Source organism: Lygodium microphyllum, chromosome 4, assembly GCF_053477565.2.
Source record: "Lygodium microphyllum isolate KBCC chromosome 4, Lygodium_microphyllum_v1.1.10, whole genome shotgun sequence".
In the NCBI taxonomy this organism is placed as follows: domain Eukaryota; kingdom Viridiplantae; phylum Streptophyta; class Polypodiopsida; order Schizaeales; family Lygodiaceae; genus Lygodium; species Lygodium microphyllum.
Window position 1 is genome coordinate 119,891,576 of NC_141138.1, and position 144,179 is coordinate 120,035,754.

The 144,179-nt window shown below is 41.6% G+C and overlaps 2 protein-coding genes across 4 annotated transcripts; both read left to right on the forward strand.

The window, feature by feature from the left end:
- The first annotated feature begins 4,343 nt into the window (after positions 1 to 4,343).
- On the forward strand, positions 4,344 to 97,040 carry LOC148037539 (protein CONSERVED ONLY IN THE GREEN LINEAGE 160, chloroplastic-like). 3 transcript variants are annotated; one of them, XM_087676469.1, is made up of 13 exons: positions 4,346 to 4,491; positions 4,645 to 4,773; positions 4,848 to 4,958; positions 6,542 to 6,656; positions 25,695 to 25,832; positions 70,153 to 70,319; positions 70,641 to 70,745; positions 73,023 to 73,079; positions 94,160 to 94,240; positions 94,400 to 94,434; positions 96,066 to 96,155; positions 96,485 to 96,650; positions 96,765 to 97,040. In XM_087676469.1, the coding sequence occupies exons 5-13, from the start codon at positions 25,706 to 25,708 to the stop codon at positions 96,867 to 96,869; spliced, it is 933 nt and encodes a 310-aa protein (XP_087532595.1). In that variant the 5' UTR covers positions 4,346 to 4,491; positions 4,645 to 4,773; positions 4,848 to 4,958; positions 6,542 to 6,656; positions 25,695 to 25,705; the 3' UTR covers positions 96,870 to 97,040. The 3 variants fall into 3 exon arrangements, with proteins under 3 accessions (XP_087532597.1, XP_087532595.1, XP_087532596.1); XM_087676470.1 differs by having other exon boundaries at positions 4,645 to 4,741; XM_087676471.1 differs by lacking the exon at positions 25,695 to 25,832 and having other exon boundaries at positions 4,344 to 4,491.
- Positions 97,041 to 109,435: 12,395 nt separating this feature from the next.
- On the forward strand, positions 109,436 to 110,461 carry LOC148037540 (17.6 kDa class I heat shock protein-like). Its single transcript, XM_087676473.1, has one exon. It carries the CDS (start codon positions 109,547 to 109,549, stop codon positions 110,063 to 110,065), a length of 519 nt encoding a protein of 172 aa, XP_087532599.1. The 5' UTR covers positions 109,436 to 109,546; the 3' UTR covers positions 110,066 to 110,461.
- The last annotated feature ends 33,718 nt before the right edge of the window (positions 110,462 to 144,179 follow it).

Genomic DNA, 144,179 nt, shown 5'->3' on the forward strand with positions numbered 1-144,179 from the left:
ACTAGTTCGAAGAGGATTGATAGACATGTGGATGGATGAGTTGGCATCAAAAAAAGAGGCTACCTATAATGTATGAAATGTATCCCATAGGCAAAGTGAAGGGAGAGTGTCCAAGCTAAAAAGCTATAAATTCATGTGCTTGCTCAACCATAAATCAATCAATATTTTAATCCTGCATACATTCTTATATTGAATGGCTCTCTCTTATATCAACTATAATTTCTTTAGGACATAGGATGGGCATTGGTAGTTTGAGTGTCGAAAGGCTCAAGTATATAATGCTCAAAAGCAAGTAGATAAGTGTACGGTATCGATGCCTTCGATGAGCATAGTTGGGATAGAAGAACTTTTAAACCACATAGTTACTCAAAAAAAAGTGTCAAGCCCACACTAGCTCAACCAACAATAGTTCCATGGTCTAAATGGAAAGCTCTATAGCATCAAGTTGCAGAATGGTTTGTTATGGCTCTTGTGGCAATGTCAGATCGAGTTCCCATTCCAATTGAAATTCTCACTTTGGTGTAGTAGCAACTAGATGGGATTGATTTTGATGGATATTGCTAGCCCATCAAATATGGGAGGTGATATTTTGTCTCAAGAACCAATTCTAAAGATTCTCATTCTTCTCTTGATGTTAGTTTGACCATGTATAGCATTGATAGATATGGAGGATGATGTAGACACTATGGCTTTAGTACCATCTGATGTGGCCGCAATCTTATGGCTAGAACGGGTGTTTGAGGTCTAAGTATAGAAGGTGACTTGAGTGACTGAGAATGAGTTAGTTGAAAACAAATTTAGTAAAAATTAATGCCAAGCTTGATGTAGAATTGGGAGTAGTTGATTGCCTCACTCAAAGAAATCTAGATGCATGGCAATGGGGACATGAAGGGATTGGATCCAGATTTTAATCAACATCATATTCCATAAATCCAAAAAGCCATTCCAATCTAGATGTAGAGGTATCAAATGAATCCACACATGGAAAAGTTGGTGAAGAAAGGGTTTGACTGGTTGCTTCAAGTGGGAGTCATTGCTCCAATTGATTGGGCTGAGTGGATTACTCCAATTGTGATTGTGCCTAAAAGTAATAATAAACTTTGGATCTGTGTGGACTATTAGAAGCTAAATAAGAACAAATTTCCAACTCCCTTCTCTATCCACTTGGATGGCATTTTGGATGAACTAGCGGGATATGATATATATTTCTTCCTTGATTTTAGTAGGTATAATTAGGTTCAAGTGGCCCTAGAAAGCTAGCTGAAAAAAGCTCTCATTATCACTTGGGGAGTGGTTTACGCATAATAATGTGTTTTTATGCAAAATCACAAGGTGAGAGTCAAGGTATGAGAAAGCACTCAATCAGCTTGGGCCTCAATAATTGGTAGTACCACAAGACTTAGGAATAGAGTAACCTTAACACTTAGGCCAATCTCACCTCTCTAATTTCCAAAGTCTTGGTGTAGCCTGAGATGAAGAAATTGCATAATCAAGTTGAAGACAAACATGATTCAATTTGAGTAAGGGTCTAAGAATTGCAATCTTAAGCATGTAACACCCCACAAACTTGCACATCAAAAGAATCATTACTACATGCAATGAAACTTGTTGACTTTGAATCATTGAGTAAAACACCTAAAGTATTTTGGTTTCCCTCTCAACTGGCATAGTGCCAACACATTTGGCACCAGATCCATCAAACAATGACTTACTAACTTGAAGTATTCTCTTAGGCATTGGTGCTTCCCAAAACCCAAACAATAAGTACTTGATTTTACACATTGTCATGTGTTTTTGCATAAACTGAAAACCCCTAGTAATGTATCTCGTAGTTGGAACTTTTGTGCTTGGTTGTTTTTGTCACTATTTGTCTTGCTTTCACACTAATTTTTTTTTTTGTTTGCATAGACTAGGATTGCTTTTTATATTGTTTTTTAATCCTTTGTGCTTGAGATTTTGATTATCTTGGGCAAGTTTGGTGTTTTCTTAGATAAATTGGAGTTAGACTTAGTCTATAGCTGCTAGGTAGCTTGAATGAGGTATATTTTCTTGTGAATATTCTTGCACATCACAAGGATTTTGGTTTCACGAGCACTTCACATTGCACTTGTTGAATAACCACACTCGGGGTTGTCTCTTGATTTTCATCAATTACTTCCATGCTATGGGTTGAGTAAATACACATTGCACCATCCTTGAGCACTAGCATGGCATGACACTTGCATATGCAGTAAATCTTAGATGCATGTGCACTAGAGAGAGGATCTTTTATTGTGCATGCATAGTTCTTTGCAAGCATGAGAGTGGGATATTTGTCATTGAACTAGGAACCTCAGGCTGAGAGGAAAAGGTGGCTAGGCAAGTTTGAGGGTTGTGAAGGACTCCTCTAGCTATGAGATGGGATATCTATTTGGTCAACATCATGAGGACCAACTATTTTCCTAAGAGTTTGTGAGATTTGGATTGGTGGAGAGAAGTGCAATTGTCTTTCTTTCATTGTGTGATGAGAGGTGAGGTTAAGTTTTTTAACTTAAAGAAGGAATTGTATTTGCATCCTACATAATGACACACTGGCACTTGTAGACGGGCTAGTCTTAATCTTTATCAATGCATCTATTTTTTGTGTGTGCTACATTGCTTGTGTAATTACATAGCATTGATTTTGGCTTTGCATTTCTTCAAGATTATGTGTGACTAAGCATGGAGTTCATTTACAAAGCACGTTTTTTGGATAGGACACATTGTATGAAACCAAAAGCAGGTACACTATGAAAATCATTTTCTATTTTAAAGACATGAGGCTTTGTTTGGGATTGGTGAGTATAAGGCTACTAACAAGGAAGCTTTGCAAGAAGCCATCTTCTTGCTTGTAGACTTTTCCAATGCATTGTGATGTAGGCTTAGTTCTAAATGCCCTTGGGAAGCATGCATACATTTCCTAAGAATTTTATTATGAAACATGGGAAACAATTGGGATACTATTATCTACTCAAGCAAGAGTTGTTTCTTCAGTAGTAATTATGTGTTTTGATATTGGATGTGTGTGTGTGTGTGTGTTTTAGAGACACTGATTTTGCATATTAAAAAGGCAAATACTTGAAAAGATGCTTGGAAAATCGTTGAAAAGATATATGGCATATGCATGGAGGTAAGGAAAATAAAGCTAAAGCGGAGGTTGCATGGTGCATGGCAAGGAAATAGAAGCATCGGTGATTATGTGGTAGAATTAAATAGGTTGTAGAATATCTTACTTCAGTAAATGCACTAGTTGATGATGATGATTTAGCGTCCATGACTCTAAATGGACGCTAAATTCTAATTTGGAAATTACATTTAAATCAAGTAGGGAATTTTGAAAGATAATACTGATGGTGATTCTAATGGTGACAATATCTTCAAACAAACAATAAAGCCCTAGTGTTGTTTTAACGTTTGTCAAGCCCTGCTCTTCTACCATAGGCTCTCATGGAGGCATAGAAGAAGACATACTATCTCTATCCAATCATGCTATTTGTTGTCATTGGACTAGACAATCATTAAAATGCACACAATAGTGGTTGCCTTGGTTGGAATGAGCCTTCATAAAGTACAACCAATCTACACTAGTCTTAAGTAGGCTTGCATGGCATGTTCTCTCTCAACTTGGCAAGTGGCCTACCTTCCTATGTAGTCTAAGCCTTTAGATTATAATTTTCAATATATTGAAATTCAATGAGAATAATGATAATTGTTGTCCTGAACCGCTATCCATCCACATTTAACATGTTAAGCCCTTTGAGCTTGAAAGTTATTCCAATTCTCATTAACCTTAGTCTAGACAAATGTTTAATTATTCCTAGTTTGAATGATAGCACAAGTCATTTATAAGGATCCATTCAATGTCCAAGACCAAGATTGTCCCTGTGCATCCATTATTTCTTGTTTAACAATAACTTATGACAACTTTTACCAATGTTCCCTACTACCCAACTTGGGTTTTGGATTATCACCTTACCAAAATGAGCTTGCCCTTCGAGTGTGAGTGTGTAATACATAACTTAATTATGCCAAAGCAACCCAATAAAAATACATGTCAATGGTGGGGAATATGAGAATGGGAAAGAAAATAAGGGGAGGGAAGGAGGGGGTGTGTCGAAGAGAGGGTGTGAAGGGAACATAACATAAATGCTCATTGATACCAATAAGTTTGAAGAGAGAGAGAGAGAGAGAGAGAGAGAGAGAGAGAGAGAGAGAGAGAGAATGTGTGTGTGTGTGTGGGTGGGGGGGGGGGGGGGGGGGGGCGATAAGGGTGCGTGTGCTTGCGGATGTGCATGTGTGCACTATTCTCAATGGAAAGACTTTGGAAATTACATTTAATTTGATCGCCCCTTTGGAAAGGTCTGTCCAGCCTTGAGTTTATCTTCACTTGAAGTGATTTTGAGAACTTTTAAGCCAGACGAGTTCTCTCCAGAACCCGTCCGACCTGACGTGTTAGCTGCTATAAATGCGGAGGTAAGTTATTTTGCTTTTCTTTTCTCTCTTTGGAGTTTGAAAATGATTTGATGGAATCTAAATTACTTCTTAAGCTGGTGAAAATGAACTAGTACTTGGAGAAATTTGTGTTTCTGGTGTGTGAGACATTTTGAGTGGATTGTCATGTGATAGAGAGCTGCAGTGGATACAAGGCTTGCTGTTTCAGAAAGAATTGTAGCGAGTCGGCCAGGCCTGCTTTTTGAAGGGCTGGGCCCGTCACCATTGAAGTGTATATATTTCACATGGGCGTCATTTTGACGGGTAGAGTTAAAATCTGCAAGTTAAATTTGATACAAGTTACTAATTAGCTTGGGCTGAATCCTAATAACCTGCAGATTGAGCTTTGAAGTTTGGAGCAATGAGGGTCAGGAGGACTGAAGTTTGAGACTCAAGAGTCGAGAGCCTCTTGGCCCCTGGGGCCTGGACTATGTTCAACCTCAAATAAGGTACGTTCAGTCTTGCACTGACTCCTAAGTTCACTTCTGTTACACGATGCAAGTGGATGCATTATGCAACTGTTCAGTGTCCACTGTTACCCACATTGCCAAGTCCAAACTAGATTATCTCTTGGCACTTGCACCTCGATTAATGGTGCTTCTAATGTCGAACGTAAAGGGGGGAATCTGGAATCTGGATTCTGGACTCTGGAGAGTCGGAGACTCGAGACTCAGAGAACCATAGTCTTTGTTGAAGGCTGAAGCCAACGAGGAGAGACCTCAAACAACCCTTGGGCCCTGCTGCTGGTCCAGCCGCCTACTGTCTACCTACTCCCAAGTTCCAACCCCTAACTTGTGGCCCGTGGGTTGGAAGTTGGAACTTGCTACTAGCTAGTAGCTACAGGCTACAGTGGGATAGCGTATTGGCATATTGCCATTGGCCAATAGAGACCTCAGACGAGGATGGGAAACTCGAGAGAAGGGGAAGCGTACTGCCAATAGATCCATCATTCGAGGATGGGGAAGAAGGGTAGGTAGACCGTAGCAGCATAGTGCATTGCTGTGGCTGGCAGGGTTTGTGGAGGCCCGAGGGGGAGAAGGGGGAGCCTAGATGCGGTAGGGGGCAAGAGTAGGTTGCAAGAACTTGCAACTTGCAAGTTTCCAGGCCGTGCTTGAAGAAAGGCCGAGCCTCGAAGGCCAGGCCCAGCCGCCCAAGTTCGAACCCCCGAAGACTGAGGGGAGTCGGGACGACATGGCCTTGGAGTCGGGACTCGGGACAATACGCTATCCCGCTGTAGCCTGTATGACAATACGACATGGCCTTGGAGTCGGGACAATACAGGTGCAGAGGGAAGTAAGGCCAACTTCCAAGGAGGTGAAGGCTGAAGCTTGCTCAATGCTGCCTGAGGCTGGGGGGCAAGCTGCAACAGGCCGTAGACGGTAGGAGCTTGGAGGGAATCATGACTTCGTGAGGTTGGGGGGCAGCAAGCCGCACTGTGCAGGAGGGACTCGGGAGTCCGTGACTGGGGAGTCGGGAGGCACTGCCACTCTGCGAGACAGAAATCAGGATGATTTGACCTATTACTTTGATTGTAATGGTCTAAATTCCAATCGTCCATGCCACATGGAGAGAGAGAGAGAGTGTGTGTGTGTGTGTGTGTGTGCCTAATGCCCAATGCCCACTCTGGCCCTTGCAAGTTGCCACTGCTCACCATGGTTTTAATTTTTAATGAGCCTATTACAATTTACATTTATTTATTGAAACAATTGTAAATTGTAATGAATTGATTGATTGAGAGAGAGAAAAAAAATAAGAAAGAAAAAATTGCCCAAGCCTCACACTAATCTTAAGATAGAGAAAAAAATACGTAAAGGAAGAAATATATTATGTGATCCTTGCCGCTATCATTCAATAAGTGAGAGTTTATTATTTATAATACTAGTTTATTGTTTATTGTTTATTAAGAGACTCATAAGGTGATTATTGGTGATTGTTGAGTTGTATAAGTAATTGATAGATGTATATGGGCTCTAAATGATTATAGGTTGTAAACACAAGTGTATCTAAATTTAATGTGGTCTTCATCTTATAGGAGTTTCCATTGGATATTGATGGTAAGCTTTTGAGGATAGTGACTTTGTGGGGAGGAGGTAATCCATAATCTCAAAGGGCTTTGACTATACGATATTCTTGCTTTTGAGATCAAGGTACGCGATCTAATTTTTATCACTTTATTTTTTAAGCATTATAATAATAGTTCGTGCAAATTAATGCTTTACAATGTATGTGTTTTAGTATAGATTCTCAATGGCACCCAAAACAATGAAAAGGCAAAAGACTCTGAAAGCAATGTTTGGTTGGGTAGCTCCCTCTCCGGCTCTTGAGGAAGCTACTACTTGTCCTCTTGATTTTGATCTTAATGATGATTTGCAAGAGGATTTAGATATGCATGGCTTGGAAGGGTCATCTTCGACACAAAATGCAAGTAATATGCATGGCTTGGAAGGGGAACCTTCTTTAGGAAATACAAGTATTGCTTCAAATGCCGAAGGAGAGTAAAAACAAGGTTCAATAAGAAAATTTAGAGCCCAATGGAAAGAAAAGTTTCCTTGGCTCAAATATGTTTTGCGGGATGGCGAAAAAGGAGTTATGAAATGTGAATGGTGCGAAATGTACAAAGTATCCGGTCCATGGGGTATAGGAGATGGATGTATTACTATGCAACATGATGTGATCAAGGTACATGCTTTGTCTAGTGGCCATAAGATGGCAATGGCCAAGTACACTTGTGCAGTGGAAAAGAAAGCAAAGCCAATTCCAGTGCACATTGCATCAATAGATGATGCAAATAAGGCAAGGATCATCACTACTATGAAACTAATGTATTATGTTGCGAAGAAGGACAACTCAATAGCCTCATTTGAAGATCTTTGTGACTTGGCTATGTCTCTAAATGTTCCAAATATGCCAAGGACTACAGAGTACTCTTTTTATACAAGTCAATATGCAGGCATTGAGTTCCTTTCGGCAATGTCAAGTTAGTTGTTGGAAATGCAGATTGCATCTATGCTAGAATCTCCATATTTCTCAGTGATGTTGGATGAGAGTACGGATAGAGGACTTGAGATACATTTGATAGTATATGGTACTTATCTTGCATGCAAAGGTGTGGGATGTAAGCAGTCAAGTTTTATGGGTATTATGACACTGGCAGATGGAAAAGGAAAGACCATCTATGATGCTTTGATGCGGTTTCTTGATGCAAGAGGTCTATCCAAGCAAAGAATGATTAGCTTGGCAACTGATGGAGCATCATGTATGGTTGGTCATGAGACAGGGGTTGTTGGGCTTCTTAAAAAAGACTTGCCAAATTTAATAGGAGTGCACTGTATTGCACATCGAGAAGCTTTGGCTGCTGGAGATGCTTGCAAAATATTTCAAGAGCTTCTATTCATAGAGAAGCTTGCAAACAAAGTATACTCATGGATCAATAACTCATCCAAAAGAAACAATGAATTGATGTCACTTTTAGAGATTATGCAATTAGATGCATATTGACCGTTACAAATTCATGCAATCAGATGGCTTTCACGTGGATAAGTCATGGAAAGACTTGTTGTCTTAATGCATGCCATCTTGATAACTTGGAAAAATGAAAAGTTGATGGATTGGTACAATAAAGCAAGGCATTTTGTTGTGCAATTTTGCATTCATATGATGGCCGATATCTTAAAAGAATTGAATTTCTTGAGTCTAAAATTTCAAGAAGAAATGGTAGATCTAACATCCATTGGAAGTGCTATTGATATGGTTATATCAAAGCTCAAGCATTGCTCATGAAACCAGCCTTCCTCCTCGGATAGGGTGGTACGAACTTGACTTAATACTAATTATAGCAAGCATAAAATTCACATAAACTGAAAATGCACACTTTACCACTTTAATCTTGGAGAATGGACAGCCTGTTGGCCCCAAAACTGGCGCCCCTTGTACTATTTCTTTAGCTTTTATTACAAATGGATGGAGTATAACTAAGATTCTCTGATCCCCTGCACTAATCCAAGTGCCTCTCGCTGTCAAAACTGACCAGTGAGCCTTCAAATCAATTTGCCGCTTGGTTTGCTTGGGGAATTGGCCTTCATCTTGCTCCTTGCGAGACAAATTTAGCCCCAATTTGAGATTGGTTGGCTGGCCTCTTGAATCTCCTTTCTTTAATTTCAGGTGCTGGAATTTGAGCCCTAGACCCTCAATTCTGAGCACGCATCCCAAGGTGGTTGTCAAATTGAGATAGAGAAAGGCTCAACTAGTTTAGCTCCATCCTTCAAGCAAAGGTAAGGGTATTTCTTCCAATACTTCTTCTCAAGTTGGTTACCCTTCCTACAATATGGGCATTTACACTTCTCTAAATATGTGGCAAAGATCAAAGAAAACTCCTAGTTCTTAGCTTGCTTCTTCTTCTTGTTCTTGGCCTTCTTGTTTTCCTTCTTGTTTCTCCCTCCCAAATGCGTAGTAAAAGCTTTAGTAAAGCTAGATCCATTGTCTCCTATCTCCTTGAATCGATCTTCATGCTCCAAAAGAAACAAAGTTAACTGCCCTCCACAAAATAGTTTTCCAAGACCTGGAGGTAAGCAAACTTGTATAGAAGACATCATACTTGGGAGATGGAAGATGAGTGATAAAAAGCATCACCATGTCCTTTGATAAAATAGTCCTACCATGGGATGCAAGCTCACCCCGCAATTCCTCCATCTTGCTGATAAGATTTTTCATAGAAGGAAAATTATCAATAAGAAGCACCGGAGGTTTCTTCTTTGTATGGTAATGCAGTGGGCAAAGGTCTTTTACTGAATAAAGGGAAGAGAGATTCCACTATGGTCCAAAGTCGGCACACATGCACAAGGACAGAATCTTGCAAACTCATAAATATAGAATCGAACTCAAGAATTGAGACAATCCCATAGGGCTGCTTGGTCCATAGTAGAACCAATGCAAGGATCCTCCATTGGACGAGAAATAGGGGTGGTAATAAATGTCCACAAGTCGAAGGTATCAAGAATACACTCCAATTTGCATGACCAAAGGAAGTAGTTTGTACTATCAAGTCAATCTTCTTTGGGTATAGAGGGAAGAACCGGCACCTATATTGAAGGTTCCATAATGGCTGTGCAACAATCGGATATACGAGCCCTATATGAAACATATAGAGAAGCACAAGGAAAATGAGATCACTTCGATCTTCTAGATCTATCAGAGTGTTGATCTCTGGAGGATTGTGGCTCTAATCTACAATCTTCAAGTTGCTTTTCACTGCAACTTGACTCATGAGAATGTCGATCTTCAAAAGAATGGACGGACTCTTTATCAATGTCATCAAACCTATCAAACCAAGAATCCATAACTGAAACCAGCCTTCCTCTTTGGATAGGGTGGCTGAACCTAATCAAGCACTTAATTACAGCAACTAATAACTGAGCATAAACTAAAATACACAATTTACCTTAATAATCTTGGATATTGGACACCCTATTGGCCCCAAAACTTACGCTCCTTTCAGTATTTCTTTAACTTTGATTGCTAATAAAATGAGTACAAGCTGAGATTCCACAATCTCCTTTGCTGTACCAAAAGTCCCTTGCTGTAATAACAATCACCAAAGCAATTCGGGCCATGTGCCCCTTGACTTTTCACCCCGAACTTGCACAATTGGAACCACAAACTAGCCAAATGCTGCCCCAATTTACAATGAATGGGCTAGCATCTAAATTCCTTGATAATTACATGAATTTCACGTTTTCAATTTAGTGTACAATGTCTTCTCCTATTGGCACGGAATTTTTGTAAAAATTTAGGATTTATAGCAGAGACCCTCCTGCTGTCCACCAAATATGGCTAAGATCTGCTCCAAATGATTGAGAAATACTGAGATCTTTTGAGAAATTAGTGGAGAAGATGAGAGAAAGCCAAGATGAGAGAGAGATCTAATTTTCTTTGCAAGAAAACCATAAAATATGCATGTTGCTTGCTCTACTTTGCATTTAATTTAGTCACCTGCTATCGGGCACCTCCAAAATGTTGTCACCTGATCAACAATGCTGTTGCCAGTCCCTAGAAAGTGTCTCCTTGCTGTCCCCCACCTGGTAAGGCCCCCCAGATGGTTGCCTTTTGCAGCAAATTGCTGTTCTCTGATAAAAAAATGGACCATCAGCTCCCTCTCTCTCTCTCCCAAGCTGTAAACTAACTGAATGGCTAAAACCTAGCCCCCAAAAACGTTTTCTTAGTTTGCATGGGCATTCTTTGCCAAGTAGTAGCCTTTAAAATCCATTTTTCAGTATTGTCCAACCATTTAATTAATTGTAAAAATTAAATAATCTTGAAAATTAATTTCAGCCCTTCAGACCCTGCCCAAAATGAAATGTGCCTATCCATAATTAAATTGGCTAGGCCATTTGCAATCTGGAGTAGCTTCCAACCTTCACTAACCCTTAGATTTGATTCAATTAATTAATTAATGCTTGTCCCTAGTATCACCACTGACACTTATTGGCCAAATAACTATCCTAGGGTTAAAACTGACATCCACTGACCCCCAAAGCCTAGCTAGCATAACTTATCACAACTTTTTCCTTTGATATCCACTACATCCTCGAGGTCCTTGGCCTGTTACCATGAAATAACTACCATGTGCATCACATATGCTAAACAACCTTGCACACTTGATTAATAACTTAATCAAATGTTATCAACAAGATTAAAGCATCTTAAAATTTCACGTCCCCGTCACGAACCTCCCCCTTGAAATCCATGCAATCGTCCTCAATTACAATACATTATGCTAAAACAAAAGCATACTACATTGGAATTGCCATAAGGCATCACAATCACAATATTGACCATTGTTATCTAACCATGTTGTATGCCCCAAAGCTTACTGAAATTTCCAACCTGCATAAATATCAAATAATAATGAGAAATAGTCCAAAATTGCTGCTAGAAACCTGTTGGATGCATGCATAGCTCATGTTTATCAACTATTCAGACTTCAAAACCGTAGTAAAGCATGTTCTCAATATGAACCATGGCTGAAACTGTCAATGGCATTTACTAACATGTTGTCCATGGAACCAGTTGTAAACCATTGAAAACTGAGCATAATCTATTCATAAACTAATCACTTGCTGATCTGAGAACTAATCACAAACTACTACAAACGTGAGCTCAAACTGATTGAAAAACTGATCAGCAATTGATGCAAAAACTGCTGCAAAAATGATCCCAAAGTAACCATAACCGGTTCTCAAACTAATTAAAAAATTGAGCTTTTGCTTTCTCAGATTGATCATCTATCTACGAATGAAAGGAGGATGAGAATTTTAGCATGGTACCTATATTCTTAAACAACCTCTTCCAAAATAAATTGGTCATCCAAGGGTCTCAATCATTGACAATTGACTCTAGCATACCATGATACTTAAAGATGTGCTACAAAAACAATCGTGCCATATGATGAACCTTTATTTTCTTCCTCACTGAAATGAAATGGGCTTGTTTGCTAAACTTACAAATGATAGTCCATATCCTGTCATTCCTCATAGGTGTCCTAGGAAGCTCAAAAATAAAATCCATTGCAATGCTCTGCCAAGGCCTATCTAGAATAGACAAGGGATGCAACAAACCCAACATCTTTTGCCTATCATGCTTTATCTTCTGACATACGATGCATGTGCTGACAAACTGCTCTACATCATGCCTCAAACTGGCCAATAAAAGAAATGCTCTACTGCCTTAACTGTGGCATCAATACCTCTCATATCCTACATACGGATGAGCATGACTTTCAACGATAACAATGGGCCTTAACTACTTTGTGACACACAGTTATCCACACACTATCAAAAATCCATCTCTTAGCACAAAGTGTTCATGCCTCTAGCCATTGCTAAGCTGATCATAAACATAAGCAAAGTTCAAATTGGCAATATATAGCTCTTTCAATGTATTCAACTCAATATAATAAACCGTGCTGATGGTCGAAGAGTCTAATAGATGTATTACATGTGTCATCAATCACAAAAAAATTAGTGTATGTTGGCCAAATGGTAGAGCAAGGGTTATGAACCCAGACATACTTTACCTTCTATCCCAAAAGCTTGATCTTCCTTCAAGCGAAAAAACACTTCTTCGGATTGAGTTGACCTCCCAATGGATCAAGCTTCCCTAAAACCATATCAAGTTTCTAACAATGCAATACACAAGTGTTATCCACAAAGACCTTCAAAAATTTATTAAGGAATTGAGCAAATACTTCATTCAACCTCCTCTGACATTGCAGGTATTTTACCAGTCCCACTTGGGCTGAAGGTTTGGCTTTTTAGTTCCTATCTTGGTGATGTTGCCTCCATCAGCATGGAGGTGGACATAGTATCTTCTCTCTCGAGCTGTTTTTATCAAAGATCCTGTTTTGATGGCATAAAAGATTCCATTTCTTCCATAGTTCTTTTTTCAATTACCTCCAGTTGCCCAATATTCCCCTCTTTCCCCTTCCTCATTTAACAAAAGCATACCCACATCATCATTGTTGCTATTAGATCCACTAACTCTGTCTTCATTGCTCTCTTCTTCCTCGCTAGTTGTTTACTCTTGTTCTTCTTGCTCTCGTTCCCCCTCTACAAGACTTTTTGTGATCATGTTAAACTTCTATAATACCCCCTTCCTATCCATGAGGGTAATTGTTCTCTTGCCCCAATTTTGTACAACATTAGCCTCTCTCAACCAAAGTCTACCAAGAATAAGTGGGAAAGCACCCAACAAGCTAGCATCACATGACAATCCACTTTGGTACCCACACCAAAAACCCTTACTTCCAACCGCTCTAGAACACCCAAGCATTTTACTTTGGAGTAATTAGCCAATCAACTTCTATATCATAATTCTCCATTTAACTCAAGTCCTAATCTCTCTACACAAAGCTCAAGTTATAACACAAACTTAAGCTCCTCTGTCTATGTAAGCTTCATCAATGAACTACGCCTCATGCTATGCATCTATATCAAGGCAAATATCGGGTAAGTCTACAATAGAATGTGACTTAACAATAGCTCTTCCTTTCTTCTCTTTAGGAGGATTCACAAGTCTCTTCCAATCCCTCCTTAGAAGAGCAACCTTTGATATCTCTACACAAACAAGGTGGGCTTGTGGTCTAACAAACCAGTCAAACATGCCCTCTAGAGTTGAGAATGATATTGGCTAAGATGGCTAGCCGATAGCAATATCAATCTAAGTTCGCCACTACCCCTAATTTTGTTGGTTGCCACCACCCTATCTCCCCTCTTGGGGATTACCCTGAAGGGAAGGGGTCTAATTCTTAGGTTTGGGTTATATACCTCTAGCCTTTAAGCAACACTCATTGTCAAAATGGTTAGTCTTTTGATAGTGTTGGCAACACTTATTTTTCTTAGGTACTTATTTTGATAGTCCCTTTTGAGAAGTGATTACTAGAGCCCCCTGTAAAGAGTGAATGGACACACTACCGAATAGTCAAACAGCCGAGCATAACGCATTAGCTAACACTCAAAGTTATGGAACATAGAGATGGTGGCCTATGAAATCACTTGTTGAACAAAATGAAAGTATTTCTTGTAAAGCTTGTTCATGGACAATGTAACCTAGCTTAGGAGCCCCTATAGTGGAGAACTCAATCAGCAATCGCCACTATTCAACTAGCTTGACCTTAAGGTCATGCCAGTCCATGATCTTAAATTTTTGGAGCTCATGGTCACGATTGATACAATGGGTCATGTCTTGAACCTCATAATGGTCAATTAAGTGTTCCCAATGCTCAAATGCAAGGTCAAAATCTTATAACTATGAGTGGAATTCTATAAGCACCCCTTGCATCAACTCAACGATAGCTGAAGCATTATGTGCCTTCCAAGAACAAACAACCTCACGTGGAACAAGGGAAGGGTCTAGTTGGGTTCCCATCCCCTATACAATGTCCCCCAAGTTCTAGGAGACATGTCTTATCAGATTTGACCAAGTAATATAGTTAAGACTCATTGAAATGAGTCTTGCCAGTGAATGCATGCTTGGCTGATCAGAGCAGTAATTGGAGGCAGTCCACCCGACCAACCAAAGTTCTGTGGGTTTTCTACACTTGTGCACATTTAGTGTGATTAAGTTAATGAAAGGTTAAATGTTGATGCACATTGCACTTTCCATAGCTTAACAGACCTGTCCATAACACCATAGACTACTTCCTCCATGACTGCTCCACTGCTGATGTCTACCTTCCAGAGAATTACACTACTCTTTCAATTGCGAATGCAGGTTCTCTGACCTTCTACCACGCCATCTTGCTAGCTCCGGACTGCTGCATTTTCAGATTCTCCTACTGCACAGCTGTCCATCATCAAAACATTGACTTCCCAACCCAATTCGAACATCAAGTGCTGGCTGCTTGCTCACACTTAGGATCCATACAAGTGTCAACACGCTCAACCTTGATGTTTGCAGAGTTGATGACTCAGTTTTCAGTTCCACACAGCCCAAACTGCCTTGTCAAGTGTCCTAGACCCCATGCTCCACCCTCGCCTTGGAGTCTTCACTCTTGTTTCCGCCACTTCTGCAATTGGCATTGGTCCTACCACTCCACCTTGATTCATAGTCTCATTTCTCACTTGTACAAAGTTCGTTGTATTCATCCTTTCATTTCTCATTCCATTTTTGTGTTCATTTGTTATTCACAAATTTTGTACTTGTAGTACAATTTGTTTGCCCTTTCTCCTTCTAATGTTATCAGAGACAAGTGCTCTTGATGCCTTAGCTAGTATGAGCATTTGGGCTACAAGAGGACACAAACTAATATTACGTGTCTAAGGTCTCTTCCATCGTGGAGGGAAGATTTCCATAACCTTCATCATCATAGAGTTCCTCATCATCAGAGCCATTCTACCTCCCGAGGGGGTTATCTCCATCCCTCCAAGCTTTGAGTGAGAGATGTAGGAAAGCCTATTCATGTCCATCTACCATGCCCAGCGTTCATTCTCCACACATTTCTCTCTATCTTTGGCTTCCCCTACTAGTAAGTATCTTTGATTCCACCTTAAATGATACTGGAGGGAGTTGCACCTCAGCCACAGCACTTTTACTGGCAAGATGACACATCATAGCTAGACACGATGGTAGCTTCCTGTGTTCTATAGAGTTTATACAGACATCAAATGCATCTTTTTGCTACATCCATTGTGCAGGTAGTACCAGCTATAGGTTACCTTCTTGGAGACCGAAGCCCATACCAATGTGTAACCTTGAAGAATCTAGAAAACAAACGTATCAGTCAAGCAAAATCAAAGTTTACATTTTGCTTCTATTGAACATGTGTTGGGTACATCCCTTTCTCTACACCCTACCCTTCCACCACAAAAACCTGTAGGACCAACCCTATTTACCTTTCCAGATATACCCTCTTCACATATTGGAGTCTTACCTTTAAAGGAATTTACCCAGCTTATGTCCTCAATGCTATTTACTCAGCCTATCGGTGTCTTAATGTCAGGCATTCCACTCATGCACAATCCATCTTATCCTCAGGCGAATCCATTGGTACTCACATGCTGGGAACTTCACTCTTGCATAGTACAATTGATGCTCAGTTTTCCGGGATTCTCACCCATGCCTGATCCATCATACCTCTACTTGCAGGCAGTCCTATTATAGGCGACTCCCACCTTGCACCAAGGTGCCCCTAACCCTTGTATGCTTAAAATAATTATTAATGATCGGTCATTACACTAATGGCTTAAAAACGTTGTTCTATTAGTATTCATAGGCTCGAATCCTAGTAAGTAACGTGCAGGTGTTATGGCAAGCTCAAAGCCTAGTAAGAGATACAATTGCCGGCATACGGAGAAAAGAATAACATGGAGAATCAGGTAATGTGGGCATAGACATATCTAACTATGAATAAGAGAAACAGCACGAGTGGAGGTGAAATACGAGAATGCATATCCAAAGGCATTCTAGAGTAGTAAGAACTCAGGATCCCTATGCACCAGGCTCGCAAGTATACTCGACCACAGGCATCATCATAAGCTATAATTGATCGCCATGCTCCATGCCCACTGCACAGCATATTGAGAGTTTAGACGATTCCATAACAATTAGTACAGCGTGTTCCGGCGCTGCATGCCATCTACAGAAATGGGGCTAGTTTACTTGGCAATGCAAAATTCCAGACCACAGAATAAACATGACAGATAAATCAGAAGAACTGTATCTACGTTAAACGCCAGCTCGCATAAAAATTGTGTACGTTTTAAAAAACATACTCATACACGAACAGTCCAGTGCATTCGCGCGACTAATGAAAGATTATAAAGAATTAGTATCCCCTCTAGACTCTAGAATTGACGAAGAAAGAAAACAGCTCCATGTGGGTGGCTAGATAGAGAGACAGACAGACAGACAGAGACAGAGAAAGAGGATAATACTCTTGACACATATTTTCTCTAACATGCTGGGTCAGTGGGTGGGTAGATAGATAGAGAGACAGAGAGAGAGCGGATAATCTTGACACGCATTTTCTTTGATATGGCAGACTCGTGAGTCGCTACTAGCTAGTTAGATTTCCACTCACAGTTATAAGATTTTGACCTTGCATTTGAGCATTGGGAACACTTAATTGACCATTATGCGGTTCAAGACATGACCCATTGTATCAATCGTGACCATGAGCTCCAAAAATTTAAGATCATGGACTGGCATGACCTTAAGGTCAAGCTAGTTGAATAGTGGCGATTGCTGATTGAGTTCTCCACTATAGGGGCTCCTAAGCTAGGTTACATTGTCCATGAACAAGCTTTACAAGAAATACTTTCATTTTGTTCAACAAGTGATTTCATAGGCCACCATCTCTATATTCCATAACTTTGAGTGTTAGCTAATGCGTTATGCTCGGCTGTTTGACTATTCGGTAGTGTGTCCATTCACTCTTTAGAGGGGGCTCTAGTAATCACTTCTCAAAAGGGACTATCAAAATAAGTACCCAAGAAAAATAAGTGTTGCCAACATTATCAAAAGACTAACCATTTTGACAATGAGTGTTGCTTAAAGGCTAGAGGTATATAACCCAAACCTAAGAATTAGACCCCTTCCCTTCAGGGTAATCCCCAAGAGGGGAGATAGGGTGGTGGCAACCAACAAAATTAGGGGTAGTGGCGAACTTAGATTGACATTGCTATCGGCTAGCCATCTTAGCCAATATCATTCTCAACTCTAGAGGGCATGTTTGACTGGTTTATTAGACCACAAGCCCACCTTGTTTGTGTAGAGATATCAGAGGTTGCTCTTCTAAGGAGGGATTGGAAGAGACTTGTGAATCCTCCTAAAGAGAAGAAAGGAAGAGGTATTGTTAAGTCACATTCTATTGTAGACTTACCCGATATTTGCCTTGATGTAGATGCATGGCATGAGGCGTAGTTCATTGATGAAGCTTACATAGATGGAGGAGCTTAAGTTTGTGTTATAACTTGAGCTTTGTGTAGAGAGATTAGGACTTGAGTTAAATGGATAATTATGATATAGAAGTTGATTGGCTAATTACTCCAAAGTAAAATGCTTGGGTGTTCTAGAGTGGTTGGAAGTAAGGGTTTTTGGTGTGGGTACCAAAGTGGATTGTCATGTGATGCTAGCTTGTTGGGTGCTTTCCCACTTATTCTTGGTAGACTTTGGTTGAGAGAGGCTAATGTTGTACAAAATTGGGGCAAGAGAACAATTACCCTCATGGATAGGAAGGGGGTATTATAGAAGTTTAACATGATCACAAAAAGTCTTGTAGAGGGGGAACGAGAGCAAGAAGAACAAGAGTAAGCAACTACCGAGGAAGAAGAGAGCAATGAAGACAGAGTTAGTGGATCTAATAGCAACAATGATGATGTGGGTATGCTTTTGTTAAATGAGGAAGGGAAAAGAGGGGAATATTGGGCAACTGGAGGTAATTGAAAAAAAAACTATGGAAGAAATGGAATCTTTTATGCCATCAAAACAGGATCTACAAGAGAACTATGTTTTAAAGATGTTACATGTTGACTTTTCTTTTGCTGAATAGGATGTGGAGATATGTTAAGGTTTGCAAAAGAAAACACTGAGTCTACAACCATGGCTGAAACACAGAGAACTCAAACACAAAGGCAAAAACATAAAAATGCAAAATGTAAAATGCAAACACAAAAACAAATAGAGAAGAAAAATAACTTTGAAGGGAATGAATGAATGCTGTAGATAAAGGAAAGAGTCTACATGATTCTCAAGGGCAAAGCTGTCCAATAGCTGATGGCTCTTGTAGGAGTGGACTGAGGGAGTAGTTGGAGTGTGATGTCCATTGGAGACGGATCCGGAGTGCTATAACAAGTCGAAGCTGAAACAGTGCTGAGTATGGAAGGGCAGCAGGCTGGAAACCAAAAACGCAGTCATCTCTAAAGTTGGAATTGGTATACACAACCATGTAAATGCTCGAAGCTGATGGCAGCTGATCATTGGTAGTATTGGGAGACTGGGCAACAATTATAGGGGAAGATTTGATGTAGAGCGACCCTTTATTGCAGTAAGTGCAAGCTATATGATGTTTGTTGGACAACAGGACGATAGCAGTGTGGACAAGGCGCTAAGGGCTGGTGATGATGTAGTAGTAGTTGCGATGGGCTGGACAGCCACTGGAGGTAGAGCTGATGGCTGAAACCTGCAAGACAAGGGATAGGGTGGAATTGTGGGCAGCCTGTCTACTAATAGATGAGAGGATCCTCCCAAATTAGAGTTTGGTTTATGGGACACAGACATTCTCAAGGACCATGCATTGTTTAATGAAACTTTGGGTAATTTACATGTTTTGGGACTCTTTTGAGGAGCTAATAAGTTTATAATGCTTTTTTAAGCTCAACACCCTCTCTCGGGCTGAAAACAGGAATTAGAAAGGGATTGCAAGTATAGCTCTAGCCCGTAATCACCCTCATGCGTCCCACCCCAAAGGAGCTAGGGCATTGAACAAAGGGTGCACATCAAGTGCACAGTGGTCTACCAAGACTATAGAGGTGATGGTTATCTTACATTGGGAACCCAAAGAGTCACCCCAGAGAGGCCAAGGCATCAAACAAAGGCGCTTGTTGGTTGCCCAATGGCCTAATAGGACTTGCAAAGGCAAATGGAACCACTTTGGACTTTTTCTATTGAGATGTTGTGCAGCCTATTAAGTATTGTGCCTCAATGGAAGAATGGGTGAAGAAGTATGGAGGTGTGGTGAGATAAGAGAGCCGTTGGTGGAAACAACTCAAGATTTGTTGAAGGATGCTCTGTGGGAATGCGCATGTAGCAAGTACCACTCGGACAATATCTCTTGTGGAGAAATTGTTCACTTTTGCCAAGCACCCTTTTACAAAGATAGTGTTGATCTTGCAGTGCAAAGGGTAGGTATAATAACAAAGGTAGGCTGATGTTGAAGATAAAATGTTGAAACTTGTAAAATACCAAGAAAGGGTAGGAACTTCCTCTCAACCATAAATGGCGATGCTGAAGGAGAAAGATAAACTTGCTTTCAGTCTTCGTGTGGTGCCAAGAACCATGATGAAGGATGAGGTTGATGATGAAGGTAGACTTGACACCTTAGTCGAATAGCCAAAGGAGAATTAGCCATTTGGATATGCGAAAAATGCATGTACTCGATCTTGAGAGAGGGCTCTTGTATTGACCAAGTGGTGTAGGCAAGCTTGAATCTCAACCTTGGGATATGGCTACAATGCTATTCGAGGATTGCTAATATATTAGTCCACCATGCAAATGGATCTAATAGATGAAGAGAGAAGGCTTGACACTCCCCAACAGGAAGAACAAGGGAAGAGTTAGCCACAGGCTAGTCGAGATTTGCATGTACTCAATCTCGAGAGATGGCTTCAATGCTGACCAAGTGTCATAGATATGCCTGAAACTTAACCTGGGGAGATGGCTCCTATGCCAATCAAGAATGTGAAGGCACAACCACCAAGGTAGCAGTCTACTTGAATGAATAAACAAACTAGGAGTGTAGTAAATGATGCTTAAATGATAAAAACAGCTCAACTGAAAGGAAAGAAAGACAGATGCTAAGATAAGGGAAAAGGATGCCCAATCTCGAGAGAGAAGATACTATGTCCATCTCCATGCTGATGGAGGCAACATCACCAAGATAGGAACTAAAAAGCCAAACCTTTAGCCCAAGTGGGACTGGTAAAATACCTGCAATGTCAGAGGAGGTTGAATGAAGTATTTGCTCAATTCCTTAATAAATTTTTGAAGGTCTTTGTGGATAACACTTGTGTATTGCATTGTTAGAAACTTGATATGGTTTTAGGGAAGCTTGATCCATTGGGAGGTCAACTCAATCCGAAGAAGTGTTTTTTCGCTTGAAGGAAGATCAAGCTTTTGGGATAGAAGGTAAAGTATGTCTGGGTTCATAACCCTTGCTCTACCATTTGGCCAACATACACTAATTTTTTTGTGATTGATGACACATGTAATACATCTATTAGACTCTTCGGCCATCAGCATGGTTTATTATATTGAGTTGGATACCTTGAAAGAGCTACATATTGCCAATTTGAACTTTGCTTATGTTTATGATCAGCTTTGCAATAGCTAGAGGCATGAACACTTAGTGCTAAGAGATGGATTTTTGATAGTGTGTGGATAACTGTGTGTCACAAAGTAGTTAAGGCTCATTGTTATCGTTGAAAGTCATGCTCAACCGTATGTAGGATATGCGCGGTATTGATGCCACAGTTAAGGCAGTAGAGCATTTCTTTTATTGGCCAGTTTGAGGCATGATGTAGAGCAGTTTGTCAGCACATGCATCGTATGTCAGAAGGTAAAGCATGATAGGCAAAAGATGTTGGGTTTGTTGCATCCCTTGTCTATTCTAGATAGGCCTTGGCAAAGCATTGCAATGGATTTTATTTTTGAGCTTCCTAGGACACCTACGAGGAATGACAAGATATGGACTATCATTTGTAAGTTTAGCAAACAAGCCCATTTCATTTCATTGAGGAAGAAAATAAAGGTTCATCATATAGCACGATTGTTTTTGTAGCACATCTTTAAGCATCATGGTATGCTAGAGTCAATTGTCAATGATTGATACCCTTGGATGACCAGTTTATTTTGGAAGAGGTTGTTTAAGAATATAGGTACCATGCTAAAATTCTCATCCTCCTTTCATTCGTAGATAGATGATCAATCTGAGAAAGCAAAAGCTCAAATTTTTAATTAGTTTGAGAACCGGTTATGGTTACTTTGGGATCATTTTTGCAGCAGTTTTTGCATCAATTGCTGATCAGTTTTTGCAATCAGTTTAAGCCCTCGTTTGTAGTAGTTTGTGATTAGTTCTCAGATCAGCAAGTGATTAGTTTATGAATAGATTATGCTCAGTTTTCAATGGTTTACAACTGGTTCCATGGACAACATGTTAGTAAATGCCATTGACAGTTTCAGCCATGGTTCATATTGAGAACATGCTTTACTACGGTTTTGAAGTCTGAATAGTTGATAAACATGAGCTATGCATGCATCCAACAGGTTTCTAGCAGCAATTTTGGACTATTTCTCATTATTATTTGATATTTATGCAGGCTGGAAATTTCAGTAAGCTTTGGGGCATACAACATGGTTAGATAACAATGGCCAATGTTGTGATTGTGATGCCTTATGGCAATTCCAATGTAGTATGCTTTTGTTTTGGCATAATGTATTGTAATTGAGGACGATTGCATGGATTTCAAGGGGGAGGTTCGTGACGGGGACGTGAAATTTTAAGATGCTTTAATCTTGTTGATAACATTTGATTAAGTTATTAATCAAGTGTGCAAGGTTGTTTAGCATATGTGATGCACATGGTAGTTATTTCATGATAACAGGCCAAGGACCTCGAGGATGTAGTGGATATCAAAGGGAAAAGTTGTGATAAGTTATGCTAGCTAGGCTTTGGAGATCAGTGGATGTCAGTTTTGACCCTAGAATAGTTATTTGGCCAATAAGTGTCAGTGGTGATACTAGGGACAAGCATTAATTAATTAATTAAATCAAATCTAAGGGTTAGTGAAGGTTGGAAGCCACTCCAGATTGCAAATGGCCTAGCCAATTTAATTATGGATAGGCACATTTCATTTTGGGCAGGGTCTGAAGGGCTGAAATTAATTTTCAAGATTATTTAATTTTTACAATTAATTAAATGGTTGGACAATACTGAAAAATGGATTTTAAAGGCTACTACTTGGCAAAGAATGCCCATGCAAACTGAGAAAACGTTTTTGGGGGCTAGGTTTTAGCCATTCAGTTAGTTTACAGCTTGGGAGAGAGAGAGAGGGAGCTGATGGTCCATTTTTTTATCAGAGAACAGCAATTTGCTGCAAAAGGCAACCATCTGGGGGGCCTTACCAGGTGGGGGACAGCAAGGAGACACTTTCTAGGGACTGGCAACAGCATTGTTGATCAGGTGACAACATTTTGGAGGTGCCCGATAGCAGGTGACTAAATTAAATGCAAAGTAGAGCAAGCAACATGCATATTTTATGGTTTTCTTGCAAAGAAAATTAGATCTCTCTCTCATCTTGGCTTTCTCTCATCTTCTCCACTAATTTCTCAAAAGATCTCAGTATTTCTCAATCATTTGGAGCAGATCTTAGCCATATTTGGTGGACAGCAGGAGGGTCTCTGCTATAAATCCTAAATTTTTACAAAAATTCCGTGCCAATAGGAGAAGACATTGTACACTAAATTGAAAACGTGAAATTCATGTAATTATCAAGGAATTTAGATGCTAGCCCATTCATTGTAAATTGGGGCAGCATTTGGCTAGTTTGTGGTTCCAATTGTGCAAGTTCGGGGTGAAAAGTCAAGGGGCACATGGCCCGAATTGCTTTGGTGATTGTTATTACAGCAAGGGACTTTTGGTACAGCAAAGGAGATTGTGGAATCTCAGCTTGTACTCATTTTATTAGCAATCAAAGTTAAAGAAATACTGAAAGGAGCGTAAGTTTTGGGGCCAATAGGGTGTCCAATATCCAAGATTATTAAGGTAAATTGTGTATTTTAGTTTATGCTCAGTTATTAGTTGCTGTAATTAAGTGCTTGATTAGGTTCAGCCACCCTATCCAAAGAGGAAGGCTGGTTTCAGTTATGGATTCTTGGTTTGATAGGTTTGATGACATTGATAAAGAGTCCGTCCATTCTTTTGAAGATCGACATTCTCATGAGTCAAGTTGCAGTGAAAAGCAACTTGAAGATTGTAGATTAGAGCCACAATCCTCCAGAGATCAACACTCTGATAGATCTAGAAGATTGAAGTGATCTCATTTTCCTTGTGCTTCTCTATATGTTTCATATAGGGCTCGTATATCCGATTGTTGCACAGCCATTATGGAACCTTCAATATAGGTGCCGGTTCTTCCCTCTATACCCAAAGAAGATTGACTTGATGGTACAAACTACTTCCTTTGGTCATGCAAATTGGAGTGTATTCTTGATACCTTCGACTTGTGGACATTTATTACCACCCCTATTTCTCGTCCAATGGAGGATCCTTGCATTGGTTCTACTATGGACCAAGCAGCCCTATGGGATTGTCTCAATTCTTGAGTTCGATTCTATATTTATGAGTTTGCAAGATTCTGTCCTTGTGCATGTGTGCCGACTTTGGACCATAGTGGAATCTCTCTTCCCTTTATTCAGTAAAAGACCTTTGCCCACTGCATTACCATACAAAGAAGAAACCTCCGGTGCTTCTTATTGATAATTTTCCTTCTATGAAAAATCTTATCAGCAAGATGGAGGAATTGCGGGGTGAGCTTGCATCCCATGGTAGGACTATTTTATCAAAGGACATGGTGATGCTTTTTATCACTCATCTTCCATCTCCCAAGTATGATGTCTTCTATACAAGTTTGCTTACCTCCAGGTCTTGGAAAACTATTTTGTGGAGGGCAGTTAACTTTGTTTCTTTTGGAGCATGAAGATCGATTCAAGGAGATAGGAGACAATGGATCTAGCTTTACTAAAGCTTTTACTGCGCATTTGGGAGGGAGAAACAAGAAGGAAAACAAGAAGGCCAAGAACAAGAAGAAGAAGCAAGCTAAGAACTAGGAGTTTTCTTTGATCTTTGCCACATATTTAGAGAAGTGTAAATGCCCATATTATAGGAAGGGTAACCAACTTGAGAAGAAGTATTGGAAGAAATACCCTTACCTTTGCTTGAAGGATGGAGCTAAACTAGTTGAGCCTTTCTCTATCTCAATTTGACAACCACCTTGGGATGCGTGCTCAGAATTGAGGGTCTAGGGCTCAAATTCCAGCACCTGAAATTAAAGAAAGGAGATTCAAGAGGCCAGCCAACCAATCTCAAATTGGGGCTAAATTTGTCTCGCAAGGAGCAAGATGAAGGCCAATTCCCCAAGCAAACCAAGCGGCAAATTGATTTGAAGGCTCACTGGTCAATTTTGACAGCGGGAGGCACTTGGATTAGTGCAGGGGATCAGAGAATCTTAGTTATACTCCATCCATTTGTAATAAAAGCTAAAGAAATAGTACAAGGGGCGCCAGTTTTGGGGCCAACAAGCTGTCCATTCTCCAAGATTAAAGTGGTAAAGTGTGCATTTTCAGTTTATGTGAATTTTATGCTTGCTATAATTAGTATTAAGTCAAGTTCGTACCACCCTATCCGAGGAGGAAGGCTGGTTTCATGAGCTGTTTATGTGAATTTTATGCTTGCTGTAATTAGTATTAAGTCAAGTTCGTACCACCCTATCCGAGGAGGAAGGCTGGTTTCGTGAGCTGTTACCCATGAGTCTGTATTCCTTCACATCCATGAGATAGAGGAGTCTCCTTCATTGGCTGTCTTCTCTTCAGAGAGGCCTTGGCTTATTGACATGGTGGTTTGAGTCATATGAATCTTGGAGATTTGCTGTAGGATCTTCATCCATTAGAGGGTATAGTCATTGTTGGTGACATTTGTTCAGTGTCTATTAGTGGTGTTGGCACCTTGCCGCTGCTGCCTAACTATCAGCAGATTACAAATGAACGATGAGTTTATTGAGGGCCATTTTGGATTTTCTTTCTTCTTCCTTGTTTTGTGTTTTGGTTTGGCACGAGGTGTGTTAGGGTCATCAGCTTTGGTCTTCCATTTTCTAACACTGGCATTTCTGTTGTGTCTTTGTGAATCTCATGGAGAACAGCTCTGGGAAAGATGATCTCTTGTCATGTTAGAACAGCGGCGATTCACACTTTAAATTATCATCACACTTTCTCGATGGCAGATTGTTGCAAAAAGCAGAGACTACAAGTTCTAAACAGCATTCAAGAACGCAGCACTGGTATCTTCAAATACGTTTTCTCTTGAATTCTTGTAAAGCTAAATGCATATGCATTGTTGACATCATGTTTTTACCTGAGTACATTGATCTGCTGCTTATTTATATGTCACAATTTCTTTTGTGTCTTTACTAGTCTTCTTAAATAACTACTCATAAGACTCCAGAAGGAAATATGTGAAACATCGGTGAAAAATATCATTTGCTTTTGTATACCACTGTGTAAGCGGTTTGAATTTTACTTTTTGTGTGATAACACTGTTGAAATAGTTTGCCATAGGCTGATAAAGATGGTACCTCACTGATGGAGACTTGAAAAAATGACAATTTTTGGGTTCTATATGCTATTGGTTTTATTGTTCTGAGATGTGATTGGGAGGAAGTTGGTTATAGACCATGACTGTAAAACTGAATGAAGGGTCAGAATAACTAATTTTCAATCCACTGGATAGTTCATGCAAAGTGGTTGTGGAATCCACAATGTCTGTAATAATGCAAATGAAAAGTGTGCCAGTTACATTAGTTGAAAATACCAAGGTGACTCATTTCTACAGGGTTCTAACTTCTAATTCACATTTCCTGCTAGTCAAATACGAATGACTACTACAAAGATACTCAATATATCAACACAATGCACTTAAGGATGTTTTATACCTGTCTGTTCATGGCCTTAAATAGTTACCTGAGTGGTCTTCACAGGATGCGGTCATGATAGAGGATACTTCTACAGGTGCTGTTCTATGGTCTGGCTCACAGAAGGGTGGGCTATACAAGATCATGGCCTTTGCTGCCTATTCTTCATCAGAGCCTGGGTTATTATGGTACGGCATGGTTGAGGGATTGCCGAATTTCCTTCCAAAACTCCCATCTTTATGCTGTAGCTGTTTGCGGGGCAAATAGCATTGGGTGCCTATGCCCAAGGCCTCCACCATCTACTCCTTTGGAGCTTGTCCATACAGACTTGTGCAGCCTTATACACATGGCGTCTTTGGGCCAGACCAAATACCTCTTGCTCCTAGGTGATGCTTTTTGCGAGATATGTTTAGGTGTATTCCTCAGAGCTCAAATTGGAGGCTTACTTCCAAATTTGTGAGTGGAAGACCTTTGTGGAAAACTAGTCTCCATTCAGAATTCAAGGAGTTGAGCCGACTATGGAGGAGAGTTTGCTGCTCATCAATTTGACAAATTTTGTAGGCAGCATGGCATTCACATGGAGCCTGCCACCACCATCAGACTATCTGAGAATGTAGTGGAGCCACAAATCAGGACCATGTTGAAGATGGCCAGGTCTATTCTTGACCAATGAGGGCTTTCCTGTACCCTCTGGGCTGAAGCAATTTTGACGGCAGTTCACATTTGCAACAGGTCTTTGACTATTGCATTACATAATACGAGTCCATATGAGGTTTTCTTTGGATGAAAGCCCAATGTAGCACATTTTCACATCTTGCAGTGTGATGCTTGCATTCATGTCAAAAAGAACAAGAGGGGGAAGCCAGATGCTAGATCCAAGTGGCATGTCTCAGCACCACCCCTCACCCACCAAGTTACCTCTTTGTCATCCTACTCCCTCGGCACCATCCCCTCCTATCCCTTACCTCCCGCGTCTCTTCAATTTTAAGTATCCAGTATCCCTCGGTCTTCTTTGAGGTTTACTCAGCCTTCAAAGGGGGATCTTCCTTCTATTGATAAGGAGGAGCTGTCATAGGATATAGGTGCATCACAAGTATTGGAGGCCTCACCACCTCCCTCACAAATCAGCAAACTTTAGTCTCATCATTCAATGGTTTCAACGTTTGATGTAGGAGTCTAGAGTCACTTCCATTAAAGAGACACCGAAGGGCCCTTGGAGGTTAGCCAAGCTATAGTAGTAGATTGAGTGTTCCCTCTGTGTGAAGTTTGAACTATGCCTTGATGAGTAGGATATTGGAGGAGCGTGAGCCTACCGCTCTTTAAGAGGCTCTTGCACATGATATCTAGCATGGTGGGATGCAAGACAAGCTTGATTCTATTGAGCAAAATAACACATGGGAGTTGGCTCCATGTCCCCTCCAAGCGGAAGATTATTTGTGAGAAATGGGTTAACAAAACCAAGAATTTGACAGATTGCACCTCAAACTAACACAAGGTGAGGCTTGTTGCTAAGGGTTTCACACAAAAGCCTAGCTTGGATTATGTGGAGACTTTTGCCCTAACTGCTCAAATGTCTATCATTTGTGTCGTTTTAGTCCTTGTGGCTCTTCATCACTACCACACATATTGGATGAATGTAAAGTCCGCTTTCCTCAAGATTTATGTAGATCAGTCTCCAAGTTTCGTTGTGCCATGCAAGGAGAAACATGTCTATCACTTGGGAAAGCCTCTTTGTGGCCTTAAGTAAGCTCCCAAGGCTTGGTATTAGTGAATTGACTGCTTCTTTCTCAAGCATGGTTTAGGAGATCAAATCATGACCCCAACCTCTAATATTTGTTCAAGGCTCCAAATGCTCGAGTATCCATGGTCGATTTGATTGTCATTGTTGTATGTACTTTGGTAGTATAGGTTTTTGGCAGATCATTGTTGTAGTATGGAACATGGTGATGGTTCGTAGGGGTCGTTGTTCCCCATCATAATATATTCCATTGTACTAGTCAACCGTGATCAAGAGAGGATGTTAGTTTTGCACATTTCATAGGTTTTATGGACTTGCATTTGGGAATTTGGGAGGGTGCTTGGGTGGGCAGCTAGACGGCCTATTTTTGGCCAACTTTGTTATCTCAAGTCTTGTTCATTGGCCTACAGATATGTGCATTCTCTCCACTCTCCAATGTCACATCTTACATACTTGCACCTATGGAGAGAGGGAGATTGGAGGCACTCTAGTAGTCAGCCATAGCCGTGTGGTTTGTACACATGTTCTCATGCTTTGGTATATGGACTCCATGGCCCATCCCTCCATTCATTGAGTTCATGTGTTCTTGCTTTTCTTGTTCATCTCTTAGTGTTTGTTCTCTATTGCTTTACTTGCGCATCTTGTTCTCACACTTAGTTCTTTCTTTCTTACTCCCTCTAATTTGCATGTATCGGCTATAAGTTACTATAGAGCTCTAGACCCCTACCAATATGTAAATTTGAGAAGAGAGAGAGAGATCTTGTTCAAATAGTCCTCAAGATTTATAGTCTACTTCGGGTAATTTTGCTTTTGGTGATCTATTGATCGAATCCCACCTTTACACCTCAAATCCTTTTATGAGATCTATGATTAATACATTTCCCTCTCAAAATCTCACAACTCTTTTGCACTTGGGCACAACTCCTTTAGGTTCTATCCTTATCTTTGTATCCCGATTGCTATTGGTGCTAGAGTGGTGGGAATTGCAATCACACACCTAATGTGTATACATTGTCCCTAATCTCTCTCATTTGGCCACTCAATTTGCACAAATGTCTCTTCCTATATGACGATATTACTCTTTTTTGGTAGCTATTGACATAGCACAACCTATCTTTACTATTGTCCATGGAGTCCTCATGCGTGGCATTTCTTTGCCGCATGGGGGGCACTTGGGAGGAAATCCCTACATGTATTTTGCTTCCCTCCAATCAATCTCTAAGCACTTGTGTTCTTGTTGCTAAGGCCAAGATTGCTTTCAAAAATAAGACTCGCCTTAATGAGTGATATTTGCTTTTAATAATTATTAGTAAGACTCACCTTAATGGGTTGATTATTATTGGCTTGGCCAAATCTAGTGTAGCAAGTGTTGGATTTCTAGGGATTATGGGCACTAGTCCAAGGATTAGATCCCTAGTCTAATCCTCACGTATCCCACCTTTTGTAGTTTGTTTGTGGAAATTTCACATTGCCACTGCAATTATTGAGCTGATACAAGTTGTTTTTCTTGAATTTTAGTCTAAATCACAACACTTTCACCATGCATCCATATTTGGAATGATTTGAAAGTCAACGCAGCAAAGTATTGGCGATCATTCTACCAAATTTGCCACCATTGGCTTTCCGAAGTCAACAACAATCAAGCCACTCAATTTTAAACAAGTTGCCACCCATATATTTTAATTTTATGCAGATAGGTATTTCCTTCCTATAGTTACAACTTTGTACAAGTTTGATTGTCAACTCTTGTGCTATGCAAGTTTGCATGACCAAGTACACTAAAAAACTCTTTCACTAGAGAGGGGGTCCTAGTTTTTACTTCTATGAAGGGGAAGCCAAGGAGTGGGAAGGACTCCAAAGATAATAAGGCAAGTGAGCCACAAAGTAATTCCCCACCATCAAACAATTCTAGTAAATCTAGTCATCAGCAGCACATCCCAAAGAAAAATATTTTTTGCACCCGTTGCTAGAAAGTTGGCCATTTTAATGAGACAAGTGTCGATCTAAGGCCAAGGGTGATCTCTGTTAAAAGTCCTTAGACCTCTACCCCATCCAAAGATGGTAACCTTAGTCCACAATGGAGGTACTGTGGGCACAACTACTCCAAACTTGAAAAGCTAGGTGGTTGTTGCAGCCAATGGAGGCCCATTGGTGATGTGACTTACAAACAATTCTCTTGAGTTAGTTTCTTTCTGACTCTGGATGGACGTTTGGCTGGGTGGTTGGGACCATCTATGGACTTCAATCCACAGGCTCATCTTTGCTTCCTTTGAACAATTAATTGATATGATGGTTGGTGGAGGTTGTGTCTATGCTTCAGAAGTCATCATGCACACATACAACTTACAGTACACAAAGTGTGTCTGTAAGAAGCTTGCAAGAAGTATACTAGGTGATAGGTACTTTGTCACGAGGACGTGAAAATTTGATGCTTTGCTTATATTTAATTGACATTTGATTAAAGGATTAATCAAATGTGCAATTAAAAGATGCACATGTGTTGCACATGTGAGGTGCAAGCTACTTTTCCACAGTTGAAGGCCGAAGGACCCTGTGAAAAAGATGGGTGTCAAAGGCAAAAGTTGTAACAAGTTACACTTGTTAGATTCTAGATGAATTTTGGTATTAGTTTGCCCTTAGGACCATTAATTGGCCATTAAGTGTCAATGGTGACACTAGGGACTAGGCATTAATTAATGGATTAATGCTTGTCCAAGGGTCAGTTAATGCATGGGACCACTTTGGGTTGCAAATGGCCTAGCCAATTAATTTTTGGATGGGCAAGGTCAAATTTCTGGGCATGGATTAAGGGCTGAATTAATTTTCAGAATTAATTAATTCTGAAAATTAATTAAATGGCTGGAAATGGATTAAGAAAGCTGCCACTTGGCAAAACTTTCCCATGCAAGTGGGGGAAAGGCTAAATAGGGCTGAAGGGAGAGGGAAATCTCGTTTTTTTCATTTTGGAGCTATTGGGAAGAGGTGTTGGACTGTTGCTGCCAGCTTTTAGGGCCATTTCCCAACCATTGGAGACCATTTTGGTGATGGAAATTGCATATTCTTGACCTTGGGAAGCTGGCAATTGCTGCTGATGCAGTTTCTCTTGAAGATCACAGTCTTTGATGCTTCTATTGTTGTTGGTGCATCCGTTTGGGGTTGGTACAATAGGGCAACAACTGATTTTGATCAGTTCTTCGTGACAAATCTCAAATTTTCCTCTCTTTACAGCATTCTCTCATCTCCTTCAGCCTATGCTCAGTCATTCTCAACAATTCTCAGCCATTTGGAGGAGATCTCAGCCATTTTTGGTGGGCTGATCTGTAATTTCTGTAGTAAACCCTAATTTACAGCAGAAATTAGGGTTTAGCAACCACCTTGGGATCCATGCCAGAGATTAAGGCTCAAGGGACTGAAATCAGCGATTTGGGGCAGCATTTGGCCAGCCAAGGGTCAAATTGGAGAAGAAGTCTTCGGTGAATCAAGGGGCAAATGACCCAAAAGGCTTGCTGGTCATTTATGACAGCAAGAGCAATTGGTTAGCAAGAGGAGATTGAAGAATCTCAAGTTGTATTTCTTCCAATTGAATGAAAGCTAAAGAAATACCGCAAGGGGCGCCAATTTTGGGGCCAACAGGGTGTCTACTGTCCAAGAATGTTGTATTTCATTTTATATGCATTTATTTATTGCTGTAATTAACTCTTAAATCAGGTTATCACCACCCATTCCAAGAAGGAAGGCTGGTTTCATACTTTATTGATTGAAGTTCTAGATCTTGAAGGAATGGCCATAGTAGTGTCATTGCCACTCATCATAGTGGCTGTGGTTGACTATGTAAAGGGAAAATATCTCTAGCCTTTTACAAATTTGGTAAGTAACTACGTCATAATCTTGGAAAGAAATGCTTGTCTATAGAATACAAACACAATTGTACAACAAACTCACAAATTCATAAAGAAACATAGTTAGGGTTAGGGTAACACGGAGACAATGAATACAAAAGATGAATAATTACAATGCAAAATGCAGCAAACACACTATGCAAGGTGAATATTGAACCTTGAACTCTTGTGTCTTAGGGACGGGGCAGAGAGAGTGAGTAGAAGAGTGTGTCATACTCTGATGTATCCTGAAACGCAACAGACAGTCTCGAAAGGTGTCTAGCAGGAGCAAACACAGCTCTATGAAGGCCGGATCAGTGTTAGAGGAGCAGTCAAAGCAGAAAATCAGCAAAATGCTGATCAGCTGATGATGTGGCAGGCAGGCGCAGGCTGTAAATAGCAATATGCAGCACTTGATGCTATGTCAGGGGCAGGCAGCATGTTGCAGAGTGAAAATGCAGGCTGCTGCTGGCCATACAGCTATAATTGCAGCAGATGATGATGTGGACACGCTGGCGTTAGCTAGACGGTAACATAACGACACCAACAGCAATGGAAATCAAGTCACCAGCTGATCATGATGTCTGGATGAGAGTAAACAGCAATCACCAACAACTGGGGAGTATTTGGAAACTGGTACCAACAACAAACAATAGTTGTCTATTTATAGATGGCCACGTCATCCCAAATTAGGGTTTGGCTTATGGGACATACACTCTAGGAACACATTTCTTTTAATGAAAGTTTGGTTACTTAATCAATTTAGCTTGTTTTGGGATTCCTGCATTTGACATGCATCCCAAGGTGCTTTGGAGTTGCTGGTTGCTGTCGAAGGACATGCATCCCAAGGCGATACTTCATCAGATTTTTAGGTTGTATGTATAAATCTTTGAACTTTCTCAAAATTACTTCACTAAGATTTGAGGCTTTTGCGTGGCACGCATCCCAAAGTACTGGACAGGTGCTGCAACAGCATTATTTTGCCATTTATGTGACACTAGACAAAGAAATTGCAGTAAATCTGAAAATTGCAATGAAAAATTGGGGATTTTCAGCATTAAGTTGCTGCCTTTGATGTTGGTTACACATTCCAAGGCTTATGCAATTGTACAGCACTGAATAGCTGTAAATTGCAGTTTGGGTGCTGTTTATGCAGTTTGTGTGAGAGTGCACAATGGCAAAAGGAATAGGAACACAGAGGCAAAGGAACAGAGAGAGGTTGCAAGAAATGAAGAATGAAATCTGTACAACAATGAAGGAATGCTGAATACACAAGGCAGACTGATCAGTCCTTGCACATAGCCCGTAGCATCAGTGAGGGCACCAAATCAGGTTGATGATGACGGCAACACCAGAGACGGAGGGAGATGATGAAGTCCTAGTGTGCACTTGCCAAGGAAGGAGGAAGATATATGTTTCCTAGGTGGGATAAGTGCCAAATAAATAGGCACAAACCATAAAAACTGGCCAACTGCAATCTGGGGCCTAAATATGGTAGACCATCTTTTAATGCTGGTAAAATGCCAAAAAATCTTAGAAAAAATCTTGGAAAATGTGGACAATGCTCAACAAGTGAGGCAAATTGATGTATTGTAGAAGCTGTCCAAGAAATGCACACAAAATCTCGACTAGAGGAGAAAATGCACTGAAAGGTGATAAACTGAGTGCTCTAGAATGAGCTATCTCCTCCGTCAAAACAGGTGATAGACAAGTCAAAGCTCCTAAAGTCCTCGTCGACTTAGATTGAGGCTCATAGATGGGAGATGATAAGGCATGACAATCATGATTGCTAACACCCCCTCTCAGATCCTGGATGTGGTAGAAGGTCAAGGAAGAAACGGATCCTTGGGTGGCAAGAGTGAATGCCAATGTCCATGAAGTCCGTCGATGAAGTCTACCGATGAAGAAGCTCCTCACAATCTTGGGAAACCCCCTTTGAAACACTAGGGGTCAGGGAATCCACTGCCGCATCATCGAGATCGTCCCCCTCTAAACGGACAGGGGTAACGAGGGAACCATCGGAGGAGAGGGTAGGGAATGGAAAGGAACCTGTGGAATAGGTGGTGCACAAGCGGGAATGGGTGTAGCAACAGATAACTACCTCTAGGAACCTTGCATAAGAGAAGGGGAATGGAGCCTGCTAAGCCCGCTCTCCTGCCAACCTGTCGCAGTAATAGCCCTTGTAGAAGAATCCTCAATACAAACGGCCTGCTCGGTGAAGACAACTCGTGTACCAAGCCTAGTAAGGCCATAAATTGAGAGGAGTGGAAAGCCCAAGTGTGGAACATAAAGGGCCTGGGAAAGGGAGCTCAAAGTGTGGTTAGGAAACAAAGACAAAGTGTCAACACCACTAATGGGCATCAATACAATGTCACCAACAATGATAGAAAATCCTCAAAAGGGCATAGATTTTGCAACAAATCACTTGGTGGAGTCATATGAGTAGAAGCTCCACTATCAACCAGCCAAGATCTCTTAGAAGATGAGGCAACCATTAAAGAAGGCTTCTCCAAGTCAACAAAATGAAGAAGGAACATTGACTTGTGGATAACTACTGGAGTAGAGGTAGAAGGCTTGGAAGTTTTAGCTCTATCCTTCGCTCCTGGCAAAAATGAGGGTGTTTCTTCTAACATTTCTCCTCTGAATGTGTCCCCTTTCCACAGTATGGGTGTTTAGGCTTCTACGAATCGGAGTTAGAGCTTGAAGAACTCTCATGTCGTTTAGCCTTGGACTTCCCTTTCTTCTTTTTTCCCCCTCCTGAACCTACAACAAAAGCTTTCGTGGAGGTGGATCCATTTGCAACCTTTTTGGTACGCTCGTTATGCTCCAAAACAAGCGGGGCAAGCTCCTTCCATAGAAGCTTCTCACAGGTCCTTGATGTAAGAAGGTTGGTGTAGAAGTCCTCAAACTGGGGAGATGGAAGCCGAGTCAAAAGAGTCATGGCCATATCCTCTGAAGAGATCATCTTGCCAAGGGACCGAAGCTCATCCTTCATATTTTCCAACTCGTTGATATGATCATTCGTGGAAGTAGAATCATTAATAGTGAGCATTCATAATTTTGTCTTGAGAGTAATCCATGGGGTAAATGTCTTGCGACGGTACAAAGAAGCCAACTTTGTTCACACTTTTGTTGCTTTCTGCAACTTGCACATACACACAAGGACAGAATCTTGTAAGCTCATAAAGAGGAAAGATCGGGCTCTAGAGTTAAGCTGATCCCATAAGGTCGCACGATCCATTGATGATCCAATGGTGGGATCCTCCACTAGATGGGGAATAGGGTGGGTAACAAACTCCTAAAGATCGAAGGTATCAAGGATACACTCTACCTTACACATCCAAAGTGAGTAGTTTTAACCATCAAGTTGATCCTCTTTGGGTAAAGAAGTAAGTATGAGTACTTGTAGAGGGTGCCATTGATGGCATATGGAGGCTAGTAGAATGGGCCTTTTGTGAGACATAGCGAGAATGGGGAGGTGAGGGTTCCCAAAAAAACGGGCTAGGTGACCTTCATTCTTAACGATCCATGCGATAAACTTGCCGTCGTTATTCGAAGGAGTGTTGAGAAGGCTCCTTATCTGTATTATCAAAGCCATGAAAGTGAAGGTAAGGCATCTTCAAAATCTTGCAAAGCACCCACAAGATATTTTACGTTTTGGCACTAAACAGCTGCGAAACAAGAGGAAATGGCTATAGGATCACAAGGAAGTCAATGTAGAGGGTCCACTTGGGGGGAGAAATACTGTGGACTGCACAAAGAAGCTATTGCCTTCAAGAAGAAGTGTGTGTTTTCAGCAAAATGGTAATGTGGCAAGGTTGCCTGGCAATCTAGGGTTGTTCTTGCATGAGAAATCAGCTCTCTCTCTCTCTCTCTCTCTCTCTCTCTGTGGCAATGATACCATGTGAGAGCGCGCAACGGAAGAAGGAACACAAATACAGAGACGAAGGAACTGAGAGAGACTGCAGGAAAAGAAGAAAGAAATTTGCATTGAACAAGGAAAGAATGCTGAATATAGTATGCCAATTGATCAATCCCGGAAGAAGATGACGGAGTCAGAGTATGCGCTTGCCAAGGAAGGAGGAAGATATATGTTTGCGAGGTGGGAGAAGTGCTAAATAAATAGAAATAATAATAAAAACTAGCCGATTGCGATCTGGGGCACCGACCAACATTTAATGCTTGTAAAATGCTAGGAAATCTCAAAAAAAATCCTAGAAAAGGTGGACAATGTTTGGTAGGTGAGGATAGACTGATGTATGTAGAAATGGCCCAAGAAATGCGCACAAAATTAGGAGTGTTGGCGAAAATGCATCGAAAGGCAATAAATTGAGTGCTCTAGAATGAGCTATTTCCTTCGTCAAAACAAGTGATAGACATGTTAGAGCTTCTAAAGTTCTTGTTTGACTCAGACTGAGGCTCACAGGTAGGAGATGACAAGGCATAACAATCATGATTGTTGATTGTTTGGGCGGCATGTTTTTGAAGAAGAGAGACAATTTTGACAGTTTTGCACTTGCTTGAGTATCGCGTGTTGGGATTTTGGTACTTAGTTGAGTACACTTCACACTTCAGCTTGGAAGTGTTTGGCTCCTCAGTTTGTGCATAAATACAATGTCAAATCATGAAACCTAAGATTAGAGCAACATTTTGGGAGTCACATAGAAGGACAAGCTAGATGGCACCAATTATCCTCTAGAGAGTTTTATGCTTCACAATCTTCTCATTGCAAAGGATCTTTAGGATTATGTTACAAGTGATTTACCTCAACCAAACGAGCTTTCCTTAGACACCTCAGTGTGATGCCAGAGGACAGCCAACTACTCTTGCTAATGCTATAGTTGTGGTGCCCTTGCCCAACCTACAACAGATGAGAGGAGATGGGACTTGAAAAATGCACATGCTTTGTCATTGATTGCCTTGTTAGTGAAGAGAGCCATCATACCTCATGTATGCTCATGCAAGACCTTCAAAGCAACTTGGGATATTTTGGAGCGCATGTTTGCAACTCCTAATGAAGCCATAATCTCCTACTTATGGAGAGAACTGGCTGATGCACATATGAATGAGAGTGATAGCATGATTGATTTGCAGGATATCTGCGAGCAGTTGCTGAACATTGATGAGGTTGTTTTGGATGCAGAAATGGTGAATGTCATTCTAAACTCACTCGTTGAGTCTTATCTTGGTTTCCACACCTTGCTAAATTTATCATTGAGGGGGACCCGGGGCGGGGGGGGGGGGAGAGCAACGGCCTCTTACTTTTGTGGAGTTGGGAGGCCTCTTGTTACAAGAGGAATAGACTCGACGGAATGTTGCTATGAGGTTAGGGGATGTTTCCATGCTCTCTAAATTTAAGGGCAAGGGCAAAGCAAAGCAGTTTGTTAAAAATTAGCAAAAGGCTGATTCGAGGCAGCATTTAATCAAGGCTGCCCAAGAGTGAAAGAAGACAGAAAAAAAGGGGAAATGCCACTACTGTAAGAAACCAAGACATTACATTGATGAATGCGGGAAAGGTTGGCCAAAGAGAAGAATAAGGACTCCGATTGCTATTCAGGAGAGACATCTGCCAATCGGTCTTTGGATGGGGATGCTATAGCCAACTTTTTAGAGGACTATGCTCCCTTGATATGCAGTTATGACACATCCATGGCTGATAGTGCATTTAATGCTGTTGAAATGCAGCATACTTGGTATTTTGACAATGGGGCATCCAAACACATTACTTAAGGGAAACATATTACATGTGCTAATAACAACAACTATGATGTATGTGGCATTGGTTCATGTTGATCATTGTTGCAGATGTTCAGACTTCATGCTTCTTGACATTTTGTTTGTGCCTGGTATCACAAAGAACTTATTGTCGATTTTAGCTTTTTATAAGCATGGATTTCAGGTCATCTTTGAGGATAACAAGTGTATTGTTAGAGACAAAGAGATGGACTATGCTCTTCGATTGTTAGATACCTTGTATAAGGGCCTATTTCTGTTGGATATTTATGAGAAATCTTATGATGCTCCGGCAATTAGTACTATTACACCTGCTATGTAGAATGCGAAGCTTTGACACACTCGCTATGGTCACATGAGCTTTGACAATCTCATGACTCACCAGAGGTGTTAGATGGTAAATGCTTTGCCTATTTTGGATACAACCACCTCCCCATGCTTGTGAGGGTTGCATGCTTGGGAAAATGCAAAGATTTGCTTTAAGAAAGATGGTGCAGTGAATGTTGTCGAAAAAATGCAGCTCATACACCCTAACGCATGTGGTCCTATGCGCATGAGAGCACTCGGTGGTCATTTCTATTTTATTACATTTATCAATGACTACTGTAGATACACTTGGGTGTATGGATTGAAGGCCATATTGGATGTATTTATGCACTTTAGACACTTGCTTGCAAAGTCGGAAGTAGAAACAAGTTTGAAGGTGCAAACCCTATGCACGGATCGAGGGGGGGGAGTATATATCTCGTGTGTTTGAGACATTCTTGCTTGAGCATGGCATTACACATCACATCATTGTGAGGATGACACCTCAACAGAATGGAGTGGTTGAAAGAAAGAATCGCACACTCATGGAGATGACCGGATGTATGCTAAAAAGTAAACGGCTGTCACATAAGTTTGGCTTTGAGATGTGTGGTCCTATGTGCACGAGAGACTCTGTGGTCATTTGTATTTTGTTATATTTATTGATGACTACTACAGATACACTTGGGTGTATGGTTCGGAGGCCAAATTGGATGTCCTTATGCATTTTAAATACTTGGTTGCAAAATTGGAAACAAAAACAGGTTTGAAGGTGTAGATCCTACGCATGGATTGAGAGGGGGAGTATATGTCTTGTGCATTTGAGACATTCTTGCTTAAGCATGGAATTACACATGAGGCTATTGTGAGGATGACACCTCAATAGAATGGAGTCGTTGAAAAAAGGGATCACATACTCATGGAAATGACCAGATGTATGCTAAAAAGTAAAGGGCTGCCACGTAAGTTTTGGCTGGAGGGCCTACAATGTAAAGAATTGCACACTCATGGAGATGACCAAATATATGCTAAAAAGTAAAGGGTTTCCACATAAGTTTTGGCTTGACGGCTTACAATGTGCCAATCATGTACTTAATAGGGCTCTGACAAAGGTAGTTAAGGCGATCAGTCCTTTTGAGGCATGGCATGATTGGAAACCGAAAGTTGATTACTTTCCAGTGTTTGGATGCATAGCATTTGCTTGTGCGCCTAAAGAGCTTCGTGTGAAGCTAGGTGATAAGGCACTTAAATGTATTTTTGTTGGATACAGTTAAGAGAGCTAAGGCTATCATTGGTATAATTCTCGTACTGAAAGGTTTTTGTCAAAACAGAGATGCCATTTTTGTTGAGAGTGCAGCCTATTCCCATGATTAGTTTGAAATGCTAGCCACTTATGAGAATGGGGATATCTTTGAAGGTCTTTTTCTACTTGCATTGGGATCCGTGCCTATCTAAATGCAGAAATATATGCATTACAACATGCTGAACGTGCTCCACTTGCCCAAAATCAGCCACCAATTGAAGCCAGGCTTCCTTCTTGAAGAGGGTGATGAAACCTGATTAAGCACTTAATTACAACGATTAACAAATTCACAAAACTGAAAATTGCACACTTTACCACTTTAATCTTGGACATTGGACACCGTGTTAGCCCCAAAACTGACACCCCTTGCGGTATTTCTTTATCTTATATTGCAAATAGATGGAGTACAACTGAGATCCTTTGATCTCCTCTGTTAATCCAAGTGCCTCTTGCTGTCAAAACTAACCAGCAAGTCTCTAAACCAATTTGCCCCTTGGTTTGCTCAAGGCCTTTACCTTGCTTATTGAAAGACAAATTCAACCCCAAATCTTATATTGGTTGGTTGGTCTCTTGAATCTCCTTGAAATTCCTTAATTTTAGCTACTGGAATTTAAGTCCTAGGCCCTCAATTTCGATCATGCATCCCGAGGTGGGGGTTAAATCCTGAATTCTGCCGTAAATTAGGATTTATAGGAGAGATTGATTGAAAGCTCTTCCTCTGATGGCTCAAACTATTGGAAAATGCTGATATAACTTAAGAGATGGTTGGGAGATGAGAGAGAATGCTGTAGAGAGAGAAATTTCAAAGTTTCATCTTGAGAAACGCTGAAAAGCTACTAATGTCAAGCCCGAACAGCTATGGAAGCTGCCACCTACAGCTTAGGATGACTAGAAAGACTGCTACCCCCTCCTTTATGCCGTCATTTGCACTAGGACTTTGGGTTGTTATCACCTACTCTTGGAGAGCTTCAAACTGTTGTCATATGTTGTAGGATTGATCCTTGGTGGTTGCAAATCATATCGGTAACCTCTCCTTGCTCTCTAACAGTCTCTTTCTCTCTCACAATGGCTGGAGTAGACTTCCACTAGCCCCTAAAGACGTTTTTCTTACTTGGATGGGCAAGTTTTGCCAAGTGGCAACGTCCTAATCCCATTTTTCAGCATTATCCAACTTATTAAATTAATTTTTAGAATACTAATTTTGAAAATTAATTCAATAATTATTCTAGTATTGAAAATCAATTTCACTAGCCAATAATTAAATTGGCTAGGCTAATTTGTCTTCTAAGTATCCCTGAGCAGTTATGACCCTTAGATAGACATGAATTGATTAATTAATGCCTAGTCTCTAATGTCAACACCGACATTAGTGGCCAATCAATTGGTCTAGGCCGAAATCTGACACCGGGTATCACCTAGTATATGTTAGCCGTAACTTATTACAACTTTTGCCTTAGGCACCAAATGATGTCTCGTGGTGTTGGGTTTCACACTGTGCAACAATTACCTTGCACCTCACATGTGCAAGTCACACTAGCATATTTGATTAACTTTTACTAAGTAAAATAATAAAATTTCACGTTCTCATGATACCAATTGCTCCAATTTCTTCTAGAGTAGTGGATGCCATAGTAGTGCAAGAAAGGGCTGCTATACATATAGCCAATACAGTCCCAAGATAGCTGTTACAGACTCTTAAAGAGAGTCGTATGCATAGTTGCCTCTGTACGTGGTACGGAACGGTCCGTACGGTACGATCTGTACGGTACGATTTTGTACGATAAAACTAGCCTCTTTCGGCCACTTGGCTTGTGCGTGCTCTTTCCATGTTTCCTGCGCCCTTGCGTCCTGCGTTTCGTGCTTTTCCTGCACTTTGCGCTTTTTGGGGGGGTGGGAAGCCTTGGATACCTCACCCCACCCCCCTTTTTCAAATTCCAGCCATCATCCATGCAAAACTTAATACTCCTCTTTGGATTCCTTCCAAGCTCCAGCTTGCAGCCCTCTCTTTGGATTCCTTCTCTTTAGACTTTGACTGTTTGAACTTTGAACTTTGACCCTTGTCTCATCTACAAAAGGTGTTCCTCTCCTCCATACTTCCACACCAATTCAGCAAGCACTTACAAGTTACCATTCTCATCTTTCGCGCACCCTATCGAAGCATTTGCCATTCTCAAAGAGTCAAATCTCATCTCCCATCCCCTCTATCCCCGCACCCTATTAAAGCATTTGCCATTCTCATTTCCCATTCTCTCTCTCTCACTCTTGCTCTTTCAACTTTACCCCAATCCTCGGGCTTCTCAAGTCTCCCTCCCTTTCAACTTTCAAGAGTCGAGAGTCGAGAGTCGAGAGTCGAGACTCAAGCATCTCTCTCTCTCTCTCTCTCTCTCTCTCAGGCCTCTTTATTTGTCATCGGCACTATGACTCGTGAGAAGCACGAGCCCTTCAATTTGCATGCGATCCATGTGGAGAGGGACACAAAGAAGTCAAACTCCCACCATTGGACATGCAAGTATTGCGGGAAGCGCTATACAAGTGGTGCAACTCTGCTTCTCCAACATCTTTCCAAGACGTGGGGGCAGGTTGCTCCATGCAAGGAGATCCCTCCTAACATTGTGGAGGAGATTCTCACCAAGATGAGAGGGGGATCCACAAGAGGAGGAGGAAGTGGCGTATCTTCAATCGATGCGGGAGAGGCCTCTACCATTGGTGGTGGGGGCTCCACATCCGCATCCGGCTCCGGTAAAAGACAAAGAGTGGAGGCTCATGCGGTGCCGGAGAGACAATCATCTCTATCTCAAGCACCCGGTCATGTGCGTGGATCGGTTGCATTTCTTAGAGAAAGGCAATAACTGCGGGCATTGAAATTGCATACGCGGTGATTGAGTGCAATCTTGCATTCAATGTCCTAAAGTAAGAGCAATCAAAGAAGATGGTAAAAGCCATTGCCAATGTGGGTCCATGTGAAGGATGGACCAGTGTCACATACAACGACATGAGGACGAGAAATATTGATGAAGAGAAGGAGAGGATTGATAGAGCCCTTGATCCTATTCGGGCCGCATGGATAAAATATGGTTGCTCCATTCTCACCGATGGATGGAGTGATTGTAAGAAATGGGGCATCATTAACATAGTCGTCTCATCTCCACTCGGCACTTACTTTTTGCGGGCCATAGATACCGGCAAGAGGGGGAGAAAAACAACGGACACATTCATCTACTGCCACATTCGACAAGCTATCATTGAGGTATACATTGCAATTTGCATTTTAAATTTGTTTCATTTTCTTTCATTATGATAATATCATGATTCATAATTGAAATTTGATTTATACATAACTTGTAATTTGTAAATTGTGGTTGTAGGTGGGCCTCTCAAATGTAGTGCAAGTCATTACCGACAATGCATCGAATTGTCAGCGTATGGGCCGTTTGCTTGAGGCCAAGTTCCCTACCATTGTGTGGACTCCATATGCAAGTCATTGTTTGGACTTGCTCATGGAGGACATTGAGAAGCTCAAGTGGGTGAAGAGGGTGGTCCGCAAAGCTACATCAATTGTCACATTCTTCACGGTAAAGGTAAAGGTGCTTGCGATGTATCGTGAGCATAGCACACTTGAGTTGAAGAAGCCTTCTTCAACTCACTTTGCTTACATGTGGTTATTGCTGGAGTGCCTTTATGAGGTGCGGTCAGACAGTGGTGTCTACTCTATGGAATGAGTGGGATGAGCATGAGACAGAGTGGGATGAGCATGAGACAAAGGAGGCTAAAGCTATGCAGTGCTTGTGCCTTAATGAGCAGTTTTGGCAAAAAGTCCATGCTGTTGTCATTGTCGTGACTCCCTTTTATAGGGTGTTACGTATGAGTGATTGCGAGGGGTCTACCATGGGCCTTCTCGTTCACTTCTTTAGAGCGGCATTGGCAGAGGCATATGCTTGTACAGTGATCACAGAGACACAGCGTGCACATGCTTTAGAGATCGCAGAGAGGAGATGGGCGTGGATGCATAAGCCCATCCATGGTTTTGCCGCATTGGTGCATCCAGCCTACAAGTCACCGATGATCATGGATGATAGAGAGTTCCGTTCAGACCAGCTTTCTTATTTGACTCGTGTGGTCTCTGTTGATGACCATAATGCAGTGCTAGAGGAGCTAGGATGCTATGCAGATCAGAGAGGGCATGTGGCTTTTACTTCTCCCACTTGTTGGAGGAGAGAGTCACTTGTGAAGCCTTTATTTTGGTGGCAAAACTTTGGATACGCACTGGAGACCCTTTAGCCCTTAGCCATCAGGGTCCTTGCCCAGGATTGCTCTTCGGGTACATGTGAGAGAAACTAGAGTGCCTATTCTCTCATTCACACAAAGATTCGCAATCGGCTTAGCACACGATAGTTAGAGTGGCTAGTCTATTGCCGCACTAACTTACGCATGATGAGGGCTATGATGAGCATGGGTGGTCCGAAGCAGGTAAAGTTTAAACATTTAACCATAACATTTAAAATTTGTTGTTTTAACTTTTAAACTTTGAACTTTGAAGTTTAAACTTATACTTTACAATTTAGACTTTAGCATTTAGTATTTACAATGAATCATGATCAATCTTACGTGCATCACTGCATTGTGTAGGTGAATGTTGATACATTCAAGTTGACGGGCGACACTCTTCTGAGTGTACATAAGGAGGTGGATGAGGAGGAGGCGATGATTTTTGCAGAGGTCTATAGAGAGCTTATAGCAGCAGATACTCGTGACACTCGCAGTCAGCGTGCTCGTGGGCAAGGAGTTCGAGTAGGTGGTAGTAGGGGCACGGTCATTTGACACCCTCCATCATCGAGGAGGGGTGGTTCAAGTGGCTTGCAGACATATGTAAGGCGGGGCTCTAGTAGCTCACATCCTGTGCCTCATGATGACATCCCCCCCTTGCCTACATAGCTGCCATCTAGGGAGCCATCATTTGATAATGATGGTAACCTCATCAGTTGAGGATGAGCATGAGTCTGTCTCATCATCGGATGCCGAGGAGTCATCTTCAGACTCTCTTGATGAGCACTCAGATGGTTCTGATGATGGTGATAGTGATGCCTCATCATAGATTCATCATTCATATGACATAGGTCTCTTTTTTTTTTGTATCAAATATACTAGACTGTAGTTGTATGATGTATCGCATGTTTTGCGTAGCCCATGCGAGTCGCGACCGTAATGGTCACCCTCATGTATTCATCTTATTCTGTAATGAAATGGCTATTTTCACTTTAAACATGTATTCTATGATCTATCATTTAATGATTTATGGTTTTTGTTATTTAAAAAATCATCTTAATTTTTTTTCGTATTAATATCGTACCGTATCTTATAAAATCATAAGGTACCAATTAGTACCGTATTTTATCGTACCGTACGGTATCATACCTTTCGTACCTAACAACTATGGTCGTATGGATTCTACTTTGCTTCAACGTAGAGGTTCTAGTGCTAGAAATGCAAGAGGGGCATATTTTTTGATTCAAGCCATCTTATTGATGATGAGAAAGCATATGCTTTTGCTAGTACTCTTTTGGATGAAGATGAGTCTATATGTTTTGAAGATGCATGATAGGATGTGCATTGGGTGCAAGCCATGAGTGATGAGATACGCTCTATTGAGTAGAATAACACTTGGAATCTTGTTGACTTGCCTTCTGGTAAAAAGGCCATTGGCACACGTTGGGTTTACAAGCTAAAAAGAAAATTTGATGGGTCTATTGATAAATACAAGGCAAGGTTGGTTGCCAAGGGATATGCTAAAAAAAAGGGCGTTGACTATGGAGAGACATTTGCTCTTATATCCGAGATGGCCACCATTAGGTGTGTGATTACTATGGCTTCACATCTTAGTTGGGATGTACATCAATTGGATATAAATATAACATTTCTAAATAGAGATTTGGAAAAGGATATATATGTTGCACAATCTCTAGGCTTTGTTGTGCAAGGTCAAGAGCACAAGGTTTACAAGCTGAATAAAAGCCTTGTATGACTTAAAACAGGCTCCACGTACTTGGTACTCCAAGATAGATGCATTTTTGACTACATAAGGGTTCCAAAACAGTTCGACTAAACTCACTCTCTATGCTAGGTTATGCAATATGGGAGAAGCTGAAAACTACTTATAAGATCACTACACCTGTTAATTAGGTGCATTTAATGTGCAAGTTAGTGAATATGCGGCTGGATGAGTCAAAGCTTGCAGTTGAGCACTCGAGTGTATTCACAGGGATTCTAAATCAGCTCAAAGATGCAAATTTGGACTTTGATGATAAGTTGAGGGTGATCTTTTTGATCATGACACTGCCCGACCCTTGGGAGACCTTGGTGGTTTTACTCAGTAATAACCCCAATCTCTCATATGATGGGGTGAGGGGTTCTATCTTGAATGGAGAAATTAGATGTATGTCTAGTGGAGAAGGCAGCAACTTAGCTTACAATGTAAGAGGCAGGGCTGAAAAGAAAAATGCAAATGCAGGATAGAGAAACAGGAGCAAGAGCAAAGGAAAGGAAAAGAGTGACATTACTTTCTATCACTGTGGTTGGAAGGGCCACAAGAAACCTGATTGCAAGTATTACAAGAGGGAACAAGAGAGAAAGAAGATTGCAGGAGATAAAAAGAAGAAGGAAGATAAGACAGATGCATCCGAGACAACCAAAGGCAAAGAAAAGGCCAATGTGGCCTCTAGTGTGGTCATAGAAGAGCTTTCAGATACAAAGGCTGATGTATTATGTGCAGTTGATTATGATGCCATTGTATGTCACATGCAAGATATGCAGATTATCAAGGCTGATGTGATTGATGCACTTTTGTCAGTTGATGATGGTGTCACTCAGACTTGGATTGTAGACTTTGGTGCCTCTTTCCATGTAACTCCTTGCTTGGAGTGTTTTGCTATGTTCAATGCAGGCAGTTATGGAAAGGTGTATCTTGGAAATAACCATGCCTGCAACATTGATGGGATTGACACAGTACACTTGTCCTTAGACAATGGTCAAGAGCTTGTGTTGAAAGATGCCAGATATGTGCCTGGCATTGAAAAGAGTTTACTATCTGTTGGTCAGCTTGACTTGCATGGCTATACCACACTGTTTGGTGGTGGTTTGTGGAAAGTACAAAAGGGTTCCATGCTGATTGCAAAAGGAACCAAGAAGCGCACTTTGTATTGTTTGCACTGCAAAGCCTTGAATGGCAAGTTTCTTGCAGTTGCTAAAATTTGCAGCCACTTGGAGCTATGGCAAAAGAGATTAGGCCATATGAGCCAAAAAGGACTTGATGTCCTTACCTCTCTGAAGAGGGTTGATGGAAAAGGCTCTAAACTTGATTTTTGTAACGAGTGTTAGTTTGGAAAGCAAATAAAAAATTCCATTTACTTTGGTGTCTCTCGTAAGTCCAATGTCTTGGACTTAGTGCATTCTGATGTATGTAGTATGCCCGTGAAATCGTTCGATGGTGCTACATACTTTGTCTCCTTTATTGATGAATATTCCAAGAAGATTCGGGTGTACTTGCTGAAAAAGAAAAGTGAAGTGTTTGCTGTTTTTAAAACTTTTCATGCATTTGTGACCACTCAGACAGGTAGAAAGCTGAAATGCTTGAGAATTGATAATGGGGGTGAGTTCACATTGATTGAATTCAAGTCCTTTTGTGACTTGCATGGTATTAAGAGGTAGCTTATAGCCCCTTACAGCCCTTCTTCAAATGGGGTGGTTGAAAGATATAATAGGACTTTATGTGAAAGAGTGCGGTGCTTGCTGTCCACTGCTAATTTCCCTCATGCATTTTAGGGAGGGGCACTCAAAACCGCGATTCACATTTGCAACCACTCTCCAAACAGGTCCTTAAATAATGGCATCCTTCAGGAGGTTTGGTCTGGCAAATTGGCCTCATATGGCCATTTACGCATATTTGGCTATGATGCTTTTGTGCATTTTAGGGATGAGCTAAGGAACAAACTTGGCCCAAAATCCACCAAAGGCACTTTCATGGGCTATGGTGATGAGGGTGAATTTGGCTATAGAGTGTGGTTACCTCAGTCCAAGAAAATTATTCGCAGCCATAATGTTGTGTTTAATGAGGCAAAATTGCTGAAAGGTACTTTAGCCTCTAATGAAGATATAAAAAATGTGAAATTTCAGAGTTTGCAGCCACCTATTACTTTAGAAAATGAGCCTCATGGTGTTGTATCCCAGGCTGAAATTGATAATCAGCCGGTTATTTTTGAGCCAAATGATGATGGACAACAAATAGGACCACAAGGAGGTCATGGACGGCAAGATAGGCTTGCTGATTATGAAAATGCAGGTGCTGGAAATGAAAATGAGGGTGCTGTACAGCTTGAACAGCATGCTGAAAATGGCTTACAGTAGCCAATAAATGTTGAAAATAATATACCTTCAGATGTAGACCCAATTCCTAAAAATGTTGATCATTGGGTATGTAGGTCTACACGTAAAAAGGCAACCACATAGGTTTGACCCCTCCTTGCATTATGTGATGCTTACAGATAAGGGTGAGCCTCTTACATACAAAGAGACCAAGTCATGTGAGTTCAGCAATAAGTGGGAGCTTGCTATGCAGGAAGAGATTAAATCTCTATATGCAAATGATACTTGGGATATTGCGTCATTGCCCAAGGGAAGGAAGCCACTTCCAAACAAATGGGTGTACAAAGTAAAGACAATTGATGGAAAACCCAAGTACAAGGCAAGATTAGTTGCCAAAGGGTATGCGCAAAAGGAAGGGATTGACTTCCAAGTGTGAGAGTGCGCAACGGAAGAAGAACACGAACATAGAGGAGGGGAGAGAGAAAGCAGGGAATGAAGGAAGAAAATCTGCACTGACTGAAATGAATGCTGAATACACTGAAATGGACTGATCAGTCCCTGTACGCAGCCCGGAGCGTCAGTGAGGGCACCAGAACAGACTGAAAACAATGGCAGCACCAATGCTGGAGTGGGAGAGGACGGAGAGTGTGCTGAACCTGCAGAAGAATGTGCTGAGAATGACTGGGGGGCTGCTATATATAGCCCCAGGCCAGAAAACTGGCCGACCTGCCAAATCTGGCCGACTTGGCCAGATCTGGCCGACCTGCCCAAATATGGGCCGACTGCACACCAAAAAGGCCCAGTTTGGGCTGTGTGACTCCCGGAAAAAGGAATTCAAACACAAATAGCAGATACAAAGCTGACAGAGCTCCTCTGTCTCCTGCCAGACTCTGACAGGAGCTCACAACCAAGAGATGACAGATTGAGAATGAAAATAGAGCAGGCTAACACCAAGAGGTATTCTCACCTTTTGTGAAGATGACCACTCTTCGTGTGCTTTTTGCTCTCACTGCTGTACTGGACTTAGAGTTGTATCAAATGGATGCAAAACAACTTTCTTGCATGGTAACATTGATGAGGAAATCTACATGAAACAGCCCGAGGGCTTTATAGTTCCTGGAAAAGAGCAAATGGTGTGTAAACTAAAATGCAGCTTGTATGGGCTGAAGCAAGCACCATGGTAGTGGTACAAAAAGTTTGACACTTTTATCCTATCTCATGAGTTTACACGCAGCCATGTAGATCATTGCTTGTACATGAAAAAGGATATAGATGGTAGCCTCATCATACTTGTTTTGTATGTGGATGATATGTTGCTAGCTGGGAAAAAAAAAACTATCTTGGATGCTCTAAAAAATTAGCTGAAATCAGCTTTCTCCATGAAAGATTTGGGGAATGTAGAGCATATTTTGGGCATGATTAGGTGGTAAAAATGCATGCACAACAATACCTCTTGATTGATCCAACCTCAAGTGTATTTTCTTTTGCTTTTCCTTGGCTATTTTTGACTGCATCTTCATATGTATCAGGGTAGTTGATCAGAATCTTTTCTCTAATTTCAGGTTTGAGCAATGAAACAAACTTGTCCTTTTTCAAGAACATCACGGGAGGTTGCTCCATACTCTGTGCAATTTCTATCCACTTTGCTTCAAATCTTGCTGCAAATTTAGACACTTGCTCATTTTCTCCGTGAAACAAATTTTCCAAAGATTTCCATAAACTCTCAAGAGTTTGCTTAGTTGCAAACCTTGTAAGGAACTCATTTTTTACTTCATTCCAATTTGCCCTTGTCTCTTCATTCAGTGAGTTCCACCATAACCTTGCAGAACCTTCATGAGGATTCATAGAGATAGAATGCAGAAATTGTTGTTTTTATCTCAAGAAAAGTACATCGGAAAGGTATTGGACAAATTTAACATGGCTGAAGCTAAGCCTTTTGGGATACCCTTACCTCCTTATCTCAAGCTTAGCAAAGCCAACAGCCCGAAAGATGACGTGGAAGCAAATGCTATTGAAGAGAGTTCCTTATCCATGAGCTTGTGGCTCTCTTATGTATGCTAAGGTTGCTACTCGTCCAGACATTGCTCATGCAATGGGAGTTGTTAGCAGGTTTATGTCAAATCCTAGCAAAGCACATTGGGAGGCTGTCAAGTGTATTTTTCGATACCTTAAGGGTACACAAAGAAAAAGTATTTGCTATGGGTAGGGTGCACTTAGTTTGCAAGGTTACTGTGATACAGACATGGCAGGTGACTTGGACGCTCATAGGTCCACCGGTGGGTATGTCTTCACAATTGTTGGTGGAGCTATTTCTTGGTGTTCCAGGTTGTAGAACATCGTTGCACTGAGTACGAGTGAAGTTGAATATTGTTGCGCTAAAATATGCATTACTTGCTGATTAGCCTCTTAAACAACCCCAAAACACACTAAGAATACTCTTTTAGAGTAAAACCCTAAAATGGAGAGCAGTTCGAGAGAGTTCAGTGGAAACCCTAAAACGGGGAGCGGTTCCAGAGAGTTTAGTGGAAACCCTAATTTTTGGGGCGCCCTTCCATATCTATAAATAGACAGGCTGCCCCCATTCAGCTATCATCCTTGTTTGCAGGTTACACGAGCCCACACACCCTCTGTTGCTATTGGCGCCAAGTTGCTAGCCTGCAGCCCGCCTCCATCTGTTGTCTAGCCATCATCGACTGCAGCTACATTATCTTCAGCCTGTCCATTGCTATAGGCGACAGCTTTTAGCTGCTGGCAATTGCTCCAGACTGTTCCAGACTGCTGTTCAGCCTGCTGTCCATCATCTCCAGGGTCAGCCAGCGTGCGTTTTCAGCATTCAGGCCTTCACACTCTCAGACACTATTTCAGCTTGCTGTTTACAGTAGACTGTGCACAGTTTCCAGCCCGCGATCGGTGGTACACTGCTGCGTTTACCAGTTTCCAACCTCCAGACTGCTGCGTTTTGGTCACCAGCTTGCTGCCATTCACTATTCAGCACTCCTATACTCCGATTGGTGGTCACAGACTTGGGATCTGTCTTCGGTGGACGGCACACTCCAACATTGCTCTGCCCTTGAGCACACTGTACACTCTTACATTCATTTACAGCATTCATTCACTTCAAAGTTGTGTTCTCTCTCTCCCTTCTTCTGTTTGTGTTTGAGTTTTGAGTTTTGCGTTTAGGGTTTGAGTTTTGCCCTCTGTGTTTGTGTCTGTCTCTTTGTGTTTCTATCATGGTCGTACACTGTGTATCCTCAGTGCTAACCCTAGCAGTTTTCTTCACATGGTATCAGAGCCGGTGCTCTTGTAAAGAGTATCTTGCGGATATTGTGGAGAGCTAGTCTTTCTGCGAGGCACACAATACAACTCGTAACCGAATCACAATGTCTCAGACACCTTCTTCTCCAGTTCCTATGATGTCTTATTAGGCTTCTCCATCATTGGAGGCCCTGAGACGGCATTGTGGACTCGGTGAAGAGGACGATACTTCACCTTCACTAGATTTCACTAACATAACAGAGGAGGACTTTGAGGAGTACTATCGCAACAAGTACGGTGATGTTTATACCCCTCCTACCAGTTTTGCTACCACATCTAGACCGGTTGGTGAGGTTGGCTACCTCTCCGACCATGAAGGACATACGGCATTCGGAACGTCCGGCGATCCATCTTCATCATCTCAGCCAGGTCCAATGTCAGGTTTGTACAATTCTTTTGTGTTGCATGAATCAAAACCCTCGCTTGTTTCTTCTTTTGAGGTACAAGATCCGGATGGCTTTGCGTATGTGAACTTCAATAGAGGGGGCTCAGGAAGTAGATGAAATTCAGGTACATCTACAGCTTCTGTTTCATTTGAGCATATCACACACACTTCTCACTTCCCTCCCATCCCACCCTCTTCTATATAACACCTCTCATTATCTTTCCAAAACCTTGGATTACACTCCACATCTGTATCACACACCCTAGGGGTTGGATCTTCCTTTTCTGCTCCTAGCACCTTTTCCTTCTCCATCCCATTCTCTACCTCTGTGTACCATGGTACTTCGTTAAGGGGAATGCCACCCTTTAACACAATGTCTCTCACCTTTTAGCAAAGGAGCACACCCATAACTCCTAGGACGATTGTGATGGGCATCCCCCTCACTATCCCCAGCTTCACATCTCCCATGACCACTCATACGCAGGGGTTTCCATCCTCAGCTTAAGGTGTGTCTTCACACTCTCCTTGGGTTACACCTATGCAGCAGGGATTTACATCTTTTGCTCAACGTGTTCCCGTCCCATCTCCTTGGGTTTCTCATGTGGCTACCATGCCCATGCCTAGTCAACCCATCCCTACCTATGGATCCACCTTGCACACTACACGCACGCATGGTGGGCACTCTGGGGTTCATTCCCAAGTGTACTCCACTCCCCCATCCTACCCACACTACACTTTTTCACACTATCCATCTCCGAGTACTACCACTCCTGTTGCAACAACCAATAATGCCTTCACGGATAAGACACGTTTTAATGGGTCAAATTTCACCACTTACTTTAATTTCATGTAACAAGTGCTTGAGTCTCAGGGTCTTTGGGACCTCGTCATTGGTCTAGAGCCTATGCCGGCTAGCTCACCCTGATTACATCCGTTAATGGAGAGCCCGCAACGCCACAACCAATGTTTAGCTGATGCACAGATTGCTTCCTAAGTTTCACTCTCAGTTGCAGCACTTCCCGCTCATGTTAGAGTGTTGGAGTCACCTTCTCGACCACTATGCGGTTGGTGATCGTACTCGGCGCATCAATCTCGATTTTGAGCTTCAAGCATTCTCTATTAAGGAAGGGGATGGTTTGAAAGTCAAGCTGGCTGAATATAGGCAGTTACTTGCCGAGTTCACCACTGCTGGCTCTCCAAAGTCAGACAAGTTACATTCTTCTTGAATAAGTTGCCTGACAAGTACTTCAATTTCATTCAACACATCATCTCCCAACCTAGATTGCCAACCTTCTACGAGTTTGAGTACTAGTTCTTGCGTTACGCGAGATTGTATGATCAAGTCCACAAAAAATCCTCATCACAACCTTATTCAGAGCAGAGGGGGTTGGTTGCCTCTTCTTCGGGAGGGACAACCACTAGTGGCAAGAACTCACTAGATGCGAAGGCAAGCCAATCAAAGGGTAACTCTTTTTCCTCAGATGGAACCAAAGAATCTAGACCTATCTGGCAACAACTCCCTAAGAAAAACCGGTTTTGCACACATTGCTAGAGAGCAGGCCATGTGGACGAGGAGTGTCGCTCCAAGGCTCAAGGTCTTCCACTTAAAAAGCCTCATCAGACCGTTGCGACTGCACAGTCCAGTGGGGCTACGCCCTCTGTTCCTACTTCATCTGCTCCTTCAGCACCCGTTGTTGCTGCTGTTGGACATGTGGCTCGAGTACAGTCTCAGCGGTCCCTCTCTTTCACCACCCCTACGGGATTGGTTGATTGATTTGTAGGTTCCGATCCCGTTGCAGTTTATGCATCTATCTCACCTTCCTCCCCACCTCGTTAGGCGTTCACTTGGCAGATTCCTGCTACTGGACATACGTCATGGTGGCCACCTTCTTAGCCTAGCATGTCTCTAGGTCCTTTCGGATGCCCTAGGTTAATCTAGCATTCATTTTTCATACTCTTAGAGCTGGGCCCATAGAATTCATTGTCCTTAGCTTTTCCATTCTTTTGTCTTCCGTTGCATTTACTCACACAGATATATATTCATTGCATTTCTTTTGAGTTAGATTTTCTTTTTGTTATGTTTTGCTTTGGAGCATTTCACCACTAACCTTTGTGTTTGCAGATTCTCATCTCTTTTGCAAGGTTTCGTTTTTCAGTGTAGGGCTAACTTGAAGATTTATTTGGTTCTCCCTGGGCTAGAGATGTGGGGATGCGCACCGTTCCTTTCTTCATGGTGTCATCATCCTAGGAGTGCTTGCTCTTCTTCCAGCATGGTGGTTTTCCTTTCTGAGGCGGATCGTGCAGCATCTCTCTCGATGCTATCATGGCGGTGACTTCTACCTTGCTTTTCTAGCGGGGTGCTTCATCCACTTCATCTTCTTTTATTCCTTATGGTTCTCGACACCATATGAAGACCAACATCAGGCTCCTCTTCCTTCTTTGACATCTACATCCAGGTTGAGAGGGGGTTCCTACCCTTCTTGGTATTCTATAGGCTTCAGCACTTTGTCTTCGACATCGGCTTCTTCCCCCTGTTGTACCTTACCCTTTGCATTGCATGATTACATCATCCTTGTACTAGGACACTTGGGCAAGTGAACAATTTTCCCACGAGGGACACTGTCCAAGTGGCACCTGCTGCATGAGCATTCTTCAGCATGTAGCATACTTTGCATCTCATTGTGCAGAGCACCACTTGTGCGGATCCTAAGCTGTTTCCATCGGCAGCTATTGTTCCCACACCACCATCCTTTTTCATCACATGGATACCTCATTACCTTATTTCCTCGTCATCGACACCCTGAGCGGATGGGTTAGCTTGTACTGTATTGTGATGTGTTGGGTGTACCCTCCCTACTCTCGTCTTCTGGGTCACTTTTACTCAATCAACTGCATCCTATCAAATTTACTTCACTTGTTTTAAAAAAAAAAATCCATGTAGTTCCATCCGCCTTTGTAGGGCTTGGTAGGCCACTGGGCAGCCGACGTTCACCCTTTTTCCGATGCCCTGTCCTCTCTGGGGTGACTACTTGGATTCCCTTGGTAAGATAACCATCGCTTCTCTAGTCTTGGTAGGCCACTAGGCAGCCGACGTGTACCCTTTGTCCGATGCCTTGGCTGCTTTGGGGTGGGACGCCTTGGGGTACATAAATATCACAATGACTGGCCTAACCTTTCAGCTCAGTTTTGGGCCTGAGAGGGGGTATTGAGCTAAAATATGCATTACTTGCTGATTAGCCTCTTAAACAACCCCAAAACACACTAAAAATGCTCTTTTAGAGTAAAACCCTAAAACAGGGAGGGGTTCGAAAGAGTTCAGTGGAAACCCTAATTTTTGGGCCGCCCTTTCACATCTATAAATAGACAGGCTGCCCCCATTCAACTATCATCCTTGTTTGCAGGTTACACCAGCTCATACACCCTCTGCTGCTGTTGGCGCCCTGTTTCCAGCCTGCAGCCCGCCTCCATCTGCTGTCTAGCCATCATTGACTGAAGCCACATCATCTTCAGCCTGTCCATTGCTGTAGGCGACAGCTCTTAGCTGCTGGTGATTGCTCCAAACTGTCCCAGACTGCTATTCAGCCTGCTGTCCATCATCTCCAGGGTCAGCCAGCCTGCGTTTTTAGCATTGTAGGCCCTGACACTCTCAGACACTGTTTTAGCCTGCTGTTTACAGCATACTGTGCACAGTTTCCAGCCCGCAATCGGTGGTACACTGCTGTGTTTACCAGTTTCCAGCCTCCAGATTGCTGCGTTTTGGTAACCAGCCTGCTGCCATTCACTATTCAGCACTCCTACACTCCGATTGGTGGTCACTGACTCGAGATCCGTCTTCGGTGGACGTCACACTTCGACATTGTTTTGCCCTTGATCACACTGTACACTCTTACATTCATTTACAGCATTCATTCACTTGAGAGTTGTGTTTTCTCTCTCCCTTCTTCTGTTTGTGTTTGAGTTTTTGTGTTTGAGTTTTGAGTTTTGCGTTTAGGGTTTGAGTTTTGCCCTCTGTGTTTGTATCTGTCTCTTTGTGTTTTTGTCGTGGTCGTATTTTCTGTGTGTCCTCAGTGCAAACCCTAGCAGTTTCTTTCACAAATACATATCAGCTACTGAAGCTTCTAAGGAAGCTATATGGTTGAGTAGACTTGCAGAAGATCTCGGCATGTCTATGGGTACTACAGTTTTGGGATGTGATAGCTTGAGTGTTGTGTATCTGGCTAAGAATGCCATGTATCATTCACGCACAAAGCATATAGATGTGCGATATCATTTCATCAAACAAATTCTGGACGATGGTCAACTCACATTGACCAAGATTAAAACACAAGACAACCCTACAGATGTCCTCACTAAAAGTCTAAGCAAGGCTCAGCATGAGCATTGCATACGACTAATGGGAGTTGGTTAGCTAGAGGTTCACATCGGACCTTTAAGTGGGAGGTTGTTGGGATAAAGGCTTGGGATAAAGGCCTGTTTTAAACCCCCCGTGTATAGTACACGCACATTGTACATGTGAATGCACCCTTTATGTGTCCAAAGTATAAATACATTTTATTCTTTGTGTACCAACACACATTATTGGTACACTCTTAGCGATTCATACTTTCACTCTGCTCACACGCTCTCCAGCTGTCACACTCTCACGCTCACTCCTGCTCGACTCCCATCTCTCTTAGCTTTGCTCTTCTTCCAACACATTCTTTACATAGATGACATGTTGCTAACTGGACCAAATCAGAGAAAAATTGCAGATTTCAAGGGTGAATTGCAGTCTACTTTTCCTATATTAGATGTGGGGCTGTGGGGATCCAATTCACCAAAAATCAGCATGGTATTGTTGTGTCTCAATCACAATATGTTCAAAAGCTGCCAGTAACATTTAATGTGCACGATTGTAAACCTATGAGCACACCTATGGAAATAGGGCTGAAGCTTTCAATGCTTGATGGTAGTGATCTATTAGATATTGCTGTTTACAGCGAGGCTGTTGGTTGTCTCATCTATTTGTGCAACACTTGTTGTGACATATAATATGCAATATCATAGGTGAGTAGATACATGCACAATCCAAGGACACTACATTGGCAAGTTGTTAAGCGCATTTTTCACTATTTCCAAGGAACACAGTCATATGGTTTGCTATTTTCCAAGGGAGGGGGGCGGGGGAAATGCAAATGCATGCTTACATTGATTTAGATTGGCCTTGTGATCATGATACAAGGTAGTCTTCTAGTGGACATTGTTTCTTTCTAGGCTAGTCATACATTTCTTGGCTAAACAATGAGTAGCCTATTGTGGCTGTCTCATCTTGCAAAGCTATAGACAGGGCAGCTTTCATAGTAATAGTCAAATGAGTTTGGTTGCATCGTGTATTGTCTGATCTTCATGTTCATTTGGAGGGATCCACTCGTATTCTTTCTGACAATTAGAGTACTATTACAGTAGCATTGAATCAAGTGTTTCGTGCTTATATGAAATACATTGAGATACATTATCACTATGCCAAAGAGAGATCACATGTAGGGGAGATTAGCATGATCTACATCTCCACACAAGGGAATGTTTAATTATTTTCACCAAGCACTATCACACGAAAGATTTGAGGAATTTTGAAAATCCTTGAACTTACTACCTTTTAGTGTGATTGATTCGCTCCTTGTACATCATCAGATTGGCATTGCAGGGGGTGTTTGAATTGGTCAATTATGGGTAGCGCCCAATGCAATTTTTGTGGTGTGGATACTTATTAAAGTATCAAAGTATGGTATGTCTAGGACTTTAAAAGAAGTGACACTAGACTCTAGAGTTAAATTAGCTCTAGTTGAGTTAGGGATAGATCTAACTTACTCAAGACCTTTTGTACTTTCATTCTATTATTCTAGGACTTGCATCTTTGGAGTGTGGAACTACTGTCCACTCTTGCTCACTGTCTTGTGTTCACTCTCTCTCTTCCTCCATTTCCAATACAAGTAACTGTTTAGGAAGCACTTTTGACATCCATCCGATAGAGTGGACAACTATGGTGAGTGATAATCTATGCCATGTCAAAAACCTTGCACAACAAGGCGAGCTTTGTGTTTGTCGAATGTTTCATTAACTTTCAATTTAGTTCTAAAAATCCACTTGGTCCCAATAACTTTCTTGTGGCTTGGATGATCCACCAAGGTCCATGTTGTTAAGCTCTTTTACATGGCTTGTCACCATTGGGGATGCTTTAGAGCTTCTTGCCAACTCTCCAACTTAGAATGCACTATATAATCTGCCATAGAGATAGACACAAATGAGAGGCTAGGCGTAACCCGGGCATATCTTCTAGTGCTCTTTGGGGTGAAATTTGGTGAAAGGATCCTTGAATCTTGCATGGTCGATTGGTACCAGTGAGGTAACGGGGCTTGCATATGGGGCGTGGGTACTCAAGATTTTGCGTACGGGTTAGGAGCTGGTACTAGACCTAGCTTAGATGGCACTATTTACGATATGGTAGGGGACGAATTGGTTCAAAGGCTAGTGCGGTGGGTTGTACAATATCCTTCTCATCAAAAAATGATATCTCTTCGGACAATCACCTTGTTCATTTGAGGATCGAACAAATGATATGCTTTTGCCTTAAATGATATGCTTTTGCCTCAAAGGAATATCCAACAAAAATTATGAGACTATCTTGGGGAGCGAGCTTTCCTATCTTATCATCTAGAGCATGTGTGTGTGTGTAAGCATGACACTCAAAAACTCTAAAGTGGGAAATAACATTTCGAGTATCAAAAAACACCTCGAAGTGGGTCTTTTGAGAAACTGCCATAGTTGGGCATTGGTTGAGCATATACATAGTAGTATTAACAACCTCAACCCAAAGGTGCTTAGGGAGCTTTGCTACGAACAACTTAGAGTGTGTCATATTCATCACAATTTGGTTCCTATGCTCTACGACTTCATTTTGAGAGGGCGAGTTGGTGAGAAGTGCCATGCTTATGTGGAAACTCAGTGAAGTTATGGGAGATAAGCTCACCACCATAGTTGTTTTCAGACGCGTCTGAAATGAATTTCAGACGTCTGTAAACGTCTGAAAAACAGACGTCTGAAAATCCCATATCAAACTTGACGTTTTTTTAAATTAAAAAATGTTGACGACTTTACACAAAAGCATACAGAATGTGGTCGCCTTTATCTACCGACTCTTTCCTTGGATCCAGGCAGTCTGAAACACACACTCCTGAGGAATCGTGATTGAAAACGACTGAACTCAGCCTGAGGAACTCCACAAACTGTGGGAAACATAGCTCTCTACTTGGAAATACTGCTGCCTGACGTACTTAGTTGATGAGTAAATTTAATGAATGATGAAGATGATGAGTAGATTAGTTGATGACAGACGAATCATGAATCATGATATATGATGTGACTCCATTATGTAGTTTTCAGTTTTGCTTTTGGTTGTGTATTTTTCTCATATTTTGTTAAGAATATGTTAAAAAATTAGGGTCACGTATGATTTAGGTCTAGGGTCTGAATCATACTCGTTTCATACTTTCATACGCGTTTGCGTTTGACGTTTGATTCACGTATGGAAAAACTATGCTCACCACCACTATCACTCCTTACTACATGATGATCCATTTGGTTATGCACCATAAGCATCCATGAAGGGAAATAGGCGAATGCATTAGATTTATGCTTTAGAAAGTACATTGACATGTATTGTGAAATATCATCCACTATAAAAAAGAAGTAAAGCGTGTCATTAAGGGGGGCAAGGATGTCGGCCCACAAAGATCAACATGAATCAATTGTAGAGGCATCTTAGCTCTATGTGCGGTTTGCTGAGGAAATGGAGTGGAGTGTTGTTTCTCAACATGACATGTTGGACAGACATCCTTGGATAGTTTATGGCATGGAAGGTCCTTAACCATTTGGCAGTGTGATAGCTCATAGAGCGAGTCAAATCCAAGTTGTCTGAAGTGATAAGGCCAAAGGTGCTCATTGTTCATAGACTCCCATGTAGTGGTTAAAGCCTAGAAGTGGTGGAACCTTGAGTCTTTGGATGTTGGTTGGGAAAGAAACTAAGTCATTATCTAGAGGCCATTAAGTTGTGCCTTGCCATGAGCAATCACTCAACCAGTTTGAGAGTCTATGACCTCTAACTATGGTTGTAGTAAAGAAAATTGCTTGCTTTAATTGGCAAAGGTATTGAATGAACAAAAGGTTCAGCCCATGCTGTGAGACATAATATACATAATCCAAAGAAGAAAGATCCTAGATCTCATTAGTAACAAACTTGACATGACATTAACCATGGATTTTGACCAAGGAGCTGTTCCTGCACCAAACATTCCCGACTATAGGAGCTTGAGAGACAAAAATGTCTTGGATGGGAGTCATATGATGAGTGTCTCCACTATCCATGATCAAAATGAGAGATGTGCTCGGTCAGGTAGAGTGGGTCTCTGTGGTCACCTCATTAGGAGGTAACTTGCGAATATGGACTAAGTTCATAGCCTCGGATGTCTCCACGGAGATGAGGTGAACCTCATGTCTTGTAGACTAGTTAGACATGCCCTTTGGAGTTGAGAATGATACTGGCTATGATGGCTGTGTGGTGGCAGTATGTGTCTAGCGTCGCCATTGCTCGTGATTTTGGTTGCAACCACCCTATCTCCCATGTTGGTGGTATACTTAAGTCTTAGAATCTAGAGATATCAACCATAATTCATGAAATTGGAGACATAATAATCAAGTTTCAATAGTAATAAAGATTCAAAACATTATAATCAGCAATGGATTGTCGCATTCAACATTGTAATCAACCATGTTGCATAAGTCCAACAAGTGTGCATTGTAAATACACAAAATATGCATTAAACTTTAAAGTCTAAAGATGTTACAAGAGCTCCAATTTCCAAGTTAATACCCTAAAGTTCCAAGAGGCTAGCCTCTAAGTGCTCTCATTCATGGAAGATGGCTCCATTGTGCTTGAATGCTCATGGTGCTGAACAGCATCCTGGCCATCACCATCACCATCATCATCGTCATCTTTTTCCCAACGTATAAAAGAATCAGCCTTTACAACTGATGTACGAGCTAGCAAGCAAAGATTGGAGCTCACATAAACTAGGTTATTCATCTTCATTGTACCAAGATGATTTCTCTTCTTTGAGTGAATATGATTGAATGAGCTCCATAGTTGCTCTAAACAAGAAGAGCTAATTGTTTGGCTAAGAATACGAATAGCCAAACTCTACAACTTTGGAGCTTCTGCCTCGTAGTCCTCCCATCATAAAGTAGCCTTAATATTTGTCATGTCTTCTAGTGTATCATGTGTACCAAACATCCCTAATGTTTGCTGATACACAGAGAGCTGATTTTTAATTTTGTGTTGCATTTCACGGATAGGATAAAGCCTTGCAAGCAATGTGTTCCAAGCCTTAATCACCTCAAGGTCTCTTTCTTGCATCTTTCCTTGAAACTCAAGATCAAGCACATATGTTGCAACATGCATAGGAGAGTCATACTCATTCCATCTCCTGATGCATAACTCCTTGATCTGCACATACTTATCTGCATTTGGTTCCAAACTCTCCAACTTCTCAATCATGCAATCCATACCTTCATAGATCTTCCCAATGCATGGATCCATGCCATCTGCAAGCCTCAACATGTGCATAATAGGATCAACCATTTGGTTGGTGTGATTCACCTCATCCCAAAAATCTCTATCAGAGACATATGCATTACATAACACAGCAGTAGCAGAGGCAGCCCCAGTCCAATTTTCATACTCATCACTAGAAAATAGCTCCCTAATTGCACCTTTGTAATAGTGCAATTGACCAAGCATAAGAAAGTTATATGCAAATCGTGCATCCGAGTATTTGAGAAGTTCTTTGTCACTTCTCTTGCGAAACTCAGCATGCAAGTACTGATGATTGCATATAAATGTGATGATCTTGATGCCTTTCGCAACAAGAGATGGAATCCATGGCAAGTCCCTAATATCCTTCAACAAGTTATTCAAGCATTGCACCATGCATGGACTAAAGGTGATATGTGGATACATTGCCATTAAAATGTATCCTGCTGCCTTGTTTGTAGATTCACCATCTGCCACAAACTGCACTACATTTTCTGACCCAACAGCTTTAGTCCATACATCTGTACTCTATCCAGTCTCTGAAGCATCATGACTACCAATGAAGTATATATCCCCATGAAAATATGCGACAACACTATGTATGGACCTATGGCGTGTGTCACTCCATCCATTTGCTATCAATGTCACTCCATTTCTTGCCCATTGATTGTGAACATTTGGTGTTGCAATCTCTATGGCTGCTTTCTACTTCTGAAGCAATGTAGTCTTGATAGTTTCTAATGAAGGGGGCTTATATATGGGCCCATACTCTGCAATCTTTGTCACCATATTTAAAAAATAAGGTGACCTGGCTGATTTGAATGCAATATGGCCATGGTAGAAAAAACGTGCCATTGCTGCATCTGTTTCCTCTTTTTTCTTTGGTTCCCATGAAGTGTGCAATGAACTCTATTTAACACCACAACTTGTTGCCACTGATGGCCCACGAGAAGGTTGCATAGCCACTAATCCTGGTGATCTTTTGCATGAAGCACCATGCCTTGTTGGCCTTGGAGTCCATGTTGTTGGATCCATTGCTATATTTGGCATCTCTTGGCATGTGATTTCCCCATAGAAGTGGCTATGCGGTCAAGTAACTCTTGCCTTTTCTCAATTGATACATTGGTGCAAAAATGCACCTCTTTCCCCTCCTCATGTAGAAGATGGGCTCTCACTTTATCATCCCCACTAGTGTGAGCATAAGAGCAAAGGTTGCATTTCCAAGGGCGAGCCCCTCCACCTCTCAATGGCACCCGTGCATCTACCTCATCCCACCATGATCAAGTAGTGCTTCGACTTCGTCCTGTTATTGACGAAGTACCTGCTGAGGATGATGAAGATCCCATAGATGCCAATGCTGCCATCTATATAAAAGTTGTTGGGTATTTTACTCACGCCTTACTTACGCCTACGCTCATATGGGAGTGTCGGTGATCAGTAGGACACTGGGGCACTTTTTACTCTCGGTAGGAGAGGTTTTTTCCCCTAGACTTATGGTCTTATTATCGTATGTACTTATGTGCTTATGTTACACACATTTGGGCACTTAGTGTGTGTCGGGTGTGAACACCCCCCTACAACCCTAAGGTTTAAGGGTTATACTTTGTGCTTTCAGATTACACTCATTCAGTCTATTCTCTTGGGTGTCGTGCTTCAACTCTGTCTCTCTCACTCTCACACTGTCTACTGAATCTGGTTGTACCTTGATCCTCTGCTCTCACATTTGGTATTAGAGCGGTCCTCAGTTAGCAGCCAGGAGTCCCCGCCAGTTTTGCCCCCGAGTCGCCAGCTCTAGACCTGCCCTGACGACTCCTCTGCCCTGTGCGCAGCTCCAACAGTCAGCGTGCAGCTCCAACAGTCCCGACGCTACCCGTACCTGCACGCGCCCTGGCGCTGTTTCTCTATGCATGGCCTTTGCTGGAGTGTCCGTCTGTAGCACGCCACGTCAGCCACCAGTCTTGCTGTGACACCGCTTGGATCGTGCAGCCCATTAGTCACGCTGTCTGTGCCTGAGAACGACTGCCTACAGTCGCCTTGTAATGTCAGCAGCTCGTGCGCTGTTCGACAGCGCAGTCCTCGTCAGACGACGCCCGTTTGACCACCGACAGCCCGCTTGCCCACCTGCCGCTGTTTTAAATCTTCACGTCAACAGCCTGTCGCCTGCCCTGTCCACGTCGACTGCCCTGTCCACGTCGCTTGCCCTGTCCACATCCTGTCCACGAAACCACTGCGACGACTGTCCTGCGCCTGCCAGTCAACGTCCTGCCCACCACGTGCAGCCTGCTCGTTTGACGACGACATCAGGTAAAATTTTCAACAATTTTTTTTAAATTTCAGCCCAGAACACAGTTCTGGAAGCGGAGGTTCACATGCGGCAAGCACAGAACAAGTGCAGGGAAAAAATTCATGCAAATTTCTGGACCGGATCGTCAGAAATTTTGGGGCTTTTGTGTATTTGGAAGACAGTTGCATTTGGACTGCTGATACAGTCACAAAAAGACTGTTTTTGACAGAAATTTTGGCAAAAATTTTGGGGATTTTGACATAACAGTGTTGCATTGCACTGTTTGCACCTTGGGAAGCGTGCAGTAAAAGACAGTTTTCTGACAGAGTACGCCCTTGCACATTAATTGCAGAAACGTATTTGCTGCAATTTCTGGAAATTTGCAGATTTCCAGTTAATACTGCTTTGACATTGCTCATTTTGTCTTTGGAAATTTGTCATCATGGCAAATCAGGGAGGTGATGTCTTTATGTATGTATCCAAGGAAGGCAGACTGGACGGAAACAACTATTCCCTTTGGTCATTCATGATGAAGAATGTATTAGTGGCCAAGAATTTATGGGATTATGTCAGTGGAGAGGAAACTCGACCGGGAGTTGTAGCTCCCGTTACTCCTCCTCCCCAAGGCGCACGTGGACAACGGGGACCTCAGCCCGCTCCACTTCAGCAACTTCCACCCAGAACTGCAGCTCAAAAAGCTTGGGATACCCGTGATGCACAGGCCTTGTCGCTGATTGCTCTGGCAGTTCAGCGGTCCATCATACCTCATATCCGTTCGGCATCTTCTTCACGAGATGCATGGTTGACTTTGGAGCATATGTTTGCAGGAAAGAATGAGACTCGGATCTCTTTTTTGAAGAAAGAGTTGGAAACTCTGAAGATGCATGAAGGTGATTCTATGCAGGATCACTTAAACAAGATTCAGGACTTGAGGGAGCAGCTCATGAATGTAGATGAGTATTTTTCGGATGCACAGTTGATATCCACGACCTTGAATTCCTTACCTCCTTCGTACTTGTCTTTTCATACTGCATTGAACCTCACCATGAGGATTGCTGAGCACCCACTCACTTTTATTCAGCTGGTTAGCTTGCTTCTAGAGGAGGAGCAAACACGGAAAAATAGTGGTGTGGATGCTATAGTCTTTGAGCAGGCTTTTGTGGCAAGACAGAAAGGCAAGAACAGCAAGGTGAAAAATGCTCCACAGAGTTCTGGCACTTCGGGCACATCGCAGAATCAGTCACAAGGGGGGACGCAAGCAAAGAAAGGAAAATGTCATTATTGTAAGAAGCCCGACCACTATATCACTGAGTGCAGAAAGCGCATTGCCAAAGAGAAGAAGAAGGAGTCAGGAATGTCTGTTTCTACTACTCCTTCCACTGCTAGTGAGTCCGCGTCCTTTGTTGTGGACATGGACTATTGTTTTTACACTTGCAGTTATGACATCTCTTGGGCCGATAGAGCACTTAGCTCTACAGAGGATGATGACACTTGGTTCTTTGACAGTGGTGCTTCTAGACATATCACATCTCGCAGAGATTTGTTTGCTTCAGTTAGTGCACCTCTCGTTGGAAAATCGGTACAGTGTGCCAATAATGCATCATACCCTGTTCATGGTATTGGGGAGATTCAGCTCACAGCCATTGATGGCTCTATTCTCCGCCTGCAGGATGCTTTGTTTGTGCCTGGAATAGAGAGCAACAACCAGATTGCAGTTGGTGCATTTAGATGTTTGTGGGCCTATGCAGACCATGTCACTGGGTGGTTGTTATTATTTTGTGACATTCATTGATGACTTCACACGTTTTTGCTGGGTCTATTGTTTGAAAAAGAAGTCAGAAGTGTATGATGCATTTTTGGCTTTCAGTGCACTTGTTGAAAACCAATCTGGATGCCACATTAAGACTCTCCGTTCGGACCGAGGGGGGGAATACATGTCCTCTATGCTGAATTCTTTTTTGCAGCAGAAGGGCATAGTACATCAGTATACTACAGCTTATACTCCACAGCAGAATGGGGTAGCAGAGAGGAAAAATCGGTCACTCATGGAGATGGCCCGATGTATGCTGAAGGCAAAGAGCTTGCCCCATAGTTTTTGGATGGAAGCAGTCATGTGTGCTTGCCATATTTTGAATAGATGCCCTACCAAAGTCTTGAAGACCATCACACCATTTGAGGCTTGGAACAGCCGTAAACCTTCGGTTGGTCACTTTCGTACCTTTGGGTGTCTTGCCTATGCCCATATTCCACAGGTACTTAGAAGAAAATTGGACAACAAGGCTGTTAAGTGCATTTTTATGGGATATAGCAATGAGAGCAAAGGCTACAGACTCTATGATCCCGTTACTAAGAAGGTTTTTGTCAGCAGGGATGTTGTTTTTGATGAAAAATCAGAATTATCCTTGGTTGGTTTGGACACATATCAGGCTGCCTGTGATGTTTTTGAAGGGCTGCTGCCCATTACTTTTGGTGAATCAGCTGGAGGTTCACAAAATGAACCTAATGTTCAGCCAGCTGCTCCTATGGAAAGTGCAGAAATTCAGCCATTGGCTGATCGGAATATTCAGCATCATGCTGAAACAGAAATTCAGCAAGAGCTTGCACACAGCCAGGATGCTAGACAACTACCTAGATGGTATTTGCAGACTATGCAAGATAGTCCTTTGGATGCACCCATGGCTGGTCGTACTAGAAGGCAAACTCGTTTGCATGATTCAGCACATACTGTGGAGTTTATTATGGCAGCAAGTACTTTTGATAGTGAAGAGCCTGAATGTTATGAGGATGCATAACACAATGTGCATTCGATGGCAGCCATGTAAGCTGAATTAGATTCTATTACTAAGAATCAAACTTGGGATTTGGTGTCCTTGCCATTTGGGAAGAAAGCCATTGGAAGAAAATGGGTCTACAAATTGAAAAGAAAAGCAGATGGATCCATTGATAAATACAAGGCACGGCTGGTAGCTAAAGGCTACGCACAGAAAAAGGGCATTGATTATGAGGAGACATTTGCTCCTACTTCCCGTATGAAGACTATCAGGTCTATGATTGCTTTGGCTGCACATTATGGTTGGACAGTCCATCAGCTAGATATCAAGACTGCATTTTTACATGGGGAACTTCAGGAGGAAGTTTATGTACAGCAGCCCATTGGTTTTGCAGTTGAAGGCTCAGAACATTTGGTATGCAAGCTCAAAAAGGCACTATATGGTTTAAAACAAGCTCCTAGAGCTTGGTATGAAAAGATAGATGCTTTCTTGCTTGGTCAGGGGTTTCTAAACAGCTCATCTGAGTCTACCCTTTACGTATGTAAAGAAGGGGGATCTATGCTGATTTTATGTCTTTATGTTGATGACCTTTTGCTCACTGGAACACATGCTGATCAGATTTCAGCATTCAAACAAAATTTGCAGCAAACTTTTGACATGTCTGACTTGGGAGTTTTGCATTACTACTTGGGCATCCAGTTCATACATAATGCTCGAGGTATTGGGTTATCACAGTCACGGTATATTGGGCAGTTTCTTGAGAAATTTGGCTTACAGGATTGCAAGCCAGTTACTACTCCCATGGAACCTGGACTGAAACTGTCATTACATGATGACAGTGATTTGTTTGATATACATACATATGCTCTTGCAGTTGGATGTCTTATCTATCTATGCAATACTAGGCCGGACATACAGTTTGCAGTTTTAGCTTTGAGTAGGTATATGCATCAGCCACGTATGTCACATTGGCAAGCTGTCAAGTGTGTTTTTCGCTACTTGCAGGGTACTCGTTCTCTTGGGTTGCTTTATGCCAAGGGGGGAACCACTGCATTTACATGCTTACAGTGATTCTAATTGGGCTGGTGATTATGATACACGTCACTCTACTAGTGGCAATTGTTTCTTTCTTGGCACTTCTTGCATTTCTTGGCTTAGCAAGAAACAATTCACTGTTGCCACATCGTCATGTGAAGCTGAATACAAGGCAGCTTTCACCACCACAGTTGAATGCGTATGGCTTAGACGCTTGCTAGCTGATTTGGATGTATCTGTTACTGAGCCTACTCCATTGTTCACTGACAGTCAGAGTGCCATTGTAGTGGCACGGAACCCAGTGTTTCATGCTCGCACGAAACACATTGAGATTCACTATCACTTTGTCAGAGAGAGGCTACAAGCAGGTGATATCAGCCTTGTCTATTGTCCTACCACCAGTAATGTGGCAGACATCTTCACCAAAGCTCTTCCTCGTGACAAATTTGAAGCATTTCGCGATGCTTTAAATTTGATATCCTTTGGTGGCGGATGATCCTTGTACTCTTGATCACTCTTCACTTCAGGGGGGTTTGTTGGGTATTTTACTCACGCCTTACTTACGCCTACGCTCATATGGGAGTGTCGGTGATCAGTAGGACACTGGGGCACTTTTTACTCTCGGTAGGAGAGGTTTTTTCCCCCAGACTTATGGTCTTATTATTGTATGTACTTATGTGCTTATGTTACACATATTTGGGCACTTAGTGTGTGTCAGGTGTGAACACCCCCCTACAACCCTAAGGTTTAAGGGTTGTACTTTGTACTTTCAGATTACACTCATTCAGTCTATTCTCTTGGGTGTCGTGCTTCAACTCTGTCTCTCTCACTCTCACACTGTCTACTGAATCTGGCTGTACCTCGATCCTCTGCTCTCACAAAAGTGACAAATAATCAGTAAAGTTCAATGAAATTGCAGAAATTTGCAGCCAAAATTTCAACATGCATGTGTTGAATGTTTGCTAAAAATGCCCGAACTTTGGTACTACTTCAGCCTGCATTCCTTTTATTGAAAATGCCACAAATTTGGGGCATTCCAATCTGCATTTCCTTGCTGAAAATGCCTCAAAATTTGGTGTATTTTCAGCTTCCAAATTTTGGGTAATGACTAATTCAAAATGCCCCAAATTTGGGGGACTCTTTCAAATCCCGGGATCCCAATGCTCCAAATTTGGGGACATTGCAGCCAAATTTGGGCCTCAATCCTTGTTGAGAAAGGCCCAAATTTTGGGGCAATTGCCAACAACCGATCCAAATTGCCTCAAATTCGGGGGAGATTGTAGCTTGAATCATAGATGCTTTAAATTGGGGCAAAATTGCAAATCCGTGTTGAATCTTCAATCACCCTTAAATTTGGGGCAAGCCTCAAGGAGTGAAGAGTCAAGACTAATCTGGATTCTGGAATTTGAAGTTCGCATGAGAGAGAGAGAGTCCTCACTTGATCACAAGCGGGAGCCGGGCCAGGTAGGCGCGAGTCCTTGCGGGAGTTGGGCCAGGCAAGCAGGGTGTGACTCGTGAGGCGATAGTCAGGACGAGCCATGACAGGTGAGAGTCACGACAGGGCGATAGTCGGGCAGGTGGGAGTTGAGGCGGACAGGAATGACATTTAAAAAAAAATGCCCCACTGTTGGAACAACCATTCCAAACAAGGAACGGCCAAGGAACAGGGCGGAACGGGCAGGAATGGGCTGGAATGTTCTGCTAGCATTTCTTGGGCTTAGACCTCCCGGAACGCGTTAATCCGTTCCCAAGTGCCGAAATGGAAGTTCCCTATCTCTATGTCTAATACCATGTTAAAAAATGCTTGACTACAGAATACAATCGCAATCGTACGGCAAATGCACAAACTAATAAAGAAACAGAGTTATGGTTAGGGTAACACAAAGTCAATGAACACAGAAGATGAATAAATTTGAATAATGAATAAATACAATGCACAATGCAACAAACACACTATGCAAGGTGAATATTGAACCTCTAGCTCCTGTGTCTCAAGGATTGGGGCAGAGGGAATGAGTAGAAGAGTGTGTTGTACTCTAACAGATCTTGAAATGCAGCAGACAGTCTCTGAAGATGTTTGATAGCAGCAAATGTAGCTTTGTGAAGGCTGGATCAGTGTCAGAGACAAGTAGTTGAAAGAAGAAATAAACAGAACTTTAATCAGCTGATGATGTGGCAGGCAGGTGCAGGCAGTAAACAGCAAAATGCAGTAGCTGATGATGTGTTAAGGGCAGGCAACAGGCTGCAGTGTGAAAACACAGGCTGTTGCTGGCCGTACAGCAGTAAACACAGTAAATGATGATGTGGACAGGTTGGCATCAGCTGGACAGCAACAGCAGTGGAAATGAGGTCACCAGCCGATCACAATGTCTAGACAGCAGTAAACAGCAATTGCCAACAGTTGGGGAGTCTCTAGAAGCTGGCGCCAACAGCAAACAGCAGTGGACAGCAATTGAATGGAGATATTCTCTATGCAGTTTGTAGAGAACAGAGTTTAGGCACCAACAATCTGCAAAAATGAGATTTAAGGATGAGTGGTGGCAGCCTGTGAATTTATAGATGGCTGGGTCCTCCCAAATTAGGATTTAGGTTATGGGACACAGATACTCTCTAGGAACACATTTCTTTAAATGAAAGTTTTGTAATTTAATTACTTAAGCTTGCTTTGGGGCTGTTTAATATGGCTAATTAGCATATAATGCATTTTTAGGTCAACACATTTGTGTTTATGTACCTCTGAACCCCTAGCCTTTTGAGGATGATGGACTTCCCACATAGCAGCAATAAAACAGTCTCATCAATGGACATTTTCAACCTGCCTTGTGGATGTTGTGCTTAGCAGATGCTACAAGCTTTTTCATTCCTGCTTTCTTTATTTACCGTTTTTGCTGCAAAAACTAGTTCAGTATTTCAGTTTCTTCAGTGACTAAGTTTTTTTTTCGGTTTGGGGGCATTTGGACAGAAAATCGTCTTTCAGCTATGGAGTTCTTTGAATCCTTTTTGCAAGCTCGCCGTTCTAATATCGATTTTGTTTCGAAAGCATCGGATATGCTGTGGAGGAAGGAAGTTCTTAATGTAAATGAAGAGGATCTTACTCAAGTCAGGGAAAGGCTTGCTGAACTCCAGAAGGTGAAACTAAAAACAACATAGATTTCTCTAAGAAGCATACAGAGTTGTGCTTTATATTGGATAGATTCATTCTCAAATTTAAGTAGGAAAGAGATTGAAGCCTAATTCTGTTTAATTTACGGGGAAGGCTTCCCTTTAAAGTTTCTGAGTAAAAAAGGTGTGCAGTGACACTGACTCAGATTTGGACATCAAAAGTTAGAGAGTGATATCAAAAGTAGGGTTGGGTTTTTGCTGTATGATGATATTAGCTCTGATAGCTTATACTGTTATCTGCTCTAAAATCTCATAATGTGCATTTGATGCATGTTACTAAACTTTCAGATTAGTGAAGAGGATGGTACCAGTGGCTTTCTGAAGTTAAGCCAGGCCAAAAGATGGGAATTGGGTGTGGAAGGAGCTCCAAGTAATCTAAAACCTGTTGCTGATGTAAGGAATGAATCCCCTCCTTTGTTTCTTTGCTTTTTGAACTGTTTGGGACCACTAGGGTTGTTTGTTTGGTGGGGGGTCAGGTTGGGAGGAGGGTGAGAGCAAGGGAGAGAGAGACACATTAAGTCCTATAAGGTCTATGAGACCAAAATTCCACAAAGAAAAAGCATAAGAGCAGGGTTTTTGAAGAAGGCCCACAGACAGCATACAACTTTAAAGTGCTTTGTGAATAGTCTTGGCCTGGCCTTTTGAATTGTCCATTGCATCTAAAGCTGGTTGGGGAGTGTTCTCTGTACATGCCTGCCCTTAGAATGTGTGGATGGCTTACTTCCTGATCGTTTGCATGGACCCAAGAGGTATCATGTGTCATGTTGCCAAAGGGAGATGCCCTATTTGCACTGGCACATCTCTATCAAGAATAGCACCAGCCATATCTGCTCTTGGTATTGCAGAGTCTATGAAGAGGGCCGAAACCCTTCCACATACTGTGTTGAGCTCAAAGTACAGAGTTTGTAGAGTGTCAACATGTGAACTAGTCCCTTGGGTCATCTTCTCTCTCTGTCTTGAAAATTCTTTGAACTCCAGCCACCTATCATCATTGACAGTGAACATCCCCTCTCCCAGCTTGTATCTAGAGAACTTGACCAGGCCAATGCAGCTACATTATTACAGGGTGCCTTGCTCAAATAGTCTTGTTAGCTCGCAAATCTAAATTTATTGGGAAACTTCTGTAAAGTGTGCTAGTTGCCAAACACCCTCATTGGAGTGAGTTCCAATTCTTTTGGTGCACTAATCTTGTTGGTAAAAAAGAAGACTGGAGCTAGCACCTATTGTCAAGAACAAGGACATCTTGTAATGAACCATCTTAGCAGATGTAAAGACACATACACCATCCACCTGAGAGTTGGCTATGAAGCTGATGGTACTTTTGAGAATCCAACAAATGTAGAACAAGCAATAATGGTCAATAAGGCCAGGTTGCAAAGGTCAAGAATAGGGAGACAAGGGCAATGCCAAGTTGAAGTTTGATGGAGGAAAGATGTTGAAGAAGGCTTTTATTGCCTAAGGATTTTGAGTACTTCTGATAAAGAAAACACTAAACCTAGCAAGAGATAGGGGAAAACCCTCACCTTAACTTCATGTAAATATGTTTTGAATATCACAACTCGTCTGTCTAAACCTATTGTGGGTGTTAGACATTTTTTCTAAATTCTTTAATGGACAGTAGGGAGACAAGAAGGGAATAAACCCATATAAGAGGAGTCAACGATCTTAGACCTTCAGGGGGTAAACATCTGAAATGGGTGCCAAGAAAAGATTTGCAAAGCATATGGAATGGTTGATCTTAGACACAAAGTACAATGGATTGTGATGATTGTAGATAATTGAGCATTTTAAGCATTCACATAGAGCATGCGTGCTATCTACTCATGTATCTGCTTTAATAGTGCAGGTATTATCTGTGTAAAACTGGAAAGCTATTAGGGACAAAATACAACTAGGTGCATTTTTCTATTTTTGATGCAGATTGTATGATTGTCATCAGGACAGCAAGGAAGGTGCAGCATTAAGCCCCTATTGGCCTAACATTGCTATGTATTGGTAGGTGACACATGGCAATTGTGAAAGCCATGGAACGTGACAGAAGCTCACATGTGGTATCATGTAAAAGAGCACATTCAGATGAGGGCCACGTGTCTCTGTCAAGAATGGCATGTGTGCCACATCTTTAGTACAATACATGGCCACAGAATTCAAGAAGGCAAGTGTGGTGAAGCATAGCAACATCTTGGTCTTTTATGAGGTTTTTCACTGAGAAACTGTGTCAAAGAGGGGGCAAGTGTGGGCAGGCAGCGAGACAGCTTACTGTGGTTAACCTTTCTGATCGCAATCTTCATTTGAAGATTTTGCATTATGCATGAAAGACAGTCACTGTGTAGCTCCTCAATTGTATCCAAGTAACTGTGTTATTTAAGGAAGACTCGATGAAAAACTAGCCGTTATGAAATTTCACTGTTTTCTCCAGTTTAACTGTGACTGGTTGGAGTATTGAGTGATTGTAACTGCGTTATTACAGTGTACTCAAATAAAACTTGTTATTCAATTTGAGGATCTGCTGGTGTCTCTGTAAAGTAACATATCTAGTTCTTTGTACTATATGCATGAAGTGAACCCGGAGTTTTATTCACTTATATGTGAGTTTTGGGAAGAAGTTTACATAGCTGGTTGTGAAAAGGATTCTGCAATGTCTGACATTTGCATTGTATGCTTTGACAGGAGAGACAAACATCCCGAGATGATCGAAGAAGGGCTGGTTTTTTAGAGTATGAAGCTGTATGTTTTTTGTTTGTTCACTTCCAATATGATGTGCACTTTTTAGAGAATGTAGCTGCATGTTTTTAATTTCACAGTTCCAGCATGATGTGGTAGTTTCTTAAACATCGACAAGCAACCTGCAGATTCAAAGCAAGGTTGAAGTGTATGGATAGTGGATTGTTTATGAGCTCATGTGTGATTGCTGCTCAGGCTCACGTATCCAAATCTTTACTATTCCGAATACAAATATCTAGATGAGTGGTGCAAGTCTTTGCTGGATCTCTTTGAATGGAATGATTGTTTCATTCAGCTCTATTTTCTGAAACTGCCTGGTAACAACATGTTTGAAAAGCTGATGTGCGCCCTTGGCCCGATGCGCTGGCTGCTTTGGGTTGGAACACCTTGGGATGATGATTATGGGCTGAATTCTACTTTTTCTGCAGTCCCTTCCTGGTCCCAATTTTGGGCCTGAGAGGGGGCCTTGAGCTAGAAAAGGTATTGTATACTAATTAGCTCTTTATTACAGCCCCATAAGGTTCCAATTTTGGGCTTGAGAGGGGGCCTTGAGCTAAAAGCAGCATCGTATACTGACTAGCTCTTTATTACAGCCGCAGAACATACTTATTACCAAAGTTATCATTAAATGACTGCTTTCCAAATTCCTAGAACATGCTTATTACCAAAGTTTCTTTCCAAATTCCTAGAGAGTGTCTGCCCCACATGCCAAACTCTAATTTGGGAGGATCCGCTGATCTATAAATAGAGAGGATGCCCACCACGTAATCCCCATTCTTGTTTGCAAATTGATTGCGCCTTGTTCTATGCTAACCACACCCCTTCTTGGCAGCCATCTTAGTTGGAGCTATTGTCCATTGTTACATTTATCGTGTTCCTCCTAAGTTTTCGTTTGAATGCTCCCTTATCCATAGATACTTTTTACCTTCTAGCTTGAGGATAATTTTTTCCTTGTGTGAACACCCATCAGTTGGTGTGGTACTTAGTACCTTAGGGATTGCAATTTCATATCATTCTCATATAATGGATGTGATATTCTAGCACTCTCTTCTCTCTTGCTATTCACTTGTTCACTTTGAGTTTTCAAGCCAACTCCTAAGAGTAGTTGCACTAGATAGGTGGGATCTCTTACTAATATTGCTCACTTTGACTAACCTTCCAAGCTTTTGCTATCAACTACCCTAGTAGCCCAACTAACATTGTAGAATATGTATGTACCAAGTAACTTAGTTTCCATAAATATCACTTTCCACTCACGGTTGAGTCTCTAGATAGACACTAGAATTCTAATTCTTGGCTAACTATGGCTTTCCCCCCCATCTTGCAGGAGCAACTCCTCATAATTTGCTCCTTGCCATTCTTGTGGTGTTTTATCTAGGAATTGTATTTTGTTTGACTTTAAGGAAGTTTGTTTCAAATTGTAGCTATCTAGAAGTCCACCATTTAAATTCCTTTTTAATTTCTTTCTATACCTTAATAACTTAATTTCTTTTATTTGTTCAAGAGAAAAGAAAAGCATTCAAAGAAATCAGCCTAATGTCCAAAAACCCATAAATCTTAATTCCCTTTTTAAACCCCCTCCCCTCACAATTAATTTATTTAAGATCTTGATCAAAATGTTTTTCCTTCCATTCCTTAAACTAAATAACGAAGAAGATAAAACCTATCTCCTTTTCCACTCCCGCACATTCACACACAAAGTCTATTTTTAAACCCTAAAAAATTTCCCCCTACTTAATAATTTATTCTTTTGGCCCTCCTCTCTTCACTATAATAATTAGCAACTAAAATGAAGTGATTTTAAGTGCTTCTTTGTCAGTGCTGATGCTTATCCTCATGCTATTGCTTATGCCTTTCACAAATAAATTTCAAATAACCACATGAAAATTTTAAATATTTAGAGTATTTTGTTTTTATTTATTAGTAAATAAATTTTTATAATAAAGTGTGTAGCCCATTTCAGGTTATCGTAACCCTTAAATCCCAGTGTGAACACACAACTACACAATAAAGAGATAACTACATGGTTTTGCTTCAAGAGTTTAAGTGCATAATTTGACTTAATAATCTGATTTTAATTCTTTATTAACTTATAAAAGTCTGATAAAATCATATAAAATCAGAATTATGTTTTTTTCCATACTCACAAATTTTCAGCTAATATTAAGCCATTTTCATTATTTTCATATACTGAAAAGTATAATTTTTACTCAAAAAACTTAGTTTTTCAATTTTTAGAAGTAGTAAATGGATTCTAAAAGTTCTAAGAAAAATTATAGAGAATCCTTTTCATATCCTAAACACTAGAGAAATATAAGATCCATCTAACATTCATCCTATAATTTCTTATGAATTTTCAAAGGTTTGTTTACAACTAGTTTCGTGTGTTTTTCTCAACTTTTCATTTTTAAAAAAATTTCAAACAAAGTTTACAATTCATATGAAATACGTAAAATGAATAATCAGGTTTGAATGCATAGATGAAAAATATTAAACATGGTAAATTGAAAAATTTCTATATACTAATTGATAAAACAATGACACACTTACTTGGAAATTTCTCAGTGCATAGTTGCATCTTTGGAATTCCTTGTCTTTGCAGGCCAGCCAAAGATCCCAATCCTCCTACACTTCAGCTCAACAGCCACTTTGATTCCCCCCACCCATAGCATTTCACAATTCTTACTCGAACCATTGTACTTCACAAATCTTTGAGAGAGAGAGAGAGATGATGATGATGGTTATGATGGGGTATAAAAGGATCAATTGAAGGTATGATAGGGGAAGTGATTAATGGAGAAGATGACGATGGGGCAAAAGATGATGATAATGAGGCTGGTGATGGTCAAGGAGGAGTGGGTGATTATAAAAAAGGAGGCTACGATCAAGAAGAAGTCGAGGATGATAATGAAAATGGGGGCATGGTGATAGTCAAAGAGGTTGTGATAATGATCAAGAAGAGGAGTAGATTGAAGGCGATGATTGTAGTTGCCTCCTCTCTCCCCCCTCTCGGCATTGTATCCAGAGTCTCTGTAATCCTGATTCCCTCTCTCTCTCTCTCTCTCTCTCTCTCTCTCGGGGTGTAGAGAGGATGCACCTCACGCCTATCCCTTCTCAACAATTTTCTGAACGGCTCTTTCCTTTTTCATAAACTCATGTTTTTCCTTTCTATTCATTGTCTTTTCTTCCTCTAAACCTTAGAACCTTTAAACTTTCAAATCTCTCCTTAGACTTATCACTATCATAAATTGACTTATCATAACTCCACCCCTACCTAGCATTCCTACAAGGATTATCAAGCAGGTGCAGCTAGCCATCAAATCAAATGCAAGTCATGGCATCCCTCTTTAAGCACCAAGGATGATGGTGCTAAGAAATAGAGATACAATTATTGCAGAAAGAAGGGGCATGTTATTGGATAATGAAGAAAGAGGATAGAAAATGAAAAGAAGAAACAATCAGGCATGAGTGTTGCTAAAAGTTCAGTAAATACAAAGGATGCAATTGCACATTTAGCAAGCTTGGACATTGGTTAGTCTTATGCTTCTTTTATGCGTTGTTTGTATGATCCTTCTTCACATAAACATGGTCTTTTAATGGCTGAAAATTATAGAGCACAGTTTGATAGCGGAGCTTCTAAGCACATAACATCTTTTCGTGACTTGTTTGTAGCATATGCAAATGTACAAAAGGGGGGATTTGTTATATGTGCAAATAATGCTTCGTATGCAATCCAAGGTATTAGTTAGATTCCCATTATTGCAGTAGATGAAAAAACCATCATGCTTGAAAAGGTCTTATATGTGCTAAACATAAAGAAAAATTTCCTTTCAATTTCAACCATTGCATGTGTTGGTTTTGTGGTTGAATTCCATATGAATCGATACATGTTTATGACTGTAGTGATGGGAATGTCCTCATTGTCATTGGTACATTGCACAATGGACTCTATCAACTTGATTTATATGAGAGGGGTGTTATTAGAGTGCTTCGTTCCTAGCCTGAGGATATCCCTTCAAGAGTGATGGGATGGGAAGGAGGCATGGGTGGAACGCTTGGGTCATGGCCACCTTGGCACTCCCGCCTAACGTATTGATTATTTCATGATATTATCTAAATGATTTTCCATAAATTATTATAAAACTCATATGAGTATGTTTATCATTAGAAAAATCAAATAGAGATACTCACTTTCAAGAGAAAATTATAAAATATTTCCTTCCCTAACCCCGTCTACCTGCTTCACCCTCAAAAGAGATAATATTGAAGCACACTTGCTTAGACAATAATAGTATGATAGTGAACTTGTATAACTCATCAATCTCATCCTAGTTGTCTCTATCCCAATACTTTGGTTTTATGCCCTTTATCTTCAATAGCCTAACATCGTTCTTTTGCAACAATACTTGCTATATTTGCATCTTCCAATATGGGAAGTTATGGCTATCAAGCTTTTCAATGTTGCAAATAGTGCTATTGACTGATACATGAGAAGTACTTGCCATAATGCTCCCATAATGACTGCAATAGAGTAAAACCCTAAAATGGGGAGCGGTTCGAGAGAGTTTAGTGGAAACCCTAAAACGGGGAGCGGTTCGAGAAAGTTTAGTGGAAATCCTAATTTTTGGGGCGCCCTTCCACATCTATAAATAGATAGGTTGCCCCCATTCAGCTATCATCCTTGTTTGCAGGTTACACCAGCTCACACACCCTCTGCTGCTGTTGGCACCCAATTTCCAGCCTGCAATCCCCGCCTCCATCTGTTGTCTAGCCATCATCGACTGCAGCCACATCATCTTCAGCCTGTCCATTGCTGTAGTGCTGGTGACTGCTACAAAACTGTCCCAGACTGCTGTTCAGCCTGTTGAAAATCATCTCCAGGGTCAGACAGCCTGCGTTTTCAGCATTGCAAGCCCTGACACTCTCAGACACTATTTTAGCCTGCTGTTTACAGCAGCCTGTGCACAGTTTCCAGCCCCCGATCGGTGGTACACTGCTGCGTTTACCAGTTTCCAGCCTCTAGACTGCTTCTTTTTGGTGACCAGCCTGTTGCCATTCACTATTCAGCAATCCTACACTCCGACTGGTGGTCACAGACTTGGGATCCGTCATGGGTGGTCGTCACACTCCAACATTGCTGTGCCCTTGAGCACACTGTACACTCTTACATCCATTTACAGCATTCATTCACTTCAGAGTTGCGTTCTCTCTCTCCCTTCTTCTGTTTGTGTTTGAATTTTTGTGTTTGAGTTTTGAGTTTTGCGTTTAGGGTTTGAGTTTTGCCCTCTGTGTCTGTGTCTGTGTCTTTGTGTTTCTGTCGTGGTCGTACATTCTGTGTATCCTCAGTGCAAACCCTAGCAGCCTTCTTAACATGGTATCAGAGGCGGTGCTCTTGTAAAGAGTATCCTGCTGATATTGTTGAGAGCTAGTCTTTCTGTGAGGCACACAATACGACTCGTAACCGAATCACAATGTCCCAGACACCTTCTTCTCTTGTTCCTATGATGTCTTATCAGGCTTCTCCATCATTGGAGGCCTTGAGATGACATTATGGACTCCGTGAGGAGGATGACACTCCACGTTCACCAGATTTCACTAACATGACAGAGGAGGACTTTGAGGAGTACTATCACAACAAGTACGGTGATGTTTACATCCCTCCTACCAGTTTTGCTACCACATCCGGACTGGTTGGTGAGGTTGGCCACCTCTCTGATCATGGGGGACATACGACATTCGCAACATCTGGCGATTCATCTTCATCATCTCAGCCAGGTCCAATGTCAGGCTTGTACAATTCTTTTGTGTTGCATGAATCAAAACCCTTGCCTGTTTCTTCTTTTGAGGTACAGGATTTGGATGGCTTTGCGTATGTAAACTTCAATAGAGGGGGACTCACAAAGTAGATGGAATTAAGGTACATCTACAACTTTTGTTTCATTTGAGCATATCACACACACTTCTCACTTCCCTCCCATCCACCCTCTTCTATATCACACCTTGATAATCTCTCATAATCTTTCCAAAATCTTGGATTACACTCCACATTTGCTTCATACACAGTAGGGGTTGGGTTTTCCATCTCCGCTCCTAGCACCTTTTCCTTCTCCACCCCATTCTCTACCTCTTTGCACCATGGTACTTCATTAGGGGGAATGCCACCCTTTAACACAGTGCCTCTTACCTTTCAACAAATGAGCATACCCATAACTCCTGGGTCGACTGTGATGGGCATTCCCCTCACTATCCCCAGCTTCACATCTCCCATGACCACTCATACGCGGGGGTTTCCATCCTCAGCTTATGGTGCGTCTTCACACTCTCCTTGGGTTACACCTACGCAGGGATTCCCAACTTTTGCTCCCAATGTTTCTATCCCACCTCCTTCGGTTCCTCATGTGGCTACCATGCCCATGCCTAGTCAACCCATCTCTACTTATGGATTCACCTTGCACACTACCCGCATGCCTGGTGGGCACTCTGGGGCCCATTCCCAAGTGTACTCCACTCCCCCATCCTACCTCCACTACACTTCTTCACACTCCATCTCCGAGCACTACCATTCCTGTTGCAACGGCCAAGAATGCCTTTACGGATAAGACACGTTTTAACGGGTTAAATTTCACTACTTGGTCGAATTTCATGCAACAAGTGCTTGAGTCTCAGGGTCTTTGGGACCTCGTCATTGGTTTAGAGCCGATGCCGGACCCTCGACTAGCTCATTCTAACTACATCCGTCAATGGAGAGTCCGAAATGCTACAACTAATGTTGAGCTGATGCAGGGATTGCTTTCCGAGTTTCACTCTCAGTTGCAGCACTTTCCGCTCGCGTCAGAGCATTGGAGTCACCTTCTCGACCGCTATGCGGCTCGTGATCGTACTTAGCGCATTAATCTCGACTTTAAGCTTCAAGAGTTCTCTCTTAAGGAAGGGGATGATTTGAAAGTCAAGCTGACTGACTATAGGCGGTTACTTGCCGAGTTCGCCACTACTGGCTCTCCAAAGTTAGATGATGATCAGGTTACATTCTTCTTGAATAAGTTTCCCGCAAAATACTTCGATTTCATTCAACACATCATCTCCCAACCTCGATTACCAACCTTCTACGAGTTTGAGTGCTAGTTCTTGCGTTTCATAAGGCTGCATGATCAAGTCCACAAGAAATCCTCATCACAGCCTTATTCAGAGCAGAGGGGGTTGGTTGCCTCTTCTTCGGGAGGGAAAACCACCAGTGGCAAGAACTCGCTAGATGCGAAGGTAAGCCAATCAAAGGGTGACTCCTCTTCCTCAGATGAAACCAAAGAATCAAGACCTCTCTGGCAGCAACTCCCTAAGAAAAACCGGTTTTGCATACACTGCCAGAGAGCAGGCTATGCGGACGAGGAGTGTCACTCCAAGGCCCAAGGTCTTCCACCTAAAAAGCCTCAGCAGACCGCTATGACTCCACAGTACAGTGGGGCTACGCCTTCGGCTCCTGCTTCATCTGCTCCTTTAGCACCCGTTGTTGCTGCTGGACATGTGGCTCGTGTACAGTCTCACCAGCCCATCTCTTTCACTACCCCTAAGGGACTGGTTGATTGGTCTGCAGGTTCCGATCCCGTTGCACTTCATGTATCTATCTCACCTTCCTCCCCACCTCGTTAGGCGTTCCCTTGGCAGAGCCCTGCTACTGAACGTACATGATGGTGGCTACCTTCTTAGACTAACATGTCTCTAGGTCCTTTCGGATACCCTAGGTCAGTCTAGCATTCATTTTTTCGCACTCTTAGAGTCGGGCCCATAGGATTTTTGTCTCTACATTTTAAGTCTTCCGCTGCATTTACTCACACACACATACACATTTGCATCTTTGCACTTGTTCCTTTAGTTAGCTTTTCATTTTTGTTTTGTTTTGTTTTTGGAGCATCTCACTACTGACCTCTGTGATTGTAGACTTTGATCTCCTTTACAGGTTTTGTTTACTTGCTGATTAGCCTCTTAAATAGCCCCAAAACACACTAAAAATGCTATTTTAGTGTAAAATCCTAAAATGGGGAGCGGTTCGAGAGAGTTCAATGGAAACCCTAAAACGGGGAGCGGTTCGAGAAAGTTTAGTGGAAATCCTAATTTTTGGGGCGCCCTTCCACATCTATAAATAGACAGGCTGCCCCCATTCATTGCTTTGCCATAAAGCAAAAATATGGTGCTTGATCTCCCTCCGTTAAAAGCACCTACTCACAATGTATGTGAAAGTTGTGTACTTGGCAAAATGCATTGTGCTTCGTTTCCCAAAGGTGGATCTATGCATGCTGATAAAATACTACAGCTTGTGTGCATAGTGATGTTAATGGGCCCATGCGTTTCAAATCCATTGAAGGATACTTGTACTTTGTTATCTTCATTGATGACATAAGTTGTCATTGTTGGGCATATGCTTTAAGGCACAAGTTAGAAGTGTTTATATGCTTTAAAACCTTCTTGGCAAATGATAGTGAATGCAAACTAATTACACTATGGATTGATGGAGGAAGGGAATATATGTCATGGGAGTTCAACTTTTTTTTGGTTGAAAGGGCCATTATACATTAGTGTACTCTTACACACCTCAACAAAATAGTGTGGTTGAAAGAAAAGTTGCACTTTGATGGAAATAGCACATTGTATGCTGTCACACAATAAGATGTTCCCAAAGTTCTGGCTTGATGCTATTATCTGTGTAGTGTATATATTGAATCGTAGCCCCACCAAAGTATTGGCTGAATGTACGCCTTTTGAGGCTTGGAATGGATGGAAACCAATGGTGTCTCATATTTGTGTCTTTGGTTGTTTGGCATATAATTTGATGCTACAACCACAAAGACATAAATTGCAAGATAATGCTATCAAATACATATTTATTGGTTATCGTGCAAAAAGTAAAGGGTGTACCGCTTATATCAACCCTCCAATAAGATTTTGGTTAGTAGAGATGTGGTATTCGTCGAACATGCTGGTCAGCTCTTCATGGGCAGCAAAATTCAGCCCAATGTGGATCCTATGGACATGTTTGACAATTTATTGCCATTATTTCAACAAAGTGCATCTGATTTTGGTTAATTTCAGCAACCTCTTAAGGGTTTTCAAGAGTGAAATCTGTAGCAAAAACATGCTGAAAAACAGTTTGATTTTCAGCCCATTTACCAAGGCATTGCTGATTATGAAGTGGTTGATGAGAGAGCTGCTATTTGGGAAGATAAAACAATCCCTAGATAGATGTTAGATACATTATAGGACGATAGACAATCTGTTCCACTTTCCAATAGAACTAGAGTAGCCACTCGCCATGCCCAGGGTAACTTGGTTGCACATGCACTCATGGCTACTACATGCAATGAGTAACTTATTTCTTTACATAATGCTTTACAAAATGAACATTGGATGGCAGCTATGCAATAAAAAATGGACTCTATTCATAAAAATGGCACATGGGAGTTATGTGGCTTGCTTGTTGGCAAGCGTGCTATAGGGCCAAAGTGGGTTACTAATTAAAATGTAGATTTGATGGTAGCATTGATTCCTACAAGGCACGTCTTGTTGACAAAGAGTATGCCCAACAGCATGGGATTGACTATGATGAGACATTTGCGCCCACTTCATGTATAACCATCATTCACAGTGTCATTGCTTGGGCTGCTCATTATGATTGGCATGTGCATTAGTTGGATGTGAAGATTGCTTTTCTGAATGGTGATCTTCGTGAGGAGGTTTATGTCACACAACCTTTTGGCTTTGTTCAAATTGGGCCAGAAAGCAAGGTGTGGCGTTTGCTTGAGGCCCTTTATGGTTTGAAACAGACATCTAGGGCATGGTATGAAAAGATATATGCATACTTGATTGCTCTTGGCTTTAATAATTCACACACTGAAAGCACACTTTATATCCGCAAACATAGGGATAACCTTTTGATTCTCATTCTTTATGTGGATGACATGCTATTGATTGGGCCTTATGAAGCACATATTTCAGCCTTAAAACTTTAATTGCAGCATGCTTTTGGTGTGATAGATCTTGGCCACTTACACTACTATCTTGGCATATAGTTTACTACAGTTGAGGGGCGCATTATTTTGCAACAGTCTAAGTACATTGGGTGTCTCCTTGGGCATTTTCAGATGCAAGATTGCAAACCTATCTCTACTCTATTTGAGACAGGCTATAGGTTTACACTTGATGATGTAGGAGATTCATTTGATGCTTCTCTTTATTAGCAAACTGTTGGCTGCTTATTGTATTTGTGTAATACACAGCCATATATTCAATTTGGGATCCCTTAGTTGGCATGCTTTATGCATAGCCCTGGTGCTACACATTGGCAAGTAGTTAAATGTGTGCTTTGCTATCTTAAAGGAACTCGAACACATTGGGCCTTTTTTACCGTAAAGGCACATCTCTTTGCTTGCACACATTCACAGATAGAGTTTGGGCTGGTTATTTTGACATGAGGGTGTCCACTAGTGGTAGCTGTTTCATGCTTGGTGATTCATGCATTTCTTGGTTGAGCAAGAAGCAATCTATATTGGCCATATCTAGCTATGAATGAATACCATGCAACATTTACAGCTACGTTGGAATGTGTCTGGCTTAGACACCTTTTGGTTGATCTTAGTGTGCAACAACAATCACCCACTTCTAGCTATAATGATAGTTAGAGTGCCATGGCAGTTGCAAGGAATCCAAAATTTCATGTTCGTACTACGCACATTGAGGTGCATTATCATTATGTCAAAGAGAGGCTCCATGCAGGGGAGGTTAACTTGGTTTATTTTTTTTGCAAGTAAAATGCGGCTGATTATATTACTCAAAAAAACAGATTACAATGGAGTGCTCATGCTTAACAAACTAGCTGGAGCTGATGAAAGTCACAAATACATCATGTATACAAGCCTCTCAAGGCGGTCTAGGGGGGATGGGAACAAGAAGCCATGGAGGGGGGGTGTATCGCCATCTGGGGTTGTCTGCCTGCATCACGAAAAATAGATCCTAGTCGCCCCAAGTGCGCATGAAATGACATCGGAGTTCCTGACGAGCCCTGGACTCACCATGCACCTGATCCCATCGGCCGTGGAGGGAGTGGATGATGGAGGTCTAGAGCTCTGCTAAGGTCACCTGTACTGAAAGTTTCTCTCTGCCAAAAGCCTCTTGGCATCGTGCCTTCCGGATATGCCAACTAGTAAGGCTCCCTATGATCTCCCATACCTTAGAGCAGTCTGTTGTTGGCTCTAGCACTTGGCGGATGGGTAGAGCCTCTAAACCGACCACTACGCACAACCTTGCCTCGATAATGAATATCGTGTCCTGCATTTTGGCCTCATACAGAAGGTGATGACCCTGGTTGACCACTTGCCAATAGAAAGCTTCCCATGAGATACATCAAAGGTTGGGTGCTATACGGCGAAGGATGTCGCATGCTCCTCTCCACACGAGTTGCGTCGCCTCACATGACTAGAGGCAGTGCTTTGGGGTTTCCAGAGGTTGCTGTATGCAAGGCTTACAACCTCCCTCCTGTATTTGGGCAAGTCAGCGTTCCACCGCCAAGCCTCCATGTGCCACCAGCCATAAAAAATATAATACTCTCCTTGGTCTCCATCTATCCCATAGGCAATGGCAGAAGGTCCGTTGGAAAGGCTTCGTGATGCCGTGCTCCGCCCAGTGTCTGCTACGTGACGGCGCCCAATCCATATTCTCTTGCATCGGTACGTGTCTGTCAATCCTGACAGTGTATTCCAGGAACCTCGGTGGCTTCTTGGCGACCGCAGTGGCCGGCCATAGCCACTCTCCCAGATCCCACTCCAACTCATCAAGTGGCCTGCCCTCCTAAATCTAGTGGCATTACTCTCCGAGCTCCTGCCAAAAGACAAAAGGGTCCAGTCGCCATGTCTTCCCTTGAAGGCCCATCACTTGGATCCTCTTCCATGAAAGGACAGCTATCCCCTCATCCTGCTGTCCTCTGTCAAGAGCCAGACGCCCTCCCTCCTGTACGGTGAAAAACGTCCTAGGTGGAGCGCCGCCCACTCTACTTGCCACCTGTAGGGCGATGCCTGCTAGTGAAAACTTTGCGGCCCATACCTCCTTGGGCTCTACCAGCTCTCGTATCGGGGGGAGCAAGCCACTCTTGAGGTATTGCTGCGTCTATCTCCCTTCTCCTCAACTCCACTCCTCTCTGGCAACCTAATACTTGCTGCAACAGCTCCTCGTCCACCATCCTATACACCTCCTGCCATGTCCTGATGGTACGAGCCGGGCCAGTCTCCCAACCAGCCCACTAGACGTGGAGGCGCTTGCCAATCTGTGCCCCTTCTCGATCCCTGACCTGGGGGTTCCAGATCACCAGCTGATGGTCTATCTTCTCTTGGCAGCATAGGGGACTTTGGATTAGGGCCTTACAGAGGCCTTGCCACATGCGGAGCAAGCTGCATAGGAAAGATGATTTAGGGGGGGTGATCTGGACTAACGTGAAGATCCATCTCAGGGACGGCCTCTAGTCCCTGCCAAGCCTCGGTCTACAATCTTGAAGACCCTCTCGTAATAGGACTTTCCAGGTCTGCCCTCCTAGTGTGAGGTTGTGGAGGCTGCAGACAAATAGCTTGCCCAAGAGGGCCATATTCTGATACTCTGGGTCTATGATCCCAAGCTCTTTCTCTGACCAATGCCGTATGATGGTCGCCTACGCTACCTTGGCCTTGGAATCCCTGGAGCCGTTTGACCCGGACCAAAGGAAGTTCCGCACTAGGCGGCGAAGCTGCACTATGTAAGATGAGGAGAAGTACCAACACAAGGCCATGTACTGGGCTATCGCTAGGAGGACCTAGTTAACCACCAGGGCTCGGCCGGCTAGTGAGAGGCGAGCCGCGCTCCAATAGGTCAGCTTTCTCCAAATAGAATCCAGGACTGGAAGAAACTGCCGGGCGGAAGTGATGTGGAGTCCCACCTAGAACCCTAGGTACTGGACAGCTTTGCTCAACCATCTAAATCCCAGGTGGACGCCCCACTTTGTGCTAGAGTTCGGGTCTGTGAGGAAACCAACCGACTTTCACCAGTTGATTTTCACTCCCGTTGCAAAACAGAACACCTCAAGAGCTAGCCTCTCTCTCTCCAGCATCAGCTCATCATCCTCTATGTAGAGTGTTGTATCATCTACATACTCCGAGTCTAACAACTCAGTCTCCTCTCTCATTGGAAGTTGGAGGCCGCGTAATCCGCTCACACGTGATGTGAGGAAGTGGGACATTGCCTTTGCAAAGAGTAGGAATAGGTACGAGGCCAGGGGGCAGCCTTGCCGAACCGATCTCTCCAGCCGAAACTCCTCCCCACGCCCACCACCTATGAGAACCTTGCTGGTGGCCGATCTGTAAAGTGTGGAGACCCCGCGAATCCAAGCTTGGGGAAAACCCAACCAAACCATGGTGCCCTCTAGGAAATCCCAGTCCATCCTGTCATAAGCTTTCTCAAAATCCAAGAGTAGTACAGCCAGTCTCTGCCCAGTGTGCTGAGCTTGCTTTGTCACCTCAAAGAAGGTGAATACATTGTCCAGGATGCTCCTATCCTGGACAGAGCTTGTCTGTGTGTCATGGATGATGTCTGGAAGCACGGGGCGTAGTCGCCTACCAATCATCTTTGCTAGTGCCTTATAGGCCACTGACAATAAGGTGATCGGTCTCCACTAGGAAAGCTCCAACCAGTCTCTGTAACCGGCCTGTTCTCTGGAAAGGGCGGTAGTGTACAACCAAAATACTTAAATGCTTTCACCCAATTAACAGTCGTCCACTTTACCTGAACTTAAAGACACAGAATCAAGAAGAAATACAAGAAGCTAGAATGCTCCTGTTGCCACACAGACACCCTATTGGCCCTTGAGTTAGGCGCCCCTTGCGGTATTTCTTTATTTTTTAAAAAAAAAGAGAAAGTACAATGGGCTGTCTTTCACCTATTCTGGGTGAAATTTGGCAGCATAACAATACAATTACTGACCAAGCCGACCAGGAGAGAAAACTCTGCCCAAGTCTGAAACTTCTGGTTGGAGTGCAGAATTGACCATTTCAGCCTGCTGTATTTACTGGTTCAGACCTGTTCTGACACCTGTTTACAACTCATGCTGTTCCCTGTACTGTTCAGCCCACTGTAATTACTGGTTCAGACCTGTTCTGAAACCTGTTTTCAGCTTATATTGTTCCCTGGATTGTCCTGCATCATCTGGGCCAAGTGCCCCTTGATTCTGACATCAATTGAGCTCTGAAATAACCTTTGAACAATCCAGAATCAGTACTGGTTTAGTGCTGTTTCAGACACTTGCTTGGTGAGGTTAATACCCTCACCTGTTCCTGCTGGGAACTGCAAACAACTGCTCCTGTTCCTGAAGAAAAGAGGCTCTTGCCTCATGCAAAAACAACATATTCCACACAGCTGTACCTGAATCAAAAGAAAAGCCCTTGATTTTGTAGCATAACCGTACTGTCAAGGAGAGAGAGAGAGAGTAGGAAGCAAGCTCAAGCCTCTGTACATCATAGACAAGGTAGACCAGCTCTCAAGAGCTCTCCATCTGCAGCAATCCATCTCCCTTTCAAAAAACATGAGCCCCCCATGCATTGAAACTCGTTTTTGTGCTGCCCTCTCTCTCTCTTTTGGGAATTTATGCCCAAATTGTGACACATGGCATACATGTAACAATTTTCTTGTTTAAACCTTTCGGTCTAAAATTCTCCATCCTCGGTTCAAAATTTGACCTCGGCACAGACCAGAGGATTAATCCTCCTACAAAAACGAAGATAATGACGCGAACAGATTCTGAGGTCCAAAAATAGTAACTCCCTAAATTTTAGGAGTTGCTTCCATTGCATCCCACTAGTCTTTTGACCATCTTTGCAGACTATAGCTACATCCAAATTTGTAATGTAGCTCAACTGAAAGTGAATTTCCACTGATGACCCCACATGGACTAATCTCTTGAAGATTTGTCCATCTTCACTTTGAACTAGTCTCTTCTAGGCTAGTTCTTCAACACACTTGTCCATATACACTTTCACAAGTCTCTTCCAGGCTTGCCAATCTACAGTGCCATTAGTCTCTTCCAGACTTGTACTGGACCTTAACTGTCCAGTCTTGACTCACTAGACATTCCTGTCCGTTGCACATACTGGCCATGCAACTCAGGCGTTTAGATTTCAAGAGGGATCCTTCCAAAAAGAAAAACCAAATAAAATATATAATAAAGAAATCAACAAAAAGATAATAGTTGTCACAGTCTTGTGACAGTCTCCCCCTTTGGGGAGAAGATTGATAAGTGCCTTATAGGCCAATGACAATAAGGTGATTGGTCTGCACTGGGAAAGCTCCAATCGGTCTCTCCCTTTGGGGAGAAGACTGATAAGGCCTGCCGAAAGACTCCCTGGCATCTGTCTTGAAGTGAAAATCTCTTGGAAGGCCATCAGTAAAGAAAGCCTTAGAGAGACTATTCTCTCCTGGGTATTTCTGCCTGTCTTGTCTATGGAAAGCCCCTTCTAGTTCCTTCTTTGTGAAGGGGGCTAGGAGGGAGCGTCCCATCTCCTCTGAGACCAGGAACGGGATGTGATCCCAAACTTGCTGTCTATATCGCTGCCCTCTAGCTAAGGCTGTCTCTTGTTGGAAGAGGCGACTGTAGTAGTCGGTGGCGATCTCCATCACCTCGTCTGGGTTAGAACGAGTGCTCCCATACTGGTCTTGAAGGCTGTGTATCTGCTCTCTTGAGGTGCAAGGCTGGTGCACCTAGAAAAACTCCCTGCACTTTGTGTCTCCCTTCCGCGCCTAGAATGCTGCTGAGGTGCGGAAAGAGAACTCCGAGCGCTTGTCCTCTAGGCCAGCAATGGCTGCTCGTGCATGCACCGCCTGTGCGTGGAGGGTGGGATCCCCTAGTGCCTCCTGTAATAATCTCCGTGTGGCTGCAAGGTCTCACCGGAGTGCTCTCTCCTCCTCCCAACTGTGTTGCCTAACCTGCATGGCTACCTCTCGGCAGATTCTGCTTCACTCAGCTAGGATCTCTGCAACCTCCTCTGCGATTTGGTCTCTCCTCCCCCATAGATGGAGTTAGGGATCCAACTGGATCGTGTGTCTAGGGCAGATGCTGGGGATCTAGTGTCAGGAGAACCGGGCAATGATTGGACAAGGTGGTGCTTGCCAACTGCCCAATCTGGCCTCCATGAGAGCCTCCCCATTTTCCCACATAAAACTTGTCTGACCGCTCCAATAGGACTCCACCTAGCCACTTGTATCCCCAGGAGAAGTCCAGTGACCTCTCCCTCCTGTGGAAGGTAGGGTCTCTCCAGGCATCGCATGCTCCTACTGCCAGTAGAAAGACCTCCCATGCCTTCTACTCCTCCCCAACCATGCCTTGGTAGTTTCTGCCTCTACCCTGCTAGTCCTCCAAAGCCTCCAAGTTGTTGAAGTCTCCTCCAACGATCTGGGAGTCCACCTCTGGGAGTCCATTTGCGATCTCCACCCAAAACCTGTTGCGTGCCCTAACCTCCGTAGGGGCATAGACATTGAGGAATCCAAGGCACGAGTCCCCAATATCCAATTTGATCCATAGAACCCTCCTATCGTCCCATGTTCTTGTACACAAGCGGTGAGACTCTGGCCAATAGAGGTGCATACGCCTCCACTCCTGTCGTGGGCACTTATGGCGTGCTCCTAGTAGGGGTGTGAGCTGCTCGGGAGTACCTTCCCTACCTGCTGGGCCTAGGTGGGAGTGAGCTTGTGCTCCTGTAGAAGTAAGATGTCGATCCGTCCGGCAAGGGCAGGTTGCAGCTCTTGCCAAACAATCAACTTCTTGGAACCACGTGCCCTACTCTAGTGGAGACTATTCACATTCCAGGATGTAAGGTGTAAGCTCATGGGGAAACTTGCAACTGAACGAATAGGCATTTGTTCGGTGTGGAGGCTGTTGATGAGGAGGAAAAACTATGGGGCATGCAAGTACGCTTTGCGCAAGTTTGGACGGCAAACTCCAGTTCCCATGGTGGCCCTCAGTCGGCGGACCATAGGGTTTATAGATGCTCTAGGTGGTACTATCAATGCGTCTATCAGCCATGTTGAGAGTCGTGACTCTATACATTGGTAGAAACGGGCCGCCTGTGCTAGGGGCCACTCGATCACATCCCATGGAGCTCTCCATTGTGGGGGTGCTCAAAAGATAATGCTCAAGTGTGGGACCTCGGCGCTAGCCCACTAGTTAATGTCCATCATGCAATCAGGCCACTGCTATGCAAACAGTGCTAGTCCTCCCATCCATTGGGAGATGTGGTCCGCCACGTGACTCTTCAACTCCTCTATCTGTGTTGTCGTCCAATCCCCTGAGTGAGAGGACTGAAGGAAAAAAGTGTAGTTTAGTCCATTCAGTGGTGCTAGTAGATGGACCTTGCCCCTCCTTGACTTACGAACCATGAAGATCCCCACCTCTAGAGATACTGGGAACTCTCCGCACTCCGCAACCCTCAGGTAGGGCCATGGGCCACTGCGGAAGAACTCGTGTGGCAACAACTATGCCTATCTCGGGAAGGCGTGGCGCAGATAAGCTGATGGCTGGGGAGGGGGAAAACTGCCGGTGCAAGGAGGATGTAGGTGTGTGTGGCTTGTCACCTCCTGTAGGAGGAGGGGGGGTGCTCGGCAGGGGGGGTGGTGGGGGGGAAGAGGATTGAGGGATGGTGGGATGGTCGGAGGTACGTGGCGAGTGTTGGGGGAGGGGGGGGTTGGTGGCCCTAGAAGGGGGGGCTATGGGCCAGGGTCAGTGGAGGGAGCTTAGGAGGTGGGGAGGTGGGTATGGGGGCTGTGGGATCTCAGGTGGGGTAGTCTGTGGCACGGGTGGTGGCTGTGGGGGACTGCGGTCTGCCGGTCGGGTGGGGCGGGCTGCGAAGTGCTTTGCCGAGGGGGCGCACCCTCCTGCTTCCTACTGTCGAGGCTACGTCTGAGGAGCTGGCTACGGGCCCCCTGCCATCTCCCTCTCTGTCATCTCTGGACCCATATGAAGCCGTCAGCGTCCACCCGCGGGCCTGTCAGCAGGGTTGCCTTGGCTTCGAAATGTGTACAATCTGTTGCCTGATGCCCAGTCACAATGACTTGCGCAGGCATTGCTCTGGTTGCCCAGTCACAATGACTTGCTGCCTAAAGGAGTGACCTCCTCCCTCAATCTCCAGGAACTTTGGTATACTCTTTGTGTCTTTCATGGCCAATCATACCTTTGGGACTCCTATAGCTGTCACTACATCCGCGAAGGAGGCAGAGAGAACTGTGCCGAAGAGCCATTCAAAGTCCTCCACTAATTGGCAGTACTCTACCTCTAGTTCGGGGAAAAGTAAGGTGACTAGGTGTCTGAGAGATCTGTTGTGGAGCGCAAATGACTCCATAGTGAAGTCGCTATACTAGGGAACCATGTAGATGACCCCCTTCATGGAGGCATAGGGTGAGCTCTCCACTAATTCATGAGCTGCATCCGCAGAGGTGAGTAGAACCATGAAGATCCCTCGGCCCATGAGGACTGCCTCTACGATTTGCACTGTGCCAATGCGCAACGTGGAGTGGAGCCAATCTCGTACCTTGGCCCTCGATGGGGAGTGTCCAATGACCTGACCAAAGATGGCTGTTTCTTTCAACTCCAACTCTGTGGCACGGACGGGTAAGAGCTGTTCCTCAGAGAGGATGATGCGCAAGGTGTTTGACTGGGAGGCACTCGCAGAATGCACTGGCGTCTAACCAGAGGTTTCCATTGCACGTCCCTGTTGGAACCTACCTATCACACTGCTGTGCTACCGGGGGAGGAGTTGTGCCGGGGGGGGGGGGGGGGGGGAGCAGTGAGATGCCAGGGGGAAAAGGTGGAGCGTAGGCGGGCCCAGGGAGGGACGGTGGGTGGGAGGGAGGCAGGGCAGGCGGCGGCCCTAGGGCCGGGAGGGGGGGGGGGGGGGGGAGGCTTGTTGAACGGGAGGGAGGACTGACGAGAGGGCCCAGGCAGGGGGAGGGGAGGACTGGCGCAGTTGACAGTTCAATCGAGATGGGGGGGGCAGCGTCGCATCGCGATGGCGGGAGTTTTCCGGGAGCTGAAGCTTTGCACAAGGTTACATCGGAATGTACTAACTCTAGAGGAGAAGATTTCAGCGAAAGACTTGGTTTATGTCCCTACACAAGATAACTTGGTAGATGTGTTTACGAAAGCTCTCTCTAGAGAGAAGTTTGAAGCCTTTTGCAAGGCTCTAGGCTTGATACTATTTTGGGATTGATTTGCCTATTCTCCGTATACGTCCACCTCATTCATTGGAGGGGAGTTTGTTACACTTATCATGTACTTACATATCATTCTCACATAGTGGATGTGACATTCCAACTCTCCTCTCTCAATGTTCACTTGTTCACTGAGTGTGCATGTGTGTTGCTGGAAGCCTAACCTAATATCCATTAGCTAAGCACCTGCATCCAGCCCTTTGCCTGCAGTCTACATCAGCAGTTTCTTGTGGGTGGAAGTTTCCATTGCTGCCAATTGTTTCCAGTCATCACCATCATCCTGGTGCCCTAAAGACTGCTGTGTTTACTGCTGACCAGGCATCTATAGTGTGTGTTTTCAGTCCTGCAGTTGTCGCCAGTCATCTAGGAGTTCTTCTATTGTGTTCCTATTTGCAGCAGTCGCCTGGTTCTTCTTGACAGTTTTCTGCCTGCTACCTACTCTTTTGAGCTGCTCTAGTCATGTTCAAGCTGATCCAGTCTCTTCAAATCTGTGTTTGCAGCTGTTGATCACATCTAGAGGCTGTTTACTGTGTTTCGGGATCTGTATAAAGTATGACACACTCTCTAGCTCATATTTTCTACCTCAGTTCTTTAGAGACACGAGAGTTGTATTCGCTTTGCATAGTGTTTACTGCATTGAGCATTGTATTTTTTCATTCATTATTCTGTGCTTTGTTGTACGATTGTGTTTGTATTTTGGGTTTGAGAATTTATTTACAGCACCTCAAAATTGAGAAGCACAATGAGATCATGGTTCTTAGAATCAGAAAAAGTAACTCCTAGAAAGTGAAGATTTTGTTCAAGATGCTGCTTTCTCCAAAGAAATGTGTTTGAGTGGGGTGGATGATGTGTGGCATCAAGGGAGCCGATCTAAGACTAATCGTCTTAGCAAGGATCTTGTAAGAAGTTTTTAGCAAAGTGATTGAGTTAATATCTTTATGCTAGAAACAGGATCTGGACAGCCTTCTCTTTTGTGAGGTTACTTGTCTACTACTTTGCTTGCATCATTGCCATACTTAATCAAAGTTTTTGGCAGTATTACCAGCCAAAATCCCAAGGAGTTAGATTTCTGATTACTGTGCATATCATTTTTTCTTACAAGACTTATATGGCTTAGACAATCAAGAAGTGTCATTCTTGAAAAATGCGGGTCACATCCTGAGCTTGTTGAAGATCAACACTAATTTGGTGGTTAATGGCCAGGGATGAGTGCATCAGCAATCAAGAAAGTCAACCTTTGGCTGCTGAAGTCCCCATAAGCTTCATTTCAATTGGGACCATTGCTCATATGAAGGAGAATGTGATGGCTTCTCTCAGACTCCTTTACACAACAACCTTAGGCGATGGTCAAAGTCAACTTTGTCCATTTATTTAGACTGATTGCAATTATGCTGATGGCTACAAGAAGAGGATAGAGATTCTGAGGAAGGCTGAATATGGAAATGTTGCCGTGTCTGTTTCGTAAAGTGCAAAATTATTTCTTTTTTTAATGAAAAGAATTACTATTCAAGAACCCTTCAGTGTATCATCAGTAATGTTAAAAAAGAATACAGGATCCAAGTACAAAGTAATGAAGATAACCACATGGATGAACATCTCCTAGGCTCTACTCAAGGGAGACTGACTTGTGCATGGATGAACATCTCCTAGGCTCTGCTCAAGGGAGGCTGACTTGTGCATATACTGTATATGCACAAGTCAGCCTCCCTTGAGCAGAGCCTAGGAGATGTTCATCCATGTGGTTAACATGCATCTTGTTTATTGGAGGGAGGGAGGGGTTGAGGGGTGTGGATATTTTGACCTAAAATTTACTTTGCTGATATCAGCTGAAGCGGGAACTTTTACTTCTGACTTTGGGAATCGCTGCAGTTTGCACCATATACTGTGCTGTGTCCTTTTCATTTGAGGTACACTGTCTTGATTGTTGTTCATCTTGAACCAGAAACTTTAACCTTCAAATTGACTGTTAGATGACTTTACTTCAGAGAGGCTATAATGTTGTCGATATGTCAAGTACCAGTAGAATCTACTAAAGAAAAAATCACGCTATTTTGTGTTGATTTCAGGCATCCTTGAGCTACGGCATTGGAGCAGCAGGAAGGTAATGAAGCATACGATTCTGTCCATGTCAATGTGTTGTAATCCTAACTACGTTTATTATCATTTAAGATCATGTCATGTGGTCTGATTCTCAATGTAAAAGGTTATTTTCAAGGATTATTGGCTGAGAAACATGTTATTTACACGTTCATTCCTTTTAAAAGAAGGTACTAGTAATAACCCCATTAATTGTATCAACTGAGATTTAAAAACAACACAAGCTTTTTCAATGACAATGAAAAGATATAAATAAACTTCGCCAAGGTATCTGCTTAGATTAGAGTGCATAAAACCAGGGCTGTTTAAAGATCCAATTTGGTGGCATTTAATGCCAGACCATGTGCAGATCCAAGTGCAGGAAGGTGCCTGAATCCCAAGTACCAAGAAAGGCACATCTCCTTCTCATACATTCAGTCTCTCCTTGTATCCTCTTGAAGAGAAGGAATAATCTTTATCAAGGACTTGGAGAGAGTCTTTGCTGAAGAAATATCCCGCTGTTCAATGTTCAGTTCAGACTGCATCTTGCTGTCTAGATGTACCAAGCTATAACATTGGTCATCAATTCCCATGGTCACAGTGACTCTTTATGTGAAAAGTCTGGTGTCAGAATAATGTTTAAATGCTTCCCTAAGATCAGGAATGGAAGACTCCAGTCGTTAGTCAGCACTATTCCTGGTAGCATCAAGCAAAAGCAATAGTGTCGAGTTGAATTTGCAGGTTTGCATGGTAAGTCTTTTCTTTGAAATATACTTGTAGCTTTTTCTGATCATTGTGGTTGTGTCTGCATGTGCATGCATGTCTGTTCAAAACGAGGGTACAATGAAAAATTGACCCTCCAAAAAGTTGGAGGTTACATGAGAGTTTCTTTTCTAAGGGAGCAGTCGTTATCTATTTGCTCATATATAGTTAGCAATAGGTTCATGCTTGGGAGGGCACCTTGAATTATTGTGGCAGCCCCGTTGAGAGATGTATCCAAAATCCACATAGCTTGAAGATTTGGGTCATAAGAAATTTCACCATATGTGGACCATCTTGCTGAACTTACCTACAATAGTGCATATAGCATTGTTTCTGTTCTCTTAGTTTGGTAGTTCTGAAATTAAAGTTCCAGATCAATCCTCTCCCAAGGTTGAGAAGGCATTAAATGATCCTAGATTTTTTTTCTCCTTACATAATTTGAGCCTGCTGAAATTATTCAGTCATAAGGTCAACATGCTTCATTTCTGAAAATCTAAAGATCTGAAAGATGGTAAAAGCAGTCCCTTGTAGTTGCCAAGTCAAAAGGTGTGGAATTCAAAATCAAGGATATGTCTCCTCTAATCAGAATTGTCTAATTGATTGAAAGATTATAGGTATTTTGTCAGCCAGTTCGATGGTAAATCTGGGGGCGGTGGAAAACATTGCTTTTCCACAATGTTCACTTGAACAAATACAGTTACATATGATTTCTTTGACCTGCCTAACTGTTTAGTTTGAAGTTCTCTCCTTAAAAAGGGGCTCTTTTGTGTGGGAAAAACATTAGAATATTTTGTGGGTACATTGTCGGCTTGCCATGTTTGTTGATACTCTTAGTATGATAAAATCCTCTGTTTTGATACTAGCTAATCTCTGTCCCATTGGACCTTGGAGCAGTTTGCTATACCTCAGGCTTCTATTTCGTCATGCTGATGAAATCTCAGAAAACAGCATTGCAGAGGTCTTTCTAGGCCAACGTAAGAAGAAGTAAGTCATCCAGATCCTTTATATTCTCTCTCCATAGGTCAACTTTGTGTGTGCATGTGTGTGCACTGTACCTGTATATGCATACACATGCACATATGCATAAACACACACACACACACGTGCACATATAGTATACATGCAAATCTATGCACATACACATTGGGCTTAGGGGAGTAGTATAAAATATCACAAAAAATTGCCCATAGGTATAAGTTTGTGCATGTATATATAGACATATACATCATATGCAAATTTGAGTATGTATACATGGACATCTATATCTGCATATGAATGAATATGAGAGATCTGATAACTAAGATTTTGAGCAGGAAGGGTATTCGAAGCACAGACATAAAGGAGGCTTTTGAGAAGGTAGCGTTAGGGAGCACTTTGGCCTTCTCTTCACCCAGACTTGTTGTTCCAGCTGCACTATTTGGGTTATGGACACTTGACCACAGGTTAACTGACAATGACAATGCACAGTTTACATTGCAGGTATTAGTTTTGTTCTCTCTCTCTCTCTCTCTCTCTCTCTCTCTCTCTCTCTCCAGTTGGTTTTCAGGTATTATAATTATCAAGCTTCTGGACACACTGTTTCTGAAACTGCAGCTGGCCCCTTTGATGCTTGGGTTCTTTGCCTACAAAGCTGCCCTGTTAGTACAAGCCTTCCGCGAGAACAAGAATCTAGCCATGAGTTTTCCAAAAGATGAATAGATTCGGCGAGATGATTGTATATTGGATATGAAATTTTCCTACATCTATGCAAAATAGAGCCCAAAAAGCATGATGCCTTTCTTTCATCTTTCGTCTGTTACCTGACCTATATCTATCTGCAAATGAAATTTGGGGAAAGAAAATAAAAGAAACCAGCACTCTTGTTCCAAATGGTGTTAAATCATTGCCAGTCCTTCCATTGAGAATAGTGCACACATGCACATCCGCAAGCACACGCACCCTTACCGCCGCCGCCCCCCCCCCCCCCCCCCCCCCCCCCCAACACACACACATTCTTTTTTTTTTCGTAAAAGGTAATTGTATTAATTACGAAAAAAATACAAGATTACTTGATTACAAGATACATGACGACAATCTAAGCCATCATGTGAAGAGGTTCTAAGTACTACAAGTTACAATATCATGGCAAGGACGCGGAGGAAATTGCCATATGCCTGGGACGGAAGTCCTCCGTAGAGAGCAAATCAGAACGATGGAGAAGAGCTAACTGCCAATACAAGAGGCCCTTAAGCCTCACAATATGCCGCTGAACATTATAGGCGGAGTCAAACAGAAAAGCATTCCGAATGGTCCAGTTATGCCAACAGCTCCAATATCGAAGAAAGTGATACATGAGCTTCATATGTGGCTGTGTGGGAGTAGGGTATTTGGGTTGGCCAAAAACCCAATCAAAGGGGCGCAGGGTGATACCAACCACCCCTCGCCAAACAGCCGACAAAAATAACCAGACTTTCATAGCGACGGGGCAAGAAATAAATCGGTGACGGGCGGATTCCATAGTAGTGGTGCAAAAGAAACAGGTGCCATTGGAGATTCGTCGCTTTGAAAGAGCCGAAGCAAGCGGAAGACCACCAATCATCACTCTCCAAAGAAAGACTTTATATTTAAAGGGTGTCTTGTTCAACCAGCCCTCCATCACAGTTGCCCTCCACCATGACCGGGATTTACGCAATCCCCATAAAGCATTTGCTTTAGTAACTAGCCATTGATGATCTTTAATTAGAAGATGATACACTTGGTTAGCAGAAGCTTTGCTCAAATTCAGCCGGCCTTATAGGTCCCAATCCTGCCAGGGATGATCCGAAGCAAGGGCAGGAAAGGGTTGTCTGCTCTGGAGCACCGTCAAAAGCTGTTCCCACGAGGGATCCTAAAAAGCCTCCTAGTTGTACGAAACGATATAAGCACATTGCGACTGGCAAGGGTGGCATCCGCAACCGAAGACAAGCCCAAACGTGCCATCCGGTTGAATTGTGGTCTAAGCTCATGTTTACCTTCCCACGAAAGTAAACGCGAGACTGCCAGTAATTCCAATTGAAAAGAGTTAGTAGCTAAGCGATCCTCCGTTGGATGCCACTGTGCCTTTTGAAGGACGTGTTTCTAGGAACATACCAAATGAGTAAGCAGTGATGAAGAAGAACTGGAGAACCGCGAATCAGCACCAAGAACTCCGGATTTGGGTATTGCCATGCAGAAGCCCATGGCCCTCAAGGAAATAACGGGCTATAGCGACCCATGGATGATGATCCGAGCACATGGCGCGGCAAAGAGACCAACGGAGTGCCTGCATGTGAGTTTGGGCATCTAAAATAGCTCCGCCACCCATGCGTTTGGGGGTGCACACATGCGACCACGAGATCCAAGAAATACCTGCATGCAATGAGTCCTTCCATAGCATGAAGCGAATAGACTGAGTAAGAGCATTTAGAGTTGTAGTAGTCCAGGCTAACAATGGCAAGAAATATGTGAGCATTGGCAACATGATTATTTGGGCTACTTTGAGACGAACATGGAAGGGCCAGGCCTGAGACTTCCAATACATAAACTGAGCTATCATTTTCTGAGAAATCCACTGCAGAAGCTGCTTTGGGGAAACATCAACACCCAAAGGGTATCCAAGATGCCGGACAATGGAGCCACGAGGAACAACCAAACCCTGCCAGCCCAAGGACTGCAAATCCGACTCCGTGCAGCTTAGAATGGCTGATTTGAGCGCATTTATACGAAGGCCTGACGCCTGACCAAAGAGACCCCAAACATCCAATGCTTTTCGAAGGTTATCCTTGTCCGCACGCAAAATCATAAAGGTATCATCCGCCAGGGATTGGCTAATGAAGTGCTGTCCTGTAGGAAGCGACAGTCCGGCCAACTGAGAAGAGGCAGCCATATGAGATAACATGGAAAGGATTGGATGTGTTGCAAGGGCAAAGAATAGAGGGCTCAAAGGGCACCCCTGTCTGACAGAACGGGCAAGGATAAATGGCTCAGTAACACCTCCGTTTAGCATGACTCGCGAAGACGCCACAGCACTAATGGTGTAGATTAGACGAGACATCCGAGCACCAAAGCCCATAGCAGACATAAGTTCAGCAACGAAAGACTAGTCCAGATAGTCAAAAGCCTTTTCCAGGTCCAGTTGAATCAGTACTACCTCGTGATTAGAATGCCTGGCATAATCAATTGCCAATTGAGCATTCAAAACATTATGCAGAATATTTCGGCCCTTAATGAAACCATACTGGAGAGGGTACACAAGGGCAGGGAGATGCTTATGGAGCCGATCCGCCATTACTTTGGAAAAGATTTTGTACATTGAACCCATCAAAGAAATTGGGCGCCACAGTGTCAACTTAGATGGCGAAGGAACTTTTGGAAGCAGTTTAATAAGTCCTTATTTCCATGAGGAAGGCATGATCCCCGTTTCCCACACCTGCTGAAACAAAGCCTGTAATGGTTTCGCCAGTTGGGTAGGGAAAGCTTCAAAAAACTCATTGGTGAGACCATTCCAACCTGGGCTTTTATCCTTGGGCAAGTGTAACAAGACGTCCATAACCTCTGCCTCACCAATATCTGACTGCATAGTAGCTTGCATGTCCTGCGGAAGCTGATTGCGGACCAGGTCATAAAAAACCGAACGGGCTTGAGTAATTTGGGCTGAAGGTGGAGAAGCGGAACCGAGAAGGTCACGGAAATAATTCTTGCACATATGCACAATAGTCTGTGGATCCAGGATAAGGTGGCCTTCTGCATCCTCGAGTCTGGTCATATTCTCTCGAGCAGGAGAGGTGTGGAGAGCTCGAAAGAACTTATGGGTCTGACATGCACTATCTTGCAAAGTCTCTGTCAGATGTTGCAATTTGGCCTACTGATACGATTTTAACTGGAATTCTTTAATAAGATTGGCCACCCGCATGGCCAGTGCAAGCAGAAATGCATCATCCGGAGTGTCCACCAGCAGCAGAGAGCGAACCAAAACCAGCAGGTCCTCCGCTGCCTGTCGACGGCGCCGACAAAGATAGGCATGATAGATCCCATACTGCCGAGCAACCTGCTGCACATTAGAGAGCAATCTTTCAAATGACGCAGTGCCCTGAGAGGAAAAGTCGAAGAAGAATCTGTCAAGCAATTGCTGCATATAGCCCTGAAAAATTGCATGCTTCAAGTAGGACGAGTTGAAACGCAAAGGAAGGCTCTCCAGAAATTGCTTGAAAGGTGCAATGGGTTGTGCAAGCAACTCGAACTGCAGAGGGAAATGGTCCGACAAGGCATATTGCTGCAATACTTTTATTTCAAGCATCTCAGGAAGAAAATCATCATTCTGCATGATATATATACGGTCCAACCGCGACCATGTTGTTGCATACTGGGCCGAATGGAAAGTAAACCCTGTAAAAGACGGGTGTAGCCAGGACCAAAGATCTTGCTTAAGAACCGCAAGAGCCAACTCATGCCACATATGACTTTCCGGCGCATCCATTACCGAGTGCTCTGATGTGGATTGGGAAGAATCAACACACATATTGAAATCCCCCATGAAGAAGCCCCGTCTGCAAAGTGACAAGAAAGTCTGCAAAGTCTGCCAAAGCTCTCGGCGAGATAACGAATCATTCGGAGCATAGAGGCTAAGTAACCATAAGATTTCCCCTTCGAATAAAATTTCAACCACCAAAAAGCGGCCATGAACATCATTTTTAATAAAAACATGCTGATATTTGGCATGTACAATCATGAGCACACCCGAATAATGCATGGCCTGTGTTCCTGCATAGAACAAATGAAAGCCATGGCAATCCATAACTTTTCCGGCGTCACCATGACTCTTGTGCTCAACAGCGCACAGGACATTCCACTGATTCTCATACAATGCAGTCCACATGGCATGTTGCTTGTGTCGAGAACAAATTCCTCGCACATTCCACGTGGCTATTTTCATGTGTATGCAAAACAAAATCAGGTACGAGGCACAGCTTGCCTCGATTTGACTTTGTCGGCGAGAATGTCCAGGACTCCCTCATCCAAGAAATCGGCCAACACCGCAAAAGAGTTCTGAGGACCAGATTTGGAAGTAGACGGCATATCTGCTGGCTTGGGGTTGGAACGTGGATAACGACGGTCCCACGGGGTAATGGCGTTGCCTCTGGTATCAAAAGCCAGCTTTGCAGGTGGACCCTTTAGACGATTCGAATAAATTTTCCTGGCGAGCTGAGGACGGGGGGCTGAGGAAACCATAGGAGCAGAGCGCTCGGAAGACATTTCCTTCCTGCGCGTATATGTACGCATGGAATCTTGTGAGGTAGTAGTCACAGTACTCTCCATGCCAGCAACAATCCTATTGCCTTTTTTTGCACGTACTTCAACCCAATCAGTGGCACGGGAATCCAGACCCGAAACCTGTTGTTTACCTTTGGCCAAGACTTGGGGCGGGTGGATAGTATCCAGCGACGGAGCATCACACACCATATCTTCCATGGGCGGCGCAACATGGCCCGCATCTGAAATGTGTTGCTGCTCTGGGCATTCGGCCATAAAATGCCCCTACTGTCCACAGGAAAAGCAATGGCCTGCAAAATTGCCCCATTTCAAACGAAAGTGTAATGGATGCATGCTAGAGCAATTGAGGTGAACCAAGCAGGCCTTTTCCTTGCAGTGTCCCATAACATGCACAAGCGGTTACAATTCACAGCCCTGAGACTGGGAGGGACCAGAACCATGCCCATAGCGGCCATAGCATCCTTCAATAGCGGCCAATAAACCGCCGGACAATTTTCCACTTCTACCCACACAGGGCATTCACGTTGCAGCAGGCGCTGAAAATCTGCCATCGGGCGCCATGGAACCACATGAACCAACTGACGATCAAAAAACAAAGGCAGTTTAGACAGGAGAGCAGCACGGTGCGTCTCAGCTTTCAAGAGGACCTCAAAAAAACCTCGGGACCCAACAAAAATCTCTTCAACACATTTCCCTTGTAGCAGACTCTGCAGCCATTGGCGAATACGGGAAAGCAGCGGGATTCGACCAGTGAAGAAGAGTATCACAGCGCGATCATAAAACACCGAAAAGGAGCGTAGGACAGTTTTTGGGTCGACGGTAGCTTCCAGAACATCGTCAGGTGCAGAGTCAGAAAAGGCTTCCTGATTATGTTGAACATATTCGCCAAGCAGAGTGTTGGCAAATTCTAGCAAATGCTCCCAGTTCACATCCTGAGAGTCCACAGGATCCAAAGCAACTTGCGGATAGGAACGATCCTGAAGAACACCTATCTCTTCCGAGGTATGCTTGGTACGTTTACCTGTAGGTTGGATGTTAGGACCCGGGGGCATCTCTTCGGTGCACGGAACCATATCCTCTGGTTCCTCAGTATCAGAATCCGGGCTGAGTGCGGCCACCGTTTGGTCGATGAAATCCAGATCCAAACCAGCCATCTTGTATGACGAGCTGATCTCGAAGGAGGACGGACGCACAGTGCAGATCACTGTCGGCTGAGTTAGAAATTTGCACCCCTTTAAGCTGGTTTCGCACACGGCGGAGGACGACCCTCAGGACGTCACACGAACAGGGCAGGCGTTAAAAGTCTGGGGCGACCACCACGGTGGCTGACGGGCGAGGACAGCGTTCGACAGGCGAGGGGGGCGACCTATAGGCAAGGGCGGACACCAGGCGTGGGCAGAAGCCCTGATGCACAAGGCGGACGGGCGTGAACCAGGCGCAGAGCCCGCAGTTCAAGCGGGCGACAGAAGGGCAGGAGGCGCAGCTGACGGGCCGCCAGAGGCAGGCGATGAGCCTGCGATGGACGACACGCAGGGCGGTTACAGGCGATGACAGGGCGACGGGGCGGCTGCAGACGTGGTGGCATGACAGGTAGCCGATAGGGCGGGACGGAAGGCGGGACGAAATAGGGCGACGCGCATGGGCGAGACGGTAGAGGCGCAGGGCCACGTGACGGAAAGGCGATGGACGATCTCACCCGACGAAGGACAGACGCCCACGACCACGATCCGCCATCGCGCTCTCCGCCATTGCTTCTCTCTCTCTCTCTCCGCACATATACTCTCTCTCTCTCTCTCTCAGAGAATCTGTGGAGTAGAAAGTACACAGCTTTCTCTCACTGTTATGATATCTCGAAACCACACACACACACATTCTCTCTCTCTCTCTCTCTTCAAACTTATTGGTATCAATGAGCATTTATGTTATGTTCCCTTCACACCCTCTCTTTGACACACCCCCTCCTTTCCTCCCCTTATTTTCTTTCCCATTCTCATATTCCCCACCATTCACATGTATTTTTATTGGGTTGCTTTGGCATAATTAAGTTGTGTATTACACACTCGAAGGGCAAGCTCATTTTGGTAAGGTGATAATCCAAAACCCAAGTTGGGTAGTAGGGAACATTGGTAAAAGTTGTCATAAGTTATTGTTAAACAAGAAATAATGGATGCACAGGGACAATCTTGGTCTTGGACATTGAATGGATCCTTAGTTGTACTTTATGAAGGCTCATTCCAACCAAGGCAACCACTATTGTGTGCATTTTAATGATTGTCTAGTCCAATGACAACAAATAGCATGATTGGATAGAGATAGTATGTCTTCTTCTATGCCTCCATGAGAGCCTATGGTAGAAGAGTAGGGCTTGACAAACGTTAAAACAACACTAGGGCTTTATTGTTTGTTTGAAGATATTGTCACCATTAGAATCACCATCAGTATTATCTTTCAAAATTCCCTACTTGATTTTTTCTCTTAATAAATTTAAATGTATTTGATGCTATTATATTGTAATTAAATTAAATGTGATTATTGTTATAATTAAGGTTTTTCAATCATCTTGAGAAGCATTCTCATAAATTGGAGGGTCCATGAGCAGAATAGCTATTACTATTGAAGAGATTACATTGAATATCTAATTTCCAAAGTCTTGGTGTAGCCTGTGATGAAGAAATTGCATAATCAAGCTGAAGACAAACATGATTCAATTTGAGTAAGGGTCTAAGAATTGCAATCTTAAGCATGTAACACCCCACAAACTTGCACATCAAAAGAATCATTACTACATGCAATGAAACTTGTTGACTTTGAATCATTGAGTAAAACACCTAAAGTATTTTGGTTTCCCTCTCAACTGGCATAGTGCCAACACATTTGGCACCAGATCCATCAGACAATGACTTACTAACTTGAAGTATTCTCTTAGGCATTGGTGCTTCCCAAAACCCAAACAATAAGTACTTGATTTTACACATTGTCATGTGTTTTTGCATAAACTGAAAACCCCTAGTCGTAGTAGGAACTTTTGTGCTTGGTTGTTTTTGTCACTATTTGTCTTGCTTTCATGCTCAAATTTTTTATGTTTGCATAGACTAGGATTGCTTTTTATATTGTTTTTTAATCCTTTGTGCTTGAGATTTTGATTATCTTGGGCAAGTTTGGTGTTTTCTTAGATAAATTGGAGTTATACTTAGTCTATAGCTGCTAGGTAACTTGAATGAGGTATATTTTCTTGCGAATATTCTTGCACATCACAAGGATTTTGGTTTCACAAGCACTTCACATTGCACTTGTTGAATAACCACACTCAGGATTGTCTCTTGATTTTCATCAATTACTTCCATGCTATGGGTTGAGTAAATACACATTGCACCATCCTTGAGTACTAGCATGGCATGACACTTGCATATGCAGTAAATCTTAGATGCATATGCACTAGAGACATCATCTTTTATTGTGCATGCATAGTTCTTTGCAAGCATGAGAGTGGGATATTTGTCATTGAACTAGGAACCTCATGCTAAGAGGGAAAGGTGGCTAGGAAAGTTTGAGGGTTGTGAAGGACTCCTCTAGCTATGAGATGGGATATCTATTTGGTCAACATCATGAGGACCAACTATTTTCCTAAAAGTTTGTGAGATTTGTATTGGTGGAGAGAAGTGCAATTGTCTTTCTTTCATTGTGCGATGAGAGGTGAGGTTAAGTTTTTTAACTTAAAGAAGGAATTGTATTTGCATCCTACATGATGACACACTGGCACTTGTAGACGGGCTAGTCATAATCTTTATCCATGCATCTATTTTTCGTGTGTGCCACAATGCTTGTGTAATTACATAGCATTGATTTTGGCTTTGCATTTCTTCAAGATTATGTGTGACTAAGCATGGAGTTCATTTTTCAAAGCACGTTTTTTGGATAGGACACATTGTATGAAACCAAAAGCAGGTACACTATGAAAATCATTTTCTATTTTAAAGACATGAGGCTTTGTTTGGGATTGGTGAGTATAAGGCTACTAACAAGGAAGCTTTGCAAGAAGCCATCTTCTTGCTTGTAGACTTTTCCAATGCATTGTGATGTAGGCTTAGTTCTAAATGCCCTTGGGAAGCATGCATACATTTCCTAAGAATTTTATTATGGAACATGGGAAACAACTGGGATACTATTATCTACTCAAGCAAGAATTGTTTCTTCAGTAGTAATTATGTGTTCTGATATTGGATGTGTGTGTGTGTGTGTGTGTGTGTGTGTGTGTGTTTTAGAGACACTGATTTTGCATATTAAAAAGGCAAATACTTGAAAAGAAGCTTGGAAAATCGTTGAAAAGATATATGGCATATGCATCGAGGTAAGGAAAATAAAGCTAAAGCGGAGGTTGCATGGTGCATGGCAAGGAAATAGAAGCATCGGTGATTATGTGGTAGAATTAAATAGGTTGTAGAATATCTTACTTCAGTAAATGCACTAGTTGATGATGATGATTTAGCGTCCATCACTCTAAATGGACTTGGACCAACATACAAGTCCCTTGATACCTCCATTTCCATGATGGGAGATGCTATACCTAAATTTGAAGAGTTGATTACCTTGCTACCTATGGAATAAATTAAGTTGGACCTCAATGCATCTAGCAATGGAAAGAATACAAGTCATGATAGTGTGTTTTATCATCAGTGAGGATGTGGTAGCTCATCTAGAGCTATAGGATCATCTTATGGCCATGGAGACACCTTTGCATGAGGTAGTAGTATTTTTGGACATGGTGATTTTATGCCTAGAGATAGGGGGAGATCCTACTCTAGAGGGAGAGGATGCTCTACTCCATATATAGATGGTACAGATCATTATTGTGGGCAGTTTGCTCACTCAAAAGAGAGTGCTTTCATAAGAAAAATGCTATGGTTAGGGGTCGAGGAAGGACTTAGTTTGGGAACTATGCAGGTGGATATAACAGTGATGACTATATTTCTAAAGGTGGCTCATCACCTAGAGGTCATCTCTTTGCCATGGAGCATGTACTTGGTAGTATGATGCACTCTCCCAGAGAGGATGATTGGTTTTTGGATTCAAGTGCTACAAACCATATGACTCACCATGTGGAATATTACCAATTGCCACTATCATCACGGATGTGATTACAAAATAAAATTGGCCCCCTTGAGTCCCTTATCATACTCATAAGTATGTGGTGTAACATAATCAAGATATAAGCAAATAACTCTAGATTGATTTGGGAAGTCCTCTTGGCTGCATCATTGGTACCAATGGTGGACATTACAAGTGTAGGATGATTTAGGATAGGTGTCCATTAAATGGAGGTATATCATTGTGGATTCATCATTATTTTGAAGTAGCTTGTTTGCATAGTTTGCTTGGTTGAAATAGCACTCTCTCTCAAAATGACCAAAGTGTCTACGAAATTGTGCATTGATGTTTACCTTTGTTTTTGGGATTCTTTTCTTCATAATTAGTTAATCAACAATGATTGCATTTGAGCCTTGAGTGTCTTGTTGTAATGAAGACATTGTCACAAGTAGTAGCTGAAGCACTCCCAATGGATTTATATTTGCTATCGCTCTCCAGTAAGGATGCCTCAATGTTGTGTAGTTTCAAATCTTCCATATTAGATAACCATCTGTATCACAACTTACTAATAAAATAGCTTTGGCCTCATCTTCATCTAGTGTTCTTTTTAGAATAACTAGTTGTTGTTTAATACCCTTATATTTGTTCAAGTGACTTGTGAGACCTTCCTTTGGGTTGAACTTTAGATTATAAAGTTGCATTAGTAGTTTTCTCTTAGAGTGCTTGGATTTAGGGTTGAAAACTTTGTTGAGCTCCTCCCGTGCTAACTTTGCACTTGGAATACCATCAATGTGATGTATGCATCATCACTTAAGCCTCCTGCTATATATCCCAATGCTTTCTTTTTGTTTTCTTCATTTTCCTCTTCCAAAATTGGTGAGCCTCTCCCAATGGTAATGCCCCATAAGCTCTTCCACATGAGAAGATCCATTATTTTTTATTGCCAAGTGGGGAACCTAGATCCTAGAAATTTATCAATGACATCTTGAGTTGACATGATGGAGAGGTCTTATTGGGCTTATAAACAAATACCCAATAGTGTCTAACTCGGCGCCTTTGTGGGCCTTTGTCTATTTATAACACCCAATCTTGGTCGGCGGGGCCTTTGTGGTTTACTCGTGAGATATTTTCATTTCCTAACTCATACAAATTTGCATGGGAGAGAAGTCAGCACCCAGATTTATAATGAATAGTTGGGTTTATTTTGGAAAAACTGAATGCCCAATAATTTAAGAAGGTTCGGCCTTTATATTGGTTTGTCCCATTTTCCACCTTTTAGCCTTGCGTTTAATTCTTGCCTACCTATATGCCCATCTCCATTGTTCTTCAATATTGCGTTCTCCAATCTTTAGTTGCCTTAGCCTTTCTTGGACCTTTTTTGTCATCATTGTAGCATTAATTACTTTTCCAACGTTGCTTTATTGATCCAAGGAATGTTTGACCCAATGCTAGTGTCTACATTTAGATATGAGCTACATAACAAACAATGCTCCGGTTTTTCATTTGGTTGTGTACTCGATGAAACATTTCTTCATTTCTAAGTTTATTCTATCGGTTTTTCGCGTGAAGAAAGGTTGAGTTCAATTGATGGGTTTAGAGCGATTTTTTTTCCCTTTCTTTTGTTAGTGTATTGGTTTTATGTTGTTAGTATTGCTAGGACCATTCCCTCCCATATGACCATGTTTCTTTGGAGTCATAATATCTACCGTTATTGCTGTTTTTCCTTTGAGTCCATCCTCCTACCATCTTGGGCGGGCTCCCCTAGCTTACTTGCATGTTCTTTTTTTCTTCCATGTGTTTGAGCATCCAAACATTTTTTTCGTTCTTTTGTTAGTCTATTGGTCTTATGTTGTTAGTATTGCTAGGACCATTCCCTCCCATACGACCATGTTTCTTTGGAGTCCTAATATCTACCATTATTGTTGTTTTTCCTTTGAGTCCATCCTCCTACCATCTTGGGCGAGCTCCCCTAGCTTACTTGCATGTTCTCTTTTTCTTCCATGTGTTTGAGCATCCAAACATCTGTTATAAGATATGGTGCCTCTCCCAAATGGACCTGCCACACCATGAACACTCTAAGTTCATCAAGTTGTACCTCTGCATGCATCAACACAATACCCAAAATCAAGTCTTTATCCATTTTTACACAAGACGAAAGCATTTGTTGTTTACAATCAAGGATGGGGGTTGGCGCATGATGGTGCGTGTTACCTAGTATTCAAGGCAGGCATGCACGAAACAAGCATGATGACACATGAGAACGGCACAGGGCATTGTTATTATGTACATATGTATGTACGTGATCATCAATGGAGAAGCGTGGCCTTCGTGGCACGTATGTTAAAGCGGCTAGATGAAAGAGGGACAAGGCACTTCTTTTGCTTTCGAAAATATGAGATCAATGGGGCCGGAAACCCAACCTTATCCTTGAGGTGGCATTGTTGTTATATAGGTGCATGTGATGCAATCGAGAAATGTGGACGTTGTGGCATGTACATCAAAGTGGCCAAATGAAAGAGGGCGAGGCGAGCCAAGTTAAAAGCCTCCTATTGTTCGATTTTCTTCCTTTTGGGGGGTGATCATTCGTTGATTTTGGTGGGCCTTGGGGTAGTTAGGGGTTGGAACTTGGCAGTCCCTTTGGAAGGGGCGCTGCCTGGAAGATCACATCGACAAGAGCTTGCCTTGTAGTTGGAACTTGGAAAGACAAGCAAGGTTGTAGACGCTTCCCGAACGCTCTAAGAGCTTGCCTTGGAAGGTTGTAGACGCTTCCCGAACCCTCTAGGCTCTCTCGTGGAGGCTCCTATTTAAAAGGATGCCCGCGCTACGCGCAAGGCCAAGAAGACGAATCAGAGCAGTCGATCGTTGTACGGACCCTTCGGGCATCGCTCGATCTATTCCCAGGGCACTAAGCATTCCTCTCTTTCTCTGTCACACACACGCACTCACTCTCCCTCCCTTGCTCGCTCGCTCTCAGAGAGGCGCCGCCAAGCCTTACAGAGAGATTAGCACAGATTATTATTACAATGGCGCTGAGCCCATTCTTCGGCCGGAGGAGCAGCAGCGGCGCCATCTTCGACCCCTTCTCCTGGGACCCATTCCCCAGCGGCTCCGCCCTCTTCAGTCCTTATGCCGACTGGCCCTTCCGCCTCCTGGACAGCGAGCCGTCGCGGCAGCTGGCCCGCGAGGCATCGGCCGTGGCCAACACTCAGGTGGATTGGAGGGAGACGCCCGAGGCCCACATCTTCCAGGCCGACCTGCCGGGGCTGAAGAAAGAGGAGATGAAGGTGCAGGTGGAGGACGGGCGCGTGCTGTGCATCAGCGGCGAGCGCAGCAGGAAGGAGGAGAAGCAGGAGGGCGACAAGTGGCACCGCGTGGAGCGGGCGCATGGCAGCTTTCTGAGGCGCTTCCGCCTGCCGGACAACGCCAAGAGCGAGGAGCTGAGCGCCCGCGTGGAGAATGGCGTGCTGACCATCACCGTGCCCAAGCGTCAGACTCAGCAGCCCAGCAAGCCCGCCATCACCGACGTGCCCATCTCCGGCTGAGCCTCGAATGCACTCCACTCTATGGAGAGAGAGACCCTCAGCTGTAAAAATAACAGGCCGTCTTCCGAGTTGCAACGCCACCGCAAATGCAATGTTGTTTGCACACCAGTAGCTGACAATGTTGTTTGCACTAATATCTCTGTATACCAGTATAGCCATCGAATCCCATCAAGGGGCCACAGCCCCCGAACTTTGTAATGATCCTTTTCCTTGCTTCTCGCTTTAATACAGTTCGAAAGGTTTTTCCCCAACGTAGCAAATTCAGTTGAGGCATTCCATTCCCGTCCCCCTTTCAGTTTGGGCTAGGATCTTTCCTTTCTCCTTGCGGGGAAAAAAAAGGTGCAAACATATCCTTTTAATTTTCTGCCCCAAGCTTTGCAAAAGGTATATGAGGATATGGCCATTGCATGATGCAATCATTGCAAAGTCGTAAAAGCTATGAAATGAAATAAAACCTTCTCAGAATTTTAACTAAATGTTAGGTTTGGAATCCCGAACCCAAGTCCTCGGGCAAGGATATTGCTCCCAAGTACATGCGGTGCAATATGCGAAAGAGAGATCGGATGAAAAAGAAAGGGTGGCTAAATAGGATAGAAGGAAAAAAGGACAAGATGTTTCTTTCAAAGAGGATAACCATGAATATCGATCGTGCATCACAATCTTTAAAATTATATATGTTCTTACTGTAACAATTACACGATGCAGCCAGCAGAGGTGGGTAAGGAGTAGAAAATGCACCAGCAAATATAAGAAGAAAATAAATTGCTTTAATTTTAAACGAATTGATACAAACATGGCTTTGTCCACTTGTGCGCTTCCACTGTGAAAACTTAGTTGGCGGTCCGGACATATAATAGACGAAGAGCTTAGCTGTAACTGAAACAACTTTGGCTAGGTGAAAGATAGATTGAGAACTCATGCTCACAATGGGAGCCTTACAACTTAAGAGTATCATAGATCATAGGTGGCACCTTACAAGGGTGGGGCATTCAGCATATCTAACATGTAACAAATCGTTATCTAAATATTAATTAAACATTAGGTTTGGAATCCTAAACCAAGTCCTTAGGGAAGAATATTGCTTCCAAGCCTATGTGGTGCAATATGAGAAAGAGAGACCAAATGAAAAAGAAAGGTTGACTAAATAGGATAAAAAATGAGTTCGACTTTCATTTGATATTCATCTTTTTTGCAATTGGAAATTGAAGATTCTGATAACTTCTTGGGACATGGCAAAGGGTCGAGAGCTGGTGGTAGTTCATTGAAGGATGTTTCACTCGGCCATTACTTGGTAATGATTGATTCTCATGTTTTCTTAGTATTCCATTTTGAGAGGACATAACATAGCCTATACTCTGTATTAAGGCACTTACAAGGCTGCTTGGTTTCTCTAGGTTCTAATATAATGTCTATGAGGTGATATTTTTAGACAAGACAATAGTAATTAGGATTTTTGGCTATGGTCATGGTTTCTCTGCTTCTAGAGCAAGATACTTTTTGGTCCTCTCATCTTATGCTTTGGCAGCAAATCGAATTGATATAAAATCCGTAGTTGGTTACAAGAGAAGAAAATTTCTATGTTATAGGGGAAAGATCCCTAATGAGGAAGATGTAAAAGCTCTTGAGAGCTAGATTTGTACTTTTCTATCTTAAAAGATACTATGAATTCTCAAGTTTCATTATTGTCTTTAGTATTTATTCTTTGAATTTGTTGAAAAAAACAATTGAATAGCTTGTCAAGAGCATTGCTTTTTGTAACTTCTCATCCATGTCTTGTGCTTCAAAAGAAACTTGTACGTGCTTGATAGTGAGATTTTTCCATGCTGCCTTGGCCACTATAAATTGCTAGGGGACCTTACTCCTCCACAAACTAAGCCCCATGGATATAAAAATATATGCTACAATACAAGAGAGTAACATTCGTTTTATACCATTGAAAATTTTATCAAAGAAAACTCAGATTATACATTTTGTCTCTTACAAAATAAAACGTGATGTGCTTTTCTCTCCATGCTTTTTTTATTGCTTGAACAAGATTTGTAATTGAACACTCGAACTCTTTTGGATATGTGTATGTTATCTTTTGTTGCTTGAGGACCTTTAGAAAGATATAGAGGTGTCTCCAAATCTCCATTCTTAGAAATGCAAGTAGCGGTATGCTTGCAATATTTATCGTTATCCCACATAGCTCTCTCCTCATTAATCACATCTAAGCAATCAAAATTGGTGGTTTTATTCTTTCAAAATCTCAACTATAATTAATAACTTGATAATTTTCTTACAAGTGTCTTTTTGAAGCATTTTTGGCCTTAATGATCTTTTAGAAACTTTTAAAAGATTTGAGAAAGTGCTAGAAGATTTTAAGAAGGTTCTAGAACATTACTTGGAGGTTCTAGAACATTACTTATATCAAAGACTTATATAAACATTGCTTATATCCTTGGTTATATTAGTAATGCTTATGTCATCGATGATATCATCGTCCTTCTAACAACGCTTGTCATCTCATGTCTAGAAGCTTCCCCTTAACCTTCTTAACTCTAGTATAAATATGAGTCTTGGGCTACATGCTGAAGTTTTGCTAAACTAATATGAGAGCAACAAGAGCTCGGCAAAGACAAGGATTGTCGGCTCACGACTTATAAGGGATTGACTTCAAGAAGAAGAAGAAGAAGAAGAAATTGATTCTTTATTTAAGAAGGCAAAGTACAAGAATATATTTATCTATACAAGATTCTCTACAATGTTTATAATAAGACTAGGTTTGTGATACAAGACAAGGCAAGATCTTGATACAAGGCTAGACCGAATACAATATAAGACATAAATCAAAGATACAAGACTTGAAGATCAAGATCATAGTCGCTATGAGTACGCCATGCAATCCAAAAGAAGTACACATATTTCTGTCATCTATGGGGTACTACCAGAGGTTCATAAATGCCCCTGGCAGAAAGAACATTGCCACTAACGAATCTATTATCCTTTAGCTATCTATTTGAATGGAGTGACCCTTGCAAGGTAGCTTTTAATTATGTGAAACATAAGCTAATAAAAACACCAATTTTAAAAGCACCTAAAAGGGGTGAAGTATTCTATATGATTTGAGTAGCCACCATGCATAGTATCGGCTGCTGCTTATCCCAGATGTGAGAAAAAAAATGGTGCCACTCGATTGCTTTTGCTAGTCGAAAGTTGGGTATATAAAAAATCAACTACACCTACATGGAGAAATTGTGCCTTGCAATGGTATTTGCAACTAAAAAAATCAAGCATTATATCCTCTATGAGAAGGTAGTTTTTTATACAAAGGCACAAGGGCTTAGATTGTTGATGAACAAGTTATAGTTGCCCGATCATTTAGCAAAGTGGCTAATCACTTTGTAGGAATTTGATTATGAGATTAGAAGTAAGCCACCAAAATTGCAGGGCATTATGGAATGCCTTGTGGATTTTAGGGACTTGAAAGACACTTTGGTGGAAGAAAGCGATATGGCGTTGTTATTTAAGATTAATACGGTGTCTATTCCCTCCTAATATACTGCTATAACGCATTATATCTCGACAGAAGAGACTCGATCTGGACTATCAAAATCAGAGAAGAGAAAAATTAGGCAACATGCATTGAAATTTTCCTTGATTGTAGGAATATTATATCGGCAGGGGATTGATGATATCTATCGCCGATGTGTAATGCCTGATGAGGTTCCATTCATTTTGGAAGAGGGCCATGACTCCGCTTGCGGAAGGAATTTTGTTGGGTGGCTTACTGCACAAAAAACTTTAAGAGTTAAATATTGGTGGTCACCCATTTTTCAAGATGCATTTGAGTATGTTAAGAGATGAGATACTTGTCAACGGCATGATAATAGGGAGAATATGAAGCGACTGCTTACTCCTATGGCTATCCTTCCATTTGACAAGTGGGGCATAGATTTTGTGGGCTCTATTACTCCATTATCCACTATGCAAAAGAAATATATTATCGTGGCAACTGACTACTTTACAAAATGGTCAGAAGCACAAGCAATGAGGAAGGACGATGCAAAAGAAATTGCTAGTTTCCTATTAGAGCAGATTATATGCCAATTTGGTCTACCAAAAGAATTAATATCAAACCATGGAACCCATTTCCCAAACAAAGTGATTAAAAGTTTGACTGAAGTATGGCAAATTAAGCACAACAAAACAACTCCTTATAACCCGCAGGCAAATGGGGAGGTTGAAAGTACTAACAAGCAACTTGTGGGTATTTTATCAAAAATAGTCTCCGAAAAGAAGTGAGACTGGGATAAGAAATTACGTGTGGCAGTATGGGCATATAACACGACATTTAAACAATCCATTAGCCACACCCCGTTCAATCTAGTCTATGGGAAGGAGTGTGTTTTTCCCTTAGAGATTGAGTTTTCGACCCATCAGATTCGCAATCAATCATTCTTTGGGTGACAAGGATACTCTCTTTGAGCGCTTTATGACTCTGGCCCACTTGGATGAGCTCAAATTGCAGAGTCTGTTGCACCTGGAAGTGGCTAAGCATCAGATGAAGCAGTTGCATGATCTAAAAGCGAAGAAATATAACTTTAAGAAGGGACTATTAGTTCTATATTATGATGCATGTAGAGAACTATTTCCAGGAAAACCTGAATCCAAATGGAACGGTCCGTACAAGATCGTAAAACTAGGGAAGAATAAGTCCATGGCATTACTAGGTGATCTTGAGGGAGTGGAGTTTAAAAATAAGGTTAATCTTAATAAGATTAATCATTATTATATCTAAATGAACTAACTAAATAAATGCCTTGCAGGTCAATACTGGATTGATCGGGAACTTGCAAGAAACGAAAGAGGTTGATGGGGCGGTTGATTCCTTATTTGGAATACCCATACTTGGAGTAGAGATATCATCAGGGGAAGGTCATCTGGTGGAGTAAAGGATATAAAGTGATTGAGCAAGAGGACAGATCATTCGTCTGGGAAATCAAAGTCTTCTGTTATCACTGCTTATGAATTCTGACAAGCATCCCTGTTACATTCAATGAAGGAGGTGGGATGGAGCCTTCAGTACATCCTTTGAATATGCTAAATTTTGATTATCATAATTACGAGTAGAGGTGACGATGGCGAGTTGTATGAACCCACTCTGGACGTACACAATGTACTTTGATGGAGCATCCAGGGGTCCCAATAAGAAAGGGAGTATAGAGGTAGTTATTAAAGACCCCTGACATAGTCGTAATGAAATTGGCTGTTTATTTCGAGATTGGATTTACCAATAACATGGCAGAATACAAAGCTTTAATCATGGGGTTGAATATTGCTAAGAAAGGCGGTATTTATCGGTTGTTAGTAAAGGGGGATTCCCAATTGGTATTGAATCAACTAAATGGAACATATAGAGTTCAAAATCCTATTCTCTCTATGTAATATCGCACTGCTATGACCCTGCTTGATGAGTTTGAGAGAGTGTATTTTCAGTTGGTTTCATGATATTGGAATCAGTTTGCAGACTCATTAGCCAACTTTGATTATGAAGAAGACATTTTCTTCAATTGCGGTCCTGGTTTGGATATCTCTATGGATGATGAGATAGGACCTGGTCGATTATGGGGGCTTTTATCAAAATATGCCCTATATGGCAAGCAATGCTTAGTATGGGTGATGCAAAGAGTGACCGAGACCCATTTTCCTTTGTTATATTAGACCCATAGGTTGGTTAGATGACATGTTATGTATACACCTTTTACTATTTATGCAGGAGGTATGGGGCATAATTTGATACATTTAGTTTAGGGCAGGAACCCTTATTCCTCCTTAGGATGGAACATCTTGTCGTATATTAATAAGGATTTACAAGGGGAGATATATACGAGCTAGTTTGCTTGATTCCCTATGGCCAAGAGGGCCGGTAGCTTTTAAGGGTTTTAATGCTTGATTTCCATTAGGCCAAGAGCACCATATGTCTGTTTGATGCAGGTACGTTTAATGGTTTTCTATTTTAGTGATTGCATCATACAGGTTGACGAAGCCACTAGAGGGAGCCTTTGCTGTGGAGGAGCTTGTTGTGACCATTCCAGGTAGTTTCATCCCCTTTTCGAGTCTTTTTTCCTTAAGCAGATAATGATATATATGTATGTAGGGGTTACCTTCTTTTCGTTTGTTGGGGACCATCAATCAAGGCATGAAGTCCTAGGTTCAGATTAGGTATGTGTGCAGGAGGTTTGAGCAATTGTTGCCTCCTACAAAGGCATTATCAGGCATTAAAAGACCTGTTTTAGTAGAAGGCAATCCTAGTGACCATGTTTTGCTGACCTGCTAGGAGGCCGTTCTCGGAGTTTCTATTAGTGGTGAGGTAGTTAGAAAAGCCTGCCAGACCAAATATATGCAAAGAAGAAAAATCCTAAATAGTTGAAGAATAAAAATATACGGAGGTGTGTAAAATGGGGTTCTAACCCCTATAAAAATTAGGAAAACAAAGAGCAAGAAATATCTATGAGCTGTGCTTATTGCCTTGCAAAGGCCTGGTAGGTTCCTGGGGCCAAGGCCTTGTCTTCCTAGGGGTGGCATCTAGCTGAAAAAATAAGAATAAGAGAAGGCTAGAGAGAAAATAAAAGTGAGCGGAAGATGAAAAGAACAAATGATTAAGTGTCACCTTGCTAGGGCTTGGTAGGTTCTTGGATATCGAGATAGGACCTGAGGCCAATGCCCTGTTTTCCTTAGGTCACTACGCTCAGCTCCCTCCTTTTTACATGCTCGAGTATGGAAAAATAAAGGCCTAAAAGGAAAATGTGCTAAAAGATAAAATTTCTTGATCAGGCTATAGGAGTCCTCGTCTAGGAGGAGCTCCTGGTTGAGTTGTCCTCAGTTACGTAGGTAGTTCAGACCACCACTTGGGATGACCATGTTGGAGCAGTTGGTTAGTGACTGGCTTTGGGCTTTCTATTAGATTATGCTAGGCCTACTCCTCATGGATTTCATGCCTTGGTTTGGTCAGTGGGTAGGGTGAAAGCTGTGATGTGCTTTGTTGTGTATTTTTTGTATCAACTTGATGCTCTTTGTGGTTGTGTTTATGTGCAGATTTGTTCGTGGGATTCAACGCTGAGTCGCCCTATCTCGTGGTTGCCAATGATCGGTGTACTTTTTCCCTAGAAAAGTGCTGAAATTTTGCCAAAAAATCAGCATTTCAAGAGAAAATTGGATCTTGTCGAAGGTGGCAGAGACAGTTGGGTCAATTTTAAGTGGCAAGCAAAAGACAGGTTTCAAAAGTGTTTTGAAGAGACATGTAGCAACGGAATTTTCATAAATTTTTCGGTGCCGGATCGGACTTCTGGAAGTGACCGGCAGTGGGGGATCCCAAGAGGGTCAAGCAAAAATTTTCAGATCATGAAACAGACACTGGACATGGAAGAGGCAGTGCTCGCAATGGAGGCCAAGGAAACAATTAATGTAAATGGTCCTTTAAGACGAAGGGGGATTGACCCTTGGCGCCTCCCCCTCCAAATTGAAATGTGACTTGGGGGGGGTGTTGGCCAAAAAAAAAGAGAAGAAGGGGGGATGCACTATCAATGAATGGAGGGAAAAGGAGAAAGAGGAGCCATGACACTTCAACATACCCATATCAATCGATGAGATCAACCTCTTCCTCGATGTTTTCACTCTCCATCACCACTCTCGCCTTCGCAATTGGCCACCTGGTTGATCAAATTGAAATCTAGTCTTTCTCTCTCCTCCCCCTTTCTCTTCCGAACGGTGATCGGATTACTCCAAGATCAAGAGGAAACTGAAGGAAGGTGTTCATAACTGAAGAATGATTGTTGGTCATTGGTAGCGCGTATTAATTATCAAAAAACCCGCAACATGCAAATAAGCGGTATACTTTATTTTTATAAAGAAATTTTACTTTTTTTTAATATTTGATGATCTAAATGAAATTCATATGGAATGAAAATTTGTTTTGAATCTTGTTTGTATCATGATTGAGGGCTGCACATAAAAGAAATGCAGAATCATATTGATACATAGTTGTAATAATTAAATTACAACCCGAAAAGCGCCTTTTTAGAGGGAAAATGAAGGTTTTGTTGGTTTCGGATGGAGAAACAAAAACATCTTTTAGCTATCATAATCAGTTAATAAGCATATATTTAAAAACCCTATTTTTAATGAATAAGTAAATAGGAAAAATAAGAGAAAATTGGGGAAATTTAGGTTTTTTTGCGATAAATAAATAAGGAAAATATTATTAATATTTATGAATGTTTAACAAGCTTGATACATGAGGATTAAGCCTTAGTTCATCCTTGTTTGTATGTTTTAGTGCGTTCTTATTATTTTTCATATGAAAAAATGATATACAAATGAACCTTGAACCTACGCAACATTGAAAAAACCTAAATGGTTAAGGGGAGAAAGCATTTGTGAGTGTGTTTAGTTGCTAGAAATACATAAAATTTTGATTAATTTGGTTTATGCACAACATATAGGCTGATAATAATTTAAGTTTAAGGAGACTAGTAGCACGAGGAAACTTGGTGCTAGCCTCTAGCAACGTAGCAATAACGAGTAGATTGGAAATCATTAAAGTATTGTTTTTCACACCACATGGTTGATTTCTAATCATAAAATGGTTTCTCATAATGGTCATACACTTCTGCATTTTGCATGCCACATGGTACAAAACCTAGATGTATAGCACTTGATTGATTAAATAAATGACCAATGTGGAGTGTGTGAGGGTTCCTAGGCTGTAGGATAGACAAGCAGTTTCTTGGGATAAGTTTGGTGAGGAAATATCAATTCCTAGATCTTTATGTAGCATCAAGTTGCATAATGGTTTGCTATGGCTCCTGTGGCAATGTCAAATCTAGTTTCTATTCCGATTGAAATTCTCACTGTGGTGTAGTAGCAACGAGATGGGATTGATTTTGATGGATATTGCTAAACCATCACATATGGGAGGTGAAATTTTGGCTCAAGAACCAGCTCTAAAGATGTTCATTCTTCTCTTGATATTGTTAGTTTGACCAGCTAGAATTGATAGATATGGAGGATGATGTAGACACTATGGCTTTAGTAGCATCTAATGTGGCCAAAATCTTATGGCTAGATAGGTGTAGAAGGTGACTTGAGTGATTGAGAATGAGCTAGCTAAAAACCAATTTAGTAACAATTAGTACCAAGCTTGATGTAGAATTTGGGAGTAGTTGATTGCCTCACTCAAAGAAATCTAGATGCATGGCAATGGGGACATGAAGGGACTCAAAGAAATCTAGATGCATGGCAATGGGGACATGAAGGGATTAGGTCCACATTTTAATAAACATCATATTCCACTAAATCCAAAGGCCATTCCAATCTAGATGTAGAGGTATCAAATGAATCCACACATGGCAAAGTTGCTGAAGAAAGGGTTTGTCTGGTTGCTTTTAGGTGGGACTCATTGCTCCAATTGATTGTGTTGAGTGGATTACTCCAATCGTGATTGTGCCTAAAAGTAATAATAAACTTTGGATATGTGTGGACTATTAGAAGCTAAATGAGAAAAAATTTCCAACTCCCTTCTCTATCCACTTGGATGGATTATGAGATACATTTCTTCCTTGATTTTAGTATGTATAATTAGGTTCAAGTGGCAATAGAGAACTAGCTGAAAAAAGATTTCATATCACTTGGGGAGTGTTTTTATGCATAAAATTGTGGTTTAGCCTCAAGAATGGACCAAACTCTTTCCAATAGGATATGCAAGAGATATTTGGGCCATAGCTTACTAATTTCTTACAGGAGATATTTGGGCCATATCTAACTAATTTCTTGCATGTATTTTTGGATGACTTTCGTATATTTGGTCAAATCATACTTCATTTGCATAATCTTCAATTGTATTTGGCCCAATGTTATGAGTCATCTTAAGCCTGAATGTAATGAAAAGTGTCTTTGGTACTCATAGTGAGATGCTACTTGGTTTCATGTGGATCATTATGTTCTGGTGTATTTAGGTAAGAAACAAAATGTGACTGGGTCGTTGTAAGCAGGTTGGATATTATAGCTATAATAATTTGAGTTTTGAGTGGTCCCCATTAATTAGACATGTCTTTGTTGATACTTTATCTTGTTTGAATAATGTCAAACACCTAGGTGGAGTGCGCATAACCTTATCATTCGACTGATGAATGTCAGTCAAAAGGAAAAGGAGGACATTAGATATTATGTCACCCACATGCGAAGTCTCTTTATTAAGAGAATCCCATCTACTACTACAGAGTGACCTACTGAGTGAGAGGTCTCTACAGTATTCATAAGCATAATTAGGAGTGAAGAGCTCTACAAGGCCTTGGTAGGTTACTCAAACCTACAAAGGGACATGCTAGCTAGGGTCTTTAAAGAAGCCATATGTGTAGACAACCTAGTCAAGGAGAGAAGCTCGAGAGCCACAAGCCGAAATAGTGCAGGCTCTAGAGCCTCAAAGAGAGCTACCACCACTAGCAAGAGATCTAGTCAGAGCAACCTCCCAAGAGAAAGGGAAGAGTGTTGACCCAAGCCAAGAATTGGCAGACATAAAGCTAGAGCTGGCCAAGATCCATGAAATCATTAGAAGACATGTGCAAGCTCACATGCAATGTATCCATTGAGGAGGGAATCACCTCTCGACCGAGTGCATGGATCCTAGATCCAACCCTTGTACCAACTATGGTAGATTTGGTCACGATGCTATGTGTGATTGCCAATGCGATTACCATATCCACTACTTTATAACTAGCCACACTACTTGGGGAATAACTTTGCCGACTTGAGATGTCCCAAGTGTGGAATCACTCACTTATATGCCGAATGTCCTAGGTGAAAACCGTCTACTAGCTCAGCCATCGTACCTTTGGGGTTGTTTGGAGTCGAAACACTTGATGGTGAGGCCATTTCCATCTCCTTGAATGTCATGACTAGAGCACAAACAAAGCAGGCCAGTATTTCATTGCCAAGACCTAGCAATATAGATGCAACCTCAATAGGAAAGAAGATCATCAAACGAAGAAAAAGAGGGTTGATGCCAAAGTGATGCTAAAAATGAATAGTGTGACCATACTAATGAGAAGGAAGCAAGTGGCAGATGCAGAGGCTGAGACTTCAACACCTAAAACAATGGAAAAGGGGAGTCCCAAGGTTGGAGAATATCATGATCCAAAGTGCAATTGGAAATAGTTGACAAGATTAAGACATGGGTGAGAGAAGCCCAATATCATCTAAAGGATGTCGAGACCATCCTAGAAGATGAGATCAACAAGTTCTCTAGTGTAAGCACACTTGTCTCACTGACATGCATAAACTCAAGAGATATATCCACATCTCATGCAGAACCACAAAGACAAGGCTTAGGCGCTGTCAATAGATAAGTTGCCCAAGACCAGTGGAAAAAGAGTGCAGGGAAAGATGGAAGTCAAGCGGCTAATGGCCTTCTTATGACATTGTTATCGGCCCTTGTAACATTGCTGGTGGGGGATTTGCTTAGGCAAATCCCTTCATTATGGCGAGAATTGAAGTGGTGGTAGGTAGAGGGATCTATTGAGCCAGGAGTAGTTGACTTGCATGACCATGATGCAGCCACACAGATACCTAGCCTCACATTAAACTCAATGCCTAAGAATGCCTAAGTCCTTACATGTGAATGCTTTCTGGGAAGGCACAGAGATGCATGTGGTTCTACCAGCGCTAGGAGATGTCATGAGAAAGGGGGTGTAGATAGAGGAGCAGGAGTCAGTGTGCTTAGCCATGTAGTTCTACAGGCTTGGACCAACCCACCAGTGTTTGGAGACTACAAGGTTTAATGTCATGCTGGCTAATGGCATGAAAGTTAAGCCATTTGGAGTATTATTGGAGTGGTCCCTATGAAGATAGCAAGTGTCTAGTTCTCGGTGAACTTCACTATTATGAAGGGAGTAGACTATGATATCTTGCTAGGCCGCCATGGATGAGGAACACACGAGTAATCAAAGACTAGGGTAACAACTTCATACTCCTAGGTAACAGATCTGAGGCAGTAAGAGTTGAGATGGATACCATCTCATCTATCTTGAAAGGAGACACCCAAGCCAGGAATTCATGTAGACCATTGAAAAAGTACATTCCTTGCCCGAATGCAAGTATGATTGGATGCACGTACTAGCCACTGTCGACTTGCCATTTTCAGATGAGGAAGAAGATTATAAGTAGGCTACAAGAATAGTCGGTGAGTCCCATAAGGCCATTGCACCTCAAATGCCAAGGGATAAGACCCTACCATATGCATGCCACTCTGTATGATGGCCAAAAACAATAGCATATAACAAATACCCACCCCTTTCCATATTCCATCTAACAGACTTGAGCTCCAGGGGATTCTTGAGTATCTAACAAGGGAGCTAGCTAGTCACCTAACTACTAATCTTAAGCCACTCTAAGATCTCATGGATGAACCAAAATGGAAATGGACTAAAGTGCATGATCTAAACCTTATGTACAATTGGGCATTGGTCACGGATTACAAAAGAGTTGAGAATAGAGACCTAGATGACGATGAGCAGTCAGAAATGTAGCAATTCAGACAACAACAAGTACAAGGACTACTATTCCTCTAATGAAAGTAGTGAAGATGAGACCGAGATGATAGAGTACGACACTAAGGCTGAGTGATCAAACAAATAAAAGTAGACTCCAAGCTGCGGAGAGCCAATGCATTTAGAATTGAAAGAGGAATCTTCAAAACTAAATGTGACCACACTTTGGATGGCGCACTTTGGATGGATCACTTAGGTGTGAAAGACTATGAGCAAGGAGGGCTAGTCTAGCCAAGTGTCGCACCTTTCTTTAGGACAGAGTCAACCTTAGAGAGCTGTGACCACCAGGGGAAACTCCATCCTCTAGCGAGGGTTGTGAGTTCAACTCGGAATATCTCAACCAATTTAATGTGTGGCATATTCAAAGGCATGCTTGGGCGATAGCTAGAAGTATTTGTTGACGATCTATGTGCACACTCTAGTTGGAAAGAACACTTGGATAAGTTTCACATAGTCTTAGGAATGATGTAGGCTCTATAGTCTCTCTTTGAACCCCCTAAAGTGCCAATTTTGGGTGAAACACTGATGTATCTTAGGGCACTAGTGTCAAAGAATGGCATTGCCATTGACTCCTCTAAGATCAGTCGACTTGCCACCACCAACCAACTATAAGGGAGTTCAGTGCTTCCTAGGACACAAAGGGTACTATTGGTGCTTTGTTCTGAACTATGAATTGATTGCCAAACCACTCTACAAGTTGCTAATTGTATTTGAATGGACTGAGGAGTGTCAACGTGCTTATGAGAAATAGAAAAATACTCTCACTACCATACTAATTTTACGAGCCCCAGACTAGAGCATAATATTCCATGTGCATATTGATGCGTCAAAGTTTGCCATTGAAGACACTAGTGAATATAACCTTGAATACGCGGTGAGCTTTGCTAGCAGACAACTCACGGATACGGAGATAAACTACTCCACAATGGAGAGAGAGGGTTTGGCCATGGTATTTGCTATAAAGAAAATTCAGCATTATCTTTGGCTATGCCCTTTATCTTCTTTGTTGACCATCAAGCCTTTGCTCTATCTTGTCAACACTGGATGTATAGCTAGATGGTTACTTCTGCTTTTAGAGTTTGACTTTTTGTGGTATTATGCAAAGGAAAGTAACATTAGATGGCTGATCACATGTCCTATATACCCACAGGGGAGGCCATTGGGTGGATACGGCATTATAGATGACCTACCCAATACACAACTTTTTAGCATGTCTAGTTAAAAGGATCTATTTAGAGCCGATTTGATGCCTTATTGGGCTGATGACATAGTCCAGATGTCCTAGAGCACAAACTACTAGAGAGACCTATTGAGAAGGCTAGGCGAAGGCGTCTTATCCTTAAGATTCAACCCTATCAATTGATCGTCGACCAACTCTATAGGTTAGAAAAAGATGTCTTGTTATTGCGGAGATGTATATGTGAGCATGAAATGCATGATGTGCTAATTGAAGCACATGATGGAATTTCTAGAGGATATGTTGGTACCTAAAACAGGCCCAACACTAGCTCTCTGTCACTAGCCAAGCCTCTACTACTCACTCAAACCACCCGACACGTGGCCTCGCGGCCAGGATCGTCTAAGAAATTTGTGTATGTACGATTTGTAGTCAATGGATATTCATCCCCATACTCCTCAGAGAGAGTCCCTAAACATATTGGTGCTATACATTGTGTAGGCACATACAAAGGGAGCACCCCTGGACTGATCACCATGGCTCCACTATGGCTCTCCTACACCTTGGGAATTGGCCCCAAGATGCGCCGTGAACACATAGAATGCATTCGAAATAGGCTCCACTCTTTGATTAATCAATGCATGAGATAATGAATAACCCTCACTGAATATCCCATAAAAGAACAGAATATCTAACCCTATAGCTTGGGATACCTCACACTCTCCACGTAGGTCATCGGTCATACAAATAGGTGCTATGCATCTAGGATATGATACCATATGGTGCATGCAATGCAATTTTGTATGACTACCATGCTCAAACAAATTTATTCATTAGCAATCAACATTGTGTAAGTGCGAAGACAGTTCTTTTCATGATTTTCTCCTAATATGCAATTGCTACGTTGCTTAGGGCTAGTATCGAGCTTTCTTGTGCTACTAGACCCTTTTAATTTTAGACAACAACGAACCCTATATAACATGCATAATAAAATATTAGAATTCATTGTACTTTAAACTCTTATCAATCCCCTTCTCCCTACTGTAGGGTTGAATTGAGGTAAAGTACATTGAATTCTAAGTGCGAAGACAATTCTTTTCATGCTTTTCTCCTAATGTGCAATTGCTATGTTGCTTAGGGCTAGTATTGAGCTTTCTTGTGCTACTAGACCCTTTTAATTTTAGTCAACAATGAACCCTATATAACATGCATAATAAAATATTAGAATTCAATGTACTTTAAACATTAGAATTCAACGTATTTTTCATGTATTTTTCTTTTACAAAAAAAAACCCACTCTATTATTTTTTGGATGTAAAAACTTCTTTTTTATTTATAGAAAATTACTAATATTTACTCATTTATTGGTTTATATTGATTGATCTTATTGAGAATGATTTTCTTATCATGTTTCAACCCATAGAAACAGCATACACACGACAAAAACCCAAAAAATACATAAATTTCCTTAAATCACATAGTCTCTGATTTTGCTTGTTTATCATAAAATTATTATATGACTGATTTTTTGTGATTTCTTCAACATGACTGATAAATCAGAACATTGGCAACTAAATACAATCATTTTCAACCATTTTCAACCAAAATTTATCATCAAATGATGAGATTGATGACTTACTCATGAAATTGCACTTATGACGTACATATTTTGAAATTGGAGACCCATTAACAGTCTTCAACGGCTGGTGATAATCCATCCAACCTCAATTTACGTCCCTTTACACTCCCTCATCATCACATGATGAAAATCATTCATCTTAGTCTACTCCCTTTTCTCATACACTAATCCATGAGAACAAACAACAAGAGGAGAGAGAAGAGAGAAAGACTAAAATCAGATCTCTTCCATTAATGCATCATTTTTTGATCGGTTCAGAGTGATAGATGGCATAGAAATTATAGATCTCATGGCCTGGAGTATTTCCCTTGATTCAGTCTGCTAAGAAAATCAAAATTTAAATTATTTTGGAGGCATAAACCCCCCCCCCCCCCCCATTTCATGAAATCGTGATGCCTCTTCATTTCCTACACTAACAAGATCATGAACTTTTAAATCCAAAAATCCTTGTTCATGCTTGGAGGTTTCACACTTTGGCAAAGTGGTTTTTTTCATTTTGGCGGGGCAAGCAAGCTTGAATTGGAGGTCTGTTTGGCCCCGCTGGCTTCATGACATCACAATCTATAAACTTGGCCTCTGTCATGCACTTTTTGGCTCCCGAATCACATAGCTACTTCATAATGTAAAACCTTGTGGGGATTAAATGGGGGGTCAAACAGACTCCGATTGATAAACTGAGACTTGCATTGGGTTCTAGCATTGAATTGCATCTAATAAAACATTGGCTCATTGATTTGCAAACAACTGTTTCATTTTGTATAAAAATTTGGTCTTTTACAACCTCCCGAGCTCTTTTTCGCTTTAAACAACCTCTAAAAATGTGCTCTCATTGGCGACCATGGATCAAGGTGACTCAACCGTCAAATCCCACAAATTGATCTGCACAAATAATAACTATAAAAAGTATCAAGCTGCCACAAAAAATATACTCAACAAAGAACAAGTGCAACTCTCACTCTATCCCTTGACAAAATCAAGGCATGAAGATCCTCAAGGGATAGGCCTAGCATAATCTGATAGAAATTCAGAGCAAGTTACTAACCAACTGCTCCAACACAGACTGGCTAAAAGAAATGCTGAAGAGGTCATCCTAGTGGTGGCATGAACTACCTACCTAACTTGGGATAACTAGACCAAGAACTCTTGCTAGGTGAGGATCCCTATACAGCCTGGTCATCATATATTTTCATTTAACATACTTTTCTTTCCAAGTTTCCATACTCGAGCGTGTAAAAAGGAGGGAGCTGAGCATAGAGTGACCCAAGGAGAATAGGGCATTGACCTCGTGTCCTGACTCGGTACCTAAGAACATACAAAGCTCTCGCAAGGCGGCACTTAATCCTTGTCTTTTCTGCTCACCTTTATTTTTGCTCCAACCTACCTTATTACTTTATTTCGGCTAGCTGCTACCCCATGGAAGATAAGGCATTGGCACCGAGCTTGGGAAAGTTTCTATATGTATATCCTCTACATCACGTACGTTCAAGAACTATTTCTAAATATCCTTATCTATGAATTTTTCTTGAATAAAACATAATCCTTTTCTATTCAATCTATAAATAACCCCTTTATATTACACCCTTTTGTATGCAAAAAATGTATATAAATGGTATTTTAAAAATGCATTATTTTGAACCCACGTGATGCACATATATATTCATGAGTAACTTACTCGAAGCACCGAGTGCGACTCATCCCTAGAAACCTACCACGCCTCCGCAAGGCAATAATCAACTGTTGCTCACAAGAGTTTTTTCATTTTCTTTTCTATTCTTGGTAAGGGGATTAGAACTCCTTTTTACACACCTCTGTATTTTTATTTCCCAAGTATATTCAGATTTTCCTTTTCTTTTTACTTTGGAAAGCTTCTCTAGCTACCTCACACTAACAAGGACTCCTAGAGCAGTTGCCTAGCAGGCTAGCAGAATAAGGTCACTAGGACTGCCTTCTAAAAACATATCTTTAATGCCTAACACCCCCACATACACATATAACACTATCAGCTGAAGGGGAAAACTCGTAAAGGCGACAACACTACCTAGAATGGCCATAAGAAGCTCCCGCACAACAAAGGCTCCCTCCAGGCACTTTATCAAACCATTCTGAATGCAATCACTAAAATAAAAAACCATTAAATTTACATGCACCAAAATGACACATGGCCCTCTTGGCCTAATGAGATAAATGATTTCATGACAAAAAAAACCGATCCTCTTTTGCCCTAACCAAATATGGTCTACTTGGCATGTAAATTGCATCTTATCATATTAACCAAGCTTAACCAAAGGGACATAAGGTGTGAGGGCTAGCCTCATACCACATATGCATGCAAACTCACTATAATTCCATCATTGAGTTTTAAACTTAGACTTTTTGTATATCCACAAGTCCAAGCCTTCTACTACTGATATAACCTCAGTATGGGCTATTTTTGTTTGTGTGCTGTTAGCTAAATGAATGACCTCCTTAGGCTTGTGTGTCTTATCAATCAAATAGATTGGTTCTTCCAGCTTCTCAAAGGCCTCTCCTATAGAGAGATCCATGGATTTTGGCTCATTTGACCCTTCCCTATTTGGATTTTTGAATGCATCATTGTTACCACCAACTAAAACTAGGTAGGGTTCCAATCCTAGGCCCATCACATCGATGGTTCCCAGAGCAGTGCATATTGCTAGATGTATCATTACGGCCTCTAGTCTCATCCACTTGGGAATTTACTCTAGTATATCCATTTGGAACTCTTTGCTTTTCATCTAGCACACTAACCACACTTTTAGAGATTTTGGGCCTCCAAACCCATCTCCTTTTTATCATTGCATGGCTTGATTGAAGGCCACCACTCCTTCTATTTTTATATTCTTTCATGATGATCGATCTATCTCAGCTCACTTTCTGTCTGTCACTTTCTCTAAATTATATCATTTTACTAGATCTAACCCTAAGTAGGTCTTTACCATAATGAACCCGAGATTCCCCATCACTTTAGCTCTCGATGGTTAAGACAGCCTCCACACAATAGCATATATTAGCTATGTTTTGGACCGTCATCTCATTGCCATGATTTTGTTTCTAAATTAGACCATTGACTGGTTGCTTAACTACTCTACTTCCCCCATTAGGTATACACTGATTTCCATCTAGCTCATGGCTTTGGAACATAGGATTGGCTGCAGTAGGATGCCAAGGTTCCTAGGTCTTAGGATCGTTAAGCCAAGCTCCCTAGTGTACCTATCATTTACACCTTCATCATGACTAACATTCAGTAAATGTTGCCAATCCTTGTAAATTTGGTGTGGGAAAAACTCTAATAGCTCTCCCAACACTTTTGAACATATATCTCATAATCATCTACTTGAGCCTTTGCCTCCTTCAGTGACTTAGGGTTTCTCATCCTAACTTGGAACTATGTATTTATTTCCAAGTCGATGACAAAGAGTTCACCGAGCACATCTTCTGGTAATTGAGTGATTTTCCTTGGCCAAAGCTTTAAAATGTCATCAAAGGCTCTCGTGTACTCTTTGACAGAGGTATATAACTCTTGCCGAATCTGTATAAGCTATCCCAAGACCTAAGTCATGGAAACCTTATTCTCATATTCGTCCAAAAAACTATCACATAATTCCTCAAATGATTTGATTGACCCTCTTGGGAGGCTCCAATACCATTTCCTAGCCTCTCCCTTTAGGGTACTCAAGAACACAAGCATTTGATATAGATCATCAAACCCACTTGCAAAGCAAGTTAGGCCATATTCTTTCAAGTGTAGTGTTAGATTCTCATCCAGCAGCCCATAATTAAACATTGGGAGATCCGTATAAGGAGAAGAGCATTTAGTTCTCTTCTTTGGGATCAACACTAGGTCATCAAAATATTTATATTCCTCTTGACTTAATACTAGCGTGTTAGGGTCACTAATCTCTTCCCTTTCCATCTCTAACAGTGTGGAAGAGTCACTAGTTCCCAGGTCTTCCCTTTTTGCCAACTCACAAAGCAGTTTAGAGAGTCCAACACTATGCAAAAGGGAATCTACCCCATCACTAACTAATGGCACTTTAGCAAGTCTACTCTCATCTACCACCACTTTGCTAGAACCTAGGACATGTCCCAATAGAACCTTCCTTGCAAAGAATGGTTTTCCACACATATAGACATCATCCAATTCTTTATAGATCTTAGTAACTGCGCTACGGTATCTAGTTATGTCAAGCACTAGCATCGGATGTATTCTCAGATCGTTGTCATGTATTGTTGTGTGTCTACTATTAACCATCATTATCACAATATTTTCATCTAAAAAGTCATCATCATTAGTGGATGAATGTGCCCTCTCAACCTTACTTTTACTTTCTAATATTTTCTCTAACTCCCATGGCCTATTAAGCTCAAAAGTCACTCTAGGGGTACTTTTCCATAGTGGCCCAAACTCGAGCATGGTGTCACTTTCGAGACAAAGGATAAAATGGTCAGCCACATGACTAACCAAAGATCCCACTAAACCATTTAGGATGGACAAAGTATATTTCGAGTTATGGGGTTTCCTAGGACTAATCGTCATGCTGATGATCGAAGCTTTAATTAGCCTAAATTTAATATCTACCGCTTCAAGGCAGCTTCCAATTAGAAACTAAGAAAAATAATGTGTCCCTTATAGCCAAGACTTTGAAAACCGTTGCCACTTATTAGTAGCTCTAGGCAAACCCACCACCCGTCGAGACCTAAAACATGCCTGACACTGGCTCTATGGCACTAGCTGAGTCTCTATTACTCACCTTAAATCATCTCATATGGCCTCGCGGCCAAGAGCATCTAAGAACTTTGTGTTTGTACGATTTGTACTCCAATTGATATTCATCCCCACACTCCTCAGAGGGAGTCTCTAAACATATTGGTGTTATACACCACATAGGCACATACAAGGGAGTGCCCCTCCTTGGCTGATCACTACGGCTCCATTATGGCTCTCTTACACCTCGGGGATTGAACACAAAGTACACATTCGAAACAAGCTCCACTCTTTGATTGATGGATCTGTGAGATAATGAATAATCCTCATTGAATATACCCTGAAGAACCGAATATCTAACCCTATAGCTTGGGATACCTCACACTCTCCATGTAGGTCATTGCTCATATAAATAGGTGCTATGCATCCATGATATGATACCATATGGTGCGTGCAATGTAATTGTTTATGACTACTGTGCTCAAACAATTTTCTTCATTAGCAATCAATATCATGAAAGTGCAAAAACAATTCTTTTCGTGCTTTTCTTCTAATACATGATTGTTTCATTGCTTAGGGCTAGTATCGAGCTTTCTCATGCTACTAGACCCTTTTAATTTTAGAAAACAATGAAACCTATATGACATGCATTATAAAACATTAGAATTTAGCATACTCTATACACTCATCAATCCCCTTCTCCCTACCGTTTAGAGTTATGCATTCGTTGGTAGGCTTGAGTAGTATTTTTCATGTATTTTTCTTTTACAAAGACAATAAAAACCCACTCTAACAAAGAGATAGGATTGAACTGAGGCTAAACCTCATGCTTCAAATCTACCATATATTCACAAACATAAATCTTATTTTTTCTTATTTTTCGGATACAAAAAATCTATTTTTCTCAAAATTTTCTTATTTTTTTCCTATTTATTTATAGAAATTTACTTATATTTACTAATTTACTAGTTTAGATTGATTGATCTTGCCGAGAATGATTTTTCTATAGTGTTTTAACCCATAGGAACAACATAAGCACGATAAAAATCCAAAAAACACAATAGAGAAGGTGGAATGAATTTGGGATGGGAGAGCGTGAGAGTAGCTTGCCGATTTGAAGACCGAGACAAGGGGAGGTTGAGTTAATTCTTTTCCTCTCTAACCCTCTCTCTAATTCCCTCTCTTGCAGCCTCTTGGGATCTTCTTCCCTCTCTCTCTTTCTAATTCTCTCCCTCTCTAGCTCCCTCTCGCAACCTCTTGGGAGGAGGGATATCCTTCTTTCTCCCTCTCTTTTCTTCCCTCTTGCTCTATACTCATGAGAAGGGCCTCTCCTCTCTTGCTCAAACCCCTCTCAATTGCTCTCCATGCCTCTTATTTATAGCTAAATTAGAGAAGAAGGGTTGTGACTAAGAAGAAGAGCTCTTTATGAAGGGGATCTTGGCAAAATCAACAATGTGAAGCCTCCAAGATGCAATTTGATGCTCAAATTAAAAATATGATGGTTCCATTGGCTCTAAAAGGGGGGTAAAACCCTAGGACATGTGATCAAATATCTTCTAGATCACTCCTTCTCCAGTTATTTAGAGTGTTGTTTATTGCTTGTAAACTGCGACTACGATGTATGCGATTTTACCAATCCTTCTTTTTGCATTAAATCTCCAAAACTAGCTAAAAAAGCCACTTGCTTTTTTTACATGATACCCTATTCTAGAAGTTTTCATAGATTTTTAGGATATTTATAGTAAATAATATCCAAAATATAAAAAATATGCTAGTTTTGTCCAAAAATCTAGTATTTTTGGACCATCCATACTATAGACACTGACACTAATGACTAATATGGCTCATAACTCTCGTTCATGTGGTAACTTTTGTGATGAGTGGCTATAGTCCTTGTTAATCTGAAAAAAATATCGGGTTACGATTCTCAGGTTTTTTTTCTTTTTTCTTGAGATCTTCTATATTTAATGATTTTAGAGTTCTTCAAGTACATTTTGTGAGAAGTCGGAAAGATTTTAAATCAAAGTTGGGATATCACACTTTGAAAAAAAAAATGCGTGTTAAAATGAAAATATATGATGCCCAGGCTATAGGAGTCCTCGCCTAGTAGGAGGTCCTGGTCTAGTTGTCCTAAGTTACATAGGTAGTTCATGCCACCACTAGGATGACCTCTTTGATAGTTCTTTTTGCTAATCTATGTTGGAGTAGTTGCTTAGTGACTTGCTCTAGATTTCTGTCAACTTATGCTGGGTCTATCCCTTGAGAATCTTCATATCTTGATTTTGTCATAGGGTAGGGTGAGAGTTGTTCTTATACTTTGTTGTGTCCTCTATTTTGTCGCAGCTTGATGCTTTTCGTAGTTGTTGTTTGTGTAGATTAGTTTGTGGGATTCAATGGGCTGAGTTGCCCTATCCTGTGGATGCCAATGAGAGGGGATTTTAGAGGCCATTTTTTAAAGCGATACTCGGACCACTTTTAGCAATCATTACCACTTTTTAGGGGTTGCCTTGATGCTACTTTTTACTCATATGCTACCACTTTTCACTGGCAAAAATCCACTTCCTCATGATGGAACACAATCTTTAAGGATATTTGAAATTAAACATCACCACTTATGAGTGGTTCTTCATGTTTATATCATGGTATTTTACCATATTGAGATGTAGAACAACACTAGAAAGTGGTATGTGGTCCCTCATTTCAACATGCATTATCACCACTTAAAAGTGGTCTAATAGTAATTGGCATCACAACGAACTACCACATACTATGACTCGAGACTAACATTCTACAACTTAACCAATAATATTAGAGTGCTTTTATAATAAAGATTTTAAATAATTTCCAAGACCTACATTTTGGACAAACTTTGCTATATATGTACAAAAGAAAAATACATATTTGTGAATACATGTTCTATAGTATTTACACCTTATTATATACTTTGGGTAGCTTCACACATTACCCCAAATATTATAGGCCAAAATGGTCCATGATGGCCATTTTATGGCAAATATAAACATTGAACCTGTTTTCATGTGCACAACTTTTTTCCCAAATTTAAAAAAAACTAATTATGCATGCCTATTTTGTAGGGAAAGGATACTAATTATGTAAATTTGCATATGCGTGCAATAAACCTATATTACCAAGCGAGAGAATAATGATGAGCTTGCCAAGAGTTAGAGACAGAGAATTTGGGTAGCAGATGGTGAGAGAGACATACACATAGAGAAAGATAGATAGATAGAGATGAAAATTCCAAAAGATTGTAACAAGTGATTAGGAAGAGGACACACACACACACACACACACACACACACACACACACACACACACACACACACACACACACACACACACACACACACACACACACACACACACACACACACACACACACACACACACACACACACACACACACACACACACACACACACAAGAGAGAGAGAGAGAGAGAGAGAGAGAGAGAGAGAGGATGTAGAGCAGAGAAAGATAAAGATATCAAAGAATATTTACATTCATTACAGTGCTAGTACCTAAAGTATCTATTAAGCATTTGGCCTTTCTCTTTACATGTTTTTGGGAGCAACACCATCCAATCTTCCCTAGGACATGGTAGGCTTAGTTGGATATGGGATTTTTTGTTCTACTTGACAAGGAAGCATTGTATGGTCACCTCTAATAGCAATCCAATACCCATCTAAGAAGAGTAATCTTGCAACCAATTAGAGGTGAGAGTTAGCTAGCATTATGCTTGCTTCAAAGACAATACAACTTGCTTTTGAAATTCCATGTCCATTAGGACCAAAAATCAAAAACCATGTTAAGTCAACTCTATTTAACTAAAATTGGCATGTCATATTCTAGTACATCTATCTAATGTTAGAAAACTTGACTTATCAAATCTACCCAGCCATTGACTCTTTTTTTAGACCAAGGTCTCCCATTTTCCTCAATGGGTTTGCTTTAGCTATCTAGTTAGTGAGGCATAGTACCACACTATGTGATCATTATAAAACTGTTTTCTTTTATTAACCATTTGACCATATTGCTTCTAGGGTCATAGAGGATTTATAAACTTAGGGCCATCCTACATCATGGCAACATCTAAACTTGGTCCTTTCCCTTAACAAGTACTCAAAGAGTAAAAAATAAACAAAATACCTAGCACTCCCACATGAGCAAAGGATTCTCATCTTGCAAGATGAGTTTTTTTAGCAAAGCAACACTATAACATGCATACATACACATCCAAATACACACACAATAACACATATATATTTATATACACATGCACTCACATACCCATATCACCACTAGCACAAAGATGAAAAACACATAAAATTTTACATAAGCTTGTATATAAAGAAGTCATTGTTACACATCAACACATAATAGCCCTCATCAAAGATAGTTAAAATATACATATCATAAAATAGGCATTCACATGGAAGCAAGAGGCCATAAATATGTAAATATAACTATGGATACACATGAATAAATAATGCTCCTCTCTTGTCACCCCTCGAGCTGATCAAGAAAAAGGATCTACACTCACCCATGACCTTTCTCAACTCTCATTGTCATCGTAGAGGAAAGATATCTGAGCCTTTCTCTAGGCCTATTGTTAGGGCTCCTACACAACCCTCATTGTATCTTTAAAAAATTCATAATTATGCAATGATTGAACAATTTGCTCCAACAATCTATGTTTCAAGAAAGAGATGCATAGGAAATTATGCCATGGAAACAAGCAATCGATGCCTTTCACATAAAGAATGGGTGTATTTAAGAGTTGTGCCTACATTATTCTTAGTGCCTAATGAAAAATGCAAACACATGTTTCTTGATTAATTTAAGTCCTTTAGCACTCATAGCCTTACCCCTCAATTGGCTTCAAAATTGCACTCCAACCCCCACATTGAGAAACCCTCTTGATATGGTAGAAAATCACTTAAAAACCCTTCTTTTAGTCATGATGGCGCTTTTGTTATCACTTTCACAAGCTATGAAAGCTAGAATTGATGGAAGGATGATTTTTTTGAGTGCTTTGAGAAACATAGCTATCACTACCTTGTGGATAAAAACTGCATGCTCTCAAAATAAATGCAGTAAACTCACCAATTTACCTTCTCCTCATAGTTTATTTGTGAGGTTCATCAATAGCTTCATGACTTGAACAATGTGCTTCAAGAAAGCTCCACCTTCATGGTCTAGATTTCTACACAAGCTTTATATAAGAGACAAAGAAGTAGAAGGAGAAGCAAGAGCTTCACCCACACTGGTCCCTCACTCTAACTCACACTCGTCCCTTCTCTCACACAAGTAAGATGAAAGCAAGAAACAAGAAGAGAACTCCACAAGGTTGCACACTACAAGAATTATCTTATCCTTTCATTTTTTAGTTTTTATACATGACCTTGATTTTTTGGACACCCTCCCATGTCATTGGCTTAAACCAGTATCCTTTCCCACTTTATGCATATTGTGTTGGCTACAAGTCCTTTCTAGTTTGTTGAATTGAGAGTGTTAGGCTCATGTCTCTCACTCAATTGATTTTGAAAATCCACTCCAACCTACATAGTGAACCTACATAGTGACAAAATCTCTTGATATGGTAGAAAACCACTCAAAAACCCTTATTTTATTCATGGTAGCCCTTTTTCATCACTTTCACAAGCTATGAATGTCAGAATTAATAGAATACTTATTGCTTCAAGTGCTTTAAGAAGCATAGCTATTGCTACCTCTCAAATGAGCATTACACGCTCTCAAAATGAATATAGCAAACTCACCAATTTACCTTCTCATTGTAGTCTATCTATAAGGTTCGTTGATGGCTTCATGACTCAAGCAATGTGCCTCAAGAAAGCTCCACCTCCATGGTTTAGATCACTACAAAAGCTTTGCATAGGAGAAGGAGAAGGAGAAGGAGAAGGAGAAGCAAGAGGCTCACCCATACCAATCCTTCACTCTACCTCACACTCTCCCTCTCTCTTCCCCTCTCTCACACAAGCAAGAAGCAAGTAGGAAACAAGAAGAGATTTCTACAAGATTGCACACCACATGAATGAGCCTATTCCTTTATTTCTTGGTTTGTATACATGAGCTTGATTTGTTGGACACCCTCCCCTTCCATTTCATTGGCTTAAACTAGTCTCCTTTTCTACTTTGTGCATACTCTGGTGTCTACAAATCCTTTCTAGCTTCTTGAGATGATAGTATTATAGCCATGCCTCACTCAATATATCATTGCAATTTACATAGGAGTGAGCTTGGCTCTCCTAATTGATTTACAAAATAATATTCTTGTAAAATTATAAGAAATTGATAAACATTCTTATTCTTGCATCTCTTTTTTAAAATTTTACAATTTTCCTTATGTGTCTTGCTTTCATCTTTGATTTCCTAGAGAGGGTTGATATTACCCCCTGTTAAAGGCATGATTAAGTTATAACCTAGGGGAAACCTTTGTAATTGATTAGATATGAAAAGTAATGAGCAAACTATGAGTCTTTTTGGGAAGTTACAGGGAGGAGTCGTGAGATTCTGAATATATTTGTTCATGGCTGTGTTTTTGCATGAAGAGAACATATGTACCTATAATCGATGTGGCTGTTAGAAAGTAATGAAGGAACAGAACAAATTTCTTTGCCTATATTTCTATCTGTATTCAAAATTGTTAACTGTTTTGAGTAAAGGATGATTTGAATTACAAAATAACTCATGTTCAGTGCAATGTTGGCCTGTATGTTGAAGTGATTTTTAATGGGGAAGCTTTTTGACCCCTAACACCCCCTCTTAAACATGTGCTAGTCCCATGGCACTCTGTAATTTGGTGGGTAGCACTATGTGGCTGCTATTGATGGGAATGGAATGACAAGGTCCATTGATATCATTAGACTGGTTAAAAAGGTCTTCAAGCCATAAATCTACAATAGAAAAGGAGATCCACTCCCTAGGATTATTTTATTGGAGTACCAGTGATTGTGGAGACTATACATTTTACATCTTCTTGGGATAATTACAAGCTCCTCTACTCTTGATGTTACTATGTCACTATGGATTCCCTATGTAAAATCCATGAATCCTTAATTTTGACATATAGTAGGAAAAGATAACCTAATGGATAATATGTTGTCAAGAGGTAAGTTATGAATACTAAAAGGATATCATGATTGCAAGGTTGATTCCAAACCTAGAGAAGAAATACCTAGCCTCATTAGCATCCAACTCTCCTCTATCAGTTGTAGTCTTACCCGCACAATCATTATGATGTATCACATTCTCAAAGTATGAAACTACATATAGCAAGCATATAGTACTAATAGCTTTTGTCCTCCAAGCTCAACCTTCAATTTGATTTGTAAGGTCCTCCCATGTTGCAAGCACAATATATGTTTGCCATGATCCCATCGGCATGGTCACTAAATCCACAACCCACTTTTAATGTATAGAGAGAGGGTAATTAAGATGCAAACATCATGATGCCTTACAAAATAATAATATTTGGCATGTATTGCAAGTCTAAAAAAACCATAAGATGTCCCTTTACATGGCTTTCCACCAATATCTTTCTTTTATTTTCTTGAATGTAGACCAAACTCCTCTTTGATTAGCCTATAGACTCTCATAAAATTTGCACATAATCTGTTTGTATCGTATGTGATGCAAGTCACATGTGGATCCTTTCTGGAACCTCTAATTCTTTTGATAGAGTTGAGTAGCCCTATCATACTACTTATAAAGAAGTTCCCATTTTATGCTTTGGGTGCTTCTAAAGGAAGTTTCTCTTTAGAAAATAGCCATATGTCTTTCTTCTAGGGCATGTACCTATCTTCCTATACTATGATTTCTTGTGGAAGGAATATAGCTCGGAGATGGGTCAAGAACCCCAAGTGATCTTGGAGTGCTATTTCACACTTAAAGACCCATCTTGCTACAAGGGGAGGTGCAGTGCAAGCTCAAGGTGATAGGTTTTCTGATAGCCTCTTGACATCCTCCCTTGATGTGCTATGAGTATGTGAAGTGGGAAAGAGCCATGGGGTTGGGAATGGAGCTTACCAATTGTTTGGCATGAGACGTGTCCAAGGGCCTCTAGGCAATGTGGATATAGTCTGTCTAGAATAGAGCTTTTGCTCATTTTTATTAATTCTTTTCTTTTTAGCCAGGGGTGTTGTTAGAAGGAAGGGATGACTATAGCTAGTGAACCTACTAGCATTTGTATCCTCTATTAGCTCAAAACAATATGAAAGCAGTACAATGGCTCAAAGAAGTAGTCTCACCATGGCATATCTATTGATTCCTACATTTATGTTGAAGAGGGGCACATGAAAGCCCTCTTCTTTTGCCACTTATTTTGATTGAGTAGTTGGAGAAGTGATAGACTGGCTATCCACCTCTAGCTCAAGCTGAACGTGAGAAGAATTCGGGAATGAAAAGGGCCAAGGAAATAGAAAAAGTGATGAAAATATAGTAGTAAAGCTTCACCAATACTCTATGGAAAACCTTAGAAGGAATTTGCAACTCACTAGAAAGGTAGTTAAGCATAGTCTGGAGACAAAAATATACAAGCTCAAATATAGGATGACAAAGGAAGATCAAGTGCTATAGTTGAGAGAAGCCTATATTTTGATAGTGGACCTAAGACTAGTTGGGGTTGTGACTAGCAAAAGAATCTACTCCAACCACAAAAGAGCCACCACTACTACCTTCTATACTTGACATTAGCTAGGAGCCAGAGAAACCTAAAGAGCTAGTATCACAAGATTTTGAAGAGTTACTATCACAAGAGCCTAAAACTATAGTAGGGATCGGAGGGAAGCCACTCCTTTAGTGGTACTAAGTATGCTGTTATTTTTAGTGATGATTGCTCTACAAAACTCTTGGTATATTTTATGAAGAAAAATAGTGAAGTATTTGAGTACTTCAAATCTTTCAAGAATATTGTTGGAATAGAAATGGGCTTGAAAGTTAAGAGCTTGAGGTCACGAGAGGGAGAGAATACCTCTCTAATGAGTTCAATGATGTTTTTAGGTCTCATGGAATAAAGTGCAATTTACATGCAAGTATACCCCACAACAAGATGGGTTTGCAAAAATGAAAAATAGACATGTTACAAAAGTTGTATGGGCATTGATGGTGGCTGAAAACAATATACCCAAGAATTTTTGGTCTGAGGCCATCCATACTGTTGTCTACATCATAACATGTATCCCATAGCTATTGTTCATTGTATGACTCCTGAAGAATGTTTTACAAGAAAGAAACCTAATATATCACACTTGAAAGTGTTTGGTCGTATTGCACACGTTTATATGCCAAATGAGTTGAGTAATAAATTCCACCCAAAGGGTAAAGAATGTATTTTTATTGGATACTCTAGTGAGAAAAAAGGGTATTGTCGTTAAAACCTTGTTGATAGTGAGTTTTAGGTGAGTAGGGATGTTATTTTTTATGAGATGAGCAAGTGATATGTATCTGGAGAAGATACATTGGATTATGTTTATGATTATGATAGTCCTATGCATATAGGAAAGCAAGAATCACAAACTCTTAGTGAACTAGGAAAATCATCTGGTAGGAGATCTATAGTTAGTACTTGGTCTAAAAGACTAATGAGAAATCCCACATCATTAGGTGCATCTACGTGTGGCAGGTAATGGCAAAGAGAAGAAGAAAGTTCCAGATGGTAATAATGCATCTACTAATCGTGTGGTTCTTGATAGAGACTCTAATTGTTTAAAGATTTTGGATAATGAGCTTGGCATTCTTTCATTCAAGACACCGAGTGTAAAGAAAGCACACGTTAATGTAAAGGCTCCATTGAGTGATCCAGTGGTACACAAGGTGAGATACCCTATTAAAAGGTTTTCTTTTGAGGGTTATGAAACTCACCATTATACTTATATGGTAAAGGTAATTGAGGATGTTGAGCCCACTTATTTTGAGGAGGCTATTAGCCATGCTCATTGGGATGTAGCAATGGATCAGGAGATGGCTATATTAGACATCAACATGACTTGGGATCTAGTACCATTGCCCAAGGATGAGAAAGCTATTGGTTGTAAGTGGATCTATAAAATAAAACATAATGTAGGTGGTTATATTAGCAAGTATAAGGCCAAATTAGTTACAAAAGTTTATGCTTAGACGTATGGCATAGATTATGAAGAGACATTCAATCCAGTTGTTGGGATGACAATTGTGTCAAATGTGTGATTGCTTTGACAATAACCAATGATTGAAGTTTACAGTGAATGAATGTGAAGAATGTCTTCTTGCAGGGTGATTTGCAAGACGAGATGTATACAGAGCAGCTAGTAGTTATGAGGATTTAGAGCATCCCACATATGTGTGTACGTTAAAGAAAATGCTCCACGTACTGAAGCAAGTACCTAGAGCATGGTGTGAAAAAATAGGAGAGTATCTTGTCAACATGATCTTTTATGTTATTGCAATGTGCGTGAGGAAGGGTTATGCATGTTTGGTTGTCATACTCATAATGTGGATGACTTGATTATTATAGGTGATAGTGATAGTGGGATTCCTAATGTCAAGTGCCTTTTGAAGTAAAAGTTTGAGATGACGGATTTTGGTGAGCTCAGGTACTTCCTTGGCATTGATGTGCTCAGATATGCTAATGGTATATGCATTTCCCAAAGGCAGTATGGCTTGGATATGTTACCCAAGTATGTTGTGACAACGTGTAAGCCTCTTTTAGTTCCATTGGAGAAAAATATGAAGTTGAGTGCTAATATTGGGGATAAGATAAAAGACTCTATTATGTTCAAGAAGATAGTAGGGAGTTTGGTCTATATGACTATCACACAAGGCCATACTTAAGCTATGTTGTTGGACTTGTGAGTCGCTTTATGCAAAACCCTAGGAAGCCTCATTTGGATGCAATCATATGCATACTGAGATATGTGAAGTACACCTTGCATTAATTTGGAACCTTTTACAAGGCAGGTAAGGACATGCAAGTGTTTGGATATATAGATGTGGATTGGACTAGTAGTAAGTATAATAGAAGATCTATTAATGGACCCATGTTTTTCCTTAGTAGTGTAACAATTACCTAGAGCAGCAAAAAGCAACCGATGGTTGCTTTATTGAGTACAAAGGTTAAGTATAGAGGTGTTGTTATGTAAGGTGTTGTAGTTGCAAATGTGATTGTGTACTTTGGATGTGCAAAGAGATTGTCTAGTTGTTATTCATTATGACAACATGAGAAATATACAATTAGCTAGAAATTGAGTGTTCCATGCTAGAAAAAAACACATTGAGATGCATTACCATTTTGTGAAAGAGAAGGTACTTGCAAGAGGGATCGACTTGGCATATGTAGCAAACATGATCAGAGAGTTGAATTTTTCACAAAGGCATTGGGTGCAGAGAAGCTTTGAAAATTTCAAATCTTGCTTGGAATTATAGAGATATAGTTGAGCTTGAGGGGGAGTGTTGAGATGGCAAGCTCAACACGTGCAAACATTGATGATGGACTACCTAGTTAGATAGGTCTACATATCTACACTTGGCATATCACTAGTCATCATGATCCTCACATGGCTACTCACTTACTACTTATTATATTTGATTAGTTACACCTACTTACAACTAGTATAGTTAGAGTGTGAGTCCATTAGTATAATCAAATATGCACTGTTTTGTTGAGATGACAAGCTCAACACATGTAGATATTAATGATGGACTGCCTGGTTAGATGGGTCCACACATCTACACTTAGCATGTTGGTGGTCATTATGACTCTCAGATGGCTACTGACTCATTACTTATTATATTCAAGTTGCTACACCTATTTACAACTGGCATAGTTATAGCGCCAGTCGACTAGTGTAGTCAGTTATGCATTGTTTGACTTAGTAGGCCACTTTCCTTTATGTTGTATCTTATCTATACTTTGCGTACATTGTAAGGTGTGTGGAATAAGAAGAAGAGACCAGCAAGAAAAAATTTTGGCCTCCATCTCTCTTCTTGTCTCTTGAGTGAGCTTCTCCTTGTGCATTCTGTGTGTGTTCGGCGCAACATCTTGAGAAAGTCCCCCCACCACGCGATTCTTGACATGTTTAACTTAGTAGGTCACTTTCCTTATACTGTATCATATCTATACTTTTTTTACATTGCATTATGTGAGAATGAATAAAGAAAATCAGCAAGAAAATGTTTTGGCCTCCATCTCTCTTCTTGTATTCTTGAGTGAGCTTCCTCTTGTGTATATTGTGTGTGTTTAGCACAATAGCTCAAGCAAGCATCTCCACCATGTGATTCATGATAATGCCCTTGTTGAGGCATTTTCTACATCAAAATCCACTATTATTGATAAAATTTTACTACTATTATTGCTATATAAGCAAGTCTATGGAGCAATTATTTTGCTATTGAAGTTGCACTTCTTCGGTAGGATTTTAAGTCTTTTCAGGAACCACAAAGACCTCCAATATCAGTGCCTTTTGGGTACAATATTGTGTCCAATACTAAATCAATGGTAGATATTCAATGTCTTTAGGACATAGATCAACAGTCCATAATCCATGATTGATAAGAGAAACCTTGCAATCCTGACTAGTAGTTATAGCTACCACAATTGCTTCTACTAATATTGTCAACACCACTCATGTTGCTACAGCTAAAGCTAGTATAACATTTACACTTGTAGACTTCACGATTATCCTCTATGAGATCTAAATGGAAAAGGTGCATCAATGATTTTGTAAATTCTATTGATAGATCCTAGTGTCAAGAATGCTTGATGCTATAGCTTAGATTGTTGATTCTAAAATAACAATGACTAATGCTAGGTAAAAAGCATAATCCAATAGATGGTGCTTTTGACAGCTAGGAAGTGATCAAACCTGAGAAGCTTCCACCTCATCATGAGCAACCCTATTGTGTCTCTGCATCTGTATCACAAAGAACTATGCCTATATTTGAGGACCTTGCCCACTATGAAGGTGGACACCATAGTTTAGGATTGGATGAGAAAAGAGCAAAAGAATTTTTGTATATTGCCAATATGGGCATATGATACAATGATGAGCTATTGTGAGATGAGTTTCCACAAGAAAAAGATCTTGGTAGTGAAGTCAATTAGACACTAATTGACAAGTGATACTTCTATTGATTCAAACATGTTGTACTACTATAAGAAGGGGAATATCTTAGAGAGTTTATACTATTGTCTCTCTCATAGTGTTAATTAAAGGACTATGAATCTCTGACATTTAAGATGTCTCACTTTTGACAATGCAAAACAATCTAATTTTTATTAATCTTGATAATAGAAGCTTTGAAAAATAGTACCAAGACCAAACTGATAGTTGAATATGGCCCTTCAATTGTAAAGGAGCCTTGGAAGATCTTCAATACAAAATCATGAACCTGAAGAGCCCTTGTCATTGCTACTTCTACATAGAGTTCTCCACTGTGCTACAATTGATTGATCAGGTAGTAATAATGTCAAGTAGTGATTCCTTTAGGTAGCTTATGTCAGCCTCATAAATATTTTGCTTTGTAGACCCTCAAAATAGACTCACAATGAGCAATCATAAGACACTGACAAATCTACTACAAAACAATCCAAGCATCAATCCCCTTATGTGTAAAGCATATTGACTACAATTCTTATACAAACTAACTAATCATTCATGTGTATATGTACAATAAATGCATTAGAGGATGCCAAGTTTAGTCGCAATCTCCTTGCTTCTTAGCTTCCAACTACCTTTATAAAAAGCTTCGCCTACAATAGTGATGTGAATATTACAATTGCTATGGCAATGGATCGAGACCTTTTCATCCCCATACTCTAGAATGTGGACAAGATTGACATATATCGTATATCAAACAAATGGAAGGAGCTTATTCACAAATCCCATGCAAAATAAGGACATCTACACTCTCCAATCCTAGGATGTTTGGTGCGATTTGATTTGATACCTATTTCATTGTTGCTTCTATATAGA

Excerpts from the sequence above, each read along its gene's own strand:
- LOC148037539 (XM_087676469.1), top strand. The coding sequence starts at position 25,706 with ATGATCTCTTGTCATGTTAGAACAGCGGCGATTCACACTTTAAATTAT. Across the intron at positions 25,833-70,152 it reads CATTCAAGAACGCAGCACTG|AAAATCGTCTTTCAGCTATG; the intron begins GTATCTTCAAAT and ends GCATTTGGACAG. Across the intron at positions 70,746-73,022 it reads ATCTAAAACCTGTTGCTGAT|GAGAGACAAACATCCCGAGA; the intron begins GTAAGGAATGAA and ends ATGCTTTGACAG.
- LOC148037540 (XM_087676473.1), top strand. The coding sequence starts at position 109,547 with ATGGCGCTGAGCCCATTCTTCGGCCGGAGGAGCAGCAGCGGCGCCATC.